Here is a 144179-nt window from a genome sequence, read left to right on the forward strand (position 1 = left end):
GGAAATGCTTATTGCTATGAGGCAGGAGGTGTAATCCAGAAAGAAGACAAGAAGATGACATTATGGAGAGAATTCCTGCTTTGCATAAGAAGGATGGTGTCTTCAAATAGGTCGACCAGGTAGGCCTAACAGGCTTCCTGCAAAGTCCCATGGCCCCACTCAGGAACTGCAGGTCATGCTGCAGACCTCAGGTGACTTTCTAGACAAGTGTTAGAAAGGGCTCTCAAAGATCAGAAGTTTCTGGAGCTCTGGTACTGCCTGATTTTGCAGAGAGCAACAGTCTCTGGCAGGTAAAACTGAGGCATCTACAGCCTCCAGGGACTTTGGGGGATCTGGGGATCATGGCAGGTGTTTTTCCTGGTCAGCTAGGTACACTGCCCAGGCTGCAGAGCAGTGCTTCCCGCACATGAATCTTCTCTTCTGCATGGTCTCTGAGAACAGGAGTGGCCTGGGCACCTGCAGAAGGGCAAGGCAGCTGCAGCTGTGGACACAGAGTATGACTTTAGCTCTGGACCACACCCAAGCTTGCGAAGGAAGGAGTGTGCTACCGGTATTTCTAAGAAACACACTGGTTATTTGTTTTCATGTTATTCAGTCTATTTTTCTTGGTAAAAAGTGAATACAATTTTTTAAAAATTACGTCTACTAGTTCTATCAGTTACCGAGAGTGGGTATCGAAGTCCCCAACTATAATTGTGGATTTGTCTATTTCTCCTTTCAGCCTTGTCAGTTTTTGCTTCATGTATTTTGATGTGTACACATTTAGGATCATTATGTCTTCCTGGTGAATTGATCCTTTTATCATTATGTAATATTCCTCTTTGCCTCCAGTAATTATCTTTGCTCTCAAGTCTACTTCAACTGATGTTAATTTGGCCCCTGTGCAACCATTTAAATTAATGTTTGCATGGTATGTCTTTTCATCCTTTTACTTCCAACTTACCTCTGTCCTTGTATATGAAGTGAGTTTCTTGTAAACAGCATATTGTTGGGTCATGTTTTTTAATCCACTGTGCCAATCTCTGTCTTTTAATTAGTGTATTTAAACTATTCACATTTAAGGTAATTCTGATATTTTAGGGCTGAAGTCTGCCATTTTATTGTTTGCTTTCTGTTTGTTTCCTATGTTTCTTGTTCTTATATCTCTTTTCTTACCTTCCTGTGGGATATTTGAATATTTACTAGGATTCTGCCATGATTTACCTAGGGTTTTTTTAATATAGCTTTGTATATTTTCTTAGTGATTGCTTTAGGTATTCCAATATATATATGTAACTTATCACAGACTACCAATATTGATGTTTAACCATTTCTAGTGAAGTACAGAAAACTTATTTCCATTTGAGTCCCTTTACCCTCTCACTTTTTAAATATAATTGTTGTATTTCCTCCTTATATTTTGAATACCATGTGGGATGATGTTTTAATTTTTGTTTCACCAATCAAATATGATTTAAGAAACTCAAGAAAGACTGGATAATCTTTTACATTTACCCCTATTTTTACCCATTCTCATGTTCTTTCCTTTCTGAAGTTCCAGGGTTTTCTGTTAGGGAACTTCCTTTAACCATTTTTTAAGAGTATGTTTGCTAGCATAAAATTCTCTTAGTTTTATTTCATCTGATAATATTGTGATTTCGCCTTCATTCTTTTTTTTTTTTTTTTTTTTTTCTTTCGCCTTCATTCTTGAAGGATATTTTCACTGGATAAAGAATTCTGGGTTGACAGTTTTTTTTTTCTTTCAACACTTGAAAAATGTTTTCTACTTTCTTCTGGCCCCAGGGTTTCAGATAAGAAGTATGTTGTTAATAAAATTGGTGTCCCCCTATAAGTAATGTGTTGCTTCTCTGGATGTTTTCAAGACTTTATCTTTAGTTTTCAGAAATTGAATTATGATGTGTCTTTGGCATGGATTTCTTTGGATTTTTCTTCTCTGGGAATCATCCAGTTTCTTGAATCTGTAGATTTATATCTTTTCCAAAATTTGAGAAGTTTCAGACACTATTTTTTCCAAATGCTTTTTCAGTGCTACTCTCCCTCTCGTCTCTGGGTTTCAGATGACATATATGTTAACCCTTTTGTTATTGTCCTACAAGTCCTTGAGATGCTGTCTTTTTTAATGTCTATTTTGTTGTTGTTGTTGCTGCTGTTTCTCACATTGGGTAAATTCTACTGATTTGTCTTCAGATTCTTTGAATTTATCCTGTTATGTCCACCCAACTATTGAGCTTATACAGCAAGTTCTTCATTTTGATTATTGCATTTTTTCAGTTCTCTAATTTCCATTTGCTTTCTTTTTAGAATTTTTATTTCTTTGGTTAAATTTTCTATTTTTCATTTGTTTCCAAGAAATATGTAACTGCTTGTCGAATCTTTTTCTTTTTTTTTTGTGGTACGTGGGCCTCTCACTGTTGTGTACTCTCCCGTTGTGGAGCACAGGCTCCAGACGCGCAGGCTCAACAGCCATGGCTCACGGGCCCAGCAGCTCCACGGCATGTGGGATCTTCCCAGACCGGGACACGAACCCGTGTCCCCTGCATCTGCAGGTGGACTCCCAACCACTACGCCACCAGGGAAGCCCCTGAATCATGTTTAAGATGGCTGCTTTAAAATCGTTGTCAGATAATTACGTCTGATATATCTTGGGATTGGTGTCTGTTCATTGTCTTTTCTCATTTCTGTTGTGATTTTCCTGGTTCTTGGTAAGATGAGTGTTTTTTTGTTATATCCCAGATATTTTGTGTATTATAAGATTATGGACTCCATTTAATATTCTTTTTAGCAGTCACTGTGCAAGAGCCAGGTGGGTATATTTGTTCAGCTTCCTGCCAGGCTCTTACAAACCATCCTGGCCAAAATGGGACACTGACTCACACTGCTTTTTTGCAGATGGGTAGGGTGAAAGTTCAGGTCCCTCATCACCTCATTGTCACCTTCCTGGCAAAGGTGGGGCACTGACCCACACCACCTTGTTGCCTCTGAGTGGTGGTGTATGACCAGCTCACTGCTTGGCTCCACTGCCTCCCAGGTAGGGAAAGAGGGTGAGCAGAAGGCTGACTGACACCATTTTGTTACTGTGGGTAGGGGTAAAGCATCAGCTCCCCACAGGGCCCCACTGACATCAGGGGAGGGGAGAAGCAGAGTGTCAGCTACCCCTCCTTGCACTACTCCCTTCTGCCTCATTGATGCCAGGTGAGGTGGAGGGTTAGCTACCCAATAGGCCTTGATGACAGGGGTGGGAAAGGTGAAGCCTAGTTGTAACTAGCTCTACCTTGTATATTCTTGTGAAGTTTCATTGCTGCCATGTGGGGGTGGAGGCTCAGTTCAATGCTTGGCCCCACTGATGCTCTCCTGGAGGAGTGGGGGGAAATCAGACCACTGCTTGCTTCCAGGAAAGTATGGAATCCCAGCCCCTTTGACACTACTGTCTCTCTCTCGTTGTTTGTGTCTGGGTTTCAAAAATATGGTGGCTTTGCTTTCTGAGATGTCCTGCTTTTATTCTCCTTCCTAATTTCAGTTTAAATCTCCTCTTTTCATTATCTCTGTTTTCCCTATCATGCTTGATTTTGATTCCACTGTAAGCAATTTCTCCTCATTGTGGGGCCTCGTCCTAAAAGGAAACCCCAGCAGGTCAATTCAGAGTTCATAGGAGCTATACTGCTCTTTCCCTTTTAGTCCATCTTAACATAGGCTCCTTGCACCCAAGTGGTACTGGAGACAATTAACTTCCTTTTAGAGCTGCTGTTCTCAAACTGTCCCATCTCATTGTTTTCCTTTCTTTCTCTTGCACAGATGCTACTAGTATGCAGGTCGTTTGTCTCCACATCCATATTTTGGAATTTGTGGGGATATCGTGTTATCTGTTTTCCTTTCTTTGGTAAATTAGTCCCTGATGTTTGATGTTTAGTTTTGTTTTGATACCTAAATGCTCTTTTTTTTAATATGATTTTTGTTTGTTTGTTTGTTTGTTTGTTTTTGCAGTACACAGGCCTCTCACTGCCACGGCCTCTCCCATTGTGGAGCACAGGCTCTGGACGCACAGGCCCAGCAGCCATAGCTCACGGGCCCAGCCGCTCTGTGGCACATGGGATCTTCACGGACCGGGGCATGAAACCGCGTCCCCTGCATCGGCAGGCGGACCCCCAACCACTGAGCCACCAGGGAAGCCCTAATATGATTTTTTAATTTTTATTTATTTATTTTTGGCTGCGTTGGGTCTTCGCTGCTGCACGCGGGCTTTCTCTAGTTGCAGCGAGTGGGGGCTACTCTTCGTTGTGGTGCGGTTTCTCACTGCAGTGGCTTCTCTTGTTGCGGAGCACGGGCTCTAGGCGTGCGGGCCTCAGTGGTTGTGGCACGTGGGCTCAGTAGTTGCGGATCGCAGGCTCAATAGTTGTGGCACATGGGCTTCGTTGCTCGGCGGCATGTGGGATCTTCCTGGACCAGGGCTCAAACCTGTGTCCCCTGCATTGGCAGGCAGATTCTTAACCACTGCGCCACCAGGGAAGCCCGCTCTGTCTTTTTTTTTTTTTTTTTTTTTTTTTAATGGTACACGGGCCTCTCACCGCTGTGGTCTCTCCCGTTGCGGAGCACAGGCTCCGGACGCGCAGGCTCAGCGGCCATGGCTCACGGGCCCAGCCGCTCCGCGGCATGTGGGATCCTCCCGGACTGGGGCACGAACCCGTGTCCCCCGCATCGGCAGGCGGACTCTCAACCACTGCGCCACCAGGGAAGCCCCTCTGTCTTTTTTTATGTAGCAGTTTAGAGTGATTAAACAACTTTTCTACCACTGTTGTTGTCTTCCCAGAATCCTCTCTTTCTTTCCATTCTTCATTTTCTATTGTCCATTCTTCTCAGAACAGTCAGTGTGATGTTCTCTCTGCATTGTTTCTTCATGGATGAAGTGGTATCACATGTGTTCACATGTTATCCAAACAGAAGAGAATTCTCATTTTGAGTCAATGACTGATTTAAGCCACTCCTCCTACAGGTTCAATGATGATAACTGCTAGTCTTTTATAGCCAACAGTGTGGAAGGATGAGATGTGTTCTTCAAATTTAAGATTTCTGTAATGGCATTGACATTTCATAATTAGACATAATATAAATATGCATGCAGTTAAAACGAATATATAACTCTTGCCACATGACTGAGACCAAGAGATTGATTCTTCCCTACTAATGTTTTTGTGAATTTTTTAAATCAGAGGCTTGCTGGTTCCACAGTTTCCAAGGAATAGAGATTAAAATGAGTCTAAAAAATCATCTTTTAAAATGAAATAGAAAATGTTTATCAAGAAATTAATATAATCTCTGTAATTTAGAATCAAAGGATAATTCAAAATACCTTATTAAAGGAAGCCTATCCTTCTAGAAATGCCCAATTTTCCATTGGTGCTCAAGCTTAAAAAGAATTTATCATGCGAAATCTGCATAAGGAAATAATGAAAAACTTACTGGGAAAAGGCTACTAATATGGCCTCATTATGATTACTAATAGATGAATATGCTCAAATTCTCAATAACTAAGGCTGCTTCCCTCCAATAACTCAGCAAATAGGTTTTATTTTTAAAAACTCAGATACAGTCACTTTTCTCATGGCCTTTAAAATCCCTCTCTTCACAGAAACCTGTAGAATTTTAAAACACAAATTAACTTATCTTCATGAATTTAGGTCCTTTTTGGGGAACCTATTTTTCAATCACATCAATCTACATAAATGTCAAGTAAATGACTAAATTCTGAACATTTTTAATATGAATATGATTTTCCATATTATTTGTTTAGATATCTGATAATATGTTGTTAGAATAAGTACACACACATTTCCAAACTATTTCATTTTATGCAATCCAAGCATTTTTTATTAAATTAACAAGAAAAGTTTAACATTCATGTGGAGATGCAAAAGATCTAAATAACCAAAACAATTTTATAAAATAAAAATAAAGTTGGAGGGTTTATATTATCTGATTTGAAGAATTACTATACATCTATAGTAATCAAAATAGTGTGATATTGGCATAAGGATGGGCATACAGAGCAATAGAGTAGAATAGCAAATCCAGAAATAAACTGAAACATTATGGTCTGGTGAATTAATTTTCTATACAGGTTCCAAGGTACTTCAATGAACAAGGATAGTCTTTTCCATAAATAGTGATGGAATAACTGAATATTTGTAGAGAGGAAAAGCTTAATCCTTACCGCATACTCCATATTATGCATAAAAATTAACACAAAGTGGATAATAGTCCTTACTTTAAAGTTAATAATGTAAAGTTTCTAAAGGGTGAAATTGTTTTTATGACTGTGAGGTAGGCAAGGATTTCTTTACAGATAACATTAAGCAAAAAGAAAAAAAAATCTATAAATTAGACTTCATCATAATGAAACCTTCTGCTCTTTGAGAAAATCTCTTAAGAAAATAAAAAGCTAATCATGTGATGAAATGTTTTATATCTTGATTATCGATGTCAAATCCGGTTATGATGCTTCACTATTGCTTTGCAAGATATTACCATTGGAGGAAAATGGATACATGGGATATCTCTGTACATTTCTTACAACTGAATATTTATCTACAATTACCTCAAAATAAAATGTTTAATCTAAAAAGAGCACACCACAGACTGAGAGAAAACATTCTCAAAATATATATCTGACAAAGAGCCTGTATACAAAATATATTTTAAAATTTTAGAGCTAAAAATTAAGAAGAGGAAATCTCAATAAAAGACAAAAATTTGAACAGACCCTTCATAAAATGTTGCATACAAATAATGACAGGAAAATACACTCAATATAATTTTCTATTCAAGAGATGCAAGTGAAACCCCTAACCAATAGAATGGCTAAAATTAAATGACTGATACTTTTCTGGTTCCAGACTAGATATAAGCACATGCTCCTATGTTCCCCCTACTATTTACAAAACAAACAAAAAACCAAAATAACCCTAGACAAAATTTATAAAGCAACCAACAAAATACTCTGAAGGTAGAGGGAAGAAGACAGATTGTATAAAGATCTTGAGACTAGAGAAAAGCCAGTGGTGATTTCCTGTAGGTTTTTTGTTTGTTTGTTTTTGTTTTTTTGCCTCATATATCATAGCCTGGGCACTGAAGAGACCTGGAAAAAACAATGGGCACAGACAAAAATGGGCACAGACAATGGGCACAGACAAACAGAAAAACTTCCAGAAAAATCCCACTCTCTCTAGCAAAAGGACCAGGAAAAAGGACAGAAACTTTTTACCATTCCTTCCCAATTTAGGAAAACAGAAAAAAGCACACACACACACACACACACACACACACACACACACTCCCCTTAATTGTCACTGGGCACTGCAGCTGCAGAGACTGTAGACAGAGTCTTGTCTTCCATCCCCACCTTGCAATAACAGGGAGGCACCCCCTTGTCAGCCATGTCCCCCTGTGTATGAAGTCCTGACATTCATTCCTGACAAGTAATAATGAAGCAGCACTTTCCATTTACAACCATGGAGACTGTGGGAAAAGACTGATTTTCTATCTCTTCCCTTCAATAACTAGGTGGAATCCAACCCTCTCTAGATAATCAGAGACTGTGGGAACAGACTTGTCTTCCATGCCTGACCTGAAAATAGCAAGGTGGTATCCCTTCCCCTCCACATTGAATGCTGCAGCTGCAGAGAGTATCAACAAAGTTCTGTCTGTGCTTACCACCCTTCAGATAAAGGGATGCCCCTCCCAACTAGATAATGGGAAGGGGGGCACAATAGAGAGAAGTGAACTAGAGAAAGAAATTTTCTTAATCTGTGCATGAAGTCCTGGACAGAACTCTGGACAGCCCATGCATAAAACCAACAAGAAACAAGAAAAGGTTTGAGAACTGAACACTGGTGTGGAATTCTGCCCAGGTTTCAAATGGGTCTCTGGACAGCACACAGTGGAACAAATCTGGATAGCCCTGCAAAGCCTTTGAAAACTAGATTAATTTTTGAACCACAGCCCACAAAATTAGAAAAGGAAGTGCATTTTAAACCAAAACATTTGCCTGCTAAAATGGAAGATTTAAATAGGAACCAGAATCTCAACCCAAAATTGCACATCACGTTGAGAGGCTAAAAAATCTCAACTTAAATGAGAAATGTAAATCATAGACTAGCAACACTGATATGACACAGAGGTTGGAATTACTGACAAGGGTTTTAAAGTAGTTGTCATAAAAATGCCATAATAAGCAATTGTGAATTATCTTGAAACAAATGAGAAAATAGAAATTCTTAGCAAAGAAAAAGAACAGATAAGGAAGTGAAAAATGCATTAACTGAAATAAAAATTCACTGGATGGGCTCATTACCTGAATGAAGATGAAAGAAGAAAGAATTAGTGAATTCAAGGAAATATCAATAGAAATTATCCAATCTAAATGACAGACAGAAAACAACCTTAGGGACCTGTGGAACAAAAACCAAAGGTCTGACATTGATGTCCTCAAAGTCCCAGAAACAGAAGAGAAAGAGTATGGAACTGAATAAATATTTGAAGAAATAGTAACCGTGAACTTCTAATACTTAGAAAAAGGCAAAAAACTAATGTCTGAAGAAGCTGAGCAAAGCCCTGACAAGAAAAATCCAAATAATTCCATATTGAGACATATCAGAATAAAATTTCTGAAAAATAAGCACAAAGAAACATCCTTGAAAGCAGCCAGAGATAAATGAGGCTTAACTTATAGGAGAGTAATGATTTGAATGACAGAGAATTTATCATCAGAAACGATGGAAGCCAGAATGAATGGCACAACCTTTTTAAAGTGCTGAAAGAAAGAACTGTCAACCCAAAGTTTTATATCCAGAAAAAATATTCTCTAAGACGAAGATGAAATAAAGACATTCTCAAATGAATCAAAAGTAAGAGAATTTGTCATCAGCAGATCTTCTCTAAAAGAATGGCTACAGGAAGTTCTTCAGACAGAAAGGAAATAATAGCAAAAGAAAGCTTAGAACATCCAAAATGGAGGAAAACCAATAGGAAGAGTAAATATATAGTTAATACAATATACTATTCTTTCTGTCTTCTGAGTTTTTCAGTTTTTAGTGGGTCAAAGTAAAAATGATAACATTGTCTAATGTGATTCTCAATGTAAGTAGAAGTAATATTTAAGACAACTGTATTATAAAGAGGGTAATTTAAGGGACCAGAAAGCTCATAAAGCTTCTACATAATCTTTGAAGTAGTAAGGCATTGATACCAGTAGAGAGTGATATGTTACAGATTGGAAGAATGGATTACAAGAAACAAAGACAAAACAAAAAAAGACCAAACTATATGCTACGTACAGAAAACTCACTTGAAATGTAACGATATAGGTATGCTCAAAGTAAAAGTACCAAAAAGATATAACATGCAAACACTAAGCCAAGAAAACTGGAATAACCATATTAATATCAGACAAAGTAGATTCCAGAACAACAAAAAAAATTACCAGGGACAAAAAGAACATTACGTAATTATAAAATAAAATAGGCACTTCATGAAGAAGAGATAACAATTCTAATTATATATGCATCGAACAACAGAGATTCAAAATACAGTACATGAAGCAAAATCTGACAGAACTGAAAGGAGAAATAGACGATAGACTATAATTATAGGTTGGGATTTTAACACCTCAGTGATGATAGAAGCAATGAACAGAAAGTCAGCAAAGATATAAAAGAATTGAAGAACACCATCAATCGACAGGATCTAGGGAATTCCCTGGTGGTCTGGTGGTTAGCACTCAGTGCTTTCACTGCCATGGGCCCAGGTTCAATCCCTGGTCGGGGAACTAAGATCCCACAAGCCATGTAGCATGGCAAAAAAAAAAACCCAAAACAGGATCTAATTGAAATTTATTGAATAACAGCAGAATACATCATTTCAAGTGCACCTGGAACACAAAGATAGGCTATGTCCTGGGAAATAAAACAAATATGAAAAATATTAAAAGAATTAAAGTCATACAAAATATATTCTCTGACCATGGGGGAATCAAACTTGAAAGCAGTAACAGAAAAGTAATAGGAAAATCTCCTGACCTTGGAAATTAAACAACACTATTCTCAACATTCCAGTGGTCAAAAGGAAGCTTCATGAAAAAAATACATAAGTGAAAGTAAAAATATAGCATAACATCTACTGGATGTAGGTAAAGCAGTGTTTAAAAGGAAATTTAGAGCACTAAAGTTTTATATTAGAAAAAAAATCTCAAACCAACAATCTAAGTTTTTACCACAAGAAAATAGAAAAAGAAGGGAAAATAAACAGAAAGCTAGAAGAAAGGGAATGATAAAGATAAGAACAAGAATTAGTACAATTAAAACATGAAAACAAAAGAGAAAATCAAAGGCAAAACTTTGGGTTTTTTGAAAATATAAGTGAAATTGATAAACTTCTAGCAAGACTGACAATGACAAAAGGAAGATACAAATTACCAACATCAGGGATGAAAGAATTCCTACAGAACCCACAGATATTAAAAAGGATAATAAGAGAATAACATGAACAAGTCTATACATAGAAATTCAACAAATTAGACAAAATGGTCCAGTTCCTTGAAAACTACAAACACAAAACTCACCCAAGATGAAATCGATCATTTAAGTAGTCTTATATTAAATAGATTGAACGTGCAGAAAAACACACACACACACAAACACACACACACACCTGCAAAAAAGGAAATTTCCAGATCAGTTTTCTTCACTGGTGAGTCTACCAAACATTTAAAGATGAAATAATGTGTGGAATCTAGTCAAACTCATAGAAGCAGACAGTAGAATTGTGATTGCCCAGGGCTGGGAGGAGGAGGAAATGGGGAGATGCTGGTGACAGGGTACAAAGTTTCAGGTATGCAAGATAAGTTCTGGAAATCTAATGTATGGTGGGCAATGTGAGTAAAATTAACAATATTTGAAATTTGCTATGAGATTAAATTGTAAGTGTTATCACCGTAAAAAAAGAAGAAGAAAAAGAAAATGGTAACTATGTGAGGTAGTGGATATGTAAATTAGCTTCTTTGTGGTGATCACAATATATATGTATATCAAAGTACCAAGTTATACACCTTGAATATAAATGATTTTTATTTGTCAATTATACCTCAATGAAGCTGGGGGTGATATAACACCAATTCTACACAAACTCTTCCAGAAAACAAAAGTGGAGGGAACACTTCCCACCTCATTTTATAAGGCCAATATCAAAGTCAAAGACAGTACGAAAAAAGAAAACTATATCAATTTCCCTTATGAACATAGACATACAAGTTCTCAACAAAATATAAGTCAATCATATCCATAAGTATATAAAAAGAAAGATACAATATAACCAGGTACAGTTTAGTCCACAAATGCAAGGCTGGTTCAATATATGAAAATTAACCAGTGTAATCTGCAATTTTGACAGGGTAAAGAAGAAAAACCACATGATCCGATCAGTTGGTACAGAAAAAGCACTGGACCAAAGGCAACATTTATTCAACAACAACTCTCAGCAAACTAGAAATAAAAGGGAATTTCCTCAATCTGATAAAGAACTACAAAATTACTGAAGCTAACATCACACTTAATGATTTAAGTCCTAATGCTTTTCCCTTAAAATTATTACCACAGCAAGGGTGCTCACTTTCCCCAAAACAACTTACATTGTACTGGAAACCCTGGCTATTTCAATAATTTGAGAAAAGAAAAAGCAAGGCAAGTCATACAAATTGGAAAGGAAAAACTAAATCTACCCTTACTTGCTGATTGCATGATTGTCTACATAGAAAATCCAAGGAATTTACCAAAACATTCCTAAAACTATAGAGTTTAGCAAGATCATGGAATACAAGATCAACACACAAATATCAGTTATATTTCTTTACGTTAGTAATGAACATTGGAAACTGAAATAAAAAACATATTATTATTTACAATTGTTCCAAAAAATTAAAAAGAATTTGACAAAACATGTGCAGGATCTGTATGCAAAAAATACAAAATGTTGGCTAAAAAATCAAAGAAGAAAAATGGAGACACATGCCATGTTCATAGATTAGAAGCCTCAATACAGCTCAGGTTCCTGGGGTTTTGGAGTAAGTTATGCCTTTACCTCATGATAATCATCTTCCATTTGAAAAGCAGCTTCTGATTTGCCATTGGGTCCTGATGGAGACTGAACATGGGATACCAAGTGACTATGTGAACCAAAATATCTATCATCAACTTGTATAATTTACTTCACTGAACCAAAATATTGGATATGTGTAAAGCTATTCCTTTGTTAAATGGGATGGTAAATATAAGACCAGACCAAAACAGGACCAGAAGGTATAAGCAAACTGTATAATCAAGTGGTTCACAGTCATATGGTACTTACATTAGGAAACTGTTGACCAAAACCGCCTGCACATTTGGCCAGGTATAATGATAACCACTTGCATGAGGTATCTCACAATAAGAGATCCCAATAAGGAACACAGTGCTGTCACAAAAGCTAACAGGGAGAATTCAGGAGGGGCCTAAAAGAGGGGGGAGACACCAGTCCATGTCCTACCAACCTCCCAGAATCCTTCTCACTGGAATCCATCTTGGCTGAGAGATGCACGGGCCACCAGGAAGGACCATTGACTCAGACCGAATATGGGCCAAGAAAGATGATTGGCCAGAGACAACCCGGAAACTAATCACATTACCATAAAACCCAAGACTGTGAGCCACGTGGCAGAGCAGTTCTTCTGGGTTCCCTTACCCTGCTGCTCTCTGCCCGGGCACCCCTTCCCTTAAAGTCTTCTGCTTTGTCAGTACACGTGTTTCCTCGGACAATTCATTTCTGAGCGTTAGACAAGAGCCCACTCTCGGGCCCTGGAACGGGTTCCCTTTCCTGCAACACTTACTCCTATTGACTCACCACATGACCTTCAATGCTCCTTAGAGTCCCATGGGGGGTCCACTATAAATGTTTAACAGAGGAGGAAAGAGTACTCTCCTTGGGTGACAGATGTGTCTGCAAGGGAAGGTGGCAGAATGCTGGCCCTGAAAGGCTGTAGTGAAGAGAAATCCTCCTTAGTGGGCAGAGTTTGGGGAGGTATATCTGATTGTCCACTTTGTGGAGATGTGTTTAGAATCATAATAATTCAATATGAATGGCTCAATGAACTCACTGGTAATCCAGGGCTGGTAAAGAATATAACTGGAAAATTAACAAGGACACCTGGAGGAGACTCTATGGATGCACTTCTAGGAACCAAACAGAGTGGGAGGATGTAAATAGTCACTACCGGACAGGACATGAGAGGGTGAAAAACAAGTGAAGTTTGGGTATTTATTCCTTTAGCCTTCTATACTAAGCCATTCTAATGTTCCTCTTAAGACCATAGCTCCTCTTGGGGCAGTCTTTCCTGCCAAGTTGTAGTTATACTCCCTGCATGCCTTTTGGTGATAATGTCTCCCTACAGTCACTAGTCACAGGGTGTGTCTCACCAACCCTGCCCTTATTTCATTAGATCTCCTTAAGTGTCCCATTGTTTCTTAACAACTGACCACAGCAACCCTGATCACAAGCTCCACAAGAGTAGGGACTTTTATCTCTTATATTGTTTGTTAAAATCCCAACGTCTAGAATGATGTGTCACACAGCAGGCTTTCAATAACTGTTTGTTGAACGAATATATGTATGGTCCACTTTCTCTCCATTAGAACATGAATAGCAATTCCTTAAGCATCACTAATAATTACTTATCAAAAATGCATGCTATCTGGTGTTGGAATGGATGTGAGGAAACAACATAAATTGATACAGCCTTTCTCAGGACTATTTGTTAGCATCTATAAAATGTTTAACATGTACACTTTTTTTTCTTTTCTTTTTTTTTTTTTTCATTTTTTTTTTTGCCACGTGGCTTTCAGGATGTTGGTTCCTGGACCAGGGGTGGAAACCGGCCCTTGGCAGTGAAAGCACAGAGTCCTAACCACTGGTCCACCAGGGAATTCCCACTTGCACACATTTTAACTGAGCAAGTCTATCATTTTGGCTTTTGTGCCAAAGGAATAATCACACATATATGCAAAAGATGTATGGGCAATGATGTTTGCTATATATTATTTATAAAAGTGAAAATTGGAAACAAACTGAACATCAATAACAAAAAGATTGATTAAATAAACATGATATACCCCTACAATGCAGCTAAGGAAAAGAATGATTTAGCCTGACCAGACAACTGGATCAGGAGATAGCTTGTACAAAAACAAGTTGTAAATAAGTAGTAACCATGCTTTTTGAAAAATGCAGTTAGCTGTAACATAAAGTCTAGAATTCAGCATCAGTTAATACTGGTTTTATATGGAAGATGGGATGGAGAGTAGAGGTAAATTCCATTATCCAGCATGCATTTATAATTTAAAAAGAAACATTTAAATATACTTACATTAAAAAATAAACAGGAACAACTCAAGTGTTTAAAAAATAACAAGGCTTATTTAATAGCCTTGCTCAGCACATAACGTAAGGGTGATAAAATATCAAGTTGCAAAGCTTATTACAACACTAATTAATGTAGTTGGGTTGACTGTCTACTATACTGTCACACTTAGCTTTCACAGTATGAGTTCAAGGATATTTATCTAGAAAGCTGCACTTAACAAAAAAGTGTATTTGATTATTAATAAACCAATTGCATTTTTTATGGATAATATGGGTTTTTTGTCCTTCCCAAAGAGTCCACATGACAGAGTAGGATTCATTTTTGCAAAGATGGAAAATTCAGTCTAATTAAGGGGACATACCTGAAGCAGGAGACAGATGGGCCCCAGGCTGAACAGTTTCTCCCCTGTGGACAGAAACTCCACAGTGGAGGATGATGGAGGAAGCTGGGATGATGGATGGAGGCTGGGATCTGCACAGATAAGAGATAAAAGACCACATATTCCTCATTTTCGAAGTCAAGGAGACCTCCCTGACTACACATGCGCAGAAAGGCTCCTTGGAGGTCAAAAAGGGAGGGGGCACCACCCCACAGTAAGTGACGCCAACATACCCATAGGCTTTTTCGCTAGAACCCATCTTGGCTAAGAGATGCGCGCATGGGAGGACCCTGAGATATACCATATACAGACTCAGAACCAGGCAAAGCAAGATGATTGGCCAAAGGAAACCCGGAAGAAATGCCCCATAAAAGTGACTCAAACTACCGGGAGGGCGTGGCTCTATCTGAGGTCGCCCGTGTGTCTCTCCACACATATGTACTCTTTCTCCTACTAATAAACACTTTCCTTGTTTCACTACTTTCCGTCTCTATGTGGAAATTCATTTCTGCACAGCTGACAGGCCAGGGCCTTGTCACTGGCCACTCGTCCCTGGTGGTCAGGTGACTAGGATTCAGTGCTCTCACTGCCACTGCCCGACCTCAGTCTCTGGCCGAAACCGAAATCCTGCTTAAAGCCGCTGCAGGCCGAGGCCACCTGAGGTCATACTCATGACCATCGGGAACAGACCAACGTACAAGACTCCTTTCCCAGCTGAGGTAAACCCAGACTCCTTTCACGCTGGCCGAGGGCCTGGAGGGTGTGGGTGCGGTGGCAGGAGCTTACCTCACGGGAGACGTGCCTAGATCCCGGCTGCGTCTGTCCTCCAAGCCTCAGGCATCGGAGCACGCCAGCAGACCCGTCCTGAGCAGCTGAGGACGCGCCCAGACCCGCGCCTCCATAGCCGCTCTGGCAAGGCTGCGCCGAAAGACGCCTCCAGATCCAGCCAAGCAAGGCAGGAGGACGCGCCCAGACGCAGAACTGTGGAGGATTCCACAAGCGAGGTGGAGCTAGGCCAGAGGACAAGCCAAAGGAGCCGCGTCGGTGGCGGCGGGGCCTGGGGAGCAGCGAGGAGAGCTCTTTAGCGCCCGCTGAACTGTGCCCGCCGCCCCCTCCGGTGGCCCCGAGCCCAGTCCACACCAACAGCACGCACTCTGAGGAGGCTGAACGGCCCGGTGAAGCGGGTTCCCAGGCGTGGGCGGGAACGAAAGCTTCCTAGAAAAGCTGCTGAACCTTTATGCCTGTGTTCACTTAAATTGCACTAACTTCTTGATGGCTGTAATCCTTTTTCACTGTATGAATAGGACCAAACTTTAACAATCACTGTCATAGAAAAAATGATTGATGTGAAATAATATTGAACAGATACATGCTCAATATATGTAATTTAGTTAAAAGATGTTCCTATAATATTATGCTCATATGTGCCTAATTTGGTTAAAAGAAAAAACCAACAGGATGCTCACTAAGGCTGCAGTAGGGTCACCTCTGAGAAATGAGTGCTTTTCTTTTTTTTTCTTTTTTGCGGTACGCGGGCGTCTCTCTGTTGTGGCCTCTCCCGTTGCGGAGCACAAGCTCCGGACGCGCAGGCTCAGCGGCCATGGCTCACGGGCCCAGCCACTCTGCGGCACATGGGATCTTCCCGGACCGGGGCACGAACCTGTGTCCCCTGCATCGGCAGGCGGATTCTCAACCACTGCGCCACCAGGTAGGCCCCCTGAGTGCTTTTCTTGATAATCATTTTCTTATTTTGAATTGTGTGTATTTTCGTGCATTATGCATTTTTGAAATTTGCTCTTTTCCCTTTCCTGAGATAAATTCTGTTGGTCACAGACACTTTCTTTTATGGTACCGTTGTGCTTAATGTTCAAGTGTCTTATTTGCCTTATTCCCCAAAGTTATTTGTATCTTGACTACTTTTGGCAACTTAGAGTTTTAACAGGACATTGATGGAAACAGAATGCCTATCCTTTTCTTTGTATTACAAAAATTTGAAAAACAGTGATGGAATAAAAGCTATGTCTTAAGGCAGGACAAGAAATTTTAAGCATAACATATTCCTTGCCCCTATTAGGCCAGCCCTAAAGTGCTGTGTGCATTTGCATTATACCTTAACCAGACCTCCTCAAAGGCAGGAATGCCTGCTCCACCGTAAAGATCAGTGTTTTCTTTTTCTCCTTCTGACACCAGTAACATAACTTCTTAGAAGATTAATTTTTCCTTTCCTAATCCTGTAAGGGGTCATAGTGACCTACTTCTCCCCTTGTACGTGCAGGTCTGGACTATGTATCTTTAGGGAACTTTATGTAAAATATCAGTGTGTCATTTTGACGTACCATCCTTTGTCTCGAAAATGTATATGACTATGACTTTGACTTCTAACAGGTGGAATAGTCCTCAGTTTTCTGAAAGACTGTTTCCAGGTCTGTAATCAACAGGTTGGCTTGAATAAAATTCTTTCTCCTTTAGATCAGCTATTAATTTTTCCTAGACAACAAAAAAATAGAAAATGGTAAAATGAGTATCCATAAATAGCTATGCCCTCCATCAACTTAAGAAACCTAACCTTTTGCTGTTTTTGCTTTAATTAGTTTTTGCTCAAATTTTATAAAATGAATTAACAAGATGACTTCAGTGCAAACCGTGTCCTTATGCATGCCTTTACAAAATCAATACATTTTCCAGTCAATCAATATAATTCCACGTAACAACTGAGTAACTAATATTCGCTGACATTATTATGCTCAATTCCTAATCACCACTCCACATTCAAATTTCCCAAATTGTTCCCAGCGTCTTTGGCAACTGTTGTTTTCCCCTTCGGAATGGGATGCAAGACCATGCGATGTAGTACTTGGCAGTAAAGTTCAAATTAACCCATAACGCCTGGGGTCTCTGAGAGAACCTGGGCAGAAGGGAACACCACTTTGCAACAGTCTAATAATAAAGAAGAAACGCTGCAAAGAAACGGCAAGTCACAGAGATTTATGGGAAATGTAGTCTTGAATCTGGTTGGGTCGCCGTGCAGCCCTCTGGGTAGTGTCTAGGCTACATTTGCGCGTGTGCAGGCCCAGTTGCGCGTTCCTGTTTCCTCACTTTCATCCCTGGTTGATAGTTGATGCTGGGTCCTTGATTGTCCTCCTGTAGAGTGGATTTGGGGGGATGGAGACTCCGCGCCTCACGGGAACTTCTGGATCGTTTGTCTGGCCCCACCTGCAGCCGGACCGGAGAAAAGCCCCCGCGGCGGCCGTGGTAGGGAGCGTGGTGCTTGTTTGTTCATAATGCGGATGGTGAGCGTGCCAGAAAGCGCAGGCTGTGGGTCTGTGGTGGAGCCCGAGCTCTGGAGCCAGAAAGACCCAGGTAAATTCCAGCTCTGTCACCTTTAAGCAGGGGCGACAGAAGGAACCTGATAAGAAGCAAGTTTCTCATCTGTCAGTAAGGACATTAATAATGACTGCTTCGTGGCATTGTTTTAAAACTCAGATAAGTCATCACCTGTAAATCAGGCTAGTGCAGGGTACTAAGCCCTGGGTACTTGACAACTGCTATTATATGTAGAAGACACTTCGTTCTTTTTATTGGTTGGAGTATGTATAAACCTCAACCGTTCTGTGAGGTCTGTATAACCATCTGCATTAAAAATAACCGAAGCTCAGGTTAGTGGACTGATGGCTCAGGTCACAAGTTAGCAATGAGGGAGTCTGGATTCAAGGGCAGGTGTGCTTTACTTCCAATCTCAGGCTTTGTCTAAATATCACATCTGCCAGAAATCAGCATTGCAGCCTTCACAGCACCTAACAGAGTAACTTGTCCCCAAATCTCCAGGGATATAATAGTAAGTGAATGTAGATGGAATCCTACCATATGTCAGATGTATTCTGGGATTTCTGTTGTCTCCTCAGATCCTTTGAGTCAGACAGAGCCTCCTATCCGTTCATGCACTTCAGGCTGTGTTGTCAGTCTAAGATTATAATGAATTCCAAGAAGGTCAGCTTTCTGGCCTTAAAATTGTGGTCTAGGACTAGATTCCAGCTCCTGGGAAATTCATTTTAGAGCACAGCAGCTCTTGTGAAGTACAAAGCAGGGGGACTCTGGTAAAGGAGTCTTACCTGGAAGAGAGCACCCCCTGACCTTAGACCTCTCTCCAGCGCTACAGAGTGGAGGCAGAAGAGCCCAGGAGCAGGTCTGCACAAGATCGGGAAGTAGTTATTGATCCTTCTGCCAGGAATGAGCCAGACTTGGTAATGCCACCACATTCAGAAGCCACCACATGGCGTGACAGTTGGGAGTTTGGGCCAGTCTTGAAAAGAGCAAGGTGAGCTTGGGTGGCCCAGGGGCAGGCTGCTCAGGGAAGGCCACTTTGTTGGAGAGCTAGTGAGGTTGAGGCCTGGGAGTAAAGGATAACCAGGCAGAGGGCGGAAACGCTGTCTCCACTCTCCCTAAATTGCCCTTTTACAGATGCTGCTGTCACACATGTGGCACTATCCTGACTTCACAGAGTCCCACAGTGATGGTTCCTGAAAGATTTCCATGGTCATCTACCTCTGACTCATTTAAAACTTTCAAGACATTAGACCTGAGAGTGTCAGTGAATCGTCCAGGGCCAATTATTGTGACAGATCCAGGAGTCAAACAGTACCATTCACTCTGTCTCCAGTCCGTGTTTCAGTAGTTTGTTACTTTCTATTGATGAGTAGTCATCTGTTGTGTGGCTAGTCCACAGTTTATTTATCCATTCACCAGTTGATGCATATTTGGGTTATTTCCAGCCATAAATATTCATATACAGGTTTCTTTGTGTGAACATATGTCTTCAGTCTCTTGGGTTAATGTGAAGGAGTGAGTGGATTTGCTGGGTCTCATAATAATTATATGTCTAATGTTGTAAGAAAATGTCAAATTGTTTTCCAAAGTGGCTGTCCTAGTTTGCATTCCCATCAGCAATGTGTCAGGGTCCTGGTTACTCTGTATGTTCACCAGCATTTAACAATATCGGGTTTTTTATTTGAGCCATTATTTTAGGTTTGTAATGGTATTTCATTTTAGTTTTAATTTGAATTTTTCTAATGCCTAATAATAAGCATGTTTTTGTTCGTTATCCATTACTCTTTGGTGAAGGTGCCTATTTGATTGGAGACTTACACATGTTCTATAAAAATATTTCCACAGATACATGATTTGTAGATATTCTCTCTCAGTTTTAGGTTTTTTCATATTCTTAACAGTATTTTTCAAAGAGCAGAGGTTTTAAATTTATCAATTTTTCATAACTTTTTCAGTTTCTTTTATGAATGTATTAGTCTATGCTGGCTGCTATAACAGAATACACACACTGGGTGGCTTAAACAGCAGAAATATCTTATAACTCTGGAGGTTGGAAGTCCAAGATCAATATGTCATCAGTGTTGGTTTCTGGTGAACCAACCCTTCCAGGCTCACAGAGGGCCACCTTATTACTGTGTTCTCACATGGCCTTTCCTCTGTACACACAAAGAAAGAGAGAGATCTCTGGTGTCTCTTCCTCTTCTTATAAGAACATTGGTCCTATCAGATTAGGGCCCCACCTATTTTAACTTCATTTAACCTTAATTACCTCCTTAAAGACCCTATCTCCAAATACAGTCACATTGGGGTTTAGGGCTTCAACATGTGAATTTTGGGGGACACAATTCAGTAAATAACAATGATATATGCTTTTTTGTCCTATCTAAGAAATATTTGCCTAATATGGCCAAAAGCATTTTACCTTTTTATTCCCCTTATATATGTTTGAAAACTATAGCACCATTTGTTGAGAAGTATGAACTTTGTTCATTGGATTGCCATGGTACCTCTGCTGGAAATCTGTTGAGTATAAATATGACCTCCTCAAATACAGGTCTGGTTCTGAGTATTCCCTCCAGGGCTTACACGCTTCTATTCATTGATTCCCCCATTACCCCAGCAGAGGACTCTGGCTGAGGATTTGTGTAACCTAGAGAGTGCTCAGGTGTATAAACCATTGGTGTATAAGAAATGATTATAGGAACCCTATTTATAATGACTTTATCTTTAAAAAGACACTAAGCTTTGGGACTTCCCTGGTGGTCCAGTGGTAAAGAATCCGTCTTCCAATGCAAGGGACACGGATTCAATCCCTGGTTGAGGAACTAAGATCCCACATGCCGCGGGGCAACTAAGCCTGCGCATCACAACTACTGAGCTCACGCACCTCAACTAGAGGGCCCACGTGCCGCAAACTACAGAGCCCACATGTCCTGGAGCTTGCACACCACAACTAGAGAGAGAAAACCCACAGGCTGCAACTAGAGAGAAGCCCACACACCACAACTAGAGAGAAGCCTGCAAGCCACGATGAAAGATCCTACATGCCTCAAGGAAGATCCCGTGTGCTGCAACTACCACATGACGCAGCCAAAAAATAAAACTAAATAAATAAATAAAATGTTTTTAAAAAAAGGCACTAAGCTTTCTTGGTAGTATATTAACTGAGATTATAAGTACATATTTTAGAAATATATACAAATGAATTAGGGCATGAAAATAATATTTGTACTAATTGTGTGATGCCCCCAAAGTATAAGACAAAATTAGGGCTGTAATAATTTGTAATTTTATTCATTATTTTACAATATTTTGCTTTAAACTCTCAACAGTAAACATCACAAGAGTTTTCAAAGGTATTTTCTATGTTACCTGTTTCTAAACCCTTCAGATTAATCAGAAATGTGCTGTTACAGGCATGAGTGTCATTCAAGGATGTGACTGTGGATTTAACCCAGGAGTGGAAACACCCGGGCCCTGCTCAGAGTATCCTGTACAGAGATGTGATACTGGAGAACTACAGCCACCTCCTCTCAGTGGGTGAGCAGACTTTACCATGTGAATGCCTCAAGAATGCAATCCTGTTTATTCTCTTGTTCTTAACTGCTACTTTTATCATATGTGTCATATCCTATTGTTTCTTTTGACTCACTCTTCTGGTTAAGGGTCACATGTGCCTTCTTTTCATACTTCATAATTTTTTATTGGTTGCTAGTTATGGATTTTAATTTGTCGGGTGCTGTATTTTTTGGTATTTTAAAATATCTGGGGGCTTTCTCTGGAATAAAGTTATTTGGAATTAGTTTTATCCTTTCAAGATCTAAAGCTTTGTTCTCTTGGATTCAGAGCAGTCTAGGGCTGGCTTTGCTCCTGTACTAAGGCAGATCTTTCAGGTTATTCTACTGAGTCATCCATGAATTAAGAGATCTTTCTACTCCGGCTGGTAGGATAACAAGCTTCCCATCTCTGTCTGTGCTTTGGTGATTTATCATCCTACTCCTTGCCAGTGATTCTTTCCCCAGTCTCAGGTAGTTTCCGTACATGCATGCACAAGTCTCTACTCAGCCAAAGACTCAAGGAGATCTTTCTGCAGATTTCTACAGCTCTTCCTTACTACAGCTCTTTCCCCTCCAGTATTTTGTCTTGAAGATTCTAGCTGCCTTGGCATTCCTAAATTACTAACTCTGTCTCCTCAACTTACTGAGAGTGTCAGGCTCTCTTTGGCTTCCCTTACTGTGTTGTGGCATAGAAATTTTCTATACTGTGGCAATAATGGGACTCACCTAATTTGTTTCCTTTTTCTTAAGAATTCCTGTCCTGCACTGCCTATTGTTCCATTTTGTATGATTTTCTACTTGTTTGACATGAGGGGTAAAGTGATAGTCCCCATGAAGTCCCTTGTATAAAACCCCACACATGGACTATTTTTAGAATTTAATTATTTAGTCCTAAGGTTCAGGGATTCAAGAAGATTCATTCCTTCTGTCACCTCCTCAAAAAGGTCAAATGAGCACCTTCATTGTATAGTTCCTGAAGCTGTACCTTCCTTTATATCCAGAAGTATTGAAGCCCATGTAGCTGATCCAAATTATAAATTCTTTTCCACTTATAGAGTATTGCTTTAGAAAACCAGATGTGACCTTCAATTTGGAGGAAGGAGAAGATCCATGGTTATTAGAGGAAGAATGTCTAAATAGGAGCTACCCAGGTGAGTTACTGAGTACTAGAAGAAGGTATCCAGGGAAAAGTAAATCCAAAGTGATCAGTTATAGGTAGGAATTTTAATTTTAATTTTATTTATTTATTGGCCATGCCGCATGGCTTGTGAGATCTTAGTTCCCCAGCCAGGGATCAAACCTGCACCCTTGGCAGTGAAAGCATGGAGTCCTAACCCTGGACCACCAGGGAATTCCCTAGGTGGGAATTTTTAGAGGCCTGTGTCTTTGGTAGTTTACAAAGAATAGATCCAGTACAATGTGGAAAATGAAGGTATAACATAACGAATGCAGTACTAGCATACTGATTTTCTGATCTTTAAAGGCTGGGAGTCCAAGTGTATCATTTACAACTGACAAACCAAGTAGTAGGATTTTTATTTAATTGTAAAATGATAAACACTAAGAAATAATAGAAAAGGCACTAAAATTGGGCATTAAAGGATGGTTAAGGACAGAGAAGAAACACTGATTTCATCATTGGTTCTATAATATGGAATTACTAGTTACTAAGTAAGTAGAAGATTAAAAACTACACAAGTTTATAATTATAAAAGTACCTACTAGAGCAAAAACACAATCTTCCTAATTTTTAGAAGAAAAATTAACAGAGCCATGAAAACAGAACTATTAACTAAAAAGACTTTTTTTTTTTTGCGGTACGCAGGCCTCTCACTGTTGTGGCCTCTCCTGTTGCAGAGCACGGGCTCTGGATGCGCAGGCTCAGCGGCCATGGCTCACGGGCTCAGCCACTCCGCAGCATGTGGGATCTTCCTGGACCGGGGCACGAACCCGTGTCCCTTGCATCGGCAGGCAGACTCCCAACCACTGCACCACCAGGGAAGCCCTAAAAAGACTTTTTTATAACATAACTGAACATGAACTAAAACAAATATATCTGCCACTCAACTTACTTAAAGGAGTTAAGTTACCTATTAAATAAGTGCTATCAGATTTTACCAAACAGTTATACCTAAAAAATAATGTAGAAAGTTTGAAATATAAAACAGTAAATTTAATAAGCCAATAAATGTACAAATAAATCAAGGTTCATTTACCTGGCTGCTAAAGTTCGCACTTAGGCAAAATAATATGAAATCAGAAAAAGGGCACTTGAGTGATGTTTTTTAAAGACGATTTTAAAAGGACAATAAATGGTTTGATTATCTGTGCATGAAATAAGTTATCAGGATCCATAAAACGACAATTGTAAGAGGTATAACATAAAAGATAAACATATTAGATATAGTAGATCTTAATATACCTTTCTGGTTTTATACCAGATACAGTGGAGAACAAATGAAGTTCTAGAATAAGGGTTGGCAAACTATAGTCCTTGAGCCAAATGCAACCTGACACTTCTTTTTCTAAATTAAATTTTTTGGAACTCAGCCACTCTAGTTCTTTTACATATTGTCAGCACTGTCTTCATACTACAGAGGTGTAGTTGACTAGTGACAAGGACCATATGGCTTGCAAAGCCTAAAATATTTATTATCTTGCCTTTTACCAAAAAGCGTTTGCCAGTCCATACTCTAGAACAATGGTATTCAACAGAGGATGATTTTACCCACCATAGGACATTTAGCAATGTCTAGAGACATTTTTAGTTGTCACAACTAAGGGGAAGATACTACTTTTATCTCATGGAGAGGCTGGGGATGCTGCTAAACATCCTGTAATGCACAGGACAACCATCACCACCCCCACCACACATGGGCACAACCAAGAATTATCTTGTCCAAAATGTTAATAGTGACAAATATAAGAAACTCTGGCCTAGAATGCATACATAGCATATTTTATAAAGTGAATATAATACATATCTAGATATATCTTTCAAACTGTGTCCTCTGGAAATAAAGAATAAACCAGTGCTGATGGTATGTGTCGAAAATATAAAAGTACATTACAGCAACAAAAAACGTCAATAAATTCCTTGGAGTAGAAATTTCACAATTCAGTAAAACTAGAAATTGCAAATAATATGAACAAAACTAAAATTCAGTAATTAAAAAAACCTTTAAAAATCTGTTTGTTCAGCTAAATGAGGAAAATTGTGGAGCAGGAAGCCCCAAGCTCATTTCTCCACAGAAATATTGAAAAAAAAAAAACCATGCAGGAAGCTTTCTGAACCAACTTTATCATAGCTGTGGAAAACAAAGTTTTGTAGCAACCAAGCCAATATCTGATTAAGAAAAAGCCATCTTAAAATTAATAGAAAAGTTTTGTAGCATTTTTACTCATTCCTTCCCTAACCCCTCCAGGGCATGATGGTAGTTTTGGTGTTGAAATGGTGGCAGCCTGGTTCCCAGTTCCTTCCCTTGAGCCAGGGAGCAGAGCAGACCTTATTTACAAGTTATTGTGTACATCTGTTTTAACCTGGGGGAATACAAGATACTTGTATATTTCATATAACTTGAAACTCAGGCAGAAAAGTGGTAGGCACTGCTATTAATAGTCACAAGATTCACAGATGCCTGGAGCAAGAGATTACAGGTGGAAACATATAATATGCCATTTAAGGTCTGGAGGAGAAGCTAGAGTGAGACTACATGAGAAATTAATACGTTCAAAAGCAGCTCACGTATACAAGGGACTTTAGAAAGCCACCTGCATACCCAGGCAAGATGCATGCTCAGAAAGCTCTAAGAAGACTTTAAGCTTTCACTTGAGTAGATCTCTAGGCTCAGAGCAAGCTTGACTAAGTGTTGAATGACTGCTCCAGCACAAAGCCAATTTGCAAAGGCTATGAGAGCTCTTGCCATTCAAGAAATCTATGTTAAAACATTAGCTAAACATGAGCTAAGGGAACAGATTTAAGTGATGAAACACAGCAAAGAATAGTTTCTGCAAAAATAGGTGGAAAAGTTGCAAAACAAATGGAGTACTACGTCTTCAACAATAAAAAAAATAAACAGCAAACCCTGATGAAAGAGTTTATAATAGTCAAATGAACAGTTTTCAACAATAAAAAAATTACAGTGATACAGAGAAACAAGGAAGCATGACCCCTTCAAAGGAACTAAATAAATTGCTAGAAACGATCCTCAAGGAAGCCCAGGAACAAAGAATTTAAAACAACTGTCTTAAATATGCTCAAAGATCTAAAGGAAAGCATGGACAAACAACTTGAGGAAATCAGGAAAATTATTTAAGAACAAATGTGAATTAATAATAACAAATTATCAAAAGAAACCAAACAAATTATGGAGATGTAAAGTACTATAACTGAAATGAAAAATTCACTAGAGATACTCAACAGCAAATTTGAGCAAGCAGAAGAAAGAATCCATTATTCTGAAGATAGGATAATTGAAATCATCAACTCTGAGGAGTAGATAAGAGAAAAATGAAGAAAAGTGAATAGAGTCTAAGGGACTTGTGGAACACCATCAAGGGAACAATATGGTAGTCCCAGAAAAAGAGAGAAATGTACCGAAATATTATTTTAAGAAATAACAGCTTAAATTTTCCAAAATTTATTGAAATACATGCATCTACAAATTCAAGAAGGTGAACAAACTCCATGTTGGGTAAACTCAAACTCATCCTGAGACACATTATAATGAAACTAGCAAAACACAAAGAGAATCTTCAAATCAGCTGGAGAGAAGCGGTTCATTTCATGTCACTCTCAGCCTATCAGTAGTGATGGTATTGGTTCAGAATGCCTGAGGCACTCACCTGGGCCCATACTACTTGTGTCAAGCTCCCACAGATATTTCCCTGACCAAATGCAGTGTTGCAGCGGGATTAACCCTTGTGATTCTTATTATGATTGCAAGATGCACCTCAGCAACAACTATCAGAGAAATTTGAAAAAACAAGCTTTATTACTCACACGTCCTGGAGGGTACACAACACACCTGAGAGCCACACAACATGGTCACAGATTGAGAGAATGGACCTGGGGTTCTGAATTTATTGGGGTCAAGTGTGGGTTACCTGGGGTTTCAAGATTCACTGTTTATTGGCAAATTTGAAACTTAAGACTGGGAATTTAGGCACAGGAAGGGAAAAACAAGGTCACTCAAGTGGTCAGTTATCTAGGTTACTCAGGGGTTTCTAAAAGGGGAACTTCATGGATGAATGAGGTCTGATTCCTCATCTAGTTTTTTAGATAATACCTGGGTCATATAGCTGACAATATGCTTGTTTGAAATTGATGCCTTGGCAATCAAATCTTAATGTTAGGCAATAACATTACAATAAAAAAGGCTTAATGTCAGGAACTTACTACATATAAGTGATTCTCAATGAAATTATCAGGTGATTTCTAATCAGAAATCTTGGAGGCAAGAAGGCACTGGAATTATACATTTAAAGTGCTAAAAGAAAAAAATGGTCAACCTAGAATTCTATACCCAGCAAAATGTTCATTTAATAAAGAGGGAGAAGTTAAGATATTCCCAGATAAAAACTGAGGGAGTTCATTACCAACACACATGCCCTACAAGAAGTGATAAAGGAACTCCTTCAGACTGAAATGAAAAAACGACAGATAGTAACTGGAATCCATATGAAGAAATAAGAACTCCATTAAAAGTAAGTATGTGTGGGCTTCCCTGGTGGCGCAGTGGTTGAGAGTCCGCCTGCCGATGCAGGAGACGCGGATTCGTGACCCGGTCCGGGAAGATCCCACATGCCGCAGACCGGCTGGGTCCGTGAGCCATGGCCGCTGAGCCTGTGCGTCCGGAGCCTGTGCTCCACAACAGGAGAGGCCACAACAGTGAGAGGCCCGTGTACCGCACAAAAAAAAAAAAAAAAAAAAAAAGTATGTGGGCAAATATATGAGCCAGTACTGTAACTTTGGTTTCTAACCTTTTCTTTTTCAACAGGTTCTGAAAGATGAATGGATAAAAAAAAATTAAAAGTCTTTGTTATTGTACATACAATCTATAAAGATGTAATTTGTGACACCAGTAACATAAAGGAGAGAGTTGGAGCTGTTTGGGAGTAGCATTTTTGTATGTGATTAAAGTTAAATTGGTATCAATTCAAATTAAATTGTTAGAACTTTAGGATATTATATGTAATATACTCATGGTAACCATAATAAAAATACCTATAAAATAAGTATACACAAAATAAAATGAAAAGGGAATCAAAATGGGTCACGACAAAAACACAAATGAAGGAAGTAATGGAAGAAATGAGGAACAAAAAAGCTGTAAAACATACAGAAAGCAGATAGCAAAATAGCAGAGGTAAGTCCTTGCTTATCAGTAATTACTTTCAAAAATGGATTAAACTCTTTAATCAAAGGGTAGAGATTAGCAAAATGAATTTTTAAATGATCCAACTGTATGCTGTTTATTAAAGACTTATTTAGATCTAAAGACACAAATTTGTTGAGAGGGAAGGGATGGAAAAAGATATTCCCTGAAAATAGTAGCCAAAAGAGAATTGGGGTGGCTATACTAATATCAGAGAAAATAGACTTTAGGTCAGAAACTGTTACAAGAGACAAAGAAGGGCATTATATTATTTTTTTTTAGTTGATAATTTTCTTTCAGTTGCACAGTATAAATTATTTTCCCTTATTAAAGTAATAACTGAATCCAAACAACCTAGCTTTCTAGAATTTCCATGAAAATTTCCAGATATTTCAGAGTAAATTTTAAACCTCACAGATATTGCTAACAATGATATTTTGGGATACAAAAGCAATATGTCATCATTATTTTTCCTTAAAAGTTTTACTAGTTAGTGTGTTCACCATTCCACCTCCTCCCAAACACACACCATCATCATCTCTACCATCACCAGTAACAGATATTAAAAGCATGTTATATACACAGTATTGGCCAAATTCTCCCCAAGACATAATCCATTCTCAGATTATAAAATCTCTTGTTGCATTGAAACAAAGTAGAGATTGGGGGATCCAAGATGGTGGAGGAGTAGGAGGACATGGAGTTCATCTCTCTCCACAGATGCATCAGGAATACATCCACAGATGCAACAATTCTCACAGAACACCAGCTGAACACCAGCAGAAGACCTGGGACACTGAAAAGGATTATAAAGATCCCTGCATAACTGGGTAGGACGAAAGAAAGAAGGGAGAAGGAGAAGAGGATGCAGGACGGGACAGGCACCCCAGAGTGGGGGAGTTGAAGCAGAGGAGAGATTCCTGCATCTGGGGAAGCCCCCCTCCAATGGAGAAATCGGTAGGGACAGAAGGGAAGCATTTAAGGCCGTTGGAGGAGGGTGAAGTGGCCAGTCTGTCACAGACAGGACAGAGTGAGAACTACACAGATGGCCTGGGCCACAGCCCTACTGTGCCACAGACTGGGGTGTGTGTTCACTGGTGTGCAAGGTGGCTGGGAGATGGAGCGTAGGGATTGGAGAGCAGGCCTGGGGCGAAGACTGCTGTTTGCTGCAGGGAGACGAACTGAGGGGATAGGAGGGAGAAAATCTGCAACAGGAAACGCCTATGGAGGAAGACCAGACTGCCGTGGAAGCAGGGCGCTACTGCTGAGTCACACGCAGTGGGTGGAGCCATTATTGTATCCTCTCTCTCCCCATATGCCAGGATCTGCTGATGGACAATAGAAAAAGTCCTCCTAGGGCTGCTCCTCACACACCTGCCACCAGGTGCAAAAAAAAAGGCCTTCACTAGGGCCATATTGCTTATACCCATGGCCACCAGCTACCCTGCACATTTGGCACTGCTGGGTCTCTCACAATCCAAGCAGCCATACCACCTCCATGCCCTGTCCTCACCAGGGCAGACACCAGTGCTCCAGGGCAGCCCTAGGAGCAGACCCTTCATGGCCCACATGCAGAGGTGGGAATAAAACCAAAGCTGAACCCCAGGGGCAGGGTGACCAAGGAAGAGGATTGAAAATCTTCCCATCAGCTGCACAAGCTGAAGATTAAATCCCCACAATCAGCTAGGTAGACCTGCATCTGGAATATTTGAGTAGACAATGAGAACTCCCACAAAAGAAATGGTCAAGCTCTGGCAGCTGTGGACTTTGGGAGCAAGCAGACATGGGAGTTCGACCAGATCAGAGTCTGAGTGGTCCCCATAGGGCCCATGCCAGGTCCAGAGACCAGCCCAGAGGCAATGGAGGGCCCCTTGGGGAGGTGGAGGTGGGCTGTGGTGCACAGCGGGGGCAAGGACACTGACAGCTGAGACCCCAGGAAAACATTATTATTACTATTTTATTATGTTTTGATTTGTTCTGTTGTTCTTTCTCTTTTTTTTTCTGGTTCTTATTGTTTGTTTTTTTTTAATTTACTCTTTTGGGATTTTCTTTTACTTTGCTATTTGGTTGTTCTGTGTTCTTTTCCCGTTTTGTTTTTTTTTCTTCAATATATTTTTTATATTTCTATTTCTACTTTGCTGTTGGTCTGTGTTTTTTCCTCTTTTTTTTTTTTTTTTTTTTTTTTGTGGTTTTTGGGCCTTTCACTGTTGTTTCCTCTCCTGTTGTGGAGCACAGGCTCCAGACGTGCAGGCTCAGCAGCCATGGCTCATGGGCCCAGCCGCTCCACAGCATGTGGGATCTTCCCGGACTGGGGCATGAACCCGTGTCCCCTGCATTGGCAGGCGGACTCTCAACCACTGCACCACCAGGGAAGCCCCCTCTTTTTAAAAAATCATTTTTGTTGGTTAGTTTTGTTTCTTTGCTTTATTCTTCAGCTGGCACTCTGCTCTGGTTTTGTTTTTTGTCTTTCTGTCTTAGTTTTGTTTTTAATTGTTTGATTTCGTTTTTGGATTCTTTTGTTTGTCTGGTTGTCCTCTTGCCTTTTGTTTTATTTTGTTCTGTTTTTGTTTCTTTTGTGTTTGTGCATGTTTCCTTGTTTCAGTTTCTGTTTGTTTGATTTTTCTTTTACTATTTGTCTGGGGTTTTGTTTGTTGTTTTTTTTTTCTTAATCCCCTTTATTGCCATAATGAGTGACTTGAGGGGTCTTGGTTCTCCAACTGGAAGTCAGGCCTGAGCCTCTGGGAAGGGAGCGCTGAGTCCAGGATGCTGGACCACCAGAGAATTCCTGGCCCAAGGAAATATTAACCAGCAAGAGCTCTCGAGGAGACCTCTATCTGAATACAAGGCCTGGCTCCACCAACCTGCCTGCAGCTCCCAGCGCTGGACACCTCACAACAAACAACAAACAAAACAGGAACACAAACCCACCTAACAGCAGACAGGCTATCTAAAGTCATACTAAGGCCACAGGCAACCCAAAACACCACTGACAAGGTCCTGCCCATCAGAGGGAAAAGACTCAGCTCCACCCATCAGAACACAGGCACCAGTCCCTCTCATCAGGAAGGCTACACAAGCTACTGGACCAACCTCATTACCAGGGGCAGTGAACAGAAGCAAGAGGAACTACAACCCTGCAGCTTGGGGAAAGGAGACCACAAACACAGTAAATAAGAAAAAGTGAGAAGACAGAGAAATATCTTGCAGACAAAGGAGCAAGATAAAAACCCATAAGACCAAATAAATGAAGAGGAAAGAGGCAAACTACCTGAGAAAGAATTCAGAGTAATGGTAATAAAGATGATCCAAAATCTCAGAAATAGAATGGAGGCACAGATGGAGAAGATACAAGAAATGTTTAACAGGGATCTAGAAGAACTAAAGAACAGACAATCAGTGATGAACAACACAATAACTGAAATAGAAAATACACTAAAAGGAATCAATAGCAGAATAACTGAGGCAGAAGAACGGATAAGTGAGCTGGAAAATAGAGTGGTGGAAATAACTGCAGCAGAGCAAAATAAAGAAAAAAGAATGAAAAGAAATGAGGACATTCTCAGAGAGCTCTGGGACAACATTAAGTGCACCAACATTCGAATTACAAGGGTCCCAGAAGAATAAGAGGAAAAGAGAGGGTCTGAGAAAATATTTGAAGAGATTGTAGTTGAAAACTTCCCTAACATGGGAAAGGAAATAGTCAGTTAAGTCCAGGAAACACAGAGAATCCTATAAAGGATAAACTCAAGACATTGAGACACCTATTAACATATTAACGGCAAGACACATATTAATCAAACTAACCAAAATTAAACACAAAGAAAAATATTAAAAGCAACAAAGGAAAAGCAATAAATAAAATACAAAGGAATCCCCATAAGGTTAACAGCTGATCTTTCAGCTGAAGCTCTGTAGGCCAGAAGGCAGTGGCAGGATATATTTAAAGTGATGAAAGGGCAAAACCTACAACCAATATTACATTACCCAGCAAGGATCGCATTCAGATTTGACAGAGAAATCAAAAGCTTTACAGACAAGCAAAAGTTAATAGAATTCAGCACCACAAAACCAGCTTTACAACAAATGCTAAAGGAGCTTCTCTAGGCAGGAAACACAAGAGAAGGAAAAGACCTACAAAAACAAACCCAAAACAATTACGAAAATGGTAATAGGAACATGCGTATCAATAATCACCTTAAATGTAAATGAATTAAATACTCCAACCAAAAGACACAGACTGGTGGCTGAATGGATACAAAAACAAAACCCATATATATGCTGTCTACAAGAGACCCACTTGAGACCTAAATAGACATTTCTCCAAAGAAGACATGCAGATGGCCAACAAACACATGAAAAATGCTCAACATCACTAATCATTAGAGAAATGCAAATCACAACCACAATGAAGTATCACCTTACACTGGTCAGAATGGCTATCATCAAAAAATCTACCAGCAGTGAATGCTGGAGAGCGTGTGTAAAAAAGGGAACCCTCCTGCAATGTTGGTGGGAATGTAAATTGATATAGCCAGTATGGAGAGTAGTGTGGAGGTTACTTTAAAAACTAAAAATAGAACTACCATATGACCCAGCAATCCCACTACTGGGTATATACCCTGAGAAAACCATAATTCAAAAAGATACATGCACCCCATTGTTCATCGCAGCCCTGTTTACAATAGCCAGGACATGGAAGCAACCAAAATGACCATCCACAGATGAATGGATAAACAAGATGTGGTACATATATGCAATGGAATATTACTCAGCCATAAAAAGGAATGAAATTGAGTCATCTGTAGTGATGTGGGTGGAGCTAGAGTCTGTCATACAGAGTGAAGTAAGTCAGAAAGAGTAAAACAAATACTGTATGTTAACACATATATATGGAATCTAGAAAAACAGTACTGATGAACCTAGAGCAGGGTAGGAACAGAGACACAGACGTAGAGAACAGAATTGTGGACATGAGGGGAAGGGGAGGGTGGGACGAATTGAGAGAGTAGTAGTAACATATGTACACTACCATGTGTGAAATAGATAGCTTGTGGGAAGCTGCGGTATAGCACAGGGAGATCAGCTTGGTACTCTGTGATGACCTAGAGGGGTGGGATGGGGAGGGTGGGAGGGAGGCTCATGAGGGAGGGGTTATAGGTATACATATAGCTGATTCACTTTGTTGTACAGCAGAAACTAATTCAACATTGTAAAGCAATTATAATCCAATAAAGATATTAAAAAATAAAGGTTAAAAGCATAATGGAGAAGAAAATGAAAAAGAGTATATATATGTATAACTGAATCACTTTGCTGTACGTCAGAAATTAACATCGTAAATTAACTATACTTAAATAAAATTATTTTTTAAAGTAAAAAAAGTACTTTAAAATTATTTTTTAAAGTAAAATTAAGTAGCATTTGCTTGTATTGTGAACATTTGGAACAAACATGCTGTGTTTCTGGGAGGCACTTGTAGGAAACAACTAAGTCATTGTCTGGGAATAATTAAAAGACACATTAACGAGTTTATTGATATGGATAGGACAGATCCAATTGAGGTGATGGATTGTTTGCCATTATATTGTTGTATCCTCTTTAGCAGAAGAAGGAGAGATTACATAGAAATGTATCCATCTTGTGAAATTCTCCTTATAACAAGGAAAAGTGTGGTTTACCCTGTATCAGGTCCTTTGTGTGATAAAGTTTATTCCACAAGAAGGAATGTATCTAGTCTTACCAAGAGAAGGCAAGAAGGACATTATATTATTTAACAAAGGGTCAATTCACCAAAAAGATATAACAATTTTGTAAACAAATAACTGAACATCAGACCCCAAAATATCAATATATGAAGCAAACATTGACCCTAATCTCTGGTAGAAAACCCCAGAGATTACTGACATGTGCATGTCTGCACGTGCACACAGACACACACACATGCACACACAGCTAATTCAGGGAAGTTGCTAATAAACCAAGACAGTTGCAGGATCCAAATTAAGACACAAAAATCAGTTGCTTTTCTGTACACTAGAACAATGAATGATCCAAAAGGAAATTAAGAAAACAATTCCATTTACATAGCATCAGAAAATAAGTAGATAAAACACTTAGGAATAAATTTAACCAAGAAGGGAAAGATTTGTGCACTGAAAACTACAAAGCATTGCTGAAAGGAATTAAAGAAGACAAAAATAAATGGAAAGACATCTTATGTTAATGGACTGGAAGACCCTATATTATTAAGATGACAGTACTACTCAAAATGAAATACAGGTTCAATACAAACTCTATCAAAATCCCAGCAACATTTTTTGCAGAAATGGAAAGACGAATCCTAAAGTTAGTTTGGAATCTCATAGGACTCCAAATAGCCAAAACAATCTTAAAAAAAAAATTGGAGGACTCACACCTGACTTCAAAACTTACTACAAAGATAATAGTAATCTAAACACTGTGGTACTGACATAAGGACACATAGAGAACAGGATTGAGAGCCTAGAAATAAGTCCTCATTTATGTGGCCAATCTGTTTTTGACAAGGGAGCAAAAATCATTCAGTGGCGGGAAGGCAAGTCAACAAATGGTACTGGGAAACTGTATGTCTACATGCAAAAGAATGAAGCTGGACCCTTATGCCACACACAAAAATAAACTCAAAATAGATTGAAGACCTACATGTAAGATCTAAAACCATAAAACTCTTGGAAGACAACACAGGGAAAAATCTTCATGTCATTGGGTTTGGCAACTGGTTATGACAGCAAAAACACAGATGGTAAAAGGAAAAATATGAGGTAAATTGGACTTAATCAAAATTTAAAACTTTTGTGCATAATAGGACACTATCGACAGAGTGAAAAGGCAACTCACAGAATGGAGAAAATATTTGCAAATCACGTATCTAATAAGGGATTAATATCCAGATTATATACAGAACTTTTAAAGCTCAACAACAACAATGTAACCTGATTATAATATGAAAAAAGGACTTGAATAGTTATTTTCCAAAGAAGATGAACAAATAGAAAATAAGCACATAAGCTGGCAAGCACCATTGTGGAATCCTCCCTCTAGCTTATTAGCCCTAGAACCCAGCCCTACCCTGGCCCAACAGCCTGTAGATGCCATTGCTGGGAAACCTCAATGGTTTGAGGCAACTTGACTGGGCAAGGACGTGGACTCACATATTAGCAGACAGGCTGCCTTAAGAACCACTGAAGCCATGGCCCCCTCTGGACATGACCCTGCCGACCAGATGGCCCAGAACCCAACGCCACCGACCAGTGGGCAGGTACCAGCCCTAAAATCCCCTGGGCCCCAGCTCTGCCTTCCGGGGCCTGCTTTAGCCTCTGGACCAGCCTCGCCTACCACAGGGCAGATACCAGATGCAAGAAAACAAGAATCCTGCAGCCTGTGAACCCAGCCTGCCCGTCAGCAGGCCAGACCCTGCCCTGACCCAGCTGGGCCCTGTCCTGCCAACTAGCAAGCCAACACAAGCTTTGGGACACCCAGAACCCTTACCCAACTGTGTCAGGAACCATTGCCCCCTCCACCACCAGTGATTTGGCATCAGCTCTGGGACTCTTGGGCCCTGCAACCAGACTCCAGGACCTGGCTTTGCCCACCAATAGGCTGGCACTAACCCCAGGACCTGGCTTCACCAAGCAGTGGGTGGGCAACAGCCCCAGAGCCTTCTGGACCCTGATGCCACCCACCAGTGAGCCACACTAGCCCTGAAGTCCCCTGGGGTTCTGCAGTCAGCCACCTCATGACCCAGTCCTGCAACCTGCAGCTGGCAGGCTTTTCACAAGGCAGGGCCTGGCAACCAACCAGACCGGGTGCAAACCAAGCCTAGCAGACCACCCAGATAGCCCACCATGATAGAAGGACCCACGCAGCCCTCATAAGGGGAACCCCTAGAGGATATAGCTTGGGTGACAATAGAGGAGTCTGCTGTTGGGACCCATAAGACATCTCCTACAAAAGGCCACTTCTCCAATGTCAGAAAACATAACCAATCTACCCGATAGGTTAAAATATAAACAGTAACTTAGGCAAAATGAATCAACATAGGAATATATTCTAGACGAAGGAACAAGATAAAACCCTAGAAGAACTTAGTGAAGTGAAGATAGGCAATCTACCCAAGAAAGAATTCAGGGTAGTGATTGTAAAGATGATCAAATAACTTGAGAGAAAATGAAGTTAGAAAATTTTAACAAAAAATTAGAAAATATAAAGAACAACGAAACAGAGATGAAGAATAAAATAACTGAAAAGCAAAATACACTAGAAGGAATCAACAGTACACTAAATGATACAGAGGAGTGGATCAGTGATCTGATAGATAAAGAAGTGGAAATCACTGATGCTGAACAGAGGGGAAAAAAATGAAAAGAAATGAGGACGGTTTAAGAGACCTCTGGGAAACATCAAAGGCACTAATATTTCCATTATAAGGGTCCCAGAAAGGTAAGCAAGAGAGAAAGGGGCTGAGAACATATTTGAAGACAAAATAGCTGAAAACTTCCCTAACCTGTGGAAAAAAACAGACATCCAAGGTCAGGAAGCAGCCCCATACAGTATTAACCCAGAGAGGAACACACCATGACACATTGTAATTAAAATGGCAAAAGTTAAAGATAGAGAATGTTAAAAGCAACAAGGGAAAAGCAACAGATATTATAAAAGGGAACTCCCATAAGGCTATCAGCTGACTTCTCAGCAGAAACTCTGCAGGCCAGAAGGGAGTGGCATGATATTTTTAAAGTGATGAAAGGGAAAAACCTACAAGCAAGAATACTCTACCCAGCAAGGTTCTCATTCAGATTTTATGGAGAGATCAAAAGCTTTATAGATAAGCAAAAGCTAAAAGAGTTCAACACCAGCAAACCGGCTTTACAAGAAATGTGAAAGGAAATTCTGTTAGCAAAAAAGAAAAAGCCACAATCAGAAACATGAAAATTATGAAAGGAAAAAGCTCATCGTTAAAGGCAAACATACAGTAAAGGTAGGATATCATCCACACACAAAGCTAATAGGAAGGTTAAAAGACAAAAGTAGTAAAATCATCTATATCCATAAATAGCAGCTAAGGAACACACACACCAATTAGATATGAAATATGATATCAAAAACTAATCATGAGGGGAGGAGAGTAAAATGCAGGGTTGTAAAATTGCATCTGAAGTTAAGAAATCAGCAACTAAAAACAATCATATGTATATACTTGCTATATAAAAACCTCTTGATAACCACAAACCAAAAATCTATAATAGATACACACACAGCAAAAGAAAGAGCAGGCTTCCCTGGTGGCGCAGTGGTTGAGAGTCCGCCTGCCGATGCAGGGGACGCGGGTTCGTGACCCGGTCCGGGAAGATCCCACATGCCGCAGAGCGGCTGGGCCCATGAGCCATGGCCACTGAGCCTGCACGTCCGGAGCCTGTGCTCCACAACGGGAGAGGCCACAACAGTGAGAGGCCTGCATACCGCAAAAAATAAATAAATCGAAAAAGCAATCCAAACATAACATTAAAGAGAGTCACCAAATCACAAGAGGAGAGAACAAAAGAAGAAAGGAATGAAAAAAAAAACTACAAAAACAATTCACAAAATGGCAATAAGAATATACATATCAATAATTACTTTAAATGTAAATGGACTAAGTTCTCCAATCAAACTCCCTAACACCATACACGAAAATAAGTGCAAAATGGATTAAAGACCTAAATGTAAGGCCAGAAACTATCAAACTCTTAGAGGAAAACATAGGCAGAACACTCTATGACATAAATCACAGCAAGATCCTTTTTGACCCACCTTCTAGAGGAATGGAAATAAAACAAAAATAAACAAATGGGACCTAATGAAACTTCAAAGCTTTTGCACAGCAAAGGAAACCATAAACAAGACCAAAAGACAACCCTCAGAATGGGAGAAAATATTTGCAAATGAAGCAACTGACAAAGGATTAATCACCAAAATTTATAAGCAGCTCATGCAGCTCAATAACAAAAAAACAAACAACCCAATCCAAAACTGGGCAGAAGACCTAAATAGACATTTCTCCAAAGAAGATATACAGACTGCCAACAAACACATGAAAGAATGCTCAACATCACTAATCATTAGAGAAATGCAAATCAAAACTACAATGAGATATCATCTCACACCAGTCAGAATGGCCATCATCAAAAAATCTAGAAACAATAAATGCTGGAGAGGGTGTGGAGAAAAGGGAACTCTCTTGCACTGTTGGTGGGAATGTAAATTGATATAGCCACTGTGGAGAACAGTATGGAGGTTCCTTAAAAAACTACAAATAGAACTACCATATGACCCAGCAATCCCACTACTGGGCATATACCCTGAGAAAACCATAATTCAAAAAGAGTCATGTACCAAATGTTAATTGCAGCTCTATTTACAATAGCCCGGAGATGGAAACAACCTAAGTGTCCACCATCAGATGAATGGATAAAGAGGATGTGGCACATATATACAATGGAATATTACTCAGCCATAGAAAGAAATGAAATTGAGTTATTTGTGGTGAGGTGGATGGACCTAGAGTCTGTCATACAGAGTGAAGTAAGTCAGAAAGAGAGAGACAAATACCATATGCTAACACATATATATGGAATTTAAGACAAAACAAATGTCATGAAGAACCTAGGGGTAAAACAGGAATAAAGACACAGACCTACTAGAGAATGGACTTGAGGATATGGGGAGGGGGAAGGGTGAGCTGTGACAAAGTGAGAGAGAGGCATGGACATATAAACACTACCAAACGTAAGGTAGATAGCTAGTGGGAAGCAGCCGCATAGCACAGGGAGATCAGCTCGGTGCTTTGTGACTGCCTGGAGGGGTGGGATAGGGAGGGTGGGAGGGAGGGAGACGCAAGCGGGAAGAGATATGGGAACATACGTATATATATAACTGATTTATTTTGTTGTAAAGCAGAAACTAACACACCATTGTAAAGCAATTATACTCCAATAAAAATGTTAAAAAAAATAAATAAAAGATAAAAATAATTTAAAAACAAACAAATAAAAAATTGTATAAAAATACAAAAGACACTGAATAGCCAAAGCAATCCTAAGAAAGAAAACAGAGCTGGAGGAATCAGGCTCTCTGGCTTCAGACTATACCACAAAGCTACAGTCATCAAGACAGTATGGTACTGGCACAAAAAACAGACATATAGATTAATTGAACAGGATAGAAAGCCCAGATATAAACCCATGCACCTATGGTCAATTAATCTATGACAAAGAAGTTAAGAATATACAATGGAGAAAAGACAATCTCTTCAATAAGTGGTGCTGGGAAACCTGGACAGCTACATGTAAAAGAATGAACACCATGACAAAAATAAACTCAAAATGAATTAAAGATCTACATGTAAGACCAAATAGTATAAAACTGTTAGAGGAAAACATAGGCAGAATCCACTTTGATATAAATTGCAGCAATATATTTTTGGATATGTCTCCTTGAGTAATGGAAATAAAAACAACAATAAACAAATGGGACCTAACCAAACTTATAAGCTTTTGCACAGCAAAGGAAACCATACACAAAATGAAAAGACCACCCACAGAATGGGAGAAATTATGTGCAAATGAAACAACTTACATGGATTTATCTCCAAAATATACAAAGAGCTCATGCATCTCAATATCAAATAAACAAACAATCCAATCAAAAAATGGGCAGAAGATCTAAATAGACATTTCTCCAAAGAAATGGATGGCCAAAAAGCCCATGAAAATATGCTCAACTATGCTAATTATTAGAGAAATGCAAATCTAAACTACAGTGAGGTACCACTTCATACCAGTCAAAATGACCACCAAAATTCTATAAACAACAAATGCTGGTGGGGGTGTGGAGAAAAGGGAACCCTCCTACACTTTTGGTGGGAATGTAAATTTGTACAACCACTATGGAGAACAGTATGGCAGTTCCTTTGAAAACTAGAAATAGAACTGCTATATGATCCAGCAATCCCACTCCTGGTCATATATCCAGAAAAAACCATAATTCAAAAAGATACATGCACCCCAAGGTTTATTACAGCACTGTTTACAGTAGCCAAGACATGGAAGCAACCTAAATGTCCATTGACAGAGGATTGGATAAGGAAGATGTGGTACATATATACAATGGAATATTACTCAGCCATAAAATAAAATGAAATCATGCCATTTGCAGCAACATGGATGGACCTAGGGATTATCATACTAAGTGAAGTAAGTCAGACAAATATTATATGATATCACTCATTGGTGGAATCTAAAAAGATGATACAAATGAACTTATTTACAAAATAGAAACAGACTCACAGACTTCAATAAAAAACTTATGGTTACCAAATGGGAAAGATGGAGGTGGAGGGGTAAATTAGGAGTTTGGGATTCACATATACATACTACCATATACGCACTACTACTATAAAATAGATAATCAACAAGGACCCGCTGTATGGAACAGGGATCTCTACTCAATATTTGGTAATATCCTTTATGGGAAAAGAATTGAAAAAAATGGCTATATGTATATATATAACTGAATCACTTTGCTGTACACCTGAAACTAACACAACGTTGTAAATCAACTATACTCCAATATAAAATTTAAATTTAAAAAGTAACTACACTTATCTCCCTCACCTATAGAGTGAGTGTAATATATCCCCATCTCACTGGGTTCTGTGGAAGTTAAACTTGCAAGATGCCATAAATAATTTCAAACTTTCCCAATGGTTGGTAAATACAAAGTGCTCACCACAAACCCTGACAAACAGTAAATGCTTTAACAGGGAGCATCATCCTTCAATGAACCTGATATACATAGACGACATCAAAGCCTGCAGGGAGAGGCTGCATCCACAAAATCAAAAGACCTCCCTTCAAGGAGATGCATGATGCATAAACCTGCAGATTAGATTAATGCTCACCAAAGAGGAACGGATTCAACCCATATCCTGTCTTTGGTATACATTTGCAAACAGCCTTCTCCATCTTAAGGATTTCTTCAGAAGTATGTGTTTCGTGGTGAGATTTGCATCCCGGTTTCCCTCTGCCTCAATTGATAGTACCTTTTACTGGGAAATACTGTAATTTTGATGTCTTTCCTTATCCTGCTTCTTATTCATCTTCCAGATTTAGCTGGTCAAGAGCTCTTATCCCCAGATCATCCTGGTCCATGACAGTGTGGAATCTGGAGCAGTTATCATTAAAAATGTTTTTAAAATATTTTTCTCTATCATCTCCATGCTAAGAGTAGGCTTAAGTAATATTTTTAATTTTTTCTGGAGAATTTGTAATAAGGTGAATGCTAAAAACGATTCTGGGCAAATTGAGTCTGGCTTAAAATGTGTGACTAGGATTCCACTGATGGATTCTCCCTACATGGTAAGGATGGGACCCAGCAGGGAGGTGATGAGAAGTAATTAATCTGACTCCTCCTAGGGGAAAGAAAAGTTACCTTGGGGGAGGCCTTTGACAGGGCACACTTGTAACATTCAGGAAGATACAATCACGGGTTTACGCTCTCAAAGTGACTAACCGTTCCCTGGAAGGAGTGGATGTGTACTTAGGTGTCTCCTGGGGCTGTCAGAGTATTATTTTATAGGAAAGTCGGTGATTAGTTATCATGGTCTCAGTGAATCATTGAAGCACCGCTTGCAGGCCAGTTGATTGAAAGCCCATGTCCAATGCAATTACCAACTTGTCGATCAGATCTCCCAAAATAGAACACGGAGCCCTGCTTGGGGCTAGTTAAACTATTTATACTGGCATTAATTGTGATTCCCAACATTGACAACATACATCCAAAGAGAAATTTATTTTAATATCTCCTCAAGAATTCCATGATGGCATTAACATAAAAAAATATACTTTTAGTATTTGCTTCCATATCTTGGCTATTGTAAATAATGCTGCTATGAACATTGGGGTGCATGTATATTTTCAAATTGAGGTATCAGAAAATACAAACGAAAATTAAGTACCTGCTTTATGTTTAAAATACGTTCAGTCAAAATGTGCAACAGAGGCACCTAATAACAAAACTTTAAAGCAGTTCTGTGTTTAATTGGAAAACTTATACACAGATAAATTATGACATGAATTAAATCATTTCTATATGCATAAACAAAGTGTAAGATGAGAAAGTTTAAAAATATGAAACACACACAGAGTTGCAATGAATTGAATTTGGAGAATTTTAACTAATTTTTCAAGTCAGACTAAAATAGTAAGTATACCATCCATTGATTCTACAAATGTGTATATCAATATGATAATATACAGTACCAGGAAAAAAAGGACATAAGAATTGAATCTATGCACACACACACACAAGCTAGAGGTTACAACATTTTATCCAAAATTGCTCTTTATTTGGACTTTTTTTCACTATAACACATAGTGTTAGAATTACAGAGCTATGCTTCTCAAATTTCAATCTCCTAGAGAATTACACAAAATCAGGACCTTCTTTGTATCAGAATTTCCATCACTTAATGGTTTTAATCCATGTAGATCCTCTCTTTTAATCTGAACTTATTTCATGGACCTGAGTTAATAACTGTTGATTTATGACATACTCTCATTATTGGCTCATGAATTACTTCCTCTTTTTTTCCCTTCCTCTCTCCTTCCCTCCCTCCCTTCCTTTTTTCCATCCCCCTTCCTTCTCTCTCCCATTCTTTGCCCATCCTTTCCTTACCCCTCTTATTTCTTCCACCTGTCGCCCAACACACAAAAAATATAACCTTGATAATAACTTAAAATACTTGCGATGCCTTCTTCATTCCAATCCCCTGCCTTCACTGCCTCAAATTGTTACCTTAAATCTGTACCTATTATTTTATTGCCTTAAGGTTGATGGGATATATATATATTCTTTAAGAGAATATCATAAGGTTTAAATAAAAGTGTATTATACTCTTGGTAAAAAAAAAATGAAAATTAAATTGGGTGAAACCTGTAACTTTAGGCAACATTTTACCTCTTATCATGGAAATGAGAATCTCCATGCTGTATTTTTGCTGTATACTGGACAGAGAGAATCTCCAAGGGTGGCATGTGAACACATTTGTGATTTATATCTTTGTAGAAAAGAGAAGTAAAATGAGCATCACAAATGCAGCCAGAGTCCAGAGTCCAGTAATGACAGCCATGGACACCCAAACCTGAATGCTTTAGCCTGAGGGATATCAACACAATTTAGTGCACTAACTAATCCTAATCCTCTCCCCAACATCCATCTAGTTGTAAGAGCTCCACCTAAGTGTCAGGGCACTTGTTTCACTCTCCTCATTCACAGAGATGTGAAAATATGAGGCACTTACCAAATGTCATTCTTCTGCTATCAGTCACAAACACGGGAGCATTTGAGAGCAGGAGGCTGGAGGGGAGTGATAGGGGTGTCTGCCAGTTATGGGGAAGGAACTCTGGAAAAAAACATCTCCAAGACAGCTGTGATTATCACCTCAGTTGCAGTCTCAAAGGGAGTACCCGCCTGACAGGTTCACAACAATTACAGCCATTTCAATAACTCTCAAGTTCTTTTTCTGAATTATCTGGAGTAACCTTAAAGACAAAATGCTACCATCTATTCAGTGTCTTGTGGGATCAGTCTCTTAACCATTAAGCTCTATTGGCTCCAAATGGGGCCTGGGAGATTATTTTTTCCCAATACAACATTTACAGATGGAGTTTCTAACTGAAACTTAGAAATATTAAGTAAAGTTTGTGCAGCCTTTTCTGCCAAACCTGGAGTTGTTAAAAGTCTTCTAGGCTCCCACTGTAATATTCTTAAAGTGCTTTATACTCTTTGATCCCAAAAGTTGATTTCTAGAAAAACATTCCAAGAAGTGATCATGAGCACAAATAATTACTTTAAATATTTTTTACTATAACACTAATTTTGACAAAAATAATAGAAAACACATGAAATAAGGACATGTTCTAATGAATTACAATGGTATATATAGTGCTGTTATTTTGTTGTTATTGTTGATGATGATGATATATTAGCTAACATCTTGTTCAGAGCCAGCGACAGTTTTAAGCACTTTATCTATACTAGTATATCAATTCTCATAGGTATAATTATAATCCCCCTTTCAAGATAAAAAACAATTAAACTCAAATGATTAAGATTAACCCTTGGGGGCTTCCCTGGTGGCGCAGTGGTTAAGAGTCCGCCTGCCGATGCAGGGGACGCGGGTTCATGCCCTGGTCCGAGAAGATCCCACATGCCGCGGAGTGGCTGGGCCCGTGAGCCACGGCCGCTGAGCCTGCGCGTCCGGAGCCTGTGCTCCGCAACGGGAGAGGCCACAACGTGAGAGGCCCACGTACTGCAAAAAAAAAAAAAAAAAAAAAAGATTAACCCTTAAAGTCACACAGTGTATGAATGATGGAGTCTAGATATGAACCTAGTCAGTTTGACTATTGTTTAATAAATAATCTATTATGAAAAATTGCAAAACCCACAAATGTAGAAAGAATAGTATAAAGAACTTTGATATACCCATAACCTAGTTTCAATAATAATCAATTTTTTCAATGCTATTTCATTTATATCTTCAACTATTCATTTTTATTTTTATGGTAATATTTTAAAGCAAATACCAGTCATTATGTTATTTCACCCATAAACACTGCTGTAAACTTAAAAAAGGAATTTTTTACATAATAACCATTTTCACACTTAATGAAGTTAATCATAATTTCTTAATGTCATCTATAGCCAATCCATACTCAAATTTCTCTGATTGTTTCAAGATCTCTTTATATAGGTGGTTTGCTTGATTCTGGATCCAGAGTTGTAAAGAATGGAGTCATGGAAGATTTGAAAGCAAAGACCAGTCAAAGCTATGACTTAAGAATGGGTAGCAAATATGATAAATTGAAGCTATTGACCATTACATTACTCTTCATTTCTTTGTGTGTATTCAAATTTCTATTATTCCTTTCCTTTTGCCTAAAGAGCTTCCTTTATTATTTCTTGTAGAGCAGGTCTGTTAGCAATTGGGGTTTCTCTGTTTGGAAAAGTCTATATTTAACTTTTATTTTTAAATGTTTTTTTCTGTTTAGTTTTGAAATACAAGCAGTCCTCATTTTACATGATTCCAATATGCATGTGTTTCTTCACCAAGATTTAGGTAAATAATACCAGTCCCCCAACAACACAGTCTGAATTTCACCTATCATGGTATTTTGACTGGGAATGGTTGCATGAGGTACCAACTTAGCTGCTGGATCATCAGTCCACAAATCACCACATAAGTAACAGATAGATATCTTTATCTGTGACCTATTGCCACTTTTTTCAAAGTCTGACAGTGATTTGTCACAACAGATTTATCATTCACTCACAGACAGTGAAGTGTATGGTTGTGTTACCTACTTTCCCAGTGATAATCCCACAGGATGGTTTATAAAAATAGAGAAATGACCAACAAATATGAAAGTGTAGCAACAGAAATGAAAAGTAAGTATGCTGGAACTGAAATCTGAATCCAGTGTAAGTGAAATTATAGAAGAACTAGCTGCCAGTGGGAATACTGGCACTGCCATTGTTCTAGACATGCAGCTGGAGGAACTTAGTGAAGGAGAACTTATCAACATAAAAGAGGGAAATGACTTCGACAAAAAGGATGTGAAGATATCCTAGAGGTAGTGATGTCAGCAAAAACTTCTTGTTAAAGGTAATCTGGGAGATATTTCAGGACATTGAAAATGCAAAGGGCAATATGTTGGAAGTTGATCCATATGACAATTTGCCAAGGATAGAAAAGGTATTCACTTCGAGTCCTAAGTTATATAACAAAAGGAAAGCAAGCACTGTTGGAACTACTCTTGATAAGATTTTTACAAGTTAATGGAACACTTTAAGTCTCCATGTTTCTAATGTTTTAAATTACCATGAGCTACGTAAATATTGATTTTACTGTTTTCACATTTCCCTATGCATGTATAACTGATAGGAAGAGTTTCAGTGTTTTGTCAAGAAATTTTAAAGATCACAGAACAATTGTAATTTTTCCCATTGATTATTAAGATTGCTTTGCACAGATTCAACTTGCACAATAATTTTTATGATTCTGCACTTCTTTGCAAAGCAAGAACTTCCTGTAATTACAGACTCATAAGAAGTTACAAAAATTGTACAGAAGGCCTTGTGAACCCATCACCCAGCTTCCCTCAATGGTAACATCTTATGTAACATTATATTATCAAACCTTGAAACTGACATTGGCCAACACAACTAGACTACAGACCTCACAAGTTTTTTTCATACACTAATTTTTAAATGTTTTGTGTATAGTCCTGTGATGTTTTATCACAAGTACAAATTCATATGATTGATATGACCACCACCACAATCAAGATGCAGAGCTGTTATCACTAAAGAACTCTTGCTTCCTACTATAGTCTCTCCTTTGCTGGCCACTGGTAACCCCCTTGCAACTATCTATCTCTTCTTTATCTGTGTAATTTTGTCATTTGGAGAATATTGTGTAAAGTAGTCATACAGTAACTCTGTGAGATTGGCTTGCTTTGTTTATCAGCATAATGCACTTAAGATACAAGTGTATCAATAGTTTGTTATTTTTGTGGGCTAGTAGTATTTCCATTGTATGAATGTGCCAGTTTGTTTAACCATTCACCCACTGAGGGACGCTGGGGATTTGAGCAGTATTTTGATGCAGAGATATGTGTGTAAAATGTGTGTGTGTGTCTGTATGAAAATAGTTAGTTATTATTTTCTTAAATAAATTTATTTATTTTATTTATTTTTGGCTGCCTTTGGTCTGCATTGCTGTGCACAGGCTTTCTCTAGTTGTGGCGAGCGGGGACAACTCTTCGTTGCTGTGCGCAGGCTTCTCGTTGCAGTGGCTTCTCTTGTTGCGGAGCATGGCTGTAGGAGTGCGGGCTTCAGTAGTTGTGGCGTGTGGGCTCAGTAGTTGTGTCTCACAGGCTCTATAGCACAGGCTCAGTAGTTGTGGCGCACGGGCTTAGTTGCTCCACGGCATGTGGGGCCTTCCCAGACCAGGGCTCGAACCTGTGTCCCTTGCATTGGCAGGCGGATTCTTAACCACTTGCCACCAGGGAAGTCCAGACATAAGTTCTTTAGTTCTCAGAACTTTGGTTATGCTGTGCTTTGCCATAATATTTTTTCCTTTGATCCTGTTTGAGGATCACTAGCTTCGGTAATCTTTTAGGTTTATGCCCTTTGCCAAATTTGGGAAATTGGTGTTTTGCCTTGTTCCTACCAGATGTGAGTGGCAATTCCCCTTTGAGCCCTTCTGAACCCATTAAGCCCTCACTGGGGGAAGGGAAGTGGAGTGCCTCCTCATACTGCCTCATTGCACTTTGCTGCTGTGGAGTGGAATAGAGGTTCAACTTCCTGCTGGACCCAGCTGGTCTCAAGGGAGGTCGGAAAGCAGAGGGCTAATTCATACCTCCTCCTTGCCACCTACATGGGAGAGGATGTTTAGCTCCCCACTGGCCCCAGTGACCATACTTCAATAGAGATATTTGAGGGCCAACAAGGACAACCTAGTTTTACCTTGCTGCTATGTGGGGTAGGGGGGAGGGTTGGAACTTAAGCTCCCTGCTTGGCCTCATTCACACCAGCTGCAAGAAAGTAGATAACCCTAGTTGCTGCTGGGCAGGGGTGGAAGTGCAACTCCCATTTGGCCTCACTGACACCACATGGGGGAGTTTTTCTGTTCATATTTGATTGGAGTAGGGTAAGTATTCTGTTCTGTTACATCACCCTTTTCACAGGTCTTTAGCTAGAGGAAGAAGGCTTTTTTTGAAAAAGGCTTCTATTGCAGACTTTTTTTGGAAAAAGGCTTCTATTGCAGACTTCTTCGGCTCCCCATCTAGTATATATGAGAGGCAAAAAGAAAACCCAGGGTACTCACCACTGCATCATGTCTCAAGTCCCTAGCCTGTCCTCCTCCTTTCTACCATTCAGAATCTTCTTTTATTTATTTGTTGTATTATGTCCAGGGCACGTAGTTCTAAGAGGGATGACTGGGAGGAATGGGGCTACTCCATCTTGGCCAGAGCTGAAAGTCCTTTTGTCCTTTAAAATTTGAGTTGCTTTCCTTCTTATTGCATTGTGGGAGTTCTTTTTATATCCTGGATTCAAATTCTTTATCAGATATGGGATTTGCAAATATTTTCTCCTTGTCTGTGGCTTGTTAATTGTTTTCTTACTGATGTTTTTGAAGGGCACACACTTTTAAGTTTGATAAAGTTCAATTTATCAATTTTGTTTTATAAATTATGTATTTGGTATGATATCAATGAATTCTTTGCCTAGCCCAAGGTCATGAAAATTTTCTCCTATGTTTTCTTCTAAAAAAGCTTGTAGGTTTAGCTTCTATATTTAGGTCTATGATCCATTTTGTATTGCTTTTTGGTTATGATATAAGGGTTTTTGTTTGGTTGCTTTGGGGTTTTTTGGGGTGCAGGGGAGATGCAAGAAGGTTGCATGTGGATAGTCCATTGTCCCTGCACCAATTTCTGAAAATACTATATTTACCCCATTGAACGGTCTTGGCACCTTAGTCAACAATTATTTGACCATAAATGAAAAGTTTATTTGTATTCCATTGATCTACATGCCTATCCTTGTGTCAATACAGCATGATAGTGATGACTATGGCTTCATAGTAAGTTTGGAAATTGGAGAGGTAAGTTACTCAACTTTGTTCTTTTATAAAATTATCCTGTCTATTCTAAGTTCTTTGTGTTTCATCTATAGTTTAAGATTAGCTTGTCAATTTTTACCAAAAAAAAATCCTACTGTTATTTTGATAGAGATTGCTTTGCATTTATAGATCAACTTGGCAAAATTTCTATCTTGACAATATTGAGATTCCAATTCATGCACATGAAATGTCTCTATATTTATTTAGTTTTGCTTTAACTTCTCTTAGCAGTTTTTTGTATTTTTAAGTGTACAAGTCTTACACTATTGGTTAAATTTATTCCTAAATATTTTTTAGGTACTATTATTAATGGAATTATTTTCTTAGTCCATTTTCTGATTTTTCTTTGCCAGTGTGTTGAAATGTAGTTGATTTTGGATATTGATCCTACATCCTGTGACCTCTGTAAACTTGTTTATTAGGTCTAGTGTGTGTGTGTGTGTGTGTGTGTTCCTTGAGATTTACTACATATAAGATTATGTCCATCTGTGAATACAGATAGTTGCACTGCTTCCTTACCAATAAGGATGCCTTCAGTTTCTTTTTACTGACTTATGTACTGCCTAGAAACTTCAGTACAAAGTTGAATAGAAGTGGTGAGAGCAAACATTCTTGCCTTGCCTCCTCTCTTAGGGGAAAGCATTAAGTCTTTTATCATTAAGTATGATGTTAGCTGTGGATTTTCTATAGATGTCCTTTAGTTTTTTAAGAGTTTTTATCATGATTTGGTGTTGCATTTTATCAAATGCTTTTCCCTGCATCTACTGAGATGATGTTATGATATTTATACTTTCTTCTATGAATATAAAATGCTATACAAGTTGATTTTCCGATGATTAACAAAAGTTGCATTTGGGGGCTAATTCTCATTTGTTTATATTATATAATAATTTCCATAAGTTGCTGGAATTGGTTTGCTAATATTATTTATTTATTTACTTTTTGGGGTTAATGTTTTATTTTGATTAATTTCAAACTACAGAAAAGTTGTGAACACTACACATTTTCTATTTATTTTCAAATTTTACATTCAAGGTATTTAACAAAAATTGGAAGATTTAATTTTTTCAGCTTTATTGAGATCTAATTGACATACGACAATGTGTAAGTTTAGCATGTACAGTGTGGTGACTTGATAAATGTATGTATTACAAATGTTTACCATAATAAGGTGAGTTAATACATTTCACCTCAAATGATTACCATGTTGTCGTTGTTGTTATTGTTGTTGTAGTGGTGGTGGTGAGAACATTAATGCTCTTCTCTCATAGCAGCTTTCAAATACACGATACAGTATTGTTAACTATAGTCACCATGTGCACATTAGATCTCTGGAACTTATTCATCTCATAACTGAAAGTTTGTACCCTTTGACCAGCACCTTCCCATTTCCCCCAACTCTCTGTACCTGGCAAATATCATTCTACTTTCTGTTTCTGTGAGTTCAGTGTTTTTAACTTCCACATATAAGTGGATCATACAGCATTTATCTTTCATGTATGACATTATACTTGGCATAATGCCCTCAAGGACAACCCACGTTGTCACAAATGGCAGGATTTCCTTCTTTTTATGACTGAATAATATTCTATTTTATACAGAATTTGTATAGAATTTTATACAATTTTTTTAACATCTTTATTGGAGTGTAATTGCTTTACAATGGTGTGTTAGTTTCTGCTTTATAACAAAGTGAATCAGCTATACATATACATATATCCCCATATCTCCCTCTTGTGTCTCCCTCCCACTTTCCCTACCCCACCCCTCTAGGTGGTCACAAAGCACCAAGCTGATCTCCCTGTGCTATGCGGCTGCTTCCCACTAGCTATCTATTTTACATTTGGTAGTGTATATATGTCCATGCCACTCTCTCACTTTAATCCATTCATCTGTTGATAGACACTTAGGTTGTTTCCATGTGTTGACTTTTTTGAATGATGCTTCAATGAGCATGGGAGGGAAGATATCTCTTTGAGATAGTGATTTCATCTCCTTTGGATATATACACAGTAATAGGGTTATTGGATTATATGTTATTTCTATTTTTAATTTTTTGAGGAATTTCCGTACTGTTTTCCATAGTGGCTGCACCAATTTATATTCCCAACAGTGCACCAGCGTTCCCTTTTCTCCACATCCTTGCCAGCATTTGTTATCTATTCCTTTCTGATAATGGCTGGTCTAACAGGTGTGAGGTGATATTTAACTGTAGTTTTGATTTTCATTTCCCTGATAAATGATATTGAGCACCTTTTCATGTACTTGTTGGCTAGTTGTATGTCTTCTTTGGAAAAATATCTATTCCGGTCCTTTGCCCACTTTTCAATCAGATTGGTTTTTTGCTATTGGGTTGTATGAGTTCCTTGTATATTTTGAATAGTAACCTCTTATCAGATATATGGTTTGCAACTATTTTTCCCCACTCCATACGTTGCCTTTTTACTCTGTTGGTAGTTTCTTTCTTTGAGCGGAAGTTTGAGGTAGTCCCACTTGATTTTTGCTTTTGTCGCTTATGCTTTTGGTGTCATACACAAAAAATCACAACCAACACTGATGACAAGGTGCTTTCCCCAATGTTTTCCTGTAGGATTTTCATGGTTCTAGGTCTTACATTTAAATGCTTAATCTACTTTGTGTTAATATTTGTGAGTGGTATAAAAGAGGGACCCAGTTTCACTCACTTGCATGTGAATATCCAGTTTTCCCAGCACCATTTATCAAAGAGACTATCCTTTCCCCCACTTATTCATGGATCCCTTGTCAAAGATTAGTTAACCACATACACGTGGGTTTATTTCTGGGTTCTCAGTTCTCCATTGATCTATGTGTCTGCTTTTATGCCAGTACCATACTGTACCAATTACTATAGCTTTGTCATAGAGTTTGAAATCAGGGAATGTGATACTTCCAGCTTTGTTCTTTCTCAAGATTTCTCGGCTACTTGAGGAATTTTGTGGTTCTATACAAATTGTAGGATTGTTTTTTCTATTTCTGTGGAAAATACCACTGGAATTTGGTAAGGCCATCTATAGGTGGCTTTGGGTTATATGGACAATTTTAACAATATTAACTCTGCTGATCCATGAACACAGGATGTCACTACATTTATTTGTGTCTTCAATTTTTCATCAATTTCTTATAGTTTTCATACTAGATCATTTATTTCCTTGGATTAATTGATTCCTAAGTGTTTTGTTATTTTCGATACTATTGTAAACAGAATTTTTTAAATTTCTTTTTCAGATAGTTCATTATTAGCATATAGAAATGCAACTCATTTTGTATGCTGATTTGTATACTGTAACTTTATTGAATTCGTTTATTAGTTCTAACAATTTTTTGGTGGAGTCTTTAGGATTTTCTATATACAAGACCATGTCATCAGCAAACAGAGCCGATTTTACTTCTACGTTTCTGATTTGGATGACTTTTATTTCTTTGTCTTGCTTAATTGCTCTTGTTAGGACTTCTATTACTATGTTGAATAGGAGTGGTGATAGTGGGCACCCTTGTTTTGTTCCTGATATTAGAGAGAAAGCTTTCAACCTTTTACTATTGAGTATAATGTTAGCTGTGGGCTTGGCCTTTATTATGTTGAGGTTTGATTCTTCTTTACCCAACTTGTTGAAAGTTTTTATCATGAAAGGATATTGAATTTTGTCAAATGTGTTTTCTGCATTTATTGAGATCACTATATGATTTTTGTCTTTTATTCTATTAATTTATCAATTTGCATATATTGAACCATCTTTGCTTTCCAGAAGTAAATGACACTTGATCATGGTGTAGGATCCTTTTAATGTGCTGTTGAATTCAGTCTGCCAGTATTTTGTTGAGAATTTTTGCATCAATATTCATCAGGAATATTGGCCTACAGTTTTCTTTTCTTGCATTATCCTTATGTGGCTTTGGTATCAGGGTAACACTGGCCTCATAAAACAAGTTTGGGACTGTTCCCTCTTTTTCAATTTTTCTGGAAGAGTTTGAGAAGTATTGGCATTAATTATTTAAATGTTTGGTACAATTCAATGGGGAAGCCATGTGGTCCTGGGCTTTTCTTTGTTTGGTGGTTTTAGGTTACTGAATCAATCTCCTTACTCATTACTGGTCTGTTCAGATTTTCTGCTTCTTTGTGATGTGGATATGGTAGGTTTTATGTTTTGAGGAATTTTTTCATTTCTTGTAGGTTGTCCAATTTGTTGGCAATACTGTTCATCTTTTAAAAAACCGAACTCAGTTTTATTGATCTTTTCTATTGATTTTTTTATTCTCTATTTTATTTATATCTGCTCTGATCTTTGTTATCTTCTTCCATCTGCTAATTTGGGATATAGTTAGTATTTTTATAGTTCCTTGAGGTGTAAAGTTAGGTGACTTATTTGAGACTTTTTGTTTTTTAGTGTAGTCATTTATCACTATAAACTTTCGTCTTAATGCTGCTTTTGCTGCATCCCATAAGTTTTGATATATCTGTTTCCATTTTCATTTGTCTCAAGATGTTTTTTGATTTGCCTTGATTTCATCTTTGACCCACTGGTTTTTCAATAGTGTGTCATTTGATTTCCATATATTTTTGAAATTTCCAGTTTTCTTCATGTTATTGATTTCTAGTTTCGTACCATTGTGGTCAGAAAAAAATACTTGGTATGATTTCAATCTTTATAAATTTGCTGAGATTTGTTTTGTGACCTAATATATAATCTCTTTTGGAGAATGTTTTATGTGTGCTTGAAAAGGATATGTATTCATTCCATTGCTGTTAGATGGAATGTTCTCTATATGTCTGTTAGGTTCATTTGGTCTAAGATGTAGTCCAAGTCAAATGTGTGCTTATTTATTTTCTTTCTTTGTGATCTATCCATTATGGAAAGTGGGGTCATGAAGTCTCCTACTATTATTGTATTGCTGTCTATTACTCCCTTTATATCTGTTGGTATTTGCTTAAAATAGGTGCTCCAATTATGCATGCATCATATTTATAATATCCTCTTGATGAATTGACCTCTTTAAAATAATATAATGACCTTCTTTATATCTTGTGACAGTTTTTGACAAAAGTCTATTTTGTCTGACAAAAGTACAGCTCTTTTTAGTTTGCATTTGCATGGAATCTTTTCCTATGTCTTCACTTGAGCCTGTGTGTGTCATGAAGTCAAAGTGAGTCTCTTGTAGGAAGTATATAATTGGATCTAATTTTTTTACCTTTCATCTACTCTATGCGTTTATATTTAGAATTTAACCCATTTACATTTAAAGTAATTATTTATAGGTAAGGACTTATTCTTGCCATCTGTTTATTGTTTTCTGGCTGTTTTAAAGTTCCTTTCTTCCTCTCTTGTTCTCTTCATTTGTGAATTGATATTTCATAGAGGTACACTTGATTCCTTTCTCTTTATCTTGTGTGTACCTACTATAGATTTTGGTTTTGTGGATATTCTGTTGCTTACTTGAAACATCTTCTAGATAAACAGCTTATTTTTAGTTGTTAACAACTTAATTTTGATCACATACAAAAAGTCTACCCTTTTATTCCCCTCCCCTTTTACATTTTATGTTTTTAATGTCACAATTTATATCTTTTTATATTGTGTATACATTAACAAATTTTTGTAGCTTTAGCTATTTTTAATACTTTTATTCCTTTACTCTTTATATTAGTGTTAAGTAGTTAACACTGCCATATTACAGTATTAGAGTATTCTGAATATGACTGTATACTCACATTTACCAGTGTATTATGTATTTTTCATATGTTTTTATGTTAGTAGTTAACCTTTTGTTTCAGCTTGGAGAAATGCTTTCACCATTTCTTGTAAGGCAGTTCTAGTTGTGATGAACCCCCTCAGTTTCTCTTTATTTCTTTATTCCTGAAGGACAACTTTTCTGGGTAAAGTATTCTTGGTTGGCTTTTTTTTTTTTTCTTTCAGCTCTTTGAGTATATCATCTCACTCTCTCCTTGCCTACCAGGTATCTGCTGAGAAATTTGCTGATAGCCTTATGGGGGTTATCTTGTATGACAGAGATTTTTTTTTTCTTTGCTGCTTTCAAAATTCTCTCCTTGTCTTTGATTCTAGACAGTTTAATTATAATACATTTTAGAGAAGTTCATTTTTGATAGAAAATTTGAGATGACTTATTAACTCCATGAACTAGGATGTCCAACTCTCTCCCCAAGGTTTGGGAAGTTCTCAGCCATTATTCCTTTTGCTTGTTTATTTTATTTTATTTTATAGCCATTTTTCTTTAGAAAAGGTTTTTACACTTTTCTCCCTCTCTTTTCTTTCTGGGACTCCAATGATGTGTAGATTGCTTCTCTGTGTCTCATAAATCTTGTAGGCTTTCTTCATTCCTTTTTATTCTTTTTTTGTTTTGCTCCTCTGATTGGATAATTTCAATTGATCTGTCTTCAAGCTGACTAATTTCTTCTTCTACTTACTCCAGTCTGCTGTTGAAGCTTTCTATTGAATTCTTCAGTTCAGACATTGTATTCCTCAGTTCCAAAATTTCTGTTTTGTTCTTTTATATGTTTCTCTCTCTTTGTTGAACATCTTTTTGTTCTAGTAATGTTTCCATGATTTTTTAAAATCTCCTATCTATGTTCTCTTGTAACTCTGAGTATCTTTAAAAGAATTATTTTGAATCCTTTGTCAAGCAATTCCTGTATCTCCATTTCTTTGGGGTCAGTTAATGGAAGTTTACTGTGTTCTTTTGGTGGAGTTGTGTTTCCCTCATTCTTCATGATCCCTCTAGCCTTGTGTAGGTATCTGTGCATTTGAATAAACAGTCACTTCTTCCTGACTTTATGGACTGACTTTGGTAAGAAAAGACCTTTACCTAGGGGTGGGGATATGCTGGAGCTTGTAGTGACCCTGGATCTAGTGATGCAGAGTGCCAAGTACAAGGGCATGTGGTGGTTCCAGTTTTGCCAGGGTGTGCTGACCTATTTTTCAGGCCACCGAGTCCTTGGCATGATCAACAACTGTGTGATCCTTGGTGAGCACTGCAGGGAGTCCACAGAGGCTTCAAAGGCTATTAGGGTCCTCAGAGGCACCTCTAGTTCCAGCATCTAGGGACCAGGGCAGGCAATGGTGGTAGCCAGAGCCAGTGGTGTATACACACTCAGCTGCAGGGGTAGCTGTGGGTGCCTGCATAGTGTCAGAGCCAGTTACAAACACACTTATAGTAGTGGGGGCCAGGGTAAGGGTCGAGGCCAACTGCAGGCACCCTGGAAGCTCTGGGGGCCATGGCTGTTGGCATGCACCACCATGGCTGCTTGTTCTCACTACAGGTGCATGGCAGTGGAGCCCGGTGTTGAGAGTCAGGCCAAGGGCATACAAATATACAGCCCAAGGGGTTAATTGCAGGTGAGCCGAGTGGTGCAGGTCAATTATAGAAGAGAGGGACAGATGCAGGCCCACAAGAAGCTACAGGGGCTCTGGCATGCAATCCTGTGGCTGCACAGTCTCCTCACAGGCATACACATGACAGTGGAGGCCAGGGTCAGGGTCAGACTGGGGTCGTGGAGATGCACAGCTGAAGTGGCTAGCTGCAGAGGAGCCCAGTGGTGTAGGCCAGTGACAGGAGACAGGGCTGGGTCAAGTAGCTGTGGGGCCCTTGGCTATTGGAGCGTACTTCCTTGGCTGTAAGATCTTCCTATGGGTACACACACAGCAGTGGAGACCAGTGGTGTGCAAGTACAAAGATTGAAGTGATAGAGGTCAGCCACCAGGGTCTATACTTGACATTTCATACTCACGCAGCTGCAGAAGCCTGGACTGGTTGCCAGCATGGGTCCCAGGTTCCAGTGGAAATGGGGATGGGGAGCAGGGAGGGACTCAGGTGGCTGGCATCTACTAAAGTGAATACCCATGAGGCAAAAATCAGTGAAATTTGGGGGGTTTGAAGTGGCTGTTTCTTCTGTGATGGAAGCTGCTGAGGTCAAAGAACTGAGGTTGCTTTCAATATATGTTGATATTAGTAAACCCTACTTTTCTTCCTTGCTCCTAGCCATCTCTGTACATCTCAGCTTTGCCAGTCTCTGGGAAGGTAAAACTGAATCAAGTGCTTTTTGTGTGTCCCGAAAGGCTGGGAAGCTGGTCACTCACTCCACTCTCCCTTTCCCTTCAAGGAGAATGGTTTCTAGCTGGGGAGTTTTCTCTTGGCACTGAGCAGTGCCAGCTTGGAAGACAGGGTGATGTAGGCAAAATGAAGCTGTTCTTCTTTCCCTTTTTGTGCAGTTATTTTCAATTGCTTTGTTCCACTGTGTTGCTGAAGTTTCTTAAGTGGACTCCAGCACTCTTTTTGTTCATGGAGAGATGTCTAATTGTTGATCTTTGTTGGGGGATGGAGGCTGAAGTCTCCTACTCCACCATCTTGGTGACATTACTCTGGCTTAATAATGTATTGTTAAGGATTTTTTCATCTACATTCATGAGGGATATCAGTCTTTTCTTTGCATGTGATGTCTTCATTTACCTTTGATATCAAGATGAAACTGGCCTAATAGAATGATGTGAGACATGCTCTCTTTTCTACATTTTCTGGAATAGATGGTGAGGGACTGAGATTATTTCTTCCTTTAATATTCAGTGGAATTCACCAGTTGAATCATCTGAATCTGGGCTTTTATTTCCTGAAAGGATTTTAATTACTAATTTAATTTTATTATTTGTTATAGATCTATTGAGATTTTCTATTTCTTTTTGAGTCAGTTTTGGAAATTTGGATCTAAGAATTTGTATCTTATAAAACGCCTAATTTGTGGCATAAAGTTGTTCATAATATTCTCTCATACTCCTTTAATTTCTGTATCTAAATTTCTTGTTTTGGTAAATTCTTGCTTGGAATGCTAGCTAAAGGATTGTCAATTTTGTTGATCTTTTAAAGAGCCAGATTGACAAAATTCTGGTTTTATTAATTTTTGTGTTTTGTATTTTGTTGACATGTGTTCTAACCTTTATTATTTCCTTTCTTTTGCATGGTTTCTTCTTTTTTAGTGTCTTGAGGTTGAAACCTATGTTATTGATATGAGACTTCTCTTCCACTACAGGTGTTTAACAGTATAAATTTCTTTCTAAGCACTGCTTTAGGCACATCCTATACATTTTGATATACTATTTAAAATTTTCATTTACTTCAAAATACTTTCTAATTTTCCTTCCAATTTATTTTTTGACTTATGTGTTATTCAGACATGTGTCATTTAATTTCCAAATATTTGTGGATATCCCAGATATACTCTGTTCTTGATATTTCACATTCCACTGTGGTTGGAGAACATATTTATATTGTTTCATTCCTGTTTAATTTATTGATATTTGTTTATGGCTGAATACACGGTCTATCCTAGAGAATGTTCCATGTGCTGTTGAAAAGAATGTGTATTCTGTATTTATTGAATGGAGCATTTTATATATGTCACTTAAATTACTTTGGTTGATAGTGTTTTTCAGATCTTTCTTCTATAACCTTGCTGATTTTGTTTCATTTTTTTTCTATTATTTTTGGACATTAGGAAATTGAAATTCTCAACTATTATTGTTGTATTGTCTATTTCTCCTTTCATTTCTATCAGATATTGCTTCATGTATTTTGAAGTTCTGTTATTATATTTGTATACATTTATAATATTATTGACATTTTATCATTTGGATTTGTCCCTCTTTATCTCTAGTAATATTTCTTGTTTTAAAATCTACCTTGTCTAGTATTAATACAACCACTTCAGCAGGTTACTACTTGCATAACATATCTTTTCCATCCTTCTACTTTCAATGAATATGTGTCTTTAAATCTAAGATATGTCTTTTGTAGCTTGTTTATAGTTGGATCTTGCTATATTATCCATTTTGTCAATCTCTGTTTTCTAATTGAGTTGTTTAGACTATTTACATTTAGTGCAGTTATTGATAGGGTCAGAGTTACATTTGCCATTTTGCTATTTGTTTTCTGTTTTCAGTCTTCTTTGTTCTTCTGTTATCCCTTTGATGACTTGTGTAAAATATTTTAGTACATTATTTTAATTCTTTTATTGATTTTTACTACATTTTTGAATTATTTTCCTAGTGTCTGAACTTCGTATTCCAATATACATCTTAACTTATTGCAATCTATTTGAAATTAATATTAACTGAATTCCCATGAAATATAGAATGTTTTCTACAATATAACTCTATTCTTTTCCCTTCTTGAGTAATTGTTTTAATATATATTACATCTATATGCCTTACAAACCAACAATACAGTATTATAATTATTTATTTATACAATCTTATGCATTTTAAAGAATTTAATAGAAGAAATGAGAAAATATATTTATAAATTCTTTTATTCTTAATCTAGATATTTATTACTCCTGGTACTTTTCATTTCTTCCAGTTGATTTGTGCTAGTGTCTAATGTCATTTTCTTCTAGCCCAAAGAATTTACTTTAGTATTTCTCATAAATCAGTTCTGATAGCAAGGAATTCTCCCAGCCTTTTAAAATTCAGAAATGTCCTTATTTCACCTTTATAACTGGTGGATAGTTTTGCTGGATAAAAAATTCTTCATTAGCAGTTTTTCTTTCAGTATTTTGAATATGTTATTCCACTGCCTTCTTGAGTCCATTTTCTCTGGTGATAAGGTAGGCTTTTATTTATAGTGATGCTCTCCAGTACGTATTAAGTTGTTTTTCTCTTTCTACTTTTAAGATTTTTCTCTTTGTGTATGGCTTTCAACATTTTGACTACAGTGTGTCTGGGTACACAACTCTGTGTATTTATTCTACTTAGGATTCATTAAGCTTCTTGGATGAGTAAATTAACATTTTTCATCAAAGTTAGGAAGTTTGGGCCATTATTCTTCAAAAAATAACAATAACAATTGGATTCACAATTTGAGGAAGTATATTAGATGAAACTTGATACATTTAGTGCAAAAGTCTAGGGACCTTGAAATTGGAATGAGTACATGTCTTTGGATTCAGACATAGCCTGAATACATTGAGCATGATGAGTACACCTTGATCTAATAAGCAGTTGTTTTTCCCCATGTAAGACAGTTTCTACATTGCTGGTACACAACTATTAGATAAATCTCAAAATCATTATCCTGAGTGGAAAAAAAAAACATACAGAAGAGTATGCACCATATGATTCCTTCTGCATGAAATACTAGAAAATACAAAGCTAACCTATAGTGACCAAAATGGAGGGGGACAATTCCTAGATGGAAGTGACTGAACAGTTTCAAAAGTGATCCAATATATTTGGCTCTCAATAGATGGAAATTATTTTAAGTATTCATTCTGATAAGGCTTGAATACAAGAATATCTTCAAGAGGGACATTATACTTCTGAATCTTTTATAAAATTCTACGTATAGAAGAATGGATGCCAAATAAATACACCTTCTCCCCCAAACCCTACTAGGATGGACTCAATGTGAGGTCAAGATCAAGGTGAAGATATTCACTTAGGTAGATTTACCAAGCATCCAGGAAGCCTAATGTTATTATCAGAGGAGAAGGATATGGCCAAGCATCTGCTACTAGTTGGTCAGAGCAGATATTCTCTGCTCTGTACACCTTACCTGGCAAATTAGACACTTGAAGCTTGTGAGGCAGTTCAGGCTTGTTGTACCTGAAATGCTCTCTGAAATTTTAAGGCCTCTAAGGTTGATTAAAAGTTACTGCTTGTGAGCAGATATGAAAAAGAAGTGATTGACTGACTTCTAACAGTGGCACTCTCATTTCTTTCTCACCTAATACTAAGGAGTGATCCTAATATAACTCATCCCTCTTCTAGGGGAGTGCACACTCTCCTCAGGGTCTGCCTGTACAACCTCCCTTACTGACTCCAGGTGCATAGTGGGAATTTGAAAACCAACTATGCTTGGAGGGAAAATTGCAAGGTCTAATCCAGAAAAGAAAAAACACACAAAAGGAACTCAAGATCTTTCTCAATACTAAATGCTACAATCAAAATACATAGGGTAGCTGATTGGATGAAAAAAACAAAATCCATCTACATGCTGCCTATAAGAGACTCACTTCAGAGCTAAAGACAAACAAAGATTGGAAGTGAGAGGATGGGAAAAGCTATCTCATGCAAATAGAAATGACAAGAAAGCAGGAGTAGCAATACACGTATAAGATAAAGTAGACATTAAAAAAAAGTCTATTACAAAAGACAAAGAAGGGCATTATTTGTTTAATAAATTTATTTATTTGTTTGTTTTTATTTTTGGCTGTGTTGGGTCTTCCTTGCTGTACGCGGGCTTTCTCTAGTTGCAGCGAGTGGTGCACAGGCTTCTCATTGTTGTGGCTTCTCTTGTTGCAGAGCATGGGCTCTAGGCATGTGGGCTTCAGTTGTTGTGACACATGGGCTCTAGACCGCAGGCTCAGTAGTTGTGGCACCCAGGCTTAGTTGCTCCATGGCATGTGGGATCTTCCCGGGCCAGGGATCAAACCCATGTCCCCTGCATTGGCAGGCAGATTCCCAACCACTGCACCACCAAGGAAGCCCAGAAAGGCATTATTTAATGATACAGGGATCAATACAAGAAGAAGTTACAATATTTGTAAACATATGTGCACCTAATATAGGAACACCTAAATATATAAAGCAAATATTAACAGACATAAAAGGGAGAAATTTATAATAATACGATAATAGTAGGGGAATTTAACACCAACTTACATCACTGAACAGATCATCCAGACAAAAATTCAATACAGAAACAGTGGCCTTAAATGACATATTAGACCAGTTGGAATTAATAGATATCTACAGGACATTCAATCCCCAATAAAAACATAATACACAATATTTTCAAATGCATGTGGAACATTCTCCAGGATAGATCCCATGATAGGACATAAAACAAGTCTCAACAAATTAAAGAAGATAGAAATTTTACCAAACATCATTTCTGACTACAACGGTATGAAACTAGAAATCAGTTACAGGAAGAAAAGTGGAAAAAACACAAACACATGGAGATTAGACAACATGCTATTAAAAAACCAATGGGTCAACAAACAAAGAGCAAATCAGAAAATATCTTGAGACAAATGAAAATTAAATGCAACTTTCCAGAAGCAGTTCTAAGAGGGAAGTTTATAGCAATACAGGCCTACCTCAAGAAATAAGAAAAATATCAAATAAACAACCTAAGCTACCATCTAAATGAATTAGAAAAAGAAGAAAAAAGCCCAAAGTCAGGAGAAGGAAGGAAATAATAATGATCATAGCAGAAATAAATAAAACAGAGACAAAAAAATAACAAAAACAACAGAAAAGATCAATGAAATCAAGTGTTGCTTTTTGGTTTTTTAAAAAGCTAAAAAAATAGATAAGCCTTCATCCAATCTCATTAAGAAAATAAGAGAGAGGACCCAAATAAACAAAATAAGAAATGAAACCAATATCACAAAAATACAAAAAAAAATCCTAAGAATACTACAAACAGTTATATGCCAATAAATTGGACAACCTGGAAGAAATGGATAAATTCGTAGAAACATACAATCTTCCAAGACTGAATCAGGAAGAAGTAGATAATCTGATCGGACTGATTACTAGTATTGAAATTAAATCAGTAATCGAAAAACTCCCCCAAAAAACAAAATCCCAGGACAGAACAGCTTCACAGGGGACTTCTACCAAACATAAAAATAAGAGTGAATACCTATCCTTCTCAAACTATTCCAAAAAGTTGAAGAGGGGGCTTCCCTGGTGGCGCAGTGGTTGAGAGTCCACCTGCCGATGCAGGGGACACGGGTTCATGCCCCAGTCCAGGAAGATCCCACATGCCGAGGAGCGGCTAGACCCATGAGCCATGGCCACTGAGCCTGTGCGTCCGGAGCCTGTGCTCCACAACAGGAGAGGCCACAACAGTGAGAGGCCCGCATACCACAAAAAAAAAAAAAAAGTTGAAGAGGAAGGAACATTCTGAAACTCGTACTATGAGGCCACAATTACTCTGACACCAAAACCAGACAAAAAAGAAAATTACAGGTCAATATCATTGATGAACATAGATGCAAAATGAAATATTAGGAAACCAAATTCGACAATACATTAAAAGGATCATACACCATGATCAAGAGGAAGTTATTCCAGGGATACAAAGATGGTTCAATATGTGCAAATCAACCAATATGATACACTATATTAAAAAAAAAAGGCTATAAATCACATGATCATCTCAATAGATGGAGAAAAAGCATTTGATGAAATTCAGCACTCATTCATGATAAACTCTAAACAAATTGGTATAGAGGGAACATATCTCAACATAATAAAGGCCATATATGACAAGCTCACAGCTAGCATAATACTCAGTGGTGAAAAACTGAAAACTTTTCTTCTAAAATCAGGAATAAGAAGGAATGCCCACGCGACACTTCTATTTAACATAGTGTTGGAAGTCCTAGCCACAGCAATCAGGCAAGAAAAGGTAATAAAAGGTATTCAAATTAGAAGGGAAGAAAACTATCACTATTTGCAGATGACATGATACTATATTTAGAAAGCCCTGAAGTTTCTACCAAAAAAACTACTAGAACTAATAAATAAATTTAGAAAAGTTGCAGGATACAAGATCAATGTACAGAAATCTGTTGCTTTCTCTACACTAATAATGAACTATCAGGAAGAGAAAGCAAAAAAGCATTCCTATTAACAATTTCATCAAAATGAATAATATATCTTAGGCATAAACTTAACCAGGGAGGTCAAAGACCTAACTCTGGAAACTATAAGACATTAATGAAGGAAACTGAATAGGAAGCGAATAAATGGAAAGAAATCCAATATTTGTGGATTAGAAGAATTAATATTGTTAAAATGTCCATACTACCTAAAACAATCTACAGATAAAATATCCATGAAATTTTTCATAGAAGTAGAACAAATAATCCTAAAATAGTGCTCCCTGACTTCAGACTTTACTACCAAGCTACAGTAATCAAAACAGTATGGTACTGGCACAAAACAGACACATAGATCAATGCAACAAAATGGAGTGTTCAGAAATAAACCCATGCACTTATGGTCAATTATTCTATGACAAAGGAGGCAAAAATATACAATGCGGAAAAGACAGTGTCTTCAATAAGTGGTGCTGGGAGAACTGGACAGCTGCATGTAAATATTGAAATTAGAACATTTTCTCACACCATATACAAAAATAAACCCAAAATTGATTAAAGACCTAAACATAGGACTGGAAATCATAACATTCCTAGAAGAAAACAACAGCAGTACACTCTTTAAGATAAGTCTTAGCAATATATATATATTTTTGATCTGTCTCCTAAAGCAAAGGAAACAAAAGCAAAAATGGGACCTAATCAAACTTAAAGGCTTTTGAACAAAGAAACCATCAACAAAACAAAAAGGCAACCTACTGAATGAGAGAAGGTATTTGCAAATTATATTTCTAATAAAGGATTAATATAGAGTTCATACAACTCAACATAAAAAGAAAAGCCCTATTTTAAAATGGGCAGAAGACCTGAATAGACATTTTTCCAAAGAAGACACAGATGGCCAACAGGCACATGAAAAGATGCTCAGCATCACTAATAAATGCAAATCAATCACCATAGTACCTCACACCTGTCCAAATAACTATCATCAAAAAGATAACATAGGGCTTCCCTGGTGGCACAGTGGTTGAGAGTCCGCCTGCCGATGCAGGGGACACGGGTTTGTGCCCCGGTCCCGGAAGATCCCACATGTCGCGGAGCGGCTGGGCCCGTGAGCCATGGCCGCTGAGCCTGCGCGTCTGGAGCCTGTGCTCCGCAATGGGAGAGGCCACAACAGTGAGAGGCCCCTGTACCGCAAAAAAAAAAAAAAAAAAAAGATAACATATAATAAATGTTGGCAAGGATATGGAGATAAGGGAACCCTCATACACTGTTGATGAGAATGTAAATTGGTACAGTAACTATGGAAAACAGTATGGCTGTTCCTCAAAAAAATAAAAACAGAGCTACTATATGATCCAACAATTCTGCTCCTGGATATGTGTCTGAAAAAAAATGAAAACACTAATTTGAAAAGATATGTGCACCCCCATGTTCATAGCAGGGTTATTTACAATAGCCAAGATATGGAAGCAACCTAAGTGTCCACCAACAGATAAATGGATAAAGAAGATGTGGTATATATACAATGGAATACTACTCAGCCATAAAAAATAATGAGATTTTGCCATTTGCAACAACATGAATGGACCTGGAGGGTATTATGCTTAGTGAAATAAGTCATACAGAGAAAAACAAATACTGTGTGTTTTCACTTATACATGGAATCTAAAAAAGTAAATGAATGAATATAACAAAACAGAAACAGACTCACAGATACAGAGAACTAACTAGTGGTTACTAATGGGAGAGGTGTAGCAGAGGGGCAATGTAGGAGAAGGGGATTAAGACGTACAAACTACTAGGTATAAAATAAATAAGATACAAGGTTGTAATGTATAGCACAGGGAATATAGCCAATATTTTATAACTTTAAATGGAGTATAATCTATAAAAATATCGAATCACTATGTTGTATACCTGAAACTAATATAATATTTTAAATCAACTATACTTCAATTTTTAAAAAATGATCTTGCTCAGTAGTACAAGCAGAAACTTGGTCACATATATTTGGGTGGATCCTTAGGGTATTAAACCAGGAGGGATGAATTATGTTTAGATAGGGGCAAATTTATCAATATGCGTATACCCACGATGGACTCAGGAGCAGCCCATGCTGCATTTCATACCAATGAAATATGTATTTCTCTAACGAGATCCTGATAAATATTTTTTAAAACTCTCTAAGTTTTTTTTGACGTGCAGCCATCTTTTGTGGTAACCTGAAGACATCTGTGGTGGTGGCTCTTCAATAATGAAGTCTGTGAAATAGAATAGATGGGCACCCTACAAAGATACTTTTTGACATATATACCTATATGAAATTCTGTGTCTCGTGGGCAGAACACACAAGTTATCATAACAGGGATTCAGATCCTCTTTCTCAGTCCTTGATATATCCTACTTTATAGACAGGAGGCTTCAAGTAAAGGAGAGACTGGGTCCTTTTGACAAAATTTCTCGTAACTTAACACAAGTATATACACAAGTATATAACACAAGTATATACAATTAATCATTTCCCAAAAGTCCCTAAGGGAGACCTGTGCCATCTACCAGTTGAATCTCCTTCAAACTGGATCTACAATGTATGGTAGCATCATTGGAAGTTATGGCTACTGCAATTACAGTCTCACTTAGGAGTGGTTCTCAAATGTGTAGTGATAAGAAATCTTCCCAGGGGCAAATTTTAAGGAGGTATATTTAGTAGTTCACTTTGTGAAGAAGAGCTGTGTCCTGAGGTTAGATTTATACTGATTCATGTCCAAAGCTCAACGAGTTGACGGGTAAAAGGGGGCTAGACAAAAATAAGACTGGAATAAGATGTCTGGAGGAGACAGATGTGGATGAAGTTCTAGGAATAGGTACTGAATAGGGTTTACAAATGCTTAAGAGAGGATAGGACATTAGAGGGAAGAAAACAAGTGAGGTTTGTGTATTTATAATTTTGGCTGGCTGTGCAGAGCCATGTAATGGCCATTACAATGTTTCTCTTCCTAAGGCCACAGCTCTCATAAGTGTAGCCTTTTCTGCCAGGCTCTGGTAATATTACTTACCCTCACTATAAGCCTGATGGTGATAATGGGTCCCTACCATCATCAGTTACAGGATGCTTCACCAACCCTACCCATGTTTTTGGAGCCCCCGTTTATTAAACTCAGGTGTCCTTTTGTTTCTTGACAACTGACACGTGTTTTTTGAGGTGACCCTGACAACAACCCTGATCATAAACTCCATGGGGATACAGAATTTAATATCTTTTATCTGCTGTTGTTATCCCAGCATCTAGAATGATGTCTATCGCACAGCAAGTTTTCAATAAATATTTGTTCCATGAACATATGTAGTGACCACTTTCTTTCCGTTAGTGAAATTTATGTTAAAGTCTATTATGATTGATTTAATGTAATACTGATTTAATACAGTTTGACCAGCATTTTTGTGCTGTTATTTGTAATTCATTAAAGAATGACAAAGAATTACGTACGTCAGCAAAAAGCAAGCAAACTTGTTATGTGCACAGTAATCCAAGATCAACGTAATTTAATTAACAAAATTTGTTGAAACAATAATAGAATTCATCTGAAAACAATGTTGAGTCATAAAAACTAACAGCTTCCTTATATATCAATACATCTATACCTGCAGCACTGCCTTGACCTCCAGTAGAACCTCCACACTGGGCTCCAGGGGTGCTAGCACGGGGCTTAGGGGTTAATGGGTCTGTTGGCTGTATAGAAACAGTGTAGAGGTCCCAAGTTGAAAAATTACAAAATTATAATTTTACAGCTATTTAATTTCAATCCTAAATACCTCAGTCGTCCTGCCTTTTTTTTTTTTACAAAACCAATTTTCTTACGTAACTCAAAATTTTTTCACACTTTACCTACGTAATGGTAATTTTAACGTTTTCAATATCCAATCCATATTCAAGTTTCCCCGACTGTCTCCAAATGACTTATGAAAAAACTGCTAGTTCAATTGGGAGCCAATAGAGGACCACCCTTTGCATCTGGCATTTAAGTTGATATTTAACCCGTTCTCTTCAGGATCTTTGAGAGGCTGGGCAGGATACTTGTAAGACATCGCCCTTCAGCTTTCTAAAATACGTAAACGCCTAAAGAGTGACCGCAGCAGTGGACGCGGAGGTCTATGGGAAATGTAGTCTTGAATCCTTCGGTTTTACCGCGCGGCGCTCTGGGAAGGGGATTCTGGGCTGCTTCTGCGCGTGTGCGGCTGTATCCCCGCCTCCTCTTTCGTCTTCTCTGGACGCCAGGGAAGAGGTTTGGGAAGCTGGGAGTCGGCTCGGAAAGTGAAGGGTGCGCGCCTGGGGTGAGAGTGCGGGGGAACCAGCTGAGAGGGGTGCATTTGTGCCTAGGGATGGAAGCGGAAAATCTTTGGGACTCCCTCCCGCCAACGCCGGTGTATGCGCCCGGGCGGGCCCTCAGCCTGGGGGAGGCCGGTAGGGGGTGACCCCGGCCCTCGGGCTCCCGGGGTACAGGTCGGGCTGGTTCGGTTAAGAGCAGGTGCTCAGTGTAGGCCTGGGTGTGTGGGGACTGTGTGCTCGGCCCCGCCTGCAGCCCGACAGGGGAAAAAAAGCCCATGTCGGCGGCAGGGGGCAAAGTGAATTTATAGTGCTGACGGTGGCCAGGGGTCTGCGATGAGAGCCCCAGCTCTGGAGCAGAAGGGCCCGGTAAATTACAGGTCTGTCACCTGTAAGCAGGGTTACAGAAGGAATCTGGGTAAGAGGTATTTCATATGAAAATGATACTAATGATGACTGTTTCATGGCGTTGTTTTGAAACTTAGATCTAAGTCATCACTTCTAAAGCATTTAGACTAGTGCCAGATACTGAGCACTGAGTAAGTGACAACTGCTATTATAGTTGGAAGACACTTTATTCTTTTCATTGGACGGCTTTATGTTATCTCACTACCACTTTAACAAAAACCGAGGCTCAGGTTGGTGGAACGGTGTGGTCAGGTCACAAGCTAGTAGTGAGGGAGTTTAGATTCAAGGGCAGGTGTGCTTTACTTACAGCCTCAGGCTTTGTCTAAATATCACACCTACCTAATACCGACATTGTAGGCTTCACAGCACTTAGCAAAGAGGCCTGTCGCTGGTTCCCAGAAGTATAAGGGAAAGTGAATGTAGATGGAATCCTACCATGTGTCAAAATGTGTTCTGGGATTTCTAGTGTCTCTTCACGTCACTTGGGGCAGAGGTCCCTGGCCCGTTCTGCATTGTCAGGCTGTCTGTCTTTTAAGTCTGGTATTATAATGAATTCCAAGAATTAGGTTTTTGCTCCTAAAATGAATTGTTTCTTGGATCCACGTCCCAGTTACCTTGAAACAAAGTGACCCTTGTGAAGTAGGAAGCAGGGAGTCTCTGTTAACAGGGAGTCTCTGTTAACAGGAGTCTTACCTGGAAGAGAGCACCCCTATGACCTTAGACCTCGTTCCAGAGCCTCAGAGCAGAGACAGAAGAGCCCAGAAAGGAGCAGATCCTAGATTTGCAAGATCAGAAGCTGTTCTTAATCTCCCTGCTCAGAATGAGCCAGTCTTGATGATGACCCCATCTCCAGAAGCCACCAGACTATGTGGCAGTGGGGGGTTTGGGCCAGCCTTGAGAAGAGCAAGGTGAGCTGAACTGGTCCAGGGGCAGGCTATTCAGGAAAGGCCATTTTTGCTGGAGAGCTTGTGAGGGTGAGGTCTGGGGGTAAGGGATAACCAGGCAGAGGGAGGAAATGCTGTCTCCACTCCCTTTAAATGCCCCCCCCCAAAGATGCTGTGTTGCTGTCACGTGTGTCTATCACCACATGTGACACTAGTGATATGCTGACCTCACAGGATCCCAGAATGATGATATGTGAAGGGTTTTCCAAGGTCATCTATTTCTAACTCTCCTGAAATCTTTAAAGACATCGGGCCTGAAAAGTTCAATGACTTGTCCAGGGAAACCCAGTTTGTTTGTTACAGAATCAGGAAAACAGTGCACTTCGCCCTCTCACAGGTAGGTCACCAAAAGGGCCTTTTGACAAATATATCACGGCTGAAACAATTAAAATTTCCTGCCTTAAGGCATCCCATCTCTTTTATTAGGCTTTCTGTAGATTGTTTATACCAGCAGGTAAATAATATTAATAAGAAAAATAGATAAATGGTGCATACTGAGTATTGTTCTGCTACGTTAATTTTAATGAAAGTATAGTGTCTTATCCTTTGGTGTATTTAATTCAGCTAATCTTCTGTTGTTTTTATTTACTTGTGTTAGGACACATGCATTATTTTTAAAGTGATTGAGAAAAGTTTACATTCACTCAGTTAAAAACTGCAGATTTAATCCTCATGGTCATCTCAGAGTCACACAAAGACAGGTGGTACCACCTGTATGTGATCACTCTAGTGCCTTTTCAAGGCCGAGAGGGCCCTATGCCTATAAGGAAGATGATCCCCACCTGGGGTGCTGAGATTTTTGGGGGGGTGAATCTAGGAGCTATAAGACAGGTTATGTCTCATGACACCCATCTTTCTGTCCCCTCAGCTGAACCACAGTTCTCTACTCTCCCAAGAGCAGAAAATGAACATACCTCAGGTGAGCTCTTCATTCTTTCCCCATTTTGCATTTTTGTGGATTTATAAGGTTAAGAAGCATCCATGCATTAAATGGAAAAAAATAAAAATAGATAAGTCAATCTTGAGGGATAATATACACTATTTTACTATTAATTGTGATGTTTGCTGTCAGCTTTTGGTAGGTTACCTTTGTCAGGGTAAGAAGGTTGCCTCCATGTATCTGTTTGTTAAGATTTCACATTAGTCATGAATGTGCATTAAATTACATTGATTACATTTTGTGTATCTATTGGAGCAAAGCTATAGCTTATTTCCTTTAATCTATAAATACTGTAAACAGTATAATGGATTTTCTAATGTTAACTTAAATCCCTGTGTAGACCCTAATTGCTAATAAGTGTGGTAAGTTGCTTCTTACATATCTTCCTAGGACTTTTTGCTAATACTGTATTTAGGATTTTTATTTTTGTATCCACAACTTGGATTAGACTATGCTTTCTTGTTTCTGTGTCCAATTATGGTATCATGGTCACAGTCTCATAAAAGGAAATGGGACATTTTCCTGCTCCTTTTCTTTAATAATAATTTAGATGAGAAAATTGTGTTACATGTAGATTTTGTTAAACTCACCTATAAATTAGGGCCTTATGAAGACTTTTTGCATGAAGATTTTGATTAATTTATTGGTCATAAGTCTATGATGGATTTGTATGTTTTTTTTTTAGTGTAACTTTCCTCATTACGTTTTCATAGAAAATTGTTCATTTTTATTTATTTATTTTTAAATTTTGGCTGCGAAGGGTCTTAGTTGTGACACACTGGATCTTTGTTGTGGCATGCAGGATCTTTAGTTGTGGTATGCGGACTCTTAGTTGTGGCACGCAGAGTCTTAGTTGCAGCATGCATACGGGATCGGATCTAGTTCCCCAACCAGGGATCGAACCTGAGCCCCCTGCATTGGGAGCGCAGAGTCTTACCCACTAGACCACCAGTGAAGTCCCTATTTATGTTTTTAAATGTATTTTCATGAGCTTGTTGATAGTATTCTCTTAGGATTTCAAAATCTGTGTTATATCAATAATTTCCTTTTTTGATCAACTTTAAAATTTTATTTCAGTGTAAAGCTTGCCAATCAGAAAAGGAAAAAGTATGTTCTCGTTGGCGCAATCTAAAACCAAGAATTTCTGTGTCTGAGGGTCTTAGTATTCTGTGCTGGCAGAATAGAATAGAGGAATTGGGAGTAGAGGAACGTGCACTTGCCATGTTTGTGCTTTCTACCTTTGCATACCCACCTATCAGCACCATTTGTTGACAAGAGTATCCTTTCTCCATTGAATTGCATTGGCATCTCTGAGGGAAATCAACTAGCAACCCAACAACCAATTGGGTCTGTCTCTGGATTCTGTTCACTTCTTTTTTTTTATTTTTTAAAAAATTTTATTGCAGTATAGTTGATTTACAATGTTGTGTTAATTGCTGTACAGCAAAGTGACACAGTTAAACATATATATATATTCTTTTTTGTATTTTCATTATGGTTTATCACAGGATATTGAATATAGTACCCTGTGCTATACAGTAGGACCTTGTTATTTATCCATCCTATATATAAAGCTTGCATCTGCTAATCTCAAACTCCCAATCCTTCCGCCCCCCACCCCTCCTCCCCCTCGGCAACCACAAGTCTATTCTCTATATCTATGTGGACTCTGTTAACGTCTGATGACCTTAATCCTTTTGCTAATACCACGTTGCCTTGATGAGTGTCTCTTTATAGTAACTCTTGAAATCAGATAATATGTGTCTTCCAACTTGGTTCTTTATTAGGAGTGTTTTGGAGATTCTAGGTACTTTGCTTCTCTATAGAAAGTTTTGAAAATTGCCTTGTCTATCTCAGGAAAGCCTGCTGAGATTTTGATTTTGACTGCACTGACTCTATAGAATCTGTAATATCGATCAATTTGGGGAGAATTAACATCTTGATCAAAATGTCTTCCAGTACATTAACACATTATCTCTCGCAATGTGGGGTTTTGAGGGTTTTCATTTTTATTCTTTTGAGTCAAAAAGTTTAAAAGTATAAGCCTACATTTTGAAGATAAACTCTAGTGGGGTAGTAGTGAAAGCAGGAACAATATAGGAGGCTATTTCTGTAATCCTAGCAATAAATGATGATCATTTAAGGGTGTTAGTTGCTTTCAAGTGGTCAGATTCTGAAGGTAATTTAAGGTAGAACCAACAGCCTAGGAGTGTGTGTTTCTTCTCCACAACCTTACAAATAGAGTGTGCTATCAAACTTTTTGAATTTTTACTAATGTGATTAAAAATGATAACTCAAGTTTAGTTTTACAAGCTTTCCTCTTCTCATGAGTGAGGTGGAACATCTCTTTTGTTTGTAATTCATCTATATTTCTTTTTTATTGAACTGTTTATTTCTTACTGTTTTCCTGTTGATGTGCTGATTTTAATTAATATATCCAATATATCTTTATAGCCATTTTTCAGTGATATAAATTGCACAATTTTCCTAGTTTTTCATATTTTTGCCTTGCTCATGTTTTTTTAATTTTTGCCATAAAGGCATTTGTTTTTTGTTTTTAACTGTGGTGAACTTTTTTGGCATTTAAAAAAATGTATTGAAGTACAGTTGATTTACAATGTTGTGTTAGTTTCAGGTATACAGCAAAGTGATTCAGTTATACAAATGTATATACATATATATACATATATATACAGTATATAAATTCTTTATCAGATTCTTTTCCGTTATAGGTTATTACAAGATACTGAGTATAGCTCCCTGTGCTATACAGTAGGTCCTTGTTGGTTATCTGTTTTATATATTGTGGTATGTATATGTTAATCCCAAATTCCTAATTTATCCCTCCCCCCCCTTTGCCGTTTGATAACCATAAGTTGTTTTCTACGTCTTTGAGTTTATATCTCTTCTGTAAGTAAGTTCATTTGTATCATCTTTTTAGATTACACATATAAGTGATATCATATAATATTTGTCTTTCTTCTTATGATAATCTCTAGGTCCATCCATGTCGCTGCAAATGGCATGATTTCATTCTTTTTTGTGGCTGAGTAATATTCCATTGCATATATAGAGATATATGTAGATATATACACACCACATCTTTGTCCATTCATTGGTTGATGGAAATTTAGGTTGCTTCCATCTCTTGGCTATTGTAAAATGCTGCAATGAACATTGGGGTGCATGTATCTTTTCGAAGTATGGTTTTCTCCAGGTATATGCCCAGGATTGGGATTGCAAGATCATATGGTAGCTCTATTTTTCGTTTTTTAAGGAACCTCCGTACTCTTCTCCATAGTGGCTGCACCAATTTACATTCCCACCAACAGTGTAGAAGGGTTCCCTTTTCTCCACACCCTCTCCAGCATTTGTGATTTGTAGATATTTTGATGATAGCTATTCTGACTGGTGTGAGGTGATACCTCATTGTAGTTTTGATTTGCATTTCTCTAATAATTAGTGATATTGAGCACCTTTTCATATGCCTGTTAGCCATCTGTATGTCTTCTTTGGAGAAATGTCTGTTTAGGTCTTCTGCCCATTTTTTGATTAGGTTGTTTGGTTTGAGCTGTTTGTATATTTTGGAAATTAATCCCTTGTCAGTAGCATCATTTGCAAATATTTTCTCCCAGTCTGTAGGTTGTCTTTTCATTTTGTTCATGGTTTCCTATGCTGTGCAAAAGCTCTTAAGTTTAGTTAGGTCCCATTTGTTTATTTTTGTTTTTATTTCCATTACTGTAGGAGACAGATCCAGAAAAATATTGCTGTGATTTATGTCAAAGAGTGTTCTGCCTGTGTTTTCCTCTAGGAGTTTTATAGTATTTGGTCTTACATTTAGATCTTAAATCATTTTATTTTTGTGTATGGTGTTAGAGAATGTTCTAATTTCATTATTTTACATGTAGCTGTCGAATTTTCCCAGCACCACTTGTTAAAGAGACTGTCTTTTCTCCCTTGTATATTCTTGCCTCCTTTGTCAGATTAGTTGACCATAGGTGTGTGGGTTTATTTCTGGGCTTTCTGTCCTGTTCCATTGATCTATATGTCTGTTTTTGTGCCAGTATCATAGTGTTTTGACGACTGTAGTTTTGTAGTATAGCTTGAAGTCAGAGAGCGTGATACCTCCAGCTCAGTTCTTCTTTTTCAAAATTGCTTTGGCTATTCAGGGTCTTTCGAAGGCATTTGATTTTTATGTTGTCAAGTTTAGCAGTTTTTTCTTTTATGCTTCCTGGATTTTTAGTCATAGTTGGGCATTTCCCACTCTGACCTTATAAAAGAATTGCTCTGTGTAGTCTTTTAGAGTATGATTTTATTTTTTACAGTTAGATCTCGAATACATTTTAATTTTATCCTGCTCTGTGGTGTGAGATATAGATCAGTCTTTTTCCAGATGGCCATCTAGTTATTCCGATGACATTTGTATCTAGCCATTTCTCACTCATTTAAATGATGTCACCTGTATTCAAATAGGAAATTGACTCTGTTTATCATTTCTCCTACTACACAATTTCTTCAGTTTAAGCTTGGACGTCTTTCTGGGCTTTCACCAGTGCCCTGTTCCTTTTTCCCACTTCTACATTTATATTAGATTGCGGGCAATATTGTTCTATTTTTTTATCAATACTACCTTACCCTCTATCTTCCAGAATTTGTTCAAAATTCAGGCCTTGTGCTGGGACGTTTCTCTGAATTCCTCTTTTGTCATACTTTTATAGCTATAAAAGCTTTTTATTTTACCTGAATGTGTTTTTGGAGGCAGGGGATGTAAATGTGTGTGTTCAGTTTATTCCCTTGAACTAGAGAAATAATTTTTGCTTGTAATTCTCTCGTCTCGTAATTTCTGGTACTCTAATCTTTCTGTTTTCTCTTTCTATCAGTTAGAAATTCTTTCTCAGCCTTCCTGGCCTATCTTTCTACCTGCCTTTTAAATTTTGCTATTCCCTTGAATTTTGTACTTGCTCCTTTTCTTTCCTAAAGTTTCTGTGTTCTTTCTGAACCAGCCCTTTTTCCCTGATGACTTAAGTTACCATCTTAATGACTGTCTCCTAGATCCTTATTTTCATTTTAGATTTCCCTTCTCTGTTCCAGAATCTTGCAGCCAACGATGAAATAAATAATTCCATATGTTCCATGGGTGTTTTGAGTGCAGTTGAACAACATCTGCTCCCTGTGACCCAGCCTCTGATTCTTATTCTTCCAGTCTCTGAGTATGGCATCAGCATCTACCCACTTGCTTGTGCAGCATCTCTGTGTATTAATTTCCCATTCTTTATCGCTGTTGCTTTGCCTTAGTATAGGTCATCTCTTAAACTGGGTATTTTGTTTTGTTGCTGAAGATATTGTCCACTATTCATATAGAACGATGGTTCCTAACTAGGGGTGATTTTGCTTCCCAGGAGACATTTGGAAGTATTTGGAGATATTTTTGATTGTCATGATTGGGAATGCTATTGATATCTAATCAGTAGAAAACAGGGATACTGGTAAATATCCTAAAATACACAGGACAGTCTTCCACAAAAATAGCATTATCTGGTCCAGAGTGTCAGTAGTGCCAAACTGAAGATACCCTGCTATGGAGCAAAGGCAGAGTTAGTCATCTTTTATAGCATTTTGTTTTAAACTCTAAACAGTAAAAATATATCTGGAGAAAACCATGGTTCGAAAGTATACATGCACCCCAGTGTTCATTGCAGCACTGTTTACAATAGCCAAGGCAAGGAAGCAACCTAAATGTCCATCAACAAATGAACTGATAAAGAAGATGTGGTGTATATATATACAGTGGAATACTACTCAGCCATTAAAAAGAATAAAATAATGCCATTTGCAGCAACATGGATGGAAAGGTGGGGAGGGAGGGATAAATTGGGAGTTTGGGATTGACATATACACACTAGTATATTTAAAATAGATAACCAACAGGAACCTAATGTGTAGCACAGGGAACTCTGCTCAATATTCTGTAATAACATAAATGGGATAGGAATTTTAAAAAGAATAGATATATTTATATGCATAACTGAATCACTTTGCTGCACACCTGAAACTAATACAGCATTGTAAATCAACTATAGTCCACTAAAAAATAAAAATTAAATAAACAGTAAACATAGTAGGAGTTAGTTTTCAAAAATATTTTCCATGTCCCAATTCTGAACCCTCAGATTGATTAGAAATATGTTGTTAACAGGCATCAGTGTCATTCAAGGACGTGACTGTGGAGTTCACCCAGGAGGAGTGGTGGCAGATGGACTCTGCTCAGAGGACCCTGTACAGAGATGTGATGTTGGAGAACTACAGCCACCTCGTCTCAGTGGGTGAGCAGACCTTACCATGTGACTTCCTCAGGAATGCAAATTCAGTTTTTTCTCTTTTTAAATGTTAATCACTTTTGTTGACGAATATTAAATGGAAAATTTAGCACTTTTCAATGTACAAGTCAATAGGTTTTAAAAGATTATACAGGAGATTACCATCATCAAAATCATGATTTGGAATATTTTCATCATCCCCCCCAAAATTCCTTGTACCCCTTTGCAGTGAGTCCCCTCCTTTCATTCCTACTTCTCAGACCCCAAGCAATCACTGATCTGTTTTCTATTTCAATAGCTTTTCCTTTTTTCGAATTTTATATAAATGAATTCGTAAAGTATATACTGTGTTTTGTCTGGCTTCTTTCATTTAGCATGATGCTTTTGAGACTCGTGTGTGTGTGTGTGTGTGTGTGTGTGTGTGTGTGTGTGTGTGTGTATCACAGGTTTATTCTTTTTATCCTTAGTAGAATTCCTTTGTGTGCATATACCGCAGTTTGTTATCCTTTCAGTTCATAGACACATGGGTGTTTTTCCAGTTTGGGGCTGTTATGAAAAAGCTTCTATGAACATTCACATATAAGTCTTTGTGTCAATATCTTTTCATTTCTTATGTAAATACCTAGGAGTGGGCTTACTGGGTCTTCTGGTAAGTTTATATGTAACTTACTCAGAAACTGCCAAATGTTCCCAAGTTGGGTCTATTGTTTTTCATGCCTATAAGCAATGTCTGAGAGTTATCATTGCTCTTTGATTACCAACATTTCTAGTTGCATCTTATTGGATTTTAATTTGCATTTCTCTGGTAATTAACAATGTTGAACTTCTTTTCATTTGCTTTTTAACCATTCATAATCTCCTTTAATGAAGTGTCTCATGAAATCTTTTGCCCATTTTTTTTGTATAGTTTTTTGGTTTGCGTCTTATTGTTGACTTGAAGGAGTTTAGATCTTTATATATGTTTTGCAAATGTTGTATTCTCTAGCTCTGGCTTGCCTTTTTTTTTTTTTTAAACATCTTTATTGGGGTATAATTGCTTTACAATGATGTGTTAGTTTCTGCTTTATAACAAAGTGAATCAGTTATACATATACATATGTTCCCATATCTCTTCCCTCTTGCGTCTCCCTCCCTCCCTATCCCACCCCTCCAGGCGGTCACAAAGCACCGAGCCAATATCTCTGTGCCATGCGGCTGCTTCCCACTAGCTATCTACCTTACGTTTGTTAGTGTGTATATGTCCATGTCTCTCTCTCGCCCTGTCACAGCTCACCCTTCCCCCTCCCCATATCCTCAAGTCCGTTCTCCAGTAGATCTGCGTCTTTATTCCTGTTTTACCCCTAGGTTCTTCATGACATTTGTTTTGTCTTAAATTCCATATATATGTGTTAGCATACGGTATTTGTCTTTCTCTTTCTGACTTACTTCACTCTGTATGACAGACTCTAGGTCTACCCACCTCATTACAAATAGCTCAATTTCGTTTCTTTTTATGGCTGAGTAATATTCTATTGTGTATATGTGCCACATCTTCTTTATCCATTCATCCGATTATGGGCACTTAGGTTGTTTCCATCTCCGGGCTATTGTAAATAGAGCTGCGATGAACATTTTGGTACATGACTCTTTTTGAATTTTGGTTTTCTCAGGGTATATGCCCAGCAGTGGGATTGCTGGGTCATATGGTAGTTCTATTTGTAGTTTTTTAAGAACCTCCATACTGTTCTCCATAGTAACTGAACCAATTCCCATTCCCAGCAGCAGTGCAAGAGTGTTCCCTTTTCTCCACATCCTCTCCAGCATTTATTGTTTCTAGATTTTTTGATGATGGCCATTCTGACTGGTGTGAGATGATATCTCGTTGTAGTTTTGATGTGCATTTCTCTAATGATTAATGATGTTGAGCATTCTTTCATGTGTTTGTTGGCAGTCTGTATATCTTCTTTGGAGAAATGTCTATTTAGGTCTTCTGCCCATTTTTGGATTAGGTGGTTTGGTTTTTTTTGTTATTGAATTGTATGAGCTGTTTGTATATTTTGGAAATTAATCCCTTGTCAGTAGCATCATTTGCAAATATTTTCTCGCAGTCTGTAGGTTGTCTTTTCATTTTGTTTATGGTTTCCTATGCTGTGCAAGAGCTCATAAGTTTAGTTAGGTCCCACGTGTTTATTTTTGTTTTTATTTCCATTACTGTAGGAGACAGATCCAGAAAAATATTGCTGTGATTTATGTCAAAGAGTGTTCTGCCTGTGTTTTCCTCTAGGATTTTTATAGTATCTGGTCTTATATTTAGATCTTTAATTCATTTTGTTTTTGTATATGGTGTTAGAGAATGTTCTAATTTTATTATTTTACATGTAGCTGTCCAGTTTTCCCAGCACCACTTGTTAAAGGGACTGTCTCCATTGTTTATTCTTGCCTCCTTTGTCATAGATTAGTTGACCGTAAGTGTGTGGGTTTATTTCTGGGCTTTCTATCCTGTTTCATTAATCTGTATGTCTGTTTTGGGCCAGTACCATACTGTTTTGATGACTGTAGCATTGTAGTATAGTCTGAAGTCAGGGAGCCTGATTTCCTCAACTCTGTTTTTCTTTCTCAAGATTGCTTTCTCAAGATTCGGGGTCTTTTGTGTTTCCATACAAATTAAAATTTTTTTTGTTCTAGTTCTGTGAAAAATGCATTGGGTAGTATCATCATTTTGAAAATATTAATTCTTCCAATCCAAGAACATGGTATATCTTTCCATCTGTTTATGTCATCTTCAGTTTCTTTCCTCAGCATCTTAGAGTTATCAGAGTACATGTCTTTGGCCTCCTGAGGTAGGTTTATTCCTAGGTACTTTATTCATTTTGATGCGATGATAAACAGAATAGTTTCCTTAATTTCTTCTAATCTTTCCTTGTTAGTGTATGGAAAGGCAATGGGTTTCTGTGTATTAATTTTGTATCCTGCAACTATACTGAATTCATTGATGAGCTCTAGTAATTTTCTGGTAGCATCTTTAGGATTTTCTATGGATAGTATCATGTCATCTGGAAACAGTGACAGTCTTAGTTCTTTTCCAATTTGGATTCCTTTTATTTCATTTTCTTCTCTGATTGCTGTGGCTAGGACTTCCAAAACTATGTTGAATAAAAGTGGTGAGAGTGGACATCCTTGTCTTGTTGCTGATCTTAGAGGAAATGCTTTCAGATTTTCACCATTGAGTATTAATTAGCTCTGGGCTTGTCATATATGGCCTTTATTATGTTGAGGTAGGTTCCCTCTATGCCTACTTTCTGGAGAGTTTTTATCATAAATGGATGTTGAATTTTATCAAAAGCTCTTTATGCATCTATCGTGATGATCATATGTTTTTTATTCTTCAGTTTGTTGATGTGGTGTATCACACTGATTGATTTGTGGATATTGAAAGTCCTTGCATCCCTGGGATAAAGCCCACTTGATCATTATGTATGATTCTTTTAATGTATTGTTGGATTTGGTTTGCTAGACTATGTTGAGAATTTTTGCATCTATGTTGATCAGTGATATTGGCTTGTAATTTTCTTTTCTTGTGGTGTCTTTGTCTGGTGTTTGGTATCAGGGTGGTGGTGGCCTCATAGAATAAGTTCGGAAATATTCCTCCCTCTGCAATTCTTTGGAATAGTTTCAGAAAGATAGGTGTTAACTCTTCTCTAAATGTTTGATAGAATTCACCTGTGAAGCCATCTGGTCCTAGACTTTTGTTGGGAGTTTTTAAATCACAGATTCAATTTCAGTAGTTGTTTGTTCATATTTTGTTCGGTTCATATTTTCTATTTCCCCCTGGTTCAGTCTTGGGAGATTGTACTTTTTAAAGAATTTATCCATTTCTTCTAGGTTGTCCATTTTATTGGTATATTTTATTGTCCATGTTGTTGGCCTGTAGTAGACTCTTATGGTCCTTTGTATTTCTGTGGTGTCAGTTGTAAATTCTCCTTTTTCATTTCTAATTTTATTGATTTTGGCCCTCCTCTTTTTTCTTGATAAGTCTGGGTGAAGGTTTTTCAATTTTGTTTATCTTTCCAAAGAACCAGCTTTTAGTTTCATTCATCTTTTCTATTGTTTTCTTAGTTTCTCTTTCATTTATTTCTGCTCTGATCTTTATGATTTCTTTCCTTCTAGTAACTTTGGATTTTGTTTTTTCTTCTTTTTCCAGTTGTTTTAGATATAAGGTTAGGCTGTTTATTTGAGATTTTTCTTCTTTCCTGAGGTAAGCTTTTATCGCTATAAACTTCCTCTTGGAACTGCTTTTGCTACATGCCATGGGTTTTGGAATGTCATGTTTTCACTTTCATTTGTCTCTGGGTATTTTTCGATTTCCTCTTTGATTTCTTTGGTGATCCATTGGTTGTTTAGTAGCATATTGTTTAACCTCCATGTTTTTGTGTTTTTTGCAGTTTTTTTTCTTGTGGTTGATTTCAAATCTCATAGCCTTGTGGTCAGAAAAAATGCTTGATGTGTTTTCAGTTTTCTTAACTTTACTGAGGCTTGCTTTGTGGCCCAGCATGTGATCTATCCTGGAAAATGCTCCATGTGCACTTAAAAAGAATATGTATTTTGCTACTTTCTTATGGAATACTCTAAAAACATCAATTAAGTCCATCAGGTCTAATGTGTCATTTAAGGCCTGTGTTTGCTTATTGATTTTTTTGTCTGGATGATCTGTCCATTGATGTAAGTGGGGTGTTAAAGTCCCCCACTATTATTGTGTTACTGTCAATTTCTCCTTTTATGGCTGTTAATGTTTGCATTATATATTGAGGCGCTTCTGTGTTGGGTGCATGTATATTTACACTTGTTATATCTTCTTGGATTGATCCCTTGATCATTATGTGGTGTCCTTCTTTGTCTCCTGTAACAGTCTTTATTTAATTTAATTAATTTTTTTTTTTTTGCGGTACGTGGGCCTCTCACTGTTGTGGCCTCTCCCGTTGCGGAACACAGGCTTCGGACGCACAGGCTTAGCGGCCATGGCTCACGGGCCCAGCCGCTCCACGGCATGTGCGATCTTCCCGGACCAGGGCACGAACCCGTGTCCCCTGCATCAGCAGGCGGACTCTCAACCACTGCGCCACCGGGGAAGCCCCAACAGTCTTTATTTTAATGTCTATTTTAATGTCTATTTTGTCAGATATGAGTATTGCTATTCCAGTTTTCTTTTGATTTCCATTTGCATGGAATACCTGTTTCCATCCCTTCACTTTCAGTCTGTATGTGTTTCAAGGTCTGAAGTTGGTCTCTTTTAGACAATATACGTATGGGTCTTGTTTTTGTATCTATTAAGCCAGCCTGTGTCTTTTGGTCAGAGCACTTAATCTGTTTACATTTAAGGTAATTATCGATATGTACATTCTTATTGCCATTTTGATAATTATTTTGGATTTGTTTTTTTAGGTCTTTCTTCTTCCTTTCGTCTTTTCTTTTGTCTCTCGTGGCTTGGATTCCTCTTTCTTTTTCGTGTGTATCTCTATTATAGATTTTTCATTTGCAATTACCATGATGTTTTTATACCGCAGTCTATATATCTATATACATGATTGTTTTAAGTTGCTGATCTCTTAATTTCAAGTGCATTTCAAATATCCTGCACTTCTACTCTCTCTCACGATTGCTGGTTTTGATATCATAATTGTGCCGTGGATGATTTCCTACCTTACTGTATGTTTGCTTTCCCATTTTGTAATTTTCTTGTTTCTAGTTGTTGCCTTTTCTGCCTAGAGAAGTTCCTTAGCATTTGTTATAAAGCTGGTTTGGTGGTGCTGAATCCTCTTAGCTTTTACTTGTCTGTAAAGCTTTTGATTTCTCCATCAAATCTGAATGAGATACTTGCTGGGTAGAGTACTCTTGGTTATGGGTTTTTCCCTTTCAGCACTTTAAATACATCATTCTAGTCCCTTCTGGCCTGCAGAGTTTCTGCTGAAAAATCAGCTGCTAGTCTTATGGGGATTCCCTTGTATGTTATTTGTTGCTTTTCCCTTGTTGTTTTTAATATTTTCTCCTTGTCTTTAATTTCTGTCAGTTTGATTACTGTGTGTTTTGGCATTTTCCTCGGGTTTATCTTGTATGGGACTCTGTGCTTCTTGGATATGGGTGATTGTTTCCTTTCCCATGTTAGGGAAGTTTTCACCTATTATCCCTTCAAGTATTTTCTTAGTCCCTTCCTTTCCCTCTTCTCCATCTTGGACCCCTATAATATGAATGCTGGTATGTTTGACGTTGTCCCAGAGATCTCTTAAACTCATTGTTTTTCATCCTTTTTTCCTTTTTATGTTCTGCAGCAGTGATTTCCACCACTCTGTCTTCTAGCTCACTGTTTCATTCTTCTACCTCATTTATTCTATTAATTCCTAATTGTGTATTTTTTATTTCAGTTATTATGTTCTTCTACTCTCTTTGGTGGTTCTTTATATTTTCTGTTTGCTAAAAATTTCTTATAACTTCTCACTCTGTCCATTCTTTTCCTACCTTCTGGGATCATCTTTATGATCAGTATTCTGAACTCTTACGCAGGTAAATTGGCTATCTCCACTTCACTTAGTTGTTCTTCTGGGATTTTATCTTGTTCCTTCATCTGGGATATATTCCTTTGCCATCTCATTTTGTTTAAATTAATACTTGTATTTTATGAATGTAGTAGCTTAGTTACGTTTTCGACCTTGGATAAGTGGGCCTCTGTAGGGGATGTCCTATGTGTCCCAGCAGTACACTCCCCTCCCATCACCCAAAGGCTGGGACCAGCTCGTCCCAGGGCAGGTTCTGACCTGTGTTTGTGGACTCAGTTCTGTAGGCTGCACGATCATAATTTCCTTGCTTCTGGTATCTGCTCCCGGGAAGATGAGGTTTGTCTAGAGCCTTGTGTGGGCTTCCTGGCAGGAGCATTTGGTGCCTGCCCACTGGTGAGTGGAGCTGGGTCTTGGCCCTCTGGTGGGCAGGACCATGTCAAGGGCTGTGTCTAGAGGTGACTGTGAGCTCAAGAAGTCTTTAGGCAGCCTATCTGCTGATGGATGGGGCTTATTCCCCCCTTGTTGGTTGTTTGGCCTGAGGCGTCCCAGCACTGGAGCTTACAGGCTGTTGGGAAGAGCCAGGTCTTGATGCTAAGGACCCAAAATGTCTGCCTCCAGCCAGAGTTCATGTACGTCTCTGCTATGTCTGCAACCAGCTTTTATGACCCCAGAGAGAGCCACAGCCTCCCTAAGAGACCCTCCAAGACCAGCAGGTATGTCTGGCCCAGGCTCCTATGGAGTCACTACTTTTGCCTTGGGACCTGGTGTGCACAGGACCTTGTGTGTGCCCTCCAAGAGTGGAATCTCTGTTTCCCCCAATCCTATTGTGCTCTTGCAGTCAAGCCCCTCTGGCCTTCATAGCCAAATGCTCTGTGGGCTCTTCCTCCCGATGCCGGACCCCTAGGCTGGGGAGCCTGGAATGGGGCTCAGAGTTCTCATTCCTGTGGGAGAACTTCTGCTATATAATTATTCTCGTTTGTGGGTCACCCACCTGGGTGACATGGGATTCTATTATATTGTGAGTGTGCCCCTGCTACCGTCTCAAGGTTTCTTCTTTGTCTTTGGATGTAGAATATCTTTTTCTTGTAGATTCCAGTCTTTTTTATCAATGGTTATTCAGCAGTTAGTTGTGATTTTGGTGTGCTGTGCCATTTTATCATATGTGGAGATTCATGTAACCACCACCACAATCCAGATACAGAACTAAGTATTCCATCACCACAAGGATTTCTCTCATGCTACCTCTTTATTTTCATACCCATCCCCTCTCCCACACTATGCCTAATCTCTGCCAAATATTAATCTGTTCTTCATCTCTATAATTTTGTAATTTCCAGAATATTATATAAATGGAATCATACAGTATTTGATATATTGAAATTGAGATCTGCCCAAGTTGTAGTGTGTAGATAGTTTATTTCTTGTTTTACTACAATGGTATTGCAGTCTATAAATGAATGTATTATAATTTGTTTAGTCATTCACCTATTAAAGGACATTTTGGTTGTTAATTTTTGGCTATTATAAATAAAGATGCTATGAACATTCATGTTCAGATTTTTGTGTAAAATAAATTATTATTTCTCTGGGATAAATGCCCAGGAGTGTGATTGGAGCTGTATGGTAAGTATGTGTTTTGTTCTTTAAGAGACTGTCAAACTCTGTTATCAAAAAGACCACGAATAACAAATGTTGGCAAGCATGTGGAGAAAAGGGGACCTTTGTATGCTATTGGTGGGAATATAAATTGGTGCAGCTGCATACTAGAAAACAATATGGAGTCTCCTCTAAAAGCTAAAGATAGAACTATATGATCCAGCAGTTCCACTCCTGGGTATCTATCCAAAGGAAATTAAAACACTTTAATTCAAAAAGATACATGCACCCCAATGTTCACAGCAGCATTATTTACAACAGCCAAGATATGGAAGCTACCTAAGTGTCCATCAACAAATGAATGGATAAAGATGTGGTATAGATACACAATGGAATATTTACTCAGCCGTAAAAAAAAGAGTGAAATTTTTCTATTTGCAACAACATAGATGGACTTGGAGAGTATTATGCTTAGTGAAATAAGTCAGACAGAGAAAGACAAATACTGTATGATATCACTTATATGTAGAATCTAAAAAATAAGACAAACTAGTGAAGATAACAAAAAAGAAACAGACTCACAGAGGGAACGAACTAGTGGTTACCAGTGGGGAGAGGGGTAAGATAGGGGTAGGGGATTAAGAGGTACAAACTACTATGTATAAAATAAGCTACAAGGATATATTGTACAACACAGGGAATATAGCCAGTATTTTATAATAACTATAAATGGAGTGTAACCTTTAAAGATTGTGAATCACTGTGTTGTACACCTGAAACTTACATAATCTGTAAATCAACTATACCTTAATTTAAAAAAAACAGAAACTGCCCAGAATGGCTGAACCGTTTTGCATTTCCACCTACAGTTTGTGAGAAATCCAGTTATTGATACTTTCTATCCTTCCTTATACTTGTTACTATTTTTTGTATTAGTGGTTGTAATAGGTGTATAGTAATATCTCATCTTGGTCTTAACTTGCATTTCCTTAATGGCTAGTGATGTTAAATATTTTTTCATGTGTTCATATGCCATTTATATATTCTTAAATAGTAAATGTTCATGGCTTTTGCATATTTTTTTTCTACCTTTATTGAGGTATAATGACGAATAAAGATTGTATATATCTAAGGTGTAAGACTTTTTTTTTAATATATGTATACATTGTGAAATAATGGCCACAGTCAAACTAATTAACATACCCATCATTTGACATAGCTCCCTTTTTTTGGAGGTGGGGGGTGGGGTTTGTGAGTACACTTAGGATCAACTCTCTCGGCAAATTTCAAGTATACAGTATAGCATTGTTAACTACAGTCGCATTTGTATATAAGATCTCCATAGCTTATTCATCTCTGGTTAATTGACCTTTGTACCCCTTGACCAACATCTTCCCGTTCCCTAGCTCGCCAACCCGTTTAAACCAACATTCTACTCTCTGTTTCTATGAGTATGACTGTTTTGAATTCCACTGAGATCATGCAGTATTTGTCTTTCTGTTTCTGGCTTATTTCACTTAGCATAGCGTCCTCTAGTTTTATTCATGTTGGGGCAAATGTCAGGATTTCCTTCCTTATGTGGCTGAATAATATTCTATTGTGTGTTGATATACCACATCTTTAATCATTCATCTGCCAATAGACATTTTTAGATTGTTTCCAAATCTTGGGTATTTTGAATAATGCTGCAGTAAAAACGGAGTGCAGATATCTCTTCAAGATCCTGATTTCACTGACTTTGGATATATACCCAGAAGTGGAATTGCTGGCTCATAAGGTAGTTCTGTGTTTAGTTTTTTGAAGAAACTCTATTGTTTTGCATAATGGCTGTACGAATTTACATTCCCACCAACAGTGTACAAGGGTTCTGTTTTCTTCACATCCACAGCAACACTTACCTTTTGTCTTTTTGATAATCACCATTCTCTAACAGCTGTGAGATGATACCTCATTGTGGTTTTGATTTGCATTTTCCTGATGATTAGTGACATTGAACACACTTTCATATTCCTGTTAGCCATTTTTATGGCTTATTTTGAGAAATGTCAACTCAGGTCCTTTGCCCATTTTTATTTGCTTTTTTGCTATTGAGTTGTATGACTTCCTTATATATTTTGAATATTTACTCCTTATAATTATTATTGTTTGCAAATATTTTCACCCATTCTTTGAGTTTCCTTTCTCATTCTGCTGATTATTTCCTTCTCTGTCCAGAAGCTTTTCTGTTTGATGCAGTCTCACTTGTCTATTTTTGCCTTTGTTGTCTGTGCTTTTGTTGTCATATAAAACATTGCCAAGACTGACGTCAAGGAGCTTTTTACCTATGTTTTCTTCTAGGAGTTTTATGATTTTAGGTCTTCCATTTTTGTCTTTAATCCATTTTGAGTTGATTTTTATGTACAGTGTTAGACAAGAGTCCAAATTAGACTTCTACATGTGGATGTCCAGTTTTCTCAGCACGATTTATTGAAGAGACTATTCCCCCATTTTGTGTTCCTAGCACTCTTGTTGAAGACCAGTTGACTGTAGATGTTTGGATATGTTTCTGGGCTCTCTGTACTGTTCCATTGGTCTGTAAGTCTGTCTTTATGCCAGTGCCATACTGTTGTCATTACTGTAGCCTTATAGTATATATACTGAAGTAAGGAAGTGTGGTGCCTCCAGGATTGTTCTTCTTTCTTAAGATTGCTTTGGCTAAGCAGTCTTGAGGGAAAAAAACAGAGCTGGAGGAATCAGACTCCCTGACTTCAGACTGTAATACATAGCTACAGTAATCAAAACAACATGGTACTGGCACAAAAACAGAAACATAGATCAATGGAACAAGATAGAAAGCCCAGAGATAAACCCATGCACCTATGGTCAACTAATCTATGACAAAGGAGGCAAGGATATACAATGGAGAAAAGACAGTCTCTTCAGTAAGTGGTGCTGGGAAAACTGAACAGCTACATGTAAAAGAATGAAATTAGAACACTCCTTAACACCATACACAAAAATAAACTCAAAATGGATTAGAGACCTAAATGTAAGACGGGACACTATAAAAGTCTTAGAGGAAAACATAGGAAGAACACTCTGACATAAATCACAGCAAGATCTTTTTTGATCCACCTCCTAGAGTAATGGAAATAAAAACAAAAATAAACAAATGGGACCTAATGAAACTTCAAAGCTTTTGCACAGCAAAGGAAACCATAAACAAGACCAAAAGACAACCCTCAGAATGGGAGAAAATATTTGCAAACGAATCAACGAACAAAGAATTAACCTCCAAAATATATAAACAGCTCATGCAGCTCAATATTAAAAAAACAAACAACCCAACCCAAAAATGGGCACAAGACCTAAATAGGCATTTCTCCAAAGAAGACATACGGATGGCCAAGAAGCACATGAAAAGCTGCTCAACATCACTAATTATTAGAGAAATGCAAATCAAAACTACAAGGAGGTATCACCTCACACCAGTTAGAATGGGCATCATCAGAAAATCTACAAACGACAAATGCTGGAGAGGGTGTGGAGAAAAGGGAACCCTGTTGCACTGTTGGGGGGAATGTAAATTGATACAGCCACTATGGAGAACAGTATGGAGGTTTCTTAAAAAACTAAAAGTAGAATTACCATATGATCCAGCAATCTTCATTTCTCTTCATTTTTTTTTTTCTTTATTCTGTTCCTCAGCAGTGAATTCCACCATTCTGTCTTCCAGGTCATTTATCCGTTCTTCTGCCTCAGTTATTCTGCTATTGATTCCTTCTAGTGTAGTTTTCATTTCAGTTATTGTATTGCTCATCTCTGTTTGTTTGTTCTTTAATTCTTCTAGGTCTTTGTTAAACATTTCTTGCATCTTCTCGATCTTTGCCTCCATTCTTTTTCCGAGGTCCTGGATCATCTTCACTATCATTATTCTGAATCCTTTTTCTGGAAGGTTGCCTATCTCCACTTCATTTAGTTGTTTTTCTGGGTTTTTATCTTGTTCCTTCATCTGGTACGTAGCCCTCTGCCTTTTCATCTTGTCTGTCTTTCTGTGAATGTGGTTTTTGTTCCACAGGCTGCAGGATTGTAGTTCCTCTTGCTTCTGCTGTCTGGCCTCTGGTGGATGAGCCTATCTAAGAGGCTTGTGCAAGTTTCCTGATGGGAGGGACTTGTTCTCTCCTTTGTTTTGGTTACCATTTCTGTGGAATAGCCTTTTCCATCCCTTCACTTTCAGCCTATATTTGTCTTTAAATTTAAAATGAGTCTCTTGTAGATAGCACATCTCTGAAACTTGTTTTTTATCCATTCAGGTAATCTTTGCCTTTGATTTGAGCATTTAATATATTTATATTTATAGTCATTATTGATAAGTGAGGACTTACTGTTGCCATATTGTTCATTGTTTTCTGTGTCTCTTGTAATTGTTTTGCCCCTCTCTTCCTGTCTTGCTGTCTTCCTTTATTATTTAATAATTTTTGTTGATTTGCTTTGATTCTTTTTCACAGTATCTTTTGTGTATCTATTGTAGTTTTTTTCTTTGTTTTTAGTTAGCTTGACTTTTGCAAAAATATTTTGTAGTTATAACCATCTATTTTAAGTTGATAATGTCAGCTGCACACAAAAACTCCACACTTTATTTTCTTGTAGTCAGAGTTTGCTTCTTTTTCATATTATGGACCTATTATATAATCTTTATCTAATATTTATCTTTTAATTTTTATATTATCATTAAAAGTAATTTAACTATTACAGTGTTACATTATTCTGTATTTATTTGCCTTCATCAGTGAGACTATTTCGTGTTGCTCTTTAATGTATTTTCATTTCATTTTGAAGAACTCCCTTAATTAAGCATTTCTTATAAGGCTGCTCTAATGGTTACAAACTCCATTGGTTTTTCTTTGTCTGGAGGAGACTTTATTTTTCTTCATTTGTAAAGGATACTTTTGCCAAGTGTAGCATTCTAGTTTAGCAGGTTTTTTCTTTTAGTGTTATGAATGTAACACCCCACTCTGTCCCAGTGTGCAAGGTTTGTGCTGAGAAATCTACTAACAGTCTTATGGGAGTTCCCTTCTATGTGATGAGTCACTTTTGCTGCTTTCAAAATTCTCCTTGCCCATGACTTTTGACAATTTGATGATGAGTGTCAATGTACTTTATGTTAATCTTATTTGGGGCCCTTGAGTTTCATGAATCTGGATGTCCATTTCCCTCCCAAAATTTGAGAACTTTTTAGCCATAATTCCTTTTTTATTCTTTTTACTTTTTTATGGAAATATATTTGACATATAACATTGTATAAATTTAAGGTATTCAACTTGTTAATTTGATACATTTATGATACATTTATATATGGTAATATGTTTGCCATTGTAACGATAATTAGCACCTCTATCACACTATATAATTATCCTTTTTTGTAGTTGGAGTAATTAAGTTATAGTCTCTTAGCAAATTTGTTGATTATAATACAACATTGTTTCCTCTTTATACTCTGCTGTGCATTATATCTCTAGGGCTTATTTACTACTCGTTGCAAGTTTGTACCCTTAAACAACATCTGTCCTGCCCCCTACCCAGCCATCCCCTGGAAACTATGATATTATTCTCTGTTTTTATAAGTTTGGCATTTAAAAATTCCACATATAGGTAACATCATACAGTATTTGCCTTTCTCTGTTTGACTTATCTTACTTAGCATAATGCATAATGTGCTAAAGGTCCATCCATGTTGTCATAAATCAAATGGCAGGATGTCCTCCTTTCTCATGGCTGAATATTCTATTGTATATGTGTACCACATTTTCTTTATCCATTCAACTATCAGTGGGCATTTAGGTTGCTTCCATATCTTGATTACTGTAAATAATGCAGTAATGAACATGGGGGTGCACATATCTTTTTGAGTTAGTGTTTTTGTTTCCTTGAGATAAATGCCCAGAAGTGGAATTGCTGTATCATATGGTAGTTCTATTTTTTAATTTTTTGAGGAGCTTCCATACTCTTTTCCACAATGGCTGTACCAATTTATATTCCCACCAACAGTGCAGCAAGTGTTCCTTTTTCTCCACATCCTCACCAGCAATTGTTATTTCTTGTCTTTTGATAATAGCTATTCTAACAGGTGTGATGTGATACCTCATTGTGGTTTTGATTTGCGTTTCCTTCATGATTTATGACATAGAGCATCTTTTCATGCATCTGTTGGCCATCTATATGTCTTATTTAGAAAAATATCTATTCAGGTATTCTGCCCATTTTTTAATTGGGTTCTTTTGTTATTGAGTTGTATGAGTTCTTCATATATTTTGGATATTATCAGATATATGTTTTACAAAATTTTTCTTCCATTCTGTATGTTGTCTTTTCATTTTGTTAATTGTTTCTTTTGCTTTTCAAAAGCTTTTAAGTTTAATGTAGTCCCATTTGTTGATTTTTACATTTTGTTGTTTGTGGTTTTGGTGTCCTGTTAAAAAAAGTATTGCCAGGACCAATGTCAAGGATCTTCTTCCTTGTGTTTTCTTTTTCTTTTTAAAAATTTATTTATTTTGTTTATTTATTTTTGGCTGCATTGCATCTTTGTTGCCGTATGCAGGCTTTCTCTAGTTGCAGCAAGCAGTGCTGCTCTTTGTTGCAGTGCTCAGGCTTCACATTGCAGTGGCTTCTCTTGTTGCAGAGCATGGGCTTTAGGCGCACGGGCTTCAGTAGTTGTGGTGCACAGGGTTCAGTAGCTGTGGGGTGCGGGCTCTAAAGTGCAGGCTCAGGAGTTGTGGCACGTGGGCTTAGTTGCTCCACAACATGTGGGATCTTCCCAGACCAGGGCTCGAACCCATGTCCCCTGCATTGGCAGGCAGATTCTTAACCACTGCACCACCAAGGAAGCCCTTCCTTGTGTTTTCTTTTAGGAGTATTGTAGTATCAGGTCTCATGTTTAAATGTTTGATCCATTTCAAGTTAATTTTTGTGAGCGGTGTAAGTCAGGACTTCAGTTTTATTGCTTTGCATGTGTTTCTCCAGTTTTCCTAGCACCATTTATTGAAGAGACTATCTTTTTCCCATTGGGTGCTCTTGGCTACCTTGTCAAATATTAGTTGACCATATAAGCAGGGGTTTAATTCTGGGATCTCTATTCTGTTCCATTGGTCTGTCAGTTTTTGTGCCAGTACCATACTGTCTTTACTACCGTAGCTTTTTAGTATAGTTTGAAATCAGGAAGTGTGATACCTCCAGCTTTGTTCTTTTTCCTCAAGGTTGCTATGGCTATTGAGAGCCGTTTGCCAGTCAATACAGATTTTAGGACTTTTTTCTATATCTGGGAAGAATACCTGTGGCATTATGATGGGGATTGCATTGAATCTGTAGATGGCTTTGGGTGGTATGGACATTTTAACAATATTCTTTTTTTTAATTTATTTTATTGAAGTATAGGTGATTTACAATGTTGTGTTAATTTCTGCTGTACAGCAAAGTGGTTCAGTTATACATATATATACATTCTTTTTCATATTCTTTTCCATTATAATTTATCATAGGGATATTGATTCCCTGTGCTATACAGTAGGACCTTGTTGTTTATCCATTCTGTATATAATAGTTTGCATCTACTAATCCCAAACTCCCAATCTGTCCCTCCCTGTCCTCTCCTCCCCCTTGGCAACCACAAGTCTGTTCTCTTATGATCCATGAACTCAGATCCATTTGTTTGTGTCTTCTTCGATTTCTGTCAACAAAATCTCGTAGTTTTCATTGTAGAGATTTTTTACTTCCTTTGGTTAAATTTATTCCTACGTGTTTTATTGTTTTTGGTGCTATGGTGAATAGAATAGTTTTATTTATTTTTTCAGATGTTTCATTCATTCTTAGTGTAGAGAAATACAACTGATGTATGTATGTTGATTTTGTACCCTGAAACTTTACTGAAATTGTTGATTAGTTCCAACAGTAGTTTGGTTGAGTCTTCGAGATTTTCTAAATGTAGAATTATATCATCTGCAAATAGCGAAAGTTTTGCTTTTTCCTTCCCGATTTGGATGCCTTTTATTTCTTTGTCTTGCCTAATTGCTGTAGCTAGAACTTCCAATACTATATTAAATAATAGTGGTAAGAGTGGGCATCCTTATATTGCTCCTGATATTAGACAAAAAGCTTTTCAGTTTGTTGTATATGGCCTTTGTTATGCTGAGGTATGTTCCTTCTATACCCAATCTGCCAAGGGTTGTTATTATGACAAGATGTGGTATTTTGTCAGATTCTTTTTCAGCATCTATTGAGATGATCCTGTGATTTTTATCTTTCATTTTATTAATGTGATATATTACATTTATTAATTTGCATATGTTGAACCATCCTTGTATCTCAGGTATAAATCCCACTTGATAATGGTTGTATAACCTTTCTTATGTGTTCCTGAATTTGGTTTACTAATATTTTCTTGAGAATTTTTGCATCTATTATTTGTCAGGGATACTGGTGTATAGTTTTCTTCTGGTGTCCATCTCTGGCTTTGGTATCAGGGTAATGCTGGCCTCATAGAATGAGTTTGAAAGTATTCCCTTTTCCTCAATCTTTTGGAAAAGTTTGAGAAGAATTGGTATTAATTCTTCTTTAATATTTGGTAGAATTTGTCAAGTGAAGCCACCTGGTCCTGGGATTGTCTGTGTTGGGAGGTTTTTGATTACTGATTCAATCTCTTTGCTCATTATTGTTCTGTTCAGGTTTTATTTCTTCCTGATTCAGTCTTGGTAGGTTGTATGTTTCTAGAAATAGCCATAATTTCTTTAAATAAACTTTTTTATTTTTTTATGATTTCCATATCTTTAACTTCTCATTTTGTTCATGTAATGTTTTCCTGATTTCATTGAGTTGTCTATCTGTGTTCTCTTCTATTTTGCTGATCTTCCTTAAAACATTTTTAATTCTTTGTCAGACATTTTGTAGATTTCCATATCTTTGGAGTTTGCTACTGGAAATACATTGTTTTCCTTTGGTGGTGTCATGTTTCCTTTATTTCTCACATTCCTTGTAACTTTGCATTGATGTTTTTGCTGGTGAAGGAATAGTTACCTCTTCCAAACTTCACAGACTAGATTCAGTAGGGGAAAGACCTTCACCTGTGGATGATATGAAGGGGGCAGCTGGGTTGGGTGCCAGTTGTGGACTTCAGGCAGCTCTATCAACTGAGGTCAGCATTCGCAAAGACTATGGGGGTCCTTGACAGTAAATGCTGCAGTTATCTGCAGCAAGGGCAAGGACTGCTAGGGTTCTTGGTGGCAAAGGTTGCTTGATTCCTCTTGCTCTCCTTTTTTCTTGCAGAGGGATGTCTCAGCAAAGGGGATCCCTTTTGGTGTCAGAGTACAGGCATGCACAGTGGCAACACTAGAGTCCAGAGCTCAAGCATGTGCATGGTGTTGCCAGGGAAGGGTGGGGGATTGTAGTGGCTCCAGCCCCAAAGGGAGCACAATAGAATCTCCTGCTCTAGAGCATTGTAGCAGCATGGGCTCCAGGCACCCCCATCAGCTAAGATAACCATAAGCAAAGACCGTAGGTGTCCTCAGTGAAGAAACTTGCAAGTGTCTGTTGCAACAGTGAGATCTCTTGGGGTACTTGGTGGTAAAGGCTGCAAAGGGGTAACTTGGTTTTTCATCCTCTTCATAAGGTCTTCTGCAGAGCCTAAATTTTTAATTTTGACAAAGTCCAATTTATCTGGATTTTGTATGTGCGTGTGTACCTAAGAACACTTCACCAAGTCCTTGGTCCAGTGGTTTTCTCCAAATTTTAAAAATTACATCATTTTACATTATATTTAAATCTGTGGTACATTTTGAGTTAATTTTTTATAGGGAGTGAAGTTTAAGTGGAGATCATTTTTTAAAATATTTATTTACTTATTTATTTATTTGGCTGCACTGGGTATCTTCGTTGCCATGTGTGGGATCTTTGTTGCAGCATATGGGATCTTTAGTTGCAGCTTGCAAACTCTTAGTTGCGGCATGCAAACTCTTAGTTGCGGCATGTGGGATCTAGTTCCCTGAGCAGGGATCGAACCCAGGCCCCCTGCATTGGGAGCGTGGAGTCTTAGCCACTGGACCACCAGGGAAGTCCCTAAGTTGAGATCATTTATTAACCTATCCATTTGTTCATGTACCATTATCTTTCTTTCATTGAGTTTCTTTTTCAACTTTGTCAAAAAATCATTTTGGTGTCCTTGGGTGGATCTCTTTCTGGGTTCTCTAAATCAGGTAGAGTACTGCTTCCCATGTTATACTTATTTTTCAATATTGTTTTGGCTATTCTAGTTACTTTGCCTTCACATATAAATTTTGGAATAATGTCATTATGTTTTTTAAATGCTTGCTTGGTTTTTGATAGGAATTATATTAAAAATATATAAATTATCAATTTTGTAAGCTACCATCTTTGCTGTGTTGCCATTCAAAGTTCCTAATATATTTATTTATATCTTTGATTTTTTTCATCTGTGTTTTTTAGTGTTCAGCATAAAAGTCCTATACATGTTTTGTTAGATTTATACCCCAATATTTTATTTTGAGTAATTGTAAATGTTACTGTATTTTAAATTTCTGTCTCCTTATCATTTGCTAGTTTATAGAAACATTTTTATATGTTGTTCTTTTATGCTGAGACCTTGATGAACTTTCTTAGGAGTGATGAGAGCAGACACATTTGCCTTGTTTCCAACCTCAGAGGAAAAGCATTCTCTCTTTCACCAAGTGATGTTAGCAGATTTTCTACAGATATTCTTTATCAACTTGAGGAAGGTTTCCTCTATTCCTAGTTTTCAGAGAGTATTTTTCATGAATGGGTATTGAATTTTGTCAAATACTTTTGTTGTATCTACTGCTGTGATTATGTGGTTTTTCTCATTTACGCCATTAACATGGTAGACTACACTGGCTGATTTTCAAATAGTAAACCAGCCTTGCATACTTGGAATAAACCTTACTTGGTCATGTCATATAATTCTTTTTATTTATTGCTCAATTATATTTGCTAATATTTTTAAAGTAGTTTTTCATTTTTATTCATGAGAAACATTGGTCACAGTTCTATACTGTGTTTGTCTAGGATTTATATAAGGATAATGCTGGCCTCATTAAATTAGTTGGAAAATGTTTCCTCCTGTTGTATTTTCTGGAAGAGATTGTGTAGTTTTGTTTATTCTTCTTTGAATGTTTGGTAGAATTCTCTAGCAAAAGCACCTGGGGCTGGAGATATCCTTTCTGGATGCTTTAACTTACAAATTCAGTTTCCTTAATAGTTATAAGACTCTTTAAGTTGTCTCTATTGGACGAACTATGGTATTTTTGCTTTTCTTTCTAGCAATTAGCCCATTTTATTTAACTTGTCAGATTTATAAGTGCAGAGTTGCTCATACTACTCTCTTGTTTTCATTTTAATGTCTGTAAGATCTGTATTTATATTCCTGTTTTATTCATCGTATTGATAATTTGTTCTCTCTCAAATAAAATTTGTCAGTTTTATCGCTCTTTTCAACCAGCTTCTTCTATCATTGATTTTTCTCTGTCATTTTTCTGTTTTTAGCTTCATTGATTTCTGCATTTTATTTTTTTCCTTCTGCTTAAGTTGGTTTGTTGTGCTCTTTTGTAGTTTCTTAATGTGAGACTGTTTTGGATGTTTCCTGTTTTCTAATGTAATCATTTAGTGCTATAGATTTCTCCTTCAGCACTAGAAAAGTAATTGTGAACAAAATGCAGTCCATCTCTGCTTTCAGGGAGCTCAACATTTGAGAGGGAAACTTAAATTATATAACCAAATGTAACTTTGTAAATTTGATAGGCATCAAGAAGCAAACATATGCAATGCAGTTTCTCTAATAGCGGTACTTGACTTTAGGGAGTGCAATGAAATCTTTCCATAAAAAAGGTGTGATATGAGACTTCCCTAACCACAGTCCAGTGGTTAAGACTCCATGACCCCAATGCAGGGGGCATGGGTTAGATATCTGCTTGGGGAACTAAGATCCTGCATGCTGCACAGCACAGCCTAAAACTAAAAAACTAAAAATAAATAAAAAGGTGTGATATTTGTTGATACTGGATGAAGGATATATCAGGAGAGGTGTTCACTGGACTATTTACTGTTTTATAAAGTTTTTCAAACTCAAAAAGAAATGTTACAATAAAGTGATGCTTGAGGGAAGCTCTAAGGAAAGTGTAGGAAGAAGTGAAATAAAAAATGTAAGTATTCCAAGCAGAGAACAGGCATCAAGATTCTTGGTAGACGAGAAGATAGTGAGCACAGGGTCCTAAAAATAGATTAGTGAAGCTGGAATGAAGAAAGCAAGAAGACATGTGGGGGCTTCCCTGGTGGCGCAGTGGTTAAGAATCCGCCTGCCAATGCAGGGACACAGGTTCGAGCCCTGGTCCGGGAAGATCCCACATGCCACGGAGCAACTAAGCCCGTGCACCACAACTACTGAGACTGCCCTCTAGAGCTCGTGATCCACAACTACTGACGCCCGCATGCCTAGAGCCTGTGCTCTGCAACAAGAGAAGCCACTGAAATGAGAAGCCTGCACACCACAACGAAGAGTAGCCCCCACTCACCACAACTAGAGAAAGCCCGCAAGCAGCAACAAAGACCCAACACAGCCAAAAATAAATAAATAAATTTATAAAAAAAAAAAAAAGATAGACATATGGTATAAGATGTGGAAGAGGACCAAGAGAATATATTGAGGCCATATTCTGAAGTTTTTAAGCAATGGGTAGCCATTAAAGGTTTTAAATAAAATAGTAACACAAGCAGATCTGCCTTTAATAAGTGTACATTTTTGGCACTAAAAAAAATTCCAGATGTATTAGATTTTACCCAGCAATCTCATCCCCAGGAATCTATCTTAAAGCTATACCTGCACAGGTATAATATGATACATACACAAGGTCATTCATCATAGCATAGTTGATAAAACATCAACAACACAAATGTTCATCATTGACTAGTTGACTTAAACTTGGGTTACATCTACCCACAAATGAATGTTAAGCAACCATAGTATAGGAAGAGTTTTTAAACAGGTAAGGAGTGATATTCAGTATATATTAAGTCAAAAAGAGAGAAGCAGAACAGTGTGTATTAAAAGTTATCTTTTGAGTAAGAAAGACAGGAATATATGTAATTGCTTATATTTGCAAAAATGAAATACTGGAAGAAAATCATAAAGTAATAAAAATGGGAAGGAAGGGAATGAATGGAGGGGACAGGAATGGATATGAGCCTTTGAATGTATCTTTTTATACAGTGTGGATTTTTGAACTACATAAATATTTTACATATTTAAACGTTACACAAAAATTTAAAAGCAGTTTTTAAGTATGAAAATTCTGGAGACTGATAGTTTCAGATATGATTGATTAGACATACCCTGTTCCTCCCCTTAAATACAACTAAAACCCTAGACATTATATATAAAACAAACATAAGACTTTGGACAGTGGAGAGAAGGAAACAGACTGGCTAGTGATCTCAGAACCCAAGAAAAAACAGTTTCCTCAGTTTTACTTTTGTCTAACATATTTGAGCTTGGGTGCTGTATAAAACAAGCAACCCAGAAACACCAATGGGCACAGGCAAAAAAAGCCCAAGTAAAGGCTGTTTCCTCTAGACAGGGAAAAGGAAAGGAGCAGCATAGAAAGACAGAAAATTTTAGAAAACTGCCCTACCTCAGCTAAAACACCATGGAAAAAAGTGAAGCCCACCTCCGTTAGTAAAGACTGACATCCCTCATTCTGCTCTAACAAGGTACCACTCCACCTTTCTAATAGGGTGATGGCAGAGAAGGCCTGGTGGGGAACCAAGACTTTCAGCACTGACTAGCAGCAAAAAGTGGGTCCAGTCCCTACCCCATGGTGTCCAGAGAGGCCAAGTGGAGAACCTAGACTTCAAACCTCACGTGGCAGTGAGAAACAGTATTTCCCTCTCCAGCTGCCACAGTGTCAGAGGAAGCCTGCTATAACAGAAGATAAGAAGATCCAGTTACATAACAATGCTTAGAATGTTCAGGATGCAATTGAAAACAACAGTAACGAGGTATTAGGTGATTATAGCATATGGATAAGTTAATGACAGCAGTAGCACAAGGGATGGCAAAGACCATAGGGAATACACTGTTATAAGGTGCATGCACTACATGTGAAGTGGCATTGTTATAGTGTTATTGTAAGGTGGATGTAGATTATTTAAAATGTATACTGTAAACACTAGGCAACCACTAAAAAGATTTTAAATGATACACTAAGAGAAGATATAAAATGGATTCATATAAAATGAATGGCTACAAGAGGGTAATCTAAACACAAAGACTCAGATAGCTTAAAAGTAAAGAGAAATAGAAAAATATGCCATGCTAACACCAAACAAAAGAAAAATGAAGTAAGTATACTAATTTCAGACAAAGTATACTTCAAAACATGGAAGATTACCAAAGATAGAGAAACATTGCATACTGAGGTCAATTCTCTAAAGAAGACATAACAGTCCTAAACATTTATGTACCTGACAACAAATTCAAAATACAGGGGGAAAAAACTGATAGAACTGGAAAGAGAAATAGGCAAATCCACTATCAGAGTTGGAGCCTTAAACTCTGCTCTGTCAATATTGATAGATCAAGAAGGCATAAAATTAGCAAGGATATAGATGACCTGAACAGCACTATCAACCAATTTGGATCTACTGATACACACACACACATACACAGACACACATATATTTGTGTGAATATACACACACACACATAGACTATTCCAACTACAAGAGAATACACTTAATTCACAAGTATACATGAAATGTTAACCAAAATAGAATGATTCTCGACCAAAAAGCACACTCTAACAAACTTAAAAGTATAGAAATTAAAAATATGTTCTCAGACTACACCAGAAGTAGATAAGAAATCACATACAGAAAGATAGCTGGAGTACTTCAAAATATTTGGAAATTAGCCAACACGTTTCTAAATGATGCATGGATCAAATAAGAAATCACAAGAGAAATTTTGAGAATTTTTTTAAATGAAAAATAATTTTTCATTTAAAATGAAATGAGTTGCAACTAAAGCAATACTCAGAAGTTAGTTTATAGCACTAAGTGCACATAATAGGAAAGAAGATCTAAAATCAGTAACCAAAGTATCCACCTTAGGAAACTAGGAAAAGGAAATTAAACTTAAAGCAAGCAGAAAAAGGAAACAATAACAATTAGAGCATAAATCAGTGAAATTGAAAATAGGAAAAGAATGGAGAAAATTAAAACAAGATGAGTTCTTTGAAAAGATCAATAAATTGATTAATCTCTACCTAGGCTAACAGAGAAAAGACACAAGTTACCAATACCAGTTATGAAAGAGCAGTCAGCACTGCTGATCCCTTAGTCACTAAAAGTATAATACTACAAACAGTTCTGTGCCCATAAAGTTGATTATTTGGACAAAATAGACCAATTCCTTGAAACACAAACTTCCAAATGTACTTGTGACAAAATAACTAACCTGAGTAGTTCTATATCTATAAAAGAAATTTAATTTAGAGTTTAAAACCATCTAAAAAAGAAAACACCAGACCTAGATGATTTCACCAGTGCATTCTACCAAACTTTTAAGAAATAACACCAATTCTATACAAACTCTTCAAGGAAGGTAAAGAGCAGGGAAGAATTCCCCACCATTTCATGAGCCTAGAATTCTAATATGCAATGAGAAAACTAAAAACTATAGACTAATATTTCTCATGAACTTAGCATGAATTAAAGGAATGGAGAGTTCAGTGATCACACACTACAAGCAATTGACTTTACAAGAAAATAGTTTGGAAAAGTCTCAAGACAGATGAACTACTACAGCATCCAACAGTTAAAAAAATAAAATCAGCAAACCCTGGGGAAGAGGAGAATCTGATTTCCAGAGTTGCCACATTATAATAGTCTAATGCCCAATTTTCAACAGAATATCACAAGGTATACAAAGAAACAGGAAAACATGGCTCACTGAAAGGAACAAAATTATTTGACAGGCAAAACCACCCTTGAGGGACCCAGACATTAAACTTGCTGGACAAACAGTTTAAGATAACTGTCTTAAATATGACCAAAGAGGGCTTCCCTGGTGGTGCAGTGGTTGAGAGTCCGCCTGCCAATGCAGGGGGCGCGGGTTCGTGCCCCGGCCCGGGAGGATCCCACGTGCCACGGAGCAGCTGGGCCCGTGGGCCGTGGCTGCTGGACCTGCACATCCGGAGCCTGTGCTCCACGACAGGAGAGGCCACAACAGTGAGAGGCCCGCGTACAGCAAAAAAATATATATATATGACCAAAGAGCTAAGAGAAAACATGGAAAAGAACTAAAGGACATCAGGAAAACAATATAAAACTAGAATAACAACAAAAAGATGGAAAAATTAAAAGGAACCAAACAGAAATTCTGCAGTTGAGAAGTATAATATCTGAAATGAAAAATTCACTATAGGACTTCAACAAGAGACAAAAAAACAGAAAAAAGAACTAGAAGATAGGATAGTCAAAATTACCTAATCTGAGAATCACTAAGGAAAAAGAATGAGGAAAAGTGAACAGACCAAAAGACTTGTGGGATACCTTCAAGAGGGACAATGAATACATAATATGAGTCCCAAAAGAGAAGAGAGAAAAAGGAACAGAAAGTTATTTGAAAAACTTATGGCTAAAAACTCCAAACTTGATGAAATAGATGAATCTACAAATCCAACAAGCTCAATGAACTGTAAGTGTAAGCCCCAAAAGACCAAAACTGAGGCACATACTCTGTCACAGTACATACAGAAAATCTTGAAAGCAATGAGAGAAGGGACTCATCACTTACAAGGGACCCTGAATACAATTATCACCCTATTTCTCCCCAGAAACTTTGGAGACCAGAAGGCAGTGGGATAATATATGGAAAGTGCTGAAAGAAATGAAATGTCAAATGAGAATTCTATATCCATTAGATGGTCCTTTAAAATTGAGGGGAAAATTAAGAAATTCTAACATAAACAAAGTCAGAGATAGTTCATTACCACCGGAGCTGCCCTATAAGAAATGTTAAAGGGAGTTCTTCAGGTTGAAATGAAAGGATACTAGATGGTGACTAGCATCTAGCATCTCCAGTAAAGGCAAAGGCATGGACTAATATATAAGCCAGTATTATTTTAACTTTGGTATATAGCAACACTTTTTTTTTCTTCAAAATTTAACAAATACATAAAAATAATTATAAATCTATGTTATTGGGCTCACAATGTATACAGGTTTGATTTGTGAGATCAGTAACATAAAGGTAGAGGATAGAGCTCTAGAGTTTTTTAATGATTGAAATTAAATTGACATCAATTTAAATTAAATTGTTATAGCTATGTATATAAACACCATGATAAAAAAAATCTACAGAATATACATAAACAGAAATGAGATGGAAATCAAAATATATCAGGACAAAAAAATCAACTAAACACAAATGGTGCCAGTAATGGAGGAAATGAGGCCAAAAAAACTATAATACATAACAGAAACCAGTAGCCAAGTAGATGAAGTAAGTCATTACTTGTCAGTAACTACTTTAAGTGTAAATGGATTAATTCTATCAAAAGATAGAGATTGCCAGAATGAATTTTAAAAAAATTGATCCAACTCTATTCTGTCTTAGACTTAATTTAGATCTAAAAACACATTTGGATTGAAAATGAAAGATGGGAAAAGTTATTCTATGCAAATAGTAACCAAAAGACAGTAAGGGAGGCTATACTATTATCAGACAAAGTAGACTTTAAGTCAGAAATGGTTACAAGAGACAGGAAAGGACATTATATATTGATAAAAGGGTCAATCCACCAAAAAGAATGTATAAGCATATATGTACCAAACATCAGAGTCTCAAAATATATGAAGCAAACATTGACAGAATTGAGGAGAAAAGCATACAATTCTACAGTAGTAAACACTTCAATATTCCACTTTCAATAATGGAATAAACAACCAGATGAAAATTAAGTAAAGGACTTGAACAACATCATAAACCAACTGAAGCTAACAGATATATAGAAGACTCCACCCAAGTTCAGTAGACTACACATTTTTTTCTTATGTGCACATGAATCATTCTCTAGAATAGATCACAAAACAAGTTTTAACACATTTTAAAAGACTGAAATCATATGTAGTATCTGTTCCAATCAAAATTAATGAAACCAAGAAATCATTAACAGACAGAAAATGAAATGTCATAAATATATAGAAAATAAGATGCTCTTAAAAACCAATGAGTCAAAGAAGAAATCATATGGGAAATTAGAAAATACCTTGAGAGAGTAAAAATGTTAACACAGTATACCAAAACTCATGGGATATGGTGAAAGTAACACTTAAGGTGGGAATTTGTAGCTGTAAACACATATACAGAACAAGAAAAAAAGATCCCAAATCTATAACCTAACTTTACAGCTTAAGGAACTGAGAGACAGAAGAGCAAACTAAACCTAAAGCCAGCAGAAGGAAGAAGATAATATAGATTAGAAAAGAGATAAATAAAATAAATATTAGAAAAACAGTAGAGAAAATCAATGAAACCAAAAGTTGGTTCTTTGACAAGGTAATGAAATGCACAAACCTTAGCTAGATTGAATAAGAAAAAAAGAAGGCTCAAGTTAACTAAAATCAGAAATGAAAGTGAGGCAGTATTACCAATTCCACAGAAATAAAATAATTATGGAAATACTATGAGTAATTATATGCCAGCAGATTGGACAACATAGATGAAATGGTCAGATTCCTAGAAACCCATTGTTTTCCAAAACAAAATTATAAAGAAATAGAAAATGAAATAGATCTATAAGTAATTTCTAGTACAATTCTCCAATAAAAGGAAGCAACTATGGAGAAGTGGCTGGTTCTGGGGGCATGGAACATAGAAGATGAGTATGTAGGAACTTAAGGAAATACTCAAAAACAGAATGATGGGTGTATGTCAAAGAACATAGGAGCCAAACTGAAAGAGCTCCCAATAGCCAAAGCTGCAACAATTTGAGCAGTAAAATAATATAGTGTTGGTTTATAACACAAAGTATAAATTACTTATGAGTCCATACTGATATGTGATTAAGTAAATAAATGGGAGAGAACAGAAACATCTCTGTCACAGAATTACTAATAATTTATGTAATTGCTCCACCTTCAAGGAGGTGGAGCAGAATTCCCCACCCATTTAGTGGGCTGTGCCTAGTGACTTCCTTCTAAAGAGTACAATATGGGGACTTACCTGGTGATCCAGTGGTTAAGACTCCGCACTTCCACTGCAAGGGGCATGAGTTCAGTCCCTGGTCGGGGAACTAAGATCCTGCATGCCGCACGGCCAAAAATTAAAAACTTAAAAATTAAAAAAAATAAAAAGTACAGTATGCATGGGGGTAGGGGTGGGGGTGGGGAGTAACTTTACATTGGAGAATCCTGGCACATACTACCTCAACCAGGTTCTCATCAATGATAAGTCATATTGATAGCATGTACCCTTGATAAGGTGGGGTAAGAATGACAGTCATTTTACCACTGTGTTCTTTCTCCCAAAAATACAACCCCATTTTTAACTGTGAGAAAAAGATCAGACAAACCCAAACTGAAGGACCTTTTTACAGTGTCTTCTAAACTGTCAAGATTACCAAAAAAGATAATCACTTACTGTCTAGAGGAGGCTAAAGAGGCATGATAACTAAATGTAATGTGGTATCCTGGATGGAATTGTGGAACAGGAAAAAAAATGATTAGGTTAAAAAAAAACAAGGAAATCTGAATAAAGTATAGATTCTATTTAATAATGTATCAATATTATATTAATAGGTATGACAAATCTGCTAGTAATGTAAGATGTTAACAGTAGGGTAAATTGGGTGCAGGTTATACAGGAATTCTCCTTTCTCTCTTTGCAACTTTTCTGTGAATTTAAAGCTATTCTAAAATAAAACATTTATTTAAAAAAAAAAAAAAACCTCAGTGCATGTGCACAGCAGAATGGAGAGGAAAGAGGGGAAAAACATCACTGAACTTTATAAGGGGACAATAGAAATGGCTCAATCATTACAGAGGAAAAACAAAATAGAATACAGATGAACAGAACATCAGGGAACTACGGGTCTACAACAAAATCTCTTAACATTTGTGTCTTTGGAGTCAGAAAAGGAAAGGCTAAAAAAATTTTCAAAAACATGGCTGAAATTTTTCCAAATTTGGAAAAAGCAATTCATATACAAGTCGTAAAACATTCAATTCATGAACAGTATACAACCACTCAATTCCGTTATTGCTAGTTATATCCAGCTTTTACCTGAGACTGTTCTCCTTAAGGGAAAGGGCAGTGTTTGGGCAATCTGATTGTTGCTGCTAAAGCTGTGGTTTTAAAAATCCAATCTAAAATTAGAATAAACTCACTTTGTGTAGAATATAACGTGTAAGTTTTAGTCAGTACTACAAGAAGGTGTGGTCTAAAATCAGTTCCATCCCCTTCTCCTACTTAATTCTATTTTGTTAATATATCAGAAATGTAATGTGTAGTTTGGGACAAGAGTAAATGAATCACTGATTTTCAAATTAAGTGGCAAGAAACATTAACTTTAAGCTGCATTGTAGAAACAAAGCTGGCACATCTAGTGTAAAAACATGAAAACAGTAAATTCAAAAATGGAAAGACACTTGAAGTTTAACCAAAAATAAAGCTAGATTTATTTTTCTTTAGATGTTGAGATGTAAAATCAATCAGTTGGTTCTTTTGAAGTATGTGGGCTTATGAAGATCTGCTGTTCTTTATTTTCTCTAAAAAGACAAAGTGTTAGCCACATAACAGAAACATGTTTTATAACAGATTTATTTGCTCAATGCCATATGGAAGAAGAAATGATGAGATTAGATGATTTTAACTTTAGTAAAAAGATTGTGCAGTTGACAGTGTAAACACAGGGAACAAATCACTCACTTTGGGGGTGGGTAGTACATATGAGACTTTTGGCCTGAAGTTCATGTGGAAGACTTAGAAGGGCCCCAAAGAGAGAGCGATGGCTTTGTTTCCAACTTTCCTGTCAGACCCTGCTGCAGGATCAAGCTTATTGCTGACATTTTACCCCCATAAGTTCTTGAATAAATTGAGACATTTATTGGTGATAAGCATGAGGTGAATTGGAAAAACCTTTAAAAATAATTCTTAGAACAAAAGTGACATTCATGACCATTTGGTAAGGATACTTATTACCTTAATGGCTTAAATCCTGAAATTAGGCTACATTTTTAGGAGGTAGAAAACAAGTACCAGAAGTATACCATTTGATACCCTGCCTTACTTTTGGCCAACCTCTGATCTCTACAGTTCTCACTCCACATTCTCCCATTAGAGCTATTAGTCCTACTACCTACCATTCACTACCTAAAGTTACAGACCTGGAGCTGCCAAGAAAAATGTTTTTAAGAAGTTTGCTTTTAAGCCACTGAGTGTATTCAGCACTCAGGTATCAATCCAGAACATTTTACACCTCTCTAGTAGATCAATTCACTTCATAGGAAAACAAGCCGACATTTAAAGAACCCGCATTTCTTAACATAAAAAGACACTTGAAGTTTAACCAAAAATAGATTTATTTTTCTTTAGATGTTGAGATGTAAAATCAATCAGTTGGTTCTTTTGAAGTATGTGGGCTTATGAAGATCTGCTGTTCTTTATTTTCTCTAAAAAGACAAAGTGTTAGCCACATAACAGAAACATGTTTTATAACAGATTTATTTGCGATATGCCGGGCTCACAGTGAGTATGTTAGTACAGAGATCATAGCTTTAATATTACTGGAAGAATGTCATTAGTGGAACTTACAAAAGGCATGTAGAAAACTAGCATTAAAGCTCTTAAGGGCAACAATTCAAACTGGCAGCTGCTAGAAAAGGTGCTGCTAGGAATAAAAAAAATATTAAATTTAGTTTCAGCACATACTAGTTTTTAGTGCTTCTACAATGAAATTAATTAATTCACTTAAATTTCTGTTGCTGGAACTAATGGACCAAAAGTGAATGGACTTTTGCCCCCTTTGACTACTAGCCCAATCTTGAAAATGGAAGCAGTCACTTGCAGTCTTCCACACGGTATTGTTAGAAGACTAAGCAGTCAGCAGGAAGTTCTGGTTGAAGTAATGTTTGTTTCCATCAAACTTCACAGTTCCACTGGTCACAAAAAGAACTGTAGTCTGGGCCTGAGTAGCTTGCTCATGAACTGGCTGGCAATCTAACATATTGACCTGGAACTCACTAGAAGGCTGTATCTCAAAAAAATTAGGGCTTCCAGTCCTGTAACATTTCCATTACATATTAAAGTGGCCTTGTCCAGATAGAGCCTGGTTAGTGCCTATCTTCTTTTGTCCATTGTCTCATAGTAAATATTGACAAATTCCGCAGCAGCTCTGCATGCCTGATCTACATAAGTTTTAAAATCCCTAACATTCCCAACTCTCGCTAGTTCCCATTTCCTACAGTACATTATTGTTTTAAAACACAATTTATTATTTTTTAAGAGAGTTCTGAAAATGAGAAAAGTTTATTTTTATCCTCTTGTTTCCAGATAATGGTGCTCTTTTTTCTATGTATTAATCCAAATTTCCACCCGATAGCATTTTTCTTCTGTCTGAAGAATTTCTTTTAGAGAATTAACTTTCCTGTAACACATGTCAGTTGGTGATAATTCTTTCAATTTTTGTTTGTTTGAAAATGACATATTTGCCAAGCATAAAATTCTAGGTTGACTTTTTTGCTTTCAGTACTTTAAAATTGTCACTTCATAGTCTCCTGGCTTGTATAATTTCTGACAAGAAGTAGACATTCATTCGTTTTCTTTCTCTGTACATATTATGTCTTTCACTATCTATTGAACATTTTCTCTTTATCACTGGTTTTAGCAATTTAATTTTAATGTATCTTGGTGTGGTTTTCTTCATGTTTATTCTCCTTGGCATTCAGTTAGCTTCTTGGATCCGTCGGTTTATACACTTCTTCAAAAACTGAACCTTTGCCCCTTATTTTTTCCATCCTCCATTTTTCCTTCTGAAATGCTAATTACACATGTTACATAACTTTATCCCACAGGTCACAGAAATAACTCTGTTTATTATTTTCCAGTCTTTATTCACTGTGGGTTTCTTCTTTCATAGTTTTTATTTCTATACTTTAAAGTTATCTATCTACCTTAGGTCATTTAACCTTCCTTATGTGGTATATATACTACTATTAATCTATCCAGTGTTTTTTTGTTTGTTGTTTGGTTTGTTTTCTCATTTCAGATATTTTTCATATTTAGAATTTCAGTTAGGAACTTCTTTTTTTAATAAATTCCCTTTCTATTCTCATCAAGGAGTATATTTACTGTTTTAATGGCCTTGATTATTAATTTTGTATGTGTCATTTCTTACTCTGTGGCTTACTGATTGATTTTTCTCCTTGAGTACAGTCATATATCCCTTTTATTCATACCTAGTAATTTTTTATTGAAGGCTAAATGTTGTGGATTTTATATTGTTAGGTGCTAGTTTTGTTGTATTATTTTAAATCTTTTGGGGCCTTTTCTGGAATGTAGTTAAATTACTTGGAATTAATTTGATCCTTTCAAGGTTTGCTTTAAGCTTTGTTATATTGGATTCAGAGCTCACTTTACTCTTGGACTAATTTGGCTCCTCTACCAAGTCAATAAATACCCTTCTGGTTATTCTACCCAATTGGCCATGGATTAGGAAGTTTTTCTACGCTGGCTAACAGAAACAGAAGTTCCTACTTCTCTGTGTGCTTTGGTAATACTTCAGGCTACTCTTTTTTCACTGGTCTTCCCCCCAACCTCAAGTGTTTTCCTTACACTTCCAAGTACTCAGGAGATTCTTCTGCATATAGAGAAATACACTGTATCTTTCTTTTCTTGTATTTTATTTTACAAATCCTAGTTTTCATGACTTCCTTAAAATCCACTTCTGTTGCCTTAACTTACTAAACCAGCTAGGCTCTGTTTTGGTGATCTCTTTTTGCATTATGGGTTGAAAACTCTCCAAGCAATAAGCTGTGATAAGCATAGGGCTCACCTCATTTGTTTCTCTATTCTCAAGTATCCCTGTCTGTACTGCCTGTTTTCCAGAGTCTAAAACCCATCTCATATAGTTTGTATGGTTTTTTTTAGGTGTCTGATATGAAGGGTAAATCAGGTCCTTTTACTCCATTATGGTCAGGTATGAAATTGGTCCTTACGAAATCTCATTTGAAGCACAGACATTGACTATTTTAGAACTTAATGTTATTTAGGCTTGTGACTTAAGGGTTTAAGAAGAGGGATCCGTTATGAGTGTAAGAAAATGTTTTTTGCTGTCATTTCTGCCCCCCCCCAAAAAATTCTAGCAAGCACCCTCAATGTACCACTTCTGAAGCTATACCTTTCTTCACATTCAGAAACAGTAAAACCTATGCAGCTAACTCAAGTGCTAAAGTATTTCCCTTTTACAGGGTACTGCTTTACAAAACCAGAACTGATTTTCATGTTGGAACAAGGAGAAGATCCATGGTTATTAGAGAAAGAATTTGTGAACAGAAGTTCCCCAGGTGAGTTATTGAATACTGGCAGAAGGCATCCAAGAAAATTAGATCCAAAGTGATCACCTAGAAGTGAGCAGTTTGAAATGTTTTTCAGCACTCTCCCATTAGAGGCCTTCACATTTGAAACATTAGAAATAATAGATCTATTAAAAAGTAGAAGGGGGACAACTAAAGAAAGGAACGTAATGTAAGTATGTTGATATTCTCATCTTTAAAAAATGGGAGCTAAGTGTACCCTTTGAAGCTGAAAAATTAAGTAATGGTTGTATATTTAACAGTAAAAAGATAAAAACAAAGAAAAGTTAATAAAACAACTAAAATTGGGAGTAAACAGATCAGAAGAGAGAAATAATCAAATTTTATCATTATATAATAATAAATTACTATATACAATCAAAGTAAATAGATGATTGCATAGTATAATTAGAAAGCATAAAAACTAGAGCAAACTGCAACCTTCCTTATTGTTTACATTTGACAGAGCAAAGAAAACAGATCTGTTACTAGAAAAGTTTCTTATAAAGCTGTATATCAAGGGTCCCCAGGATCATCATCAGGTTCATTAACTCACCTTGGAGGACTCAGCATATAGGCATACTCATAACTAAGATTTATACAGTGAAATCATACAAATCAAAATCAACAAAGAGAAAAGGTGCATGGGGCAAAGTTGAGAGAAAACCAGGTGTGACAACACATGTGAAATATGTACCTGGAAAGTTCATTTGAGATGAGGTGCCCAGAGTTTTCACTGGGGGCTGCTCATGTAAGCACCCTCTGTCTAGCATGTATCAAAATTGTAGGCTTTCAGATGGAAACTAGGTGTTCAGCATAAATATATTGTTTGTACAAACAGTTTAGGCTCATTGAGTCCCTCTTAGCAGTTCTGGGAATCTTGGGAACCATCTCAAAATCTAAGTTCCCAGATGCCAGCTAAGGGCTAATCTTGTAAACAGGCCTTTCTAAGGGTAGCAGTCTCAGGCCTGCTGTGTTAAACATTTTCTGCACAAAAGCTATGCAAACACACATAGAGTAAGACAAACATATCTGACATATGAACTACCAATGTAAATGGATCTTAATACACCTATTAAGAGAAAATGCTATCATACTGTTTCAGAGATACACCTAGAAAATAATTTAGAAAGTTTGAAAATACAGTCATGAGTTGTTAAGACTATAAACATAAAAACAACTCAGTGTTTATTTATCTCAAAGTTCAATTCAGGTCAAAATCAGGTGAGAAAAAGGACATTTTGATAATGCTAAAGAAGATAATTTTTAAAGGATACATAAAAGTTTAAAATATTAGTACACCAAATAAGTTATTCATCAGGATTCATAAAACAAAAAACTGCAAGAGTTATAAGGAGAAATAGGAACACATTAGATATAGTCAACCTTAATATGCCTCTCTGATTTCATTCCATAGCCTGTGGACTCTAGAATAGTGCTTGGCAAACTATGGCCCACAGGTCAAATCCTGCCTACTGCTTGTTTTGGTAAAGAAACATTTATTGGAACACAGCAATATCCATTTGTTTACATATTCAAACTACAAGGCAGAGTTGAATTGTTGCAATAGAGAGTGAATAACCAGCAAAGCCTAAAACATTTACTCTCTGACCTCTTACAGAAAATGTTTACTAACCTCTGGTCTAGACATTATAAATAGCATATTTTATAAAATGAATCTATTATGTTCTGAAAACAAAGCTATGCAAACACACCACATAACTATTCTGAAAACAAAGAATAAACCTCCTTTTAAATGACCTTGGAACATTGACAAAATGTAAAAGTATTTTAGGCAAATTCTACAAAGTAAAGATATTATTGTCAAATAACACTATAAATTGCAAACAATATGAGAAAATTTTAAATCCCTCTATCTTAAAATTAATAATGAATATATATCTTTAAAAACCTATTTTATAAAAGAGTAAGTTAAAACTGTACAATATCCAGAAATTATTTTTTAATGAGAAACATGTTTAGTAGACTCTTTGCACTATAGATGAAATGGTGCTTAGAGGAAACAATTTTAGCCTCATATACTTATTTTTAAAAGCAATAAAGTTTTAAAAGAAAACTAAGCAAAGCAAGAAATGTAATAAAGATAAAACATTATAGTTATAAAACGTTATAAAGACAAAAGGTGGTTCTTGGAACAAAAGCAAATAAAATAGCTAACCTCAGCTAGAAAAAGAGAAGAAAGCACTATTACTCATTTTAAGTTTGGGCTCAGATTCCTACTTCTATAATATAATCTTGGAATACTTTAGCCTATACTTTTTCTCTTACTTTTGTAAACTCAGCCCATTTGATGGATGTGTCAAAAGAAAATGAGATTCTATGTCAGGTAGCATATAGTTACTGAATGAGCTCCTTTCCTCACCTGGATTATAATGTCCCAAAAAGAATGGTCTCTGTTTCACTCTTCCTTTCTGGGTATTTGTCACATGATAAATATTTTTTAATAACATTGTAGGCTGATTCCAAAGTCAGGTGGAGAGAGGCATTTCATACTGATTCACTCAGAAAACACAATCCACAAATGTAAATGCCCAAGTCAAATTTCTGGGACTTTTGAATCATCTAATGTAGGTGTTGCTGGATCTGAACCCTTATATTAGTAAAAGAACTCTCTAGGTAATTCCTATGCATGGAGCTTTTTATGGACCACTAAATTTATATTACAGAGAGATGCAAAGTATATCACAGTGAGGGTTTTATTTTGGAAAGGTGAGCAAAGCTGCATAAACATATTTTATATTATATAAGATGCTATTGATTAAATGGTGAGCCATTATTTTAGGTACAACCAAGAGAGATGCTGCTCATTTAACTATGGATTTGCCATCAGTTTTATGATGCCTCTTGATTTCAGTGATGGTTATTTACTTTAAAAATTGTGAGTCACAGACATTTTTGCATGGAGCGTGGGTATCAGGAGGACAATAGCAATCAAATATGCACAGGAAATTTATGGTAAATAAATATAAAGGATACTTGTAGGGTTTCTAGGGCCAGTTTGAAACGTATGATCCTTAAGATTCTTACAGTGAATAAAAACTAGATATGTGGAAAAATAGATGGAAAATAGAATTAAGGATTGGACAGGGCATGACTGGTTTGGGGGAAATGAGTAAACAAATTGAAAAGAGGAAAGTTAAAAGATTTGATGATTAAGAGGGACTCACTATTGAACAACCCTAATATAATACCAAGGCACCAGAACCAGGAAAGAGAGGTGACTCCAATATAGGTGGAAAAATTACTTTAACTCTCATCAGTTTTTTCACTTCCACCAATACATTTATGTTTCTGTTTCTGATTATTTCTTTCAACATGAGAAAGTTGGTGCCATGATAATTTTTCTTTGGCCACACTACGTGGCTTGCAGGATCTTAGTTCCCTGACTAGGGATTGAACCTGGGCCCATGGCAGTGAAATCACTGAGTCCTAACCACTGGACTGCCAGGGAATTCCCCATGATAAATTTATTTTAGTGTTGATGTGTAGAATGGAAAAATGGAGCTCCAGTTGGAATCGTATAGACTAATGGTTATCAATGTAATCTGTGTTTGTGAATGTAGTCTCTGGTGTTCTTCCCTAATGCAAACTCTATCTCAATAAAGCCACTGAAAGCAATTCTCCATTGATACTTTTTGTTATCTAATTAGTGCAAAATCCTTGTTGAATTCATTTCAGTCTTTGTTTCGTCTGTTCCCAGGATTCAACTTTCTCAAATATATTCTTCTTTTTTAATTGTTCCTTTCCTTTATATCCTCTTCTCTACCTGGTTTTGAAAATTATACTTTAAGATACCAAATATAGATGTAATTTCATTTCTAGATTCCTCTCTGTCTTTCCACTAGAAAGAGTTTTTTTAACAACAAAATAAGAGAGAATATACACTTGAAATTACTTTATTTTTGGGAAACTGAGCCAGACACCAAGGAGTCAAATACATAATGGGGGATATGTATATAAATTTCACTCCATAATAAGTGTGTTAAATATCATTAAATATTTTTAATTTTCTCACTTTTAGAAGAATCCCAACCTGATGAACTCTTACAGGAGAGACTAGAAAACCAAGGCAAACATTTGAGGCAAGTTTTATTTGTCAACAAATCATTGACTACAGAGCAAGAAATTTCAAGAAAACTGTGTACTCTGGACATAAACATTTTCCCTGCAGAAACAATGCCTTGTAAATTTGACACTACAGGGTCTACTTACTTGCTTCTTAGCTCATTGACCCCACACTGTCAGTATTCAAGAAAGAAGGCTTATGAGCTTAATGTATGTGAGAATTGGCTCCTCAGTATTAAGGATCGCAGAACTAATACTGGAGAGAAATCTTTTGTTTATAGTAAAAGTGTGAAAGCCTTTGGACATAAAGACAAAGTTATTCAGCATCAGACAATTCAGACTTTACAGCAAACTTTTGAATATAATGAATGTGGAAAGGATTTTCTTGAAAAGACTGCCCTTGTTACATCTAAGGATACCCATCCAAAAGTGAAATCTTATAAATTCAGTAAATTTGGGGAAAACCAATATGATAAATCAACCTTGATAATCTCTCAGAGCAATCATCCAGAGGAGAAGAGTCACTATGAGTTTAATAAATATGAATATACTATTGATAAAAACAGAAATAATTTCAGTAGGATCACTCAAAGAACTGACACAGAAGGGAAATCTTTCAGCCAAAAATTATACATTAGAGAACAGCAAAAAATTCATATAGGGGTGAAACCCTTTGAATATGGAAAGAATTTCAGCCATAATTCAACCCTCCAAGTGCATCAGAGAATTCACACAATAGACCAGTCCTCTGACTATGGCACATGTACAGAATCATTGGCTTACCAGTCAACTTTCAATGTACATAAGAGAACTCAAATAACAGTGAAACCCTATGAGTGTAATGAATGTGGAAAATCCTGCGCTATGACTTCATGCCTGATTCAGCCTCAGAAAAGTCACACAGAGGAGAAACCCTATGAATGTCATGAATGTGGGAAAGCTTTCAGTGAGAAGTCACGCCTAAGAAAACATCAGAGAACTCACACAGGAGAGAAACCCTATAAATGTGATGGATGTGAGAAAGCTTTCAGTGCAAAGTCAGGCCTAAGAATACATCAGAGAATTCACACAGGAGAGAAACCTTTTGAATGTAATGAATGTGGGAAATCTTTCAACTATAAATCAATCCTCATAGTACATCAGAGAACTCACACGGGGGAGAAACCCTTTGAATGTAATGAATGTGGAAAATCTTTCAGCCATATGTCAGGCCTAAGGAATCATCGGAGAACTCACACAGGAGAAAGACCATATAAATGTGATGAATGTGGGAAAGCTTTCAAACTGAAGTCAGGTCTAAGAAAACATCATAGAACTCATACAGGGGAGAAGCCCTATAAATGTAATCAATGTGGGAAAGCATTCGGTCAGAAATCACAACTCAGAGGACATCATAGAATTCACACAGGGGAGAAACCCTATACATGTAATCACTGTGGGGAAGCTTTTAGCCAGAAATCAAACCTCAGAGTACATCACAGAACTCACACTGGGGAGAAACCCTATAAATGTGATGAGTGTGGAAAAACTTTCAGGCAGAAATCAAATCTCAGAGGACATCAGAGAACTCACACAGGGGAGAAACCCTATGAATGTAGTGAATGTGCCAAAGCTTTCAGTGAGAAGTCAGTCCTAAGAAAACATCAGAGAACTCACACAGGAGAGAAACCCTATAATTGTAATCACTGTGGAGAAGCTTTCAGCCAGAAATCAAACCTCAGAGTACATCAGAGAACTCACACTGGGGAGAAACCCTATAAATGTGATAAATGTGGGAAAACTTTCAGCCAGAAATCAAGCCTTAGAGAACATCAGAAATCCCACACAGAGAACTAAACATATAAATGTAATGAATATGGAAAAGCTCTGAGCTGGAAATCAAGTCTTGCAATACAAAATAAAACATGTAGGAGAGAACCCCTATGAATATAATGAACACTTGGAAGTTCCTGTGCAAGATAACAGCTTTCACTAAACATCAGAGAACTTACACAAGAGAGAAATTCTTGGAATATATTTTACACAGGCAGTCTCATCTTGCGTGCAGTCCTCATTGTAGATCAGAGAATTCAATTCAGCAAAGAAACTCTATAAAGATAATGGATACAAGAAATACTCTGTGCATTCAATCCTTGGAAAACTCACACTGCAGGAGAACCCTGGGAATGTAATGAAAATTTCAAAACTTTGTCCCAGCAATCAAAATTCATTCATCATCAGAGAAATCAAACAGTGAGAAAATTGAGAATGTAATAAATGTGAGATAACCTTTAGCCAAAAGCCAGCTTTCTCAGTAAAGCAGAAAATACATAGAGACCTCACAGTATATGAGAACAGACAAGAAATCAGGGTAATGGATGTGGGGAATCCTACTGTAAGTCACACCTCAGTTTGACTAACACAGGGTAATAACTATATGACATATAATGACTATTAATTGTTCACCAATGACCATTTCCTTTTTTCTCATGCCACACCTAGTCTAAATTTCTCAACTACTCTGTCATCCAAATGAGATCATATTTTTAACCTCTGGATAGTGAAATGTAGAAGTCAATGACAGGTCTTACTAAATACACCTCTCAAATTCTTAATGTTTTCTCCTGTCCCTTGTCAGAATGGAGTGGAGATTATCACCAGCAAAACCAAAGGGGCTCATGCACGGAAGATGAAAGAGTACAAAGTAGAAAGAAACAGGGCCAAAGAGTGACTGTTGAATGAAATTTTCTTCTGCATGTACACAGACATTTTGCTGTGATGAAATAAACTTGTTCTCTGCTGGGCTTCTACAGTTTGGGTATACTTAATACTGATATTTACTCACCAACCCTCAGTTAACAAAGCCTGTGAATGTGATTTCTGTGGACATGTGAACTCAGTGTAGTGTATCAGAAATATCACACAGGAAAAACCCCTGACAACATCCTGAATGACCATAGTTTTTACCCACAACTCTTCCTCCTTGGTCAGGTAAGTATCAGGGGAAGATATTTAACATTACAACATATATAGGTAATCCTTTACCCAAAAAATGATATCTCATTAAATATCTGATAATCGAGCTGTGAATGTGTGAAAGCTTTCAGTGAGTCATCAAAGTTTAATATCTCTCAGAGTTTGTAATAAGGGAAAAATTTATCAATTTGAGAAAGGTAAATAATAGCCTTTATGTTATATAAAAACTATTTCATATGTAATATTAAGACAGTTAATGAAATATAACAATATTGGTTCATAGATATTCACTAGAATAAGATTTTTAAAAATAAGAAAGAAATTGCATAAACTGCACAGTGTTGAATGTATGTGAATATTTTCTGAGTTCTCTATGTGTGTCTATGTGAGTGTGCATGCCACTTAGATGTTTGTTTTGTATGTACATTGGAAGTCAACTGCACTGTAATAGAATTATGTACCCCTTACTTAGTAACTATTCTGATATCAGCTATGATTTGCCACATGTATATTCATAACAAGTAAACCTTTTACAGGAAGTATCTGAAAATTCAGAATCCTATACCTCATTCCTTTTCTCCTGCTACCTCCTGACATGCGCATATAGGAAAGGCCATTGTTACTAAGCTGTCTTTTTTCAACAAAGTCAAACCATGTTTTCTGTGTACTTTTGCATCATCTCTGGGTCACTAATACAAATACTGTATTGAAGCATACACAGATACAAATATATATAAAAGTGTGTATATATTCTACAAATATATATAAAAGTGTGTGTATATATTCTATCTCTCTTTTCAATGTCACTGAGTCCTTCCTCAGTGGTATCAAGTATACTGATAATCCCTTTGAAGGCATTCTTCATTTATTGTTTGTGTTTTTTATATCCAGCATTTAAATTTTACTATAGTTTATATCTCTCTGCTGAAATTACCTATCTGATCTTGCATGTTGTTTAGCTTTTTTACAATCATTTTATATGGTGTTTGGCATTCTCTTTCTCAGTTAAGCAACTGCTTGGGTTCTTGTTTCTCTCTGCAGCCACCTAGCTCTCCAGACTTTGGGCTAGTTTTTTGCCCTGCAATCTCAGATATCTGATGTATTCAAGAAAAGTTGTTAAATTTAAACTCTTCCCATATGTCTTCTTGTTTAGGAATAGGAGCAGTGCTTTTTCCTGCTCTCTAATGATCTGAAATGTAACTGAAAGTTGTTAGTTAATTTTTGACATATGTTCCAGGGTAATTTGATGTGAAAAAGGTGACTTTTTTCAAAAATGATGATAAAATAATTGGATAATCGTATATTTTAAATGCACCTTGATGTTTATACCATAATTATAGTTTATTCAAAATAAACTATAAACCTAAACAAAATAGCTAATAGTACAAAATTTCTGTTGGGAAACATGGAAACTAATTTGAAGCACACAGAGATTTTTAATATGTAACACAAAGAATTGTGTGAGACATAAAAGCAAAAAAGATAAATTGGAGTTTATTAAAATTTAAAGTGTCTGCTTTTCAAGATTTTATTATGAAAACAAAAAAGAAAATCACACATTGGGAGAAAATGTCTCTAATAGATATGTCTGTCAAAGGACTTGCGTCCACAATATGTAAAGAATGTTCATAATGCAATAATAATACAAACAACTCAGTTTATATGGGAAAAAAAGGGTAAGATTAAAACAAGCATTTCATAATAGAAGATATATAGATAGCCAGTAAGTACTAGAAAAGATATACAAAGCTTTAGTCATCAGGGAAGTGCAAATTAAAACTATAATGTGATATCATTAAAAATCCATTTGATAGTTCCTTTTAAAGGTAATGACACCTTACCTAAAACCAACAATTTCAATTCTAGGTATTTACCCCCAGGAAAACTTAAATAATTATACAAAATCAAAATTTTTAAAAAGAATTGTATAAAAATGTTCATAGAATCTTTATTCATAATAGCCCCAAATTAGAAAGAACCAAAATGTCCTTCAGCAGATAAATGTATAAACAGTGATGTTGCCTGACAATGGAATATCACTCAGCAATGAAAAGAACTACTAATGCATATAACAACATTAATAATAAAATTAGGCTGGGCAAAAGAAGCGAGGCACAAGAAAGTAGAGCTGTATGATTCTATTTATACAAAATTCTAGGAAAATCATCTAATTTAGTGGGTGGGGGTGAAAAGTGGGTAGGGGAACAAGGGAATGTTTTAGTATGATGGAAAGTTCTATATAGATTGTGGTGGTGTTTACAAAGGTGTATAAATTTTCAAAACTCATCAAAAGGTATCAAAAATGCATATACTTATATAAATTACACATCAATATAGGTGATTTTAAAAATTATATATATATAAAAGTGAATTTTGGATCCCCAGCATATTATGAGACCCAGATTCTGAATTTGCCACATAGCTCATTGGCTTTACTATCAATACTTGTGTATTTATTCCCTTGTCCCTCCTGTATGGCTGTACGACCTTGGGCAAGTCAGTTCTCCTTTAATGTCTCTTAGTTTCCTCATTTGTGAGGAGTGCATAATGATGGTAATTACCTACAATCCTTTTTGGAGGCATTTTCTGAGTTAATCTATCAATAAGTCAGACGCTTAAAACAACGCCTGGCAGAGTAAATGAGCAATAAGTAATAACCAACCATTATTTTACTACTATTATTAAAAATCAAAATAAAAGTCTGTGTTCCTTAAAAAAGCTTAAAGCAATATTATAGCTGATAATAAAGAAAAATAATAAATTAGGCTGAAAGGAGATTCAGCCTTGATGTGATGGGTAGGTGGGAGTTCCTTACACTCTCAAGGCATTACTTTTTATCTGATGACACCATTCCTGATATTTTGGAAGCCTCAGGCCTGTGCACTGTTTACGTGCCTCAGACCCAAGCGTTTTCTGAGTGTCCAGTCCCCTGGAAATTGCTTTTCCACAAAGGCAGGAAAAGCATCCCCTGTGACTCTATCCCTCCTTCCCCCAGAGCTGCTCTCTGATGGAAGTCTGAACTAAACTGGAGTATTGTCACTTGGGTTCTCTGTTACAGATTCTTCCATCCAGGGTAGGAGTTACATACCAGATGTATAAATATTCTAGAGAGAAGTCACTATAATATAGTACTATAAGTACTATCAGATAGTACTATAAGAAGTACTATAAGATAGTACTAACAACACACATACATTCGTGCATGCACGCACTCACACACACATATACATCCTTTCATGGCCACTGCTGACCTGAGTTCTGTTTCCCTGCTATACTTGAGGTGATTTCATTAATGCCTTTTAACACAGGAACTGCATCCTGAATTCTCGTGTAATGGAATCACTTCATTTGGTGACCTCTATGAGAAAAGAGGACTTAGAGATCAGCAGATGATTTGGCCCTAATCATGGGCAAAAGGCATGGAATTCTGCATTCTTCACCACAGGTGCGTCAGGACATTAAAAAGACACCATGTCAAGTAGTAGGCGGTCTCCTGCCAGTGTACAGAGTTTGTGGGGGCCTGACTTGGGCCAGAGTTTGAGAACCCATCTGGGTCAGTGGAGAATTTTGACAAGGACCTTGAGATAAGATGGAGCTCAATTTGCAGAGGCCCCTCCATATTCCTAAGGGAAATTTCCAGTCATCATTGGTGTGGGCATGACTATACTTGTAAATGCTTCAGCAGAAGGTGAGATGAAATCAAATGGAGTGATGAGACAAAAGCAGTCTTTTATTTGGTAGTATAACTTATTTTCATATCAAAATTATTGGAACAGTGCAGAAGCAGACAATAGTCACAAGATATAGGAAAATAGGTATAGAAGATTATAGTGAAAGTATGCAATGCATTGTACATAAGTATGCAACAGAAACCATTAAGTTGCCATCGATTTTAATTGTGAAACTTTATTCCCTGCATTAATGCTTTATATCCACATATTTAAAATGGAACTGAGGGTTTCAGGCCTTTATTTTTCAATTTGCATCACATGTTTTGGTGACTTATCCTTGGAAAAAGCAAAATCCAATGTCTGATCTCCATAAGAGGATGAGCAATGTCTTATCCTGAGCCCACAAGCCAAGTGTCTGTCCCATGGAAGCCCCTTTGCAGCTGGCAGGTCCTGGACAGGAAGGTGACCCTCCTGGCACAGATAGCACAGAGGTAGATATCCCCAAATAGGCGAACCTGGAAGACTTCGGGACCTCCTGTAAAGCCCTGCTAGTCCCACACTGGAAACACAGCCAGGCTGCAAGCTTTGAGCAGCTTCCCAGAGCAGTATCTCTAACGGCTGTTGAGGATCAGAGCCCCTGAGATTTCTGATTCTGCCTGGTTTCACAGAGAGCAACAATCCATTGTAGTAACAGTGTGATGCTGATGGGGGTTACTGTCTTGCCACTGTGGTGCCAGGGGCTTTCAGGATCCTGGGGATCATTACAGGTGTTTTTGCTGGTCTTGGTACACCACTTGAGGCTGTCAAGCAACGTTTCACATCCATCTGCCTTTGCTGTGCGGTCTTCAAGAGCAAGAGTAGCCTCTGTGCCTGAAAGAGTGCAAGGCAGCTGTTGCCACATAGCAGTACTTTAGCTCTGAACCATACCTAAGTGTGGACTTCTTTTTGTTTTAAAGACAGTAATACTCTATATGATACCAGACTTTTCCAGATAAAACTATTTTTTTAATTAATTTATTTGGTTGCACTGGGTTTATAGTTGTGTCAGGTGGGCTCCTTAGTTGCAGCAAGTGAGCTCCTTAGTTATGACTTGCAGGCTTCTTAGTTGTGGCTTGCCAGCTTCTTAGTTGTGGCATGCATGTGGGATCTAGTTCCCTGACCAGGGATCGAACCCAGGCCCACTGCATTGGGAGCATGGAGTCTTACCCACTGCGCCACCAGGGAAGTCCCTAAGTGTGGACTTCTTGGCACATTACACCTACAGATTCTACCAGCATAATTTTTGTCTGGGTAGGGAGACAGATTCCTGGTCCTTCCTAATCCCACCATCTTCCCTCTAACTCCACCTCCTTTTCATATTATTTAAATTTACAATGGTAAGGGACAGTGTTTTGTTTTATTTCTATAACAGCATTTTTAGCCATATTAAGTTCTATTGCTTATTTCTGAATGTTCTCCAGTTTGTGGCTTGGAAGTTCTCAGAGTTAAAGTCTCTATCCTCAATCACTGTAAAGCCAAGTATATTGTTTCTAGGAAGCTAAATGGTTTGGTCAGGTGTTTGATGTATGATTTATGTTTTATTTTATCTACAGGATTATTCTTTAAGCCCATGGGAAAGATTTTTAATTTGGGGGGTAGTTTTCTGAGAGTTAAATCTCCCTACCCAATTATCTGGCAGTCTTGCTGTCAATTAACATTAATTTCACTCCATCTGGTGAGTCTCATTAAGACTATTTGTGAAACTTAATTATGGAAGACCTGGCATCTTTTATTTCCCTAATCAGACATGGCTTTCAGGTGGCCTTTATTTCTGTGGAAGGACTGTTTAGTGCTAGTAAACCAAAGGCCCCCTGAATGCCTATTGACCATTGGTCAGACAAATTCATCATGAAAAGCTAGTACCTTGGGCTTCCCTGATGGCGCAGTGGTTGAGAGTCCGCCTGCTGATGCTAGGCGACATGGGTTTGTGCCCCGGTCTGGGAAGATCCCCACATGCCGCGGAGCGGCTGGGCCCGTGTGTCCGGAGCCTGTGCTCTGCAACGGGAGAGGCCACAACAGTGAGAGGCCCATGTATCACAAAAAAAGTTAGTACCTTTTATTTTTTCAAAAACCACCACAGCTAATTAGCATTGGTTGGTTCCTTCAAGTTTCTTATTGGCATGTGGCCATCAAAATTAAACCACTGCATTAAATAAGCATGTTGTATTTTAAACTAAAAATGTAGGGAAATGTGAAGAGCAATATTATTAAGTAATGTCAATCAAATTTAATAACAAAACAGTCAGAAAACAATTAACAAAATGGCAATAGTAAGTCCTTACCTATTAATAATTACTTTAAACATAAATGGGTTAAAGTCTTCCATGAAAATACAGAACGGTTGAATGGATAAGAAAAACAAAAAATCCCACAATATGCTGTCTACATTAGACTCACTTGAATTTTTAAAACACAGGCTGAAAATGGAGAAATAGAAAAAAAGATATTCCAAGCAAATGGTAATCAAAAGAGAGCAAGGGTAGTTATATTTATGTCAGACAAAATAAACTTTAAGCTGAAACTGGTCACAAGAGACAAAGAAGGTCATTATATAATGATAAAGGAATCAATTCAAGAAGATATAACAATTGTTTAGTATTTATGTACCCTACATTGGAGCAACTAAATATGTAAAGCTTGTACTAACAGAACTAAAAGGAGAGATAAACAGCACTACAATAATATTAGGGGCCTTAATACCCCCACTTGCAACAATGGATAGATCATTCAACAACACTTGTGAATTAGTGTTCATTGAACAACTCTATAGACCAAATGGACCTAACAGAACATTCCATCCAACAACAGCAGAATACATTCTTCTAAAGTGCACATGGAACATTCTCCAGGATAGATCATATGTTAAGGCAACAAAACAAGTCTCAACAAATTAAGGAAGATAGAAATCATATCAAGTATCTTTTCTGACCACAATGGTATTAAACCATACCATACTGACACTTTCTGTGCTTTCCTTATTCAGAACCTTCACCCTACAAATATGTATTAAGTTAATTTGCCCCATATATAAACCTAATAAATAACCCATTGTGTGTTCAGTGTAAATGGAAATGGAAGACTTATCCTTTCAGTTTATTTATGCACTTTCTCTCCCCTGCCCTTGTCAGGTGGAAGAGATAGCTAAGTATCACCACATCAATCAAGCACATTTTTGCAGTGGTAAATTTTTCACAAACATTAATGATGCCTTTTTTATTTTGCCAAAGTCTTTCGTTGTTGTTGTTCATTTATGTTGGTGATACAGACAAGTAAGAGTGTATAATTATTTACTAATCTTTTGATATTGTTTGTCAAGAAAATGTTGAAAAACAAAGCTATATAAATAACAAATGGAAACTTCTTTAACTATGTTCATTTTATTCTATTCATTTTATGATGATGTGCTATGGACCCACTGTTTTGTGGCATTCTACTTCTTTTGGACATTTATAAACATGATGAGCCATGATCTCCATCCAACCTGTGGACATGTGGGCAACACTAGAATTATGCTCAACCATTAAGTTTGGTCAGGTTTACCTGGGCAAATGGATGCTTATGTCTTTACAATCCAAACGTTAATCAAGTAACATTTAATGTGATAATTTATTTGGCCATATTTCCAACTAACTGGAAGCAACATATTCTATTTTTCCATCATTGTTCTTCAGGCACTTATTCATTTATCTTAATGGCTCCTGACTGTCTCCTGACAGTAACTGACCTTCCCCTCACAGTACTATCACTGAATTTTAAAGCCAATTAGTTACTCTTGATCACAGGCTACAATGATCAATTCTCAGATTTCCCTACTATTTCAGTCACTGACATAGGGAGCCCCTGAATAATGCCTCCCATAACCCCCATATCCCTGATCTTCAAATACTAATTTCTGACCACTCACTTGAATCTCTAACCATCACAGATTTTATGTGTCTGAGTCATCAAACAACATTATATCCCTTTATAATGGACCATATTGTTCACATATCACTGAACCTTGTGGCATTCTCCAATACCCATTTATCCCAGCACTATACCCACAGGTCACTGATCAATATTCAGCAGAGACTATGATCATTGTCGGTCCCTTGCACACAATTACACAGCTACTCAGATCACCCAGTATCTCACCGCCACATCCCAAGTAGTGATTCCCCAAAGTTCTCAGTTGCTGTAAGCTGTAGAACTCCATTTCTTTTATCCCGTTTGACACAAATTAATTGGCCTTCTCTTTCTTTGGACATCAACTGAACAAAACATTGAAGCTGTGTCTTTAGTTCCAGAATGGTTGAGGCTGGAGACCGATTTTGCAGTGAGCTTCGTACAGACACTGGATAACACGTTTAGAGTGGTTGCGCTTGCCCAAAGAGAGTAGGTGAAAATAGTCAAGGTCAGAAAGTCACAAATCTAAGAATAAAGGGAGATGCAGAGAAGGGTATACAAGAAAGTCCAATAAGAACTATTTCCTGCTGAACTGTGCTGTCCACAAAAACAAACTTAGCTATGCTCACTGCTATCTCCTCAGGACCTAGAACAGTATTTGATACAGAGTAGGCACGCAGGAGACATTTGTTGGCAGAACTCCCAGAAATATCTATGGAAAACTAGGAAAGTTAGTGCCACAGATGTCAAGAAAGGAATTTTTCTAACTGAGGGGATTGTCATCAGGACAAATTCAACAGACTACCAGTAAAACTAGAAAATCAAAGTTGTATGAGGTCTTCATATATCAAATATATTAAACTCTTTTCAGACAAATGTTTTGAAACTTATTCCAAGGTCATCATTTTTTTAAAAATTAGGTAGAATTTATGCTTTGGATATATAATATGTAAATGTGTATATATTCAAATAAATCAATCTTTTTATATTGTGTTTTCCTCACCTTATTTGAAACTACAAAACAGCTCCATGTAATATCAAATGGCAGACATCTCCCAGAGATTTCAACATCAAGACCCAGCACCACACAACGAAAAGCAAGCTACAGTGCAGGACACCCTATGCCAAACAACTATCAAGCCAGGAACACAACCCCATCCATTAGCACAGAGGCTGCCCCAAATCATAATAAGGCCACAGGGACCCCAAAACACACCACCAGACGTGGAACTGCCCACCAGAAAGACAAGATCCAGCCTCATCCACCAGAACACAGGCACTAGTCCCCTACACCAGGAAGCCTACACAACCCACTGAACTAACCTTAGCCACTGGGAACAGACACCAAAAATAATGGGAACTACGAACCTGCAGCCTGTGAAAAGGAGACCCCAGAACAGTAAGTAAAGCAAAATGGGAAGACAGACAAGCATACAGCAGATGAAGGAGCAAGGCAAAAACCCACCAGACCTAACAAATGAAGATGAAATAGGCAGTCTAACTGAAAAAGGATTCAAAGTAATGATAGTAAAGATGATCCAAAATCTTAGAAAAAGAATGGAGAAAGTGCAAGAAACTTTTAACAAGGACTTAGAAGAACTAAAAAGCAAACAAACAGTGATGAACAGCACATTAATGAAATTAAAAATTCTCTAGAAGGGATCAATAGCAGAATAACTAAGGCAGAAGAATGGATAAGTGACCTGCAAGACAAAATAGTGGAAATAATTACTGCAGAGCAGAATAAAGAAAAAAGAATGAAAAGAACTGAGGACAGTCTCACAGACCTCTGGGAAAACATTAAATGCAACAAAATTCGAATTATAGGGGTCTCAGAAGAAGAAGAGGAAAAGAAAGGAACTAAGAAAATATTTGAAGAGATTATATTTGAAAACTTGCCTAATATTGGAAAGGAAATAGTCAAGTCCACAAAGCACAGAGAGTCCCATACAGGATAAATCCAAGGAGAAACACACCAAGAAACATATTAGTCAAATTATCAAAAATTAAATACAAAGAAAACATATTAAAAGCAGCAAGGGAAAAATAACACACAAGGGAATCCCCTTAAGGTTAACAGCTGATTTTTCAGCAGAATCTCTGCAAGCCAGAGGGGAGTGGCAGGACATATTTAAAGTGATGAAGGAGAAAAACCTACAACCAAGATTACCCAGCAAGGATCTCATTCAGATAGGATGTAGAAGTTAAAACCTTTACAGACAAGAAAAAGCAAAGAGAATTCAGCACCTCCAACACCAGCTTTACAACAAATGCTAAAGAAACTTCTCTAGGTAGGAAATACAAGAGAAGGAAAAGACCTACAATAATAAACCCAAAACAATTAAGAAAATCATAATAGGAACATACATATCGATAATTCCCTTAAATGTAAATGGATTAAATGCTCCAACCAAAAGACATAGACTGGCTGAATGGATACAAAAACTAGACCCATATATATGCTGTCTACAAGAAACCCAATTCAGGCCAAGGGACACACACAGACTGAAAGTGAGGGGATGGAAAAAGATATTCCATGCAAATGGAAATCAAAAGAAAGCTGGAGTAGTAATTCTCATATCAGACAAAAGAGACTTTAAAATAAAGACTATTAAGGGAGACAAAGAAGGACACTACATAATGATCAAGGTATCAATCCAAGAAGAAGATATAACAATTGTAAATGTTTATGCACTCAACATAGGAGCACCTCAATACATAAGGCAAATACTAACAGCCATGAAAGGGGAAATCAATGGTAACACAATCATAGTAGGGGAATTTAACACCCCATTTTCACCAATGGACAGATCATTCAAAATGAAAATAAATAAAGAATCACAAGCTTTACCTGATACATTAAACAAGATGGACTTAATTGATATTTATAATACATTCCATCCAAAAACAACAGAATACCCATTCTTCTCAAGTGCTCATGGAACATTCTTCAGGATAGATCATACCGTGGGTCACAAATCAAGCCTTAGTAAATTTAAGAAAATTGAAATTGTATCAAGTATCTTTTCTGACCACAAAACTATGAGACTAGATATCAATTACAGGAAAAGATCTGTAAAAAATGCAAACACATGGAGGCTAAACAATACACTACTTAATAACCAAGTGATCACTGAAGAAATCAAAGAGGAAATCAAAAAATACCTAGAAACAAATGAGAATGGAGACACAACGAACCAAAACCTATAGAATGCAGCAAAAGCAGTTCTAAGATGGAAGTTTATAGCAACACAATCCTACCTTAAGAAACAAGAAACATCTCAAATGACCAACCTAATCTTACACCTAAAGCAATTAGAGAAAGAAGAACAAAAAAATCCCAAAGTTAGCAGAAGGAAAGAAATCATAAAGATCAGATCAGAAATAACTGAAAAAGAAATGAAGGAAATGATAGCAAAGGTCAATAAAACTAAAAGCTGGTTCTTTGAGAAGATAAACAAAATTGATAAACCATTAGCCAGACTTATCAAGAAAATAAGAGAGAAGACTCAAATCAATAGAATTAGAAATGAAAAAGGAGAGGTAACAAATGACACTGCAGAAATACAAAGAATCATGAGAGATTACTACAAGCAACTATATGCCAATAAAGTGGACAACCTGGAAGAAATCTACAAATTGTTAGAAATGCACAACTTTCTGAGACTGAACCAGGAAGAAAAAGAAAATATGAACAGACCAATCACAAGCACTGAAGTTGAAACTGTGGTTAAAAATATTCCAACAAGCAAAAACCCAGGACCAGATAGCTTCACAGGCAAATTCTATCAAACATTTAGAGAAGAGCTAACACCTAGCCTTCTCAAACTCTTCCAAAATATAGCAGAGGGAGGAACACTCCCAAACTCATTCTACAAGGCCACCAACACTCTGATACCAAAACAAGACAAAGATGTCACAAAAAGAAAACTGCAGGCCAATATCACTGTTGAACACAGATGAAAAAATCCTTAACAAAATACTAGCAAACAGAATCCAACAGCACATTAAAAGGATCATACATTATGATCAAGTGGAGTTTATCCCAGGAATGCAAGGATTCTTCAATATACGCAAATCAATCAGTGTGATACACCATATTAACAAATTGAAGGAGAAAAACCATATGATCATCTCAATAGATGCAGAGAAAGCTTTTGACAAAATTCAACACCCATTTATGATAAAAACCCTCCAGAAAATAGGCATAGAGGGAAATTTCCTCAACAAAATAAAGGCCATATATGACAAACCCACAGCCAACAAAGTCCTCAGTGGTGAAAAACTGTAACCATTTCCACTAAGATCAGGAGCAAGAAAAGGTTGCCCACTCTCACCACTATTATTCAACATAGTTTTGGAAATTATAGCCATAGCAGAGAAGAAAAAGAAATAAAAGGAATCCAAATCGGAAAAGAAGAAGTAAACTTGTCACTGTTTGCAGATGACATGATACTACACATAGAGAATCCTAAAGATGCTACCAGAAAACTACTATAGCTAATCAATTAATTTGGTAAAGTAGCAGGGTACAAAAGTAATGAGCAGAAATCTCTTGCATTCCTATACACTAATGATGAAAAATCTGAAAGTGAAATTAAGAAAACACTTCCATTTACAATTGCAACAAAAAGAATAAAGTGTCTAGGAATAAACCTACCTAAGGAGACAAAAGACCTGTATGCAGAAAGTTATAAGACACTGATGAAAGAAATTTAAGATGATACAAATAGATGGAGAGGTATACCATGTTCTTGGATTGGAAGAATCAACATTGTGAAAATGACTCTACTACCCAAAGCAATCTACAAGTTCAATGCAATCCCTATCCAACTACCACTGCCATTTTTCACACAACTAGAACAAAAAATTTCACAATTTGTACGGAAACACAAAAGACCCCGAATAGCCAAAGCAATTTTGAGTATGAAAAACGGAGCTGGAGGAATCAGGCACCCTGACTTCACACTATACTACAAAGCTACAGTAATCAAGACAGTATGGTACTGGCACAAAAACAGAAATATAGATCAGTGGAACAGGATAGAAAGCCCAGAGATAAACCCACGCACATATGGTCACCTTATCTTTGATAAGGGAGGCAAGAATATACAGTGGAGGAAAGACAGCCTCTTCAATAAGTGGTGCTGAGAAAACTGGACAGGTACATGTAAAATTATGAAATTAGAACACTCCCTAACACCATACACAAAAATAAACTCAAAATGGATTAAAGACCTAAATGTAAGGCCAGGCACTACAAACTCTTAGAGGAAAACATAGGCAGAACACTCTATGTCTTAACTCACAGCAAGATTCTTTTTGACTCACCTCCTAGAGAAATGGAAATAAAAACAAAAATAAACAAGTGGGACCTAATGAAACTACAAAGCTTTTGCACAGCAAAGGAAACCATAAACAAGATGAAAAGACAACCCTCAGAATGGGAGAAAATATTTGCAAATGAAGCAACTGACAAAGGATTAATCTCCAAAACATACAAGCAACTCATGCAGCTGAATATCAAAAAAACAATCAACCCAATCCAAAAATGGGCAGAAGACCTAAATAGACATTTCTCCAAAGAAAATATACAGATTACCAACAAACACATGAAAGAATGCTCAAGATCATTAATCAATGCAAATCAAAATTACAGTGAGATATCATCTCACACTGGTCAGAATGGCCATCATCAAAAAATCTAGAAACAATAAATGCTGGAGAGGGTGTGGAGAATAGGGAACACTCTTGCACTGCTGGTGGGAATGGGAATTGGTACACCACTATGGAGAACAGTATGGAGGTTCCTTAAAAAACTACAAATAGAACTACCATATGACCCTGCAATCCCCCTACTGGGCATATACCCTGAGAAAACCATAATTCAAAAAGAGTCATGTGCCAAAATGTTCATTTCAGCTCTATTAACAATAGCCCGGAGATGGAAACAACCTAAGTGCCCATCTTCAGATGAATGGATAAAGAAGATGTGGCACATATGTACAATGGAATATTACTCAGCCATAAAAAGAAACGAAATTGAGCTATTTGTAATGAGGTGGGTAGACCTAGAGTCTGTCATACAGAGTGAAGTAAGTCAGAAAGAGAAAGACAAATACCGTATGCTAACACATATATATGGAATTTAAAAAATAAATGTCATGAAGAATGTAGGTGTAAGGCAGGAATAAAGACACAGACCTACTAGAGAACGGACTTCAGGATATGGGGAGGGGGAAGGGTGAGCTGTGACAAAGCGAGAGAGAGGCATGGACATATATACACTATTAAATGTAAGGTAGATAGCGGGAAGCAGCCGCATAGCACAGGGAGATCAGCTCGTGCTTTGTGACCACCTGGAGGGGTGGGATAGGGAGGGTGGGAGAGAGGGAGATGCAAGAGGGAAGAGATATGGGAACATGTATATGTATAACTGATTCACTTTGTTATAAAGCAGCAACTAACACACCATTGTAAAGCAATTATAACCCAATAAAGATGTTAAAAATAAATCTAGAAACAATAAATTCTGGAGAGGGTGTGGAGAAAAGAGAACCCTCTTGCACTGTTCGTGGGAATGTAAATTGATACAGCCACTATGGAGAACAATATGGAGGTTCCTTAAAAAACTACAAATAGAACTACCATACGACCCAGCAATCCCACTACTGGGCATATACCCTAAGAAAACCATAATTCAAAAAGAGTCATGTACCAAAATGTTCATTGCAGGTCTATTTATAATAGCCAGGACATGGAAGCAACCTAAGTGTCCATCAACAACTGAATGGACAAAGAAGATGTGGCACATATATACAATGGAATATTACTCAGCCATAAAAAGCAATGAAACTGAGTTATTTGTAGTGAGGTGGATGGATCTAGAGACTGTCATACAGAGTGAAGTAAATCAGAAAGAGAAAAACAAATACTGTATGCTAACACATATATATATGGAATCTAAAAAAGAAAAAAAATGGTCAGAAGAACCTAGGGGCAAGACAGGAATAAAGATGCAGTCCTAGTAGAAAGTGGACTTGAGGGTACGGAGACGGGGAAGGGTAAGCTGGGTCAAAGTGAGAGAGGGGCATGGACATATGTACACTACCAAACGTAAAGTAGATAGCTAGTGGGAAGCAGCCGCATAGCACAGGGAGATCAGCTTGTTGATTTGTGACCACCTAGAGGGGTGGGATTGGGAGGGTGGGAGGGAGGGAGATGCAAGAGGGAAGAGATATTGGGACATATGTATATGTATAACTGATTCACTTTGTTATACAGCCGAAACTAACACACCATTGTATAGCGGTTATACTCTAATAAAGATGTTTAAAAAAAATCCAAAAAACTACCATATGATCCAGCAATCCCACTCCTGGCCATATATCTGGAGAATACCGTAATTCAAAAAGGTATGTGCACCTCAATGTTCACTGCAGCACTATCTACAATAACCAAGACATGGAAGCAACCTAAATGTCCATCAACAGAGGAGTGGATAAGAAGATGTGGTACATATATACAATGGAATACTACTCAGCCAATGCTACTGGCGCAGTGGTTGAGAGTCCGCCTGCCGATGCAGGGGACACGGGTTCGTGCCCTGGTCTGGAAAGATCCCACATGCCGCGGAGCGGCTAGGCCCGTGAGCCATGGCCGCTGAGCCTGCGCGTCCGGAGCCTGTGCTCCGCAGCGGGAGAGGCCACAACAGTAAGAGGCCCGCGTACCGCAATAAATAAATAAATAAATAAAATAACGAAATAATGTCATTAACAGCAACATGGATGCATCTAGAGATTGTCATACTGAGTGAAGTAAGTCAGACAGAGAAAGACAAATATCATATGATATCTCTTACACATGGAATCTTTAAAAATGGTACAAATGAGCTTATTTACAAAACAGAGTCACAGATGTGGAAAACAAACCTATGGTTATTAGAGGGAAGGAAGGGAGAGGTAAATCGGGAGACTGGGATTGACATATATACACTATTGTATATAAAATAGATAACAAATAAGGACCTATTGTATAGCACAGGGAACTCTACTCAAAACTGTGTAATAACCTATATGGGAAAAGAAACTAAAAAAGAGTGTGTACGTGATTCACTTTACTGTACACCTGAAGCTAACACAACATTGTAAATCAACTATACTCCAATAAAAATTTAAAAATAAATAAATAAAATAAAACTGATGTAAAAATAAATGTAAAAAAGTAAAAAAGAATAGCATTCTTTCCCAGCTCTGTAAGGGGTCATGGTGAGTTTATATAATATACTGGAATGTCATTTTGATGTACAATCCTTTGCCTCAAAAATGTATATGACTGTACCTTCAATTTCTAACAGGTAGAACAGTTCTCAGAGCTTTCCAAGAGTCTATCTCCTAGGTTATAATCCTCAGTTTGGCTCAAATACAATTCCTTTTTTTTTTCTTAATTTGATTTTTAATTAAACTTTTGTTGACATTTCCTTGGTATAACTGGCATGATATCAGAGACACCCACCAGAGGACACCTGGAGTCTACCCTAAACTGGCAGTTGGTACCAGCATGGGCCTTTTGAACTCCACCCACTTCTCAGTATTACTCAGGTGCTATGTGAGTTCTGGTATCCAGACATAATTGCTATAAATGGCATCCTGAATTTTAGTCAAGCTTTCTTGGGACTTGGAGCCTTAAGGGGGTGTTGGTACATTTCCTAGGCAGGGACATAGGGGGAACTTTGGAGTTGGTTGGGCTTTTCTAAAATTTTGGCTTAAATTGGAAAACAAGTTGATGTACAGTCTAAACAAACTGTTTGCTAGTGAAATGAGAGACTGAGCCTGCTCAGCTCCAAAGAAAAGGGACATTTGCTCCTTCTGGCCACAGGAATTCTCAGGCAACTTAGAACCTAGTGTAAGTATCTGAGGATCAATTCTCATGATATGCAGTGCTCCCACAGGGGATCCCACTACAACCATTAAGTAAATTCTGCTCACCAGGGGACAACAAGGCTGACCACCTAGTGCTCTGAGCACCCAAGGCAGTTTTAGACTGTCAGAGGGAGAAATTGAGACATGTAAGAAAGTCAAATCATCCCAAGATTAATTCCTTGAGGAGCCAGACTTAGAAGCAGCACACATTCAATCTGTCATACTACCCTCAGAAAGTTGCTCAGATCATATCTGAATTAGGCTACCAAATTAATAACGGGAAACCATACCTCAAAGACCAAATAGCTCCCTGATGGACAGCTACTCGCTGGAACCCCAGCAGTCTTCATGTACAATTGGAAAGAAGGCAATGTTTGCAAGTACTGACCTTAACTCTTAAATGGCCAGGATGGAGATCGTCTGACATTCCAAAACTGTAGAGAAAGCCAGCTTGATAAAATATATTTACAAAATTCTGACTCTGAGAGAACAAAAATATTTCTAGGAGAAAGTCTGAAGTTATAACTTGTATTTTGTTCTTGAAATGTAAACACACCCCATGTCACCTGTGACTACAGCATTGGCTCAATTAGAAGAATCTAAAACATGAAAGGAAAAAAAACAGGGAGTTTGAAGCCTTTTTTTAAACTCAAGAAGGAAAACTATGAGATCTGTGTCTATCTGGAGGTATGTATGTCTCTGTGTATGTTATAAATATAAGTCTCTACCTCTGGATGATACTATCAAAATTAATTTTAAAAGAGCTTTATTTAATTGACTTAAAAGTAAGTGCTTACAAATAAAACACCTCTAAATGTAACTTAAATTAGCCCAAATTTTTAAAGTATCATGTGATCTAGGATTAATCTTTAATGAATAAAAACAAGGTTAAATTCACTTAATTAATATATACATGTGTTTAGAGTCTAAACACTAAGTATAACACTTTTATCATACCTAGGTTTCCTGAAAGTCAATACATTCATGTTATTTCTGTTATAAAATTCGTCAACAAGAAAATTAACTTGGTACGTTGATATTTTCATAAGCAATGAAATAGAAATGGGATACAATGTTTTGGGTGATCTCTTTAAAAATAACTCTCCTTTATGGCAGACATAAAACATAATTTATGTTTCATTTATGGAGAAACTAAAAACAGTTTCTCCAGATTTTGGGTAACTTGAAACGTTACAGTTCTGCTAAATTAAGTTAAATGATGGAAATTCATCGAATGTCTGGATAATTTTAATAAGATAAAATACTGAAACATTAATCACTAAAGAAGTCTATGTTTACCTACTTTTGACTTCTTATTACAGAGAGACTAAATATGTTTGACACTTTTAACATATTTTGTGCTTTATTGAAAGACTGTACTATGGAAATGCCATATATTACTAGAAATTTTTTTTTTTTTTTTTGGTGGTACGCGGGCCTCTCACTGTTGTGGCCTCTCCCGCTGCGGAGCACAGGCTCCGGACTCGCAGGCTCAGCGGCCATGGATCATGGACCCAGCCGCTCTGCGGCATGTGCGATCTTCCCGGACCGGGGCACGAACCCGTGTCCCCTGCATCGGCAGGCAGACTCTCAACCACTGAGCCACCAGGGAAGCCCCTAGAAATTAATTTTTTTAACACCTTTATTAGACTATAATTGCTTTACAATGGTGTGTTCGTTTCTGCTTTATAACAAAGTGAATCAGTTATACATATACATATGTTCCCATATCTCTTCCCTCTTGCATCTCCCTCCCTCCCACCTACCCCATCCCACCCCTCTAGGTGGTCACAAACCACCGAGCTGATCTCCCTGGGCTATGCGGCTGCTTCTCACTAGCTATCTATTTTACGTTTGGTAGTGTATATATGTCCATGGCACTCTCTCAATTTGTCACAGCTTACCCTTCCCCCTCCCCATATCCTCAAGTCCATTCTCTAGTAAATCTGTGTCTTTATTCCTGTCTTACCCCTAAGTACTTCATGACCTTTTTTTTTTCTTAGATTCCATATATATGTGTTAGCATACAGTATTTGTTTTTCTCTTTCTGACTTACTTCACTCTGTATGACAGTCTCTAGGTCTACCACATCACTACAAAAAACTCAATTTTGTTTCTTTTTATGGCTGAGTAATATTCCATTGTATATATGTGCCACATCTTCTTTATCCATTAATCTGTTGATGGACACTTAAGTTGCTTCCATGTCCTGGCTACTGTAAATAGAGCTGCAATGAACATTTTGGTACATGACTCTTTTTGAATTATGGTTTTCTCAGGGTATATGCCCAGTAGTGGGATTGCTGGTTCTTATGGTAATTCTCTTTTTAGTTTTTAAGGAACATCCATACTGTTCTCCATAGTGACTGTATCAATTTACCTTCCCACCAAGAGTGCAAGAGGGTTCCCTTTTCTCCACACCCTCTCCAGCATTTATTGTTTCTAGATTTTTTTTTTTTTTTTTTTTGCAGTACGTGGGCCTCTTACTGCTGTGGCATCTCCCATTGTGGAGCACAGGCTCCAGACGCGCAGGCTCAGCAGCCATGGCTCACGGGCCCAGCTGCTCCACGGCACGTGGGATCTTCCCGGACTGGGGCCAGGTCCGCGAACCCGTGTCCCCTGCATTGGCAGGCGGACTCTCAACCACTGCACCACCAGGGAAGCCCCTGTTTCTAGATTTTTTGATGATGGCCATTCTGAGTGGTGTGAGATGATATCTCATTGTAGTTTTGATTTGCATTTCTCTAATGATTAATGATGTTGAGCATTCTTTCATGTGTTTGTTGGCAATCTGTATATCTTCTTTGGAGAAATGTCTATTTAGGTCTTCTGCCCATTTTTGGATTGGGTTCTTTGTTTTTTCGTTACTGAGCTGCATGAGCTGCTTGTAAATTTTGGAGATGAATCCTTTGTCAGTTGCTTCATTTGCAAATATTTTCTCCCATTCTGAGGGTTGTCTTTTCATCTTGTTTATGGTTTCCTTTGCTGTGAAAAAGATTTGAAGTTTCTTTAGGTCCACTTGTTTATTTTTATTTCCATTTCTCTAGGAGATGGGTCAAAAAGGATCTTGCTGTGAGTTAAGTTATAGAGTGTTCTGCCTATGTTTTTCTCTAAGAGTTTGATAATGCCTGGCCTTACATTTAGGTCTTTAATCCATTTTGAGTTTATTTTTGTGTATGGTGTTAGGGAGTGTTCTAATTTCATACTTTTACATGTACCTGTCCAGTTTTCCCAGCACCACTTTTTGAAGAGGCTGTCTTTTCTCCACCATATATTCTTGCCTCCTTTATCAAAGATAAGGTGGCCATATGTGCATGGGTTTATCTCTGGGCTTTCTATCCTGTTCCACTGATCTATATTTCTGTTTTTGTGCCAGTACCATACTGTCTTGATTACTGTAGCTTTGTAGTATAGTCTGAAGTTAGGGAGCCTGATTCCTCCAGCTCCATTTTTCATTCTCAAGATTGCTTTTGCTATTCGGGGTCTTTTGTGTTTCCATACAAATTGTGAAATTTTTTGTTCTAGTTGTGTGAAAAATGCCAGCGGTAGTTGGATAGGGATTGCATTGAATCTCTAGATTGTTTTGGGTAGTAGAGTCATTTTCACAATGTTGATTCTTCCAATCCAAGAACATGGTATACCTCTCCATCTATTTGTATCATCTTAAATTTCTTTCATCAGTGTCATAATTTTCTGCATACAGGTCTTTTGTCTCCTTAGGTAGGTTTATTCCTAGATATTTTATTCTTTTTGTTGCAATGGTAAATGGGAATGTTTTCTTAATTTCACTTTCAGATTTTTCATCATTAGTGTATAGGAATGCAAGAGATTTCTGTGCATTAATTTTGTATCCTGCTACTTTACCAAATTCGTTGATTAGCTCTAGTAGATTTTTGGTAGCATCTTTAGGAGTCTCTATGTATAGTATCATGTCATCTGCAAACAGTGGCAATTTTACTTCTTCTTTTCTGATTTGGATTCCTTTTATTTCTTTTGCTTCTCTGATTGTTGTGGCTAAAACTTCCAAAACTATGTTGAATAAGAGTGGTGAGAGTGGGCAACCTTTTCTTGCTCCTGATCTTAGTGGAAATGGTTTCAGTTTTTCACCATTGAGGACCATGTTGGCTGTGAGTTTTTCATATATGGCCTTTATTATGTTGAGGAAATTTCCCTCTATGCCTACTTTCTGCAGGGTTTTTATCATAAATGGGTGTTGAATTTTGTCAAAAGCTTTCTCTGCATCTATTGAGATGATCCTATGGTTTTTCTCCTTCAATTTGTTAATATGGTGTATCACGTTGATTGATTTGCATATATTGAAGAATCCTTGCATTCCTGTGATAAACCCCACTTGATCATAGTGTATGATCCTTTTAAAAGAGAAGGAGTTTTATGCATGGTCAAGAGTTTTATGTATGGTCAAGACTGCCTAAAATTAGGAGCCTCTCTGGTAGTGCAGTGCTTAAGAATCCAGCTGTCAATGCAGGGGATATGGGTTTGATCCATGGTCCAGGAAGATCCCACATGCCGTGGAGCAATTAAGTCCATGCACCACAACTACTGAGCCTGCACTCTAGAGCTTGTGAGCCACAACTACTGAGCCCTCGTGCTACAACTACTGAAGCCCATGTGCCTAAAGCCCATGCTCCACAACATGAGAAGCCTACACAATGAGAAGTCACACACTGCAATGAAGAGAGTAGCCCCCACTCGCCGCAACTAGAGAAAGCCTGCGTATAGCAACCAAGACCCAATGCAGCCAAAAAATTAATTAATTTTTTAAAAGACTGACTAAAATTAGATTGAATTTAATTAAATGAATCCTTTTTAATATTAAAGGTGAAATAATACAAAACTAGAATTTGGGGTTTTTTCTCTCACAGTACAAAGTTTTCTTGAAATATTGATGTGTTTTTGATAACAGATTGTAAAATTTCTTTACTGGTAACTTTCTGCACTTGCCTTTGAAATCTTTTATTGTCACCTTGGTTAAGTGAGTAAATATTGTTTCACAGTGATTTATGATCCTACTTGGCCAAATATTGAAAACCTTTTGATATCTTTAACAAACTTTCTCAAATCAAATTCTAAATGAAGTTCTTTTGACCTCTAGCTAACTTTGAGGTGCTTAAGAGAGCCTCTGAACATCTCAAAGACAGATATTTAACTAATTAGGCTTACCTGGTCTGTTAAATTACATGGAAAACATGCTCAGATGAGTAATGATAAACTTTCTTAGGTTATATTGCATGAGTAAATATTATTAATAGAAATGTTCTAGAAATTATATGAAGTTCCTAAAATTTGAAATGTCCTGGTATATTTTCAGTCATAATTCTAGTTATCTTAAAATGTTGTATGTCACAGCAATAGCCAAATTTCTTTGACGATTGCATTGTAATCAGGTCTTTAACCATGCTTTTAAGTCTTCTGATGTTTATAGACAGTTATTGTCTTACTCTGATGCTTTTACAAAAATGCTTGTAAATAACTTGCTTTTATGCTCCAAAACTAAATTAGACTCATAGCAAAAGGACTTCCACCTTGTATGAGGACTATTTCAGCAATGTCTCTCTTATGTAAGGCTACTGAAGACATAGTAATAGAGTCTCATTTAACTATTTATGTCCCACACTCAGCACTACTCTGCAAGCTGACTAACTTCTTACAAAGTATTGTTGATTTCTGCACCTAATACTACCTCAGTTCCATGTAATACTTTACCCTACAACTTTGTTTCCAGTACCACAGGAAGAAAACAAATTTTGTTAACTGATTTGGTTCTTGCTCCCAGGAATGATTTATAAGAAGCTTCTATTGATAATGCTGACCTAATTTAATTTACAGATGGGTCCTCCTTAAAGGATGAGTAGGGGTTTACTGAGCTGGATATGCAATAACTCCCACAGTAGACATAATTGAAAGCTCTCATTTACCAGAAAAAAAGTCATGACAACAAGCCAAATTAATTGCCTTAACCTGAGCTTGTCAGCTAGCTAAAGACCAGGTAACAAATATTTATACTAGCAGTCACTATGCTTTTGGAGTGGCACACAACTTTGGAATGCTATGAAAATAATGAGGTTTATAACCTCTTCCAGACAACCTATTTTAAAAATGGAAAACACGTTACAGAGTTATTAATTGTTATACAACTGCCTAAACAGTTAGCAAATATTAAAACAGCAGGGCATTCCAAATCTGATATTATGGAAGCTACAGGAAATCAGCATGCTGATGCTGCAGCCAAACAGGTAGCTTTAAAATACTCATCCTGTCCAGCCTCAAGAACATCCACTGCTCTCCATTAACTCTGCTAACCCAGTAAAAGATTTCCTTCTTCAGGCTCAAGAAATTGCCACCGAAGTAGAGAAACAAATATAGCAGCAAAAAGGGGGAATTTTTAACCTTTCACATAAATATGGTTTAGACCTGATTTAAAAAACAAAACGAAACTGATAGTGTCTCTTGGAGCACTGTGGCCATTACTCCAGCATATGTATTCTTTAACACATTTTCATACCTGAGAAAATAGTTTTATGGGGAAAACAATATTTTTGGAAACTTTCACTCACGGTGTTCAAGAGAAATATATTATATTATTGTCAGGGTCTTATTGAGGCACTGAAAATAAAATTTGGTAACTAACTCCATTTACAGCAAGTTCCCAAGAGATGAAAACTTTAAGGATTACAAATTGCAAACTAAAGATTTTGTTTATTGGAAAGGACAACAAATAAAAGATTCTTTGAAACTGTGATGGGAAGAACCTTATCAGGTATTATTAACTAATCTATGTGCAGCCAAACTGAAAGACATAAATTCTTGGATCCATATCTCTCATTTTAAAAAGTCCCCTCCACCTGAATGGACTTTGGCCTCTGTTTGTAACACCTGCCTTCAACTAAGACAAGCATCACCAAGCTAGGACCAGAAGATGACAACAATAGCAGACAGCTCACCCAAGAGTCTGAACCAGAACTTTAAGACCTATCCTACTAGTTCAATTGTACTGATTATCAAATGTCTCTCTGTCAAAATTGAAACTTATTGTTTTACTTCAAGCTATACTTTTGCCCCAGTGTTTAAGATGGAAGAAAAATTCTTTAGTAAATTTGTCACAAAATATAGCTACTGGAGGCAATTTGACTGATTGTTGGATCTGCCATCAAATTCCTTAGTCAAGGGCTTCCCAGGTGGCGCAGTGGTTGAGAGTCTGCCTGCCGATGCAGGGGACGCGGGTTCATGCCCCGGTCCGGGAAGATCCCACATGCTGCAGAGTGGCTGGGCCTGTGAGCCATGGCCGCTGAGCCTGCACGTCCAGAGCCTGTGCTCCACAACGGGAGGAGCCACAACACTGAGAGGCCCGCGTACCGCAAAAAAAAAAAAAAAAAAAAAATTCCTCAGTCAATACAAGGCCAATATAGGTCCCTCATAACTCCTGTCACTGACATTTTTCAGATGTTCCTATAATCTATAAAATGTTTCCCCATCAGCATATACCTCTATGTTATTTTACTACTTTAGATTAATTTACTCAATTCTGAAGTTTCTATGATAGGAAAGTGATTTGCAAAACTGAATGGCTCTTGGTTTTTTAAACTGCTTTGCAAAGAGAAACTTGTGCTATAATCCAGACAGACTGTTGTGCTTTCATACTGAATGAGTCTTCTAATATAACTCATCTAATGACTCACATATAAAATAAAATTCTTGTATTAAAGGATCCCCTTCCTAATCTAGGTGAAATCTTGGGTAGATGGTTCATCTCTGGGGATTTATGGCTTAAATGCTCTGCTTATGACTTTGTTATGGCTGTTGGCTATATTGACTGTGTTCTGCATAATTTATAGAGTAATCTCTTGTGCTTCTCAATGTATATTCAAAACTCCAACTAAAATAATGGTGGCTAAATGACTTTAAACTATTGATCATATCTATAGTTCTAGATAAGATAATGGACATGCACAGTGCACATACAGGGTAAAATTGACATAAATCCTATTGGACAACCTAGAATTGACTATCAGTCCTTGCTAAGCATTCTACTAGCATAACTCCCTAAAAGGAAAGAAAGAACCAGACTATTAAAACCTGGCATTGGGGGACATAATGGATTCAGGGCAGGTAAGCAACCACCCTGGCATTGGGGGGCCAAATATTTAATCACCTAATGCTTTCTATTGAATGATTAATGATCAGAAGGGGGGAAATGGTGAAATAAAGTTTGTATTTTAAGGCCAGACAAGAAAAAAATTAAACATAAAATTCTCTGTGTCTGTTTGGACCTCCGCCTTCCCTCCCTAATGTGTAGTGTGCATCTACATTACGCATTAACCAAACCTCCTCAAAGATGGGAGAGCTTCCTCAACCATAAAGATCAACTTTTTTTTCTTTCTTCTGACACTAAGAATGGAAATTTTTAAAAAATAGACTTTGGGGAATTGTCTGGCCTAGTGGTTAGAATTCCGGGCTTTCACTGCCATGGCCTGAGTTCAATACCTGGTCAGGGAACTGAGATCCCACAAGCCACACAGCGTGGCCGGAAAAAATAAAAAAATAGCCTTTGTTTCCAACTCTGTAAGGGGTCATGGTGACTTGCTTCTTGCTTTGTATGTACTTACCTGGACTATGTATATCTGGTGAACTATATATAAAATATCAGTATGTCATTGTCATGTATGATTCTTTGTCTCAAAAATGTATATGACTGTGCCTTCAACTTCTAACAGGCAGGAAGTACTCAGAGCTTTCCAAGATTCTGTCTCCCAGGTTATAATTCTGTTTGGCTCAAATAAAATTCCCTTTTTTCTTCTTAACTTGATTGTTAATTGAAATTTTGGCAACAAATCTAACAAAATATGTACAATATCTATATAAGGAAAACTACAAAACTGAAAGAAATGAAAGAATAACTAAATAGATGGAAAGGTATTCCATGTTTATGGATAGGAAGACTAGATATTGCCAAGATGTCAGTTCTTCCCAATTTGATCTATAGATTCAATGCAATCCCAATTAAAAAAATCACTAGTTATTTTGTGGATATAAACAAACTGATTCTAGAATTTACAGAGAGGCAAAAGACCCAGACTAGCCAACACAGTATTGGAAGAGAAGAATCAGGTCAGAGGGCTGATGTTACCCAACTTCAAGACTTACTATAAAGCTATAGTAATCAAGACAATGTGGTATTGGTGAAAGAACAGACTGAAAGATCAATGCACCAGGATATAGAGCCCAGCAATGACCAACACAACTACAGTCAACTAATCTTTGACAAAGGAGCAAAAGTAACACAATGGAGAAATGACAGATTTTTCAATAAATGATGCTGAAATAATGGGATGTCCACATGCAAAACAAAATTTATCTGGACATTACATCCTTTACAAATATTAAATTTAAATGAATCATAAACCTAAATGTAAAGTGCAAAACTATAAAACTCATAGAAGATAACATAGGAAAAAAATCTAGATGATCCTGGGTTTGGTAATGACTTTTTAGATATAAAACCAAATACATGATCCATGCAAGAAATAATTGATAAGCTGCACTTCATTAAAATTAAAAGTTTCTGCTCTACAAAAGGCATTGACAAGAGGATGAGGAGACAAGACACAGCCTAGGAAAAATTATTTGCAAGAGACATATCTGATAAAGGACTGTTATCCAAAATATATAAAGAACTCTTAAAACTAAACAATAAGAAGACAAACAACCCAATTAAACAATGGGCAGATCTGAATAGACAACTCACCAAAGAGAAGCATATGAAAAGATGCTCAACATCATATGTCATTAGGGAATTGCAAACAAAAACAATGAGATACACCCATTAAAATGGCCAAAATCAAAGACACTGACAACACCAAATGCTGAAGAGAATTCTCATTCACTGCTGGTAAGAATGCAAAATGGTTCAGCCACTTGGAAGTTAGGTTGGCAATTTCATACACAACTATACATACTCATACATATGATCTGGCAATCATCCTCCTTGGTAAACACTCAAAGGAGTTGAAAACATGTCCACAAAAAAACTTGCACATGGATGTTTATAGCAGCTTTATTTATAATTTCCAGAGCTTGGAAATAACCAAGATGACATTCAGTAGGTTAATTGGTAAATAAACTGGGGTACAGCTAGACAATAGAATATTATTAAGTATCAAAAATAAATGAGCTATCAAGCCATTAAAAGACATGAATTAGTAAATGCATATTACTAAATCAAAAATGTCAATCTGAAAAAGCTACATACTGTATGATGCAAACTATAATGACATTATGAGAAAGTCAAAACTATGGGAACAGTAAAACATCAATGGTTACCAGAGGTTAGAGGGGAGGGACGGATGAACAGGCAAAGCACAAAGGATTTTTAAGGCAGTGAAACTATTCTGTATGATACTATAATGGTGGCTACATTGTTAAAACCCACAGAATGTATAACACCAAGAGTATACTCTAATACAAACTATGGATTTGGGTAATAATGATATATCAATGCAGGTTCATTGAGTGTAACAAATGCATGGCTCTGGTGCAGGATGTTCATAGTGCAGAAGGCTGTATGTCTGAAGGGGCAGGAAGTATATAGGAACTCTCTGTACTTTCCTCTCATTTTTGCTGTGAACCTAACACTGCTCTAAAAAACAAAGCCTAGGGCTTCCCTGGTGGCGCAGTTGTTTAGAATCCGCCTGCCAATGCAGGGGATGCGGGTTCGTGTCCTGATCCGGAAAGATCCCACATGCCGCAGAGCAACTAAGCCCGTGTGCCACAACTGCTGAAGCCCGCGTGCCACAACTACTGAAGCCCGCGCGCCTAGAACCCACGTGCCACAACTACTGAAGCCTGCGCGCCTAGAGCCCATGCTCCGCAACAAGAGAAGCCACCGCAATGAGAAGCCTGCGTACCGCAACGAAGAGTAGCCCGCACTCGCCGAAAGTAGAGAAAGCCTGCACGCAGCAACGAAGACCCAACGCAGCCAAAAATAAATAAATAAAATAATTTTAAAAAATAATAATTTAAAAAACCTATTAAAAAAAGAGGAAAAAGGACACAGAGCAAGCTGAAGGATCTCCCAATGGCAAGAGCTAGAACATATTTAGCCAAAAATATAGTAACGGATTATAGCCCAAGGAATGACATAAATCTTCACCTGTCTATACAGATAAAAACAAATGGTTGAATAAATAAATTGGGAGAAAGGACAAATCCTCCTTACAGAAGTCCAATTAATAACAGTAGAAGACGTTAATGTACTTCAGCCAAATATCACCAGCAACATACTGGTAGTTGAACAATTTGGACTTTAATAGTCATTGCAATGAGGCAGAGTGCACACCATATGGGAACCATAAACTGTTTTAGTAAAAGGATATTAGGAAGGAATTATTGGATTTGAGCTTTGGTTATTTCATTTTGCAGAGGTTCAAAGGCAGCTGAATTTAG

At 37.3% G+C, this 144179-nt stretch overlaps 1 protein-coding gene and 1 pseudogene across 1 annotated transcript; one reads left to right on the plus strand and one right to left on the minus strand.

Moving 5' to 3' along the window:
- The first annotated feature begins 65398 nt into the window (after nucleotides 1-65398).
- ZNF782 (zinc finger protein 782) lies at nucleotides 65399-116035 on the plus strand. Its single transcript, XM_027094247.1, has 5 exons — nucleotides 65399-67808; nucleotides 70021-70071; nucleotides 76289-76415; nucleotides 109058-109153; nucleotides 113205-116035. Exons 1-5 carry the CDS (start codon nucleotides 67629-67631, stop codon nucleotides 115082-115084), a joined length of 2334 nt encoding a protein of 777 aa, XP_026950048.1. The 5' UTR covers nucleotides 65399-67628; the 3' UTR covers nucleotides 115085-116035.
- LOC113613503 (NTF2-related export protein 2-like) lies at nucleotides 106322-109051 on the minus strand (annotated as a pseudogene).
- Nucleotides 116036-144179: the final 28144 nt, after the last annotated feature.

This window comes from Aethalodelphis obliquidens, unplaced genomic scaffold (genome assembly GCF_003676395.1).
Source record: "Aethalodelphis obliquidens isolate GAN/ISIS:26980383/991018 unplaced genomic scaffold, ASM367639v1 scaffold88, whole genome shotgun sequence".
NCBI lineage: Eukaryota > Metazoa > Chordata > Mammalia > Artiodactyla > Delphinidae > Aethalodelphis > Aethalodelphis obliquidens.

Coding starts and splice junctions, on each gene's coding strand:
- ZNF782 (XM_027094247.1), top strand. CDS start 67,629: ATGGGAAATGTAGTCTTGAATCCTTCGGTTTTACCGCGCGGCGCTCTG. Junction 76,416..109,057: donor CAGCCACCTCGTCTCAGTGG/GTGAGCAGACCT, acceptor TCCCTTTTACAG/GGTACTGCTTTACAAAACCA. Junction 109,154..113,204: donor TGTGAACAGAAGTTCCCCAG/GTGAGTTATTGA, acceptor TCTCACTTTTAG/AAGAATCCCAACCTGATGAA.